At 45.3% G+C, this 116,251-nt stretch overlaps 2 protein-coding genes across 2 annotated transcripts; both read left to right on the forward strand.

Moving 5' to 3' along the window:
• Positions 1 to 13,529: 13,529 nt before the first annotated feature.
• LOC136620994 (cytochrome P450 2K6-like) lies at positions 13,530 to 40,590 on the forward strand. Its single transcript, XM_066596154.1, has 9 exons — positions 13,530 to 13,748; positions 24,019 to 24,181; positions 27,094 to 27,243; positions 29,801 to 29,961; positions 33,774 to 33,950; positions 35,570 to 35,705; positions 37,313 to 37,497; positions 38,967 to 39,108; positions 39,896 to 40,590. Exons 1-9 carry the CDS (start codon positions 13,566 to 13,568, stop codon positions 40,072 to 40,074), a joined length of 1,476 nt encoding a protein of 491 aa, XP_066452251.1. The 5' UTR covers positions 13,530 to 13,565; the 3' UTR covers positions 40,075 to 40,590.
• A 14,315-nt stretch (positions 40,591 to 54,905) lies between these two features.
• Positions 54,906 to 102,446, forward strand: LOC136620981 (cytochrome P450 2K6-like). Its single transcript, XM_066596129.1, has 9 exons — positions 54,906 to 55,109; positions 59,117 to 59,279; positions 78,076 to 78,225; positions 90,881 to 91,041; positions 93,131 to 93,307; positions 95,538 to 95,670; positions 100,980 to 101,164; positions 101,393 to 101,534; positions 102,268 to 102,446. The coding sequence occupies exons 1-9, from the start codon at positions 54,927 to 54,929 to the stop codon at positions 102,444 to 102,446; spliced, it is 1,473 nt and encodes a 490-aa protein (XP_066452226.1). The 5' UTR covers positions 54,906 to 54,926.
• Positions 102,447 to 116,251: the final 13,805 nt, after the last annotated feature.

Here is a 116,251-nt window from a genome sequence, read left to right on the forward strand (position 1 = left end):
AGAAAATAATACAATACAGGTCGGGGTTCCCATTCCATTTAACCTTCACCTTCCAGGATAGATCCCATACTATCTTATCCACAGAAGGAGCGAGACGCTGCTTCGAAGATTTGCAATTTCAACAACCGGTCCAAGAGTCCCCAACTAACTCGCAACCCTCCAAATCACCCAGGAGATCCGACGAGAACGATAAAGAGCCATGAACCTTAACACAGACCTGCCTTTGAGCAGGAGGCACTACTCATTGTCCCAAAAATTTCCCCTGGAAATGTTTATTCTTAATATGTTTGACGCCTTTTTGGACTCCCTGACAAGCCGCTACGCGGTTATGAAGGAGGGGGAGGGACAAGAAAAGGAAAAGTAAGGGAAAGGAAAAAGGAGATGGGCCTAACCTTTCCATCCCAACAAGGATTATCGGCAAGACCAGGACATCTTCCATGGACGGGGTCTTTCCGCTAACCCCACTTGTTGCTGTATTAGGCCTGGTACATATCATTTCTCCCCCAACTAGAGCTGAGGTTAATACCTAGGACACAATGAATTTCCGCAAAATTTAAACCACAGTCCCACACGACTTTACATTATTTGTACAGTTTTCAGTTACTCTCTGGCACCTACACAGTGGGCCGTTTCTGATAGTAGTCGCTGCTATGTTTACAAAATAATAAGAAGTTGTCTCACCTTCTTAGCTGCTTGCAGTGCTTGTAGTCTGTGCATGCAGAGAAAATCATACTCACATCCGTTCTGCCATTCGGTCCTATGGCTTGTTCAAATGATAGTGGATACATGGGAATACTGACACATCAGATGATTTTTCTTTGCTTTATTCTTTCCTTATGCTCGTACAATCAGGTACATGATACAAACAAGAACGCGTTTCGGCGCAATGCCTTGTTCACCTCAATCTATGTTGTATAACTTTCTGATTTATAAGTTAAAAACAATTATCTCTAATTACAAACTACCTGATTCATTAACTCCTTTATCATATTTGGTTCGTAACTAGTTCTCTTCCCTCAGAACATGTTACTTAAAGGGGTTGTCCCGCGAAAGCAAGTGGGGGTATACACTTCTGTATGGCCATATTAATGCACTTTGTAATATACATCGTGCATTAAATATGAGCCATACAGAAGTTATTCACTTACCTGCTCCGTTGCTGGCGTCCCCGTCTCCATGGTGCCGTCTAATTTCAGCGTCTAATCTCCCGATTAGACGCGCTTGCGCAGTCCGGTCTTCTCCCTTCGGAATGGGGCCGCTCGTGCTGGAGAGCTGCTCCTCGTAGCTCCGCCCCGTCACGTGTGCCGATTCCAGCCAATCAGGAGGCTGGAATCGGCAATGGAATGCACAGAGCCCACGGTGCACCATGGGAGAAGACCTGCGGTCCACCGTGGGTGACGATCCCGGCGGCCATCTTCTCAAGGTAAGTAAGAAGTCACCGGAGCGCGGGGATTCGGGTAAGTACTATGCGTTTTTTTTTTTTTAAACCCCTGCATCGGGTTTGTCTCGCGCCGAACAGGGGGGCTATTGAAAAAAAAAAAAAAACGTTTCGGCGCGGGACAACCCCTTTAACCCTTACTGGATAATTGAGCTATATAGATCATTATATATTAATCATAAGACCCTTGCGGCATTTATAAATCTTCCATTAAAATATTATCATTCTGCACCAAAAATCCTATATGATATAGTATATATTCACCAATAGTTTATACCTAAAGCCATCTCACAAGATTTCACTGTATTTACCATATTGAAACTTTCATAATACATAAGTGTGGTTCTTACACTCACATTGTATGTTATGATTTTCTTACAACCAACTTTTATCAGAAAAATCCATTAATTATTTGATTTTTTGGATTTCTTCTTATCGCAAAATAATCACATTATAATTGCATAGAAAACGCATAAGGGTTAAATGCAATGGAAATCCTCAGAATTTTCCTTGCAACAATCTCCATGTCTCAATTTATCAATAGACATTTGTTTTTTATTTAATTTGCTGCTTACCGCAATATAATCGCATTACAATCGCAAAGAAATCGCATGAAAGTGAACTTTTAGATTTAAAAAGAAAAGAAGAAAAAATTAAAAATAAAGAAGATAATCTAACATCCAAAGAAAGAAAGGAGTTGAAAGCACTAACTGATAATGAGAACATAACCATAAAAAAATCAGTCAAAGGAGGAAACATCATAATAATTGACTGCATTTTACGCCGCGCAAATAAACAAAATCTTGACCAATGAGACTGTTTATAAAAGAATGGAAGTGGATCCAACAGAAGAATGTCTGAAAGAACTGAAAAATTTTGTATCAAGAGGTCTCAATATGGGCGTATTGGAGGATAGAGAAGCCAATTTTTTGGTCCTGGAAAATCCGACTATGGCCGTTATTTACGGACTACCAAAAGTTCATAAACAAATTTTTCCCCCTCCCTTTCGGCCAATAGTAGCAGGGATCGGCTCACCCTGCAAGCGCCTTAGCTCGTGGGTGGCCCGATCCCTGCAGGCTTTGGTCAAGAGGGTGCCGGGTTTTTTACGTGACAGTAAAATGGTCATACAGCAATTAGAAGAATTTAAATGGGATCCTGATTCATGCTGGATTACATGCGATGTGATTGACTTATACTCGAGCATACCGCACCATGCGGCCCTGATGGCTGTCAAATATCATTTAGATTTTCACAGTGATTATACAACAGAATTAAAGGAATTTAATTTATAATCTATTGAATTTCTACTTACTCACAATTTTTTTGTGTTTGACAGTAAATATTACTTACAAATATCGGGAGCACCCATGGGCTCCCGTTTCTCACCAACTATCGCAATTTTAACGATGAGTTTTTGGGAGACCAAATTCATTTTTTGTTATGATAATCCATTTAGTGTGGTATGCATGGTGTGGTATGCTCGTTACATCGACGATATTATTATTATCTGGACAAGGATGGCACAGGAGGATATGAACATGACCTTAAAAGAGTTTGGGGCCTATATTAATAAGAACACGTATAATCTGAAGTTTACCAGCAAATGAAAGGAAAATATTATATCCTTCTTGGATCTAACTTTAATAGGATCTAATGAGGATGGGAAAATTATATTTAAACCCTTTAGAAAGGAAACCGCAGGAAACACAATACTGCATGCACGAAGCGCACATCCACAGCATGTGATCAACACAATCCCAATGGGAGAATTGATCAGAGCCAAAAGATCTTGCTCTTTAAATAAAGATTACAAAACAACGGAAATTGAAATAACTAATAGGTTAAAAGAAAGAGGGTATAAAAAGAAGTCTCCTTGGGAAAACATCCCGTAAAATAGAAAAGAAACATAGAAATAAGCTGTTAGAAGATTCAGAAAGTAAAAATAGGAGTGGAGACAATCAATTGGTGTTCTCCACAAGGTTCAGTGAAGTTTTATAATATCAAAAAAATATTTTTGAAATATCTACCTGTACTGTACCAAGATAGAATAACTAGAGACATTCTGAGTAGGGGTGTAAGGGTTGTAGCCAAAAGAAGTAGGAATTTAGGTGATACGTTATCTTCCAGTTCATTCTCTTCAAAAACAACAAGTACCAATAAAAACTGGCTAACACACAATGGATTCGTGAAATGTGGAAGTGTAAAATGTAGCACATGTACATATGCACATAAATGCAATAGTTTTTGTGATAGCTCTGGTGAAAAACAATTCCAGATAAAAGGGTATATGAACTGTAATTCCTTTAATATAATCTATATAGTGATGTGTACAGAATGCAAGCTTATGTACGTGGGTTGTACTATACGTAAACTACGAACGTGCATGACAGAACACATCAGGAATATAGAAAAGGGCAACAAAAACCATTCAGGAGTGGCAAAACATTTCACAGAAGTCCATGGCGGAAATATGAGAGATTTGGTATATTTTGGGATAGAAAGGATAACTAGAAGAAGAAAACAGAAAGTGGATCGCTCAGCAGTACTAAAACAAGAGGGTTATTGGATACTCACTTTAGATACCAGGCAACCAAAAGGGTTAAATGTAAAAACACATTTATTATATTTGTATTAGGGCTCTTTAAAAATTGATATATATCTATATAGATCAATTATAGTAACGGTTAAGTAACATGTTCTGAGGGATGGGAACTAGTAACGAACCAAATGTGATGAAGGAGTTAATGAATCAGATAGTTTGTAATTAGAGATAATTGTTTTTAACCTATAAATCAGGAAGTTATATAACATAGATTGAGGTGAACAAGGCATTGCGCCGAAACGCGTTCTTGTTTGTATCATGTACCTGATTGTATGAGCATAATGAAAGAATAAAGCAAAGAAAAATCATCTAATGTGTCCGTATTCCCATGTATCCACTATGTTTACAAAAGCAGCTCCTCGCGGACAAGTTATTTGTCATACGTACAATTTTATTTCACTATGTTGGCCTTTCTCTCCTCCCCCCTTACCCTCCACCTTCCTCATCCCCCTCCCTCTCTCTCTCTTGGGGTATAGATATCAGAGTGCTCTCTAATTATCATAACCCCCCAAACACCCTCCCATGGATTTAAAAATAATCTCACACAATGTGCAGGGTTCCAGTTCCCCCAACAAACGATCTAAAGCCTTCCGTTATTATAAAAGCATTCATGCTGATATCGTATGCCTACAAGAGACCCACTTCTCAGACCACTCCTCCCCGCGTTATCTTTCTCCTCATTACCCTATCTTCTTTTCGGCAACAGAACCATCTAAAACAAGAGGAGTGACAATCTGTTTTGGTTGCTCTGTCCCTTTTACTCACACTTCCACTATATCAGACCCTGAGGGCCGCTTCTTAATCCTGACAGGAGTTATTCAGGACGTCCCGATTACCATCATAGCATATTATGCACCAAATTCCAGACAAATCAATTTTTTCACAAAACTACTAGAAACAGTAGAAGTCAACAAAAGTGGTACAGTTATTTTATGTGGAGATTCCAACTGCATATTAGACCCGAACCTGGACAGAAACGCGGTAATTCTCCCGACACCCCATATAAACCCACAACACTCCATTTCATATAACTTTAGAAAGCTCCCTTTACAAGATCACCTTGTAGATTCCTGGTGGGAAGCTAATCCCACTGTCAAAGATTTTACACATTACTCTGCCGCACATTCTCTATACAGAAGAATTGATCACACATTAGTACCAGCTTCATTTCTACCACAAATATCACACTCTAAGATTCTCTCGGTTCCCTGGTCTGACCATAGTCCAGTATCCATCCCCTGTGATTCTTTAATGTCAAAGCCCACTAACACCTCTTGGACTATTAACGACTCATTACTAGCCCACCCCGACATAGTGACCTCAATAACGCCTCAACTCGAGGAATATTTCAACCTCAACAGCCCTTCCGCCGCATCTTCTATCTCTCTATGGGAAGCCCACAAAGTGGTACTTCGGGGCATAATGATCCAGATATCGTCACGGGTAAAGTGAGAAAGTTTACAAAGACAATCGGACTTAGAGAAGAAAGTGCTACAATTAGAAGAAGTCGCTAAAAAACACCCATCACGAGATAATATTAGAGTGCTTATGCAAGCTAGGACAGAACTAGATTTATGTATCACAGACATAGTTGAAAGAAAAATACGTTGGTCCTGTCAGCGATACTATATTCTAAGCAACAAACCGACAACTCTGCTAGCTTGAAGACTACGCGTAAACCCTATAGTAAGCCCTTTTGTATGGATATGGACAAAGCATGGTGCAGTCACGGCAAACCCATTGACTATAATAACTGAATTTAGACAGTTCTTATCTAAACTATACTCCCAACCACAAAACATGCCAATAGAGTAAGTACACACATACCTAAGAGAAACTACATTCCCCACTCTCGCAGAGACATTTTTGGAACATTTGGCTGAAAAAAAATCACTCCAGAAGAGGTTAAAGACTCCATAAAAACACTGAAAGTGAACAAACGTCCGGGGCCGGATGGCTTCACAGCTACTTACTACAAAAAATTCTCTCAGTTTCTTCATACCCATCTAGCAAATTATTTTAATGCAATACCAGATGGTCAACAAGTAGGACAAACATCACTATGGGCAGCTATATCCATGATCCCCAAGCCCGATAGAGATCCGCTAGACAAACAAAACTTCCGGCCTATCTCCTTAATCAATATTGACATAAAACTCCTTACAAAGATCCTAGCCTCAAGACTTAATACAGTCTTACCATCCATAATCGGAAAGGACCAAGTAGGCTTTATTCCAGGCCGACAAGCCGCAGATAGCATTCGTAGGATAACACACCTCACACATATCTGCCAAACTACGGGGATCCCTGCAATGTTACTTTCCCTGGATGTTTACAAAACCTTCGATACCCTGAGCTGGTCATACCTGTTCTCAGTCTTAGAACACTGGAAGTTCCCTACAGAATTCTTATCTTGGCTACGAATCCTATATAATTATCCTAAAGCCTTTATCTGCTATAAAGGCTTTTGCTCTGCTAATTTCACGATCCAGCGGGTTACGAGGCAGGGTTGCCCACTTTCCCCACTCCTTTTCATTTTAGCTTTAGAGCCACTAGCCATAAAAATCCGTAATAACCCCGATATTAGAGGAATTGAACTAGCCGGGGTTCACCATAAAATTAGCATGTTTGCAGACGACATATTTGCCATAATATCATCCCCCACATTACGACCCCGAATCTCTTGGCGGAGCTGTCCAGGTTCGGGTCGATCTCTGGCTTGAAAATTAACGAAACAAAATCAAAAGCCTTTAACCTCACCATGCTCTCACGCATACTCTCTCAACTGCAATCCAACTTCTCATTTCAATGGATGGGGAGGGGGGTTGCTGGACTACTTGGGAGTGCACCTGACTAACTCCTACGACTTGTTGTATACACAAAACTATACACCACTCCTCCGCAAACTACGTCAACTACTAGAAAGTTGGAACCGATACCAAATATCATGGATAGGAAGGGTGAACTCCTTGAAGATGTTTCCCTTCCTAAACTCCTCTATTTCTTTCGAGCTCTTCCAGTACATGTTCCTGGGCATCTCTTCAAAACACTTCAACAGATGACCCTCTGCTTCATCTGGAATAACTCAATCCCCAGAGTATCTCGTTCCACTCTGTATAGGCATAGGCAACAAGGAGGTTTGGGATCTCCTCATATAACAAAATACTACCAGGTAGCCCAGTTAGCCTCCCTACATTCCACTATAAATGCTTTGGCTCTCCATAGAGGCCATGGAAATCCATCCCCTCACACTAGATTCACTATTGTGGATCCCCCCGATTTACAGACCCAGTAAATCTAATCCCATCATAAAACATTACCTTAAAGTTTGGGACTCAGTTTAAAATTCAAGGAACCTGATCTCTCCTCACCTACCTCTCCTGCCACTCCTACGTAACCGCTTATTTTCACCGGGCCAAGACTCCCCTTTAGCTTTTCAAAATTGGACAAATAGAGGTATTACCAAATTGCACCATTTACTTTCAAAAGATGGTGTGACGGCGTTCCCCATCCTACAGAAGAATAAGGATTTACTATCCGCAGAAATATTCCGCTACTTACAATTAAAAAATTGGTCAACTTCCCAACTGAAGAACACAAAACCTCCATACTCCCTTACCCCCTTTGAATCCTACTGCCTTAAATACCCACAGGCAAAAGGCCTCATCTCCCAAATTTACTGGAACCTTGTTCACACCAAATTCAGCATACAATTACCTTATGTAACTAAATGGGAGCGGGATCTAGGGGAAGTTCTGAGCGAGGAGGAGTGGTCACAGATATGGAGATCTACCAACAGTGGGGCCCGTAACATATTAATGCTGGAAACTTTATACAAAGTTCTACTGCGTTGGTATCTAGTCCCCACCCGAATTGCACATGCGGTCCCCGGTTGTTCAAAGAACTATTTCCAAGGTTGTTTGTCCCCTGGTGATATGCTCCATACATGGTGGTCCTGCCCTAGAGTCAAACGACTATGGATTAGCACGTACTCTTTAATCTATTCAGTAACGTTCCATAACCTGCGCAAAAATCCATGGGAGGCCCTGCTGAACAAAAAAAAAAAGAGAATATACCCCCAAATTCCAGAAAATTAATTTCATTTATCTTCCTAACTACAAAACAAACTATCGCCCATTCCTGGCGTAAGGCTACTCTGGATTTTTCCGAAGTTAAATGCCAAATAAATTGGTATCTCATAAATGAAAAACTAACCTCGATAACAGAAGTATCTGGACTCAATGGATAAACTATAGCTTTCCCACTGCGGGATTGAGTCTATTAACCTAAATCCAGAATTCTGGTGTCTTCGCCCTTTGGGGTATCAGCCTTGAGAGAGAGAGAATCCGCCCCCCCCCCTCACCCTTCCTACTCTTCCCTACACCTATCCTTTCCTTGCTACATGGTGAAGTGGCCCTGCCTAGGCCATTGTTTATTCTTGAGTAATGTTTTTCCTGACAATAACAATGAAAATGCAAGGCACGTTAACATCTGATTGTCATTTTTTTGTTAAAAGTTCGTAACTTTATTGATAAAAGGCTGGTAGCTATTATACTGTAACATGATAAACAATCTACTGATAATACTATTATCCTTAAATGTACTATTGAAAACTCAATAAAAATTATTGTAAAAAAAAAAAATGTAACCAAAATTGGACATTCTGGGACTGACCACCTTCATCACTAGTCGATAGTTGGATAGAAGTAGATGTGTCCGCGGTAGTGTAGAAACTGTTTTATTTCTTGAAAAACTTTTGTCATTAGCTGATAGCTACTAAAGTCTTCTGATTGTTATATTTTTCTCTTTTGTGCAGCAGATTTGTGTATATATGACTTGTTAATAGCCTAAATATCAAATAAAGCTGAATTCTTTACAAATCTGAAAAAAATGTAAATTTGGCTTAGCAATCAATTTGATAATATAATTGGTAACTTTGGTATATGCTGCTTTCTGGAAATTCTGAAAACAAAATACACAGAGTATAGAACCCATTGTTACTAGAGATGAGCGAGCACCCAAATGCTCGGGTCCGCGTTAATAGAGTCGAGCTTTTCCTAAAATTCAAGAGCTCTACTCGAGTAACGAACCCCATTGACTACAACGGGAGACTCAAACATTTTTGTATGTGGGATGCCGGGTCCCGAACTTTTGTCTTTTTCTCTCTCTCTAACTCTCTCTCTCTGGGGCGGGGTCGAACACGACTTGATGCTCGTTCGAGTAATGAGCACCATCGAGTATACTAATACTCGAATGAGCATCAAGCTCAACAGAGTATGTTCACCCAACTCTAATTGTTACCAATGGTTTCATTCTTGTTACTATAATGTATCTGTTGGTGGATTTTCAGCACACGAAAATATAGGGCCTGAGCTATCTTTTGAGTGTGTTATGCTGGAAAACATGGCCATTCACATGAATGGCCACACGATTAAAGGGAGAAAGACAGAATTACCTGTGGCAAAGCATTTTTCTAGTCACGGAAACAACAAGCAACATATGAAAGTTATTATACCTAAAGAAAATTTTAAGTCCCAACATCACAGAAGAATTGAGGAATATAAGCTTCTAACCACCTTTGATACTATCAGAAAGCAGAATGAATGTCGGAGGAAGTTTTTTACATCAGTGGAGATTATGAGATATGAGAAACCCAGAGCAGAGGTAACACGCTGGCGTGATGACCCCCTAACATCAATTTAAAGACCATAAGCCATTCACATTCCTTGACACTGGACTAATTAAGTGTTTCCTGGTATGCTCACCACTTTATGGTATTTATCTAAGTGCTATTAATTGCATCACGTCTGTGCCCTCTTATCCTGGTTTGGAATTTGTTTCAAGTACAAATTAAGCACAACATGTTTGTGCCCTCCCATGTGATCATGTGTATATGTTTTTATATAAATATGTATTTAGATCTGTTCCATTATGCCTGAGGAAGAACCCTGCTTGGGTTTGAAAGGTTCCTATAACATCATGTATTTTTCATAGCTATTAAAAAATATAATTTCTACACGATTGCTAGGTTTCTCGTACTGAGAACAATCACACTTTGTCAGCGTAAAAACAGCCTGTCAGTGCTAGGATGTTATGGAGATATGTCAGGTACCCAGCGATGTGATTGTTATACATACCAGGGTCCCCGCAGACAGTCGGTCCTCCTCCAAAGCCAGCGGCATCTCGCTTTAGTACAGTAAAGTGAAATACCACCACTGCAGAGGAGAAGACGATTAAGGTGCACCTGGTGAATAAAATCACTTCCTCTGGTTCCTGTCTTGTCCCCACAGCTTCTTAACTTAGAAAGCTCTGGAACTAAAAAAGTCCAAGAGTGTGTTCCAACAGCCAGAATGTGTTCCAACAGCCAGAAGAAATGAAGACCCAGTTGGAGGATCTTAAAGATGAGTTACAAGCAAAGTGTCAAGCTGTGTTTGGAAGGTAGCCTGGCGGCTATATGTGAACACTTTGTGAAAACTGGAAACGTCTTAAAGGAAGAAATTGCCTCTGTAAATAATAGTAGAGAAGAAGCTATCCAGAAACTGCATGAGGTGCAGGAGCAGCTGCAGAATTGCAAAAGAGAGTTGGAAGCCACTAAGGCATCCAGAGAAGACATGAGGAGTGATTTTACAGATGGAGAGAATAAACTGGCTGCCACTCTGATTAAGATGAGAGATGCTATTTTGCAAGCTGAAAATTACAAACTGCTTGTGGACCAAGCTGGAGAACATTTGAATCAGAAAAAGCTGGAAGAAATGGGCGAAAAAGATGAGTTCAGCCTAAAGGAAAAGGAGTTGTTACCCGAAATGGGAAAGGTGGAGGACAAGCATATTGGACAACTGCAAGAGAAGGAAAATCTCTTGATTGAGAGCAACCCAAGAGAAGAGTTTATCTGTAGAACAGGAAGCATTAAAGCAGAAGATGAGTAAGGAAATTGTTAAAGAAGTACCGACCGTGCGTGATGTATACTCTGAAGAAGATGTTATGAAGGTCAACAAGACAGTGCTAGATGGTGAGGGGGTACTCAGTTTAGTAGAACATGAAGAAAGTTGTAGAGAGAGCCTGATACTAGAGATCCGTGAGCGTGGAGCTTTGACCCTGGAGAGTTAGGTCTTGTAATAAGCCCTATGGTCTTTAGCAAAGGGGTGGGGATATATGGCAAGACATACACAAAATAGCCTGCAGAGGGTTGTAAAAGATATTCTGTGTGCTAATCAGCAGAGAGAGCTGTATGGTTGTAACTGGAGGAGTTAAAACCTGCAGACACACTGAGCAATGAAAGCTACGATCCTGACAGCGGTGACGGCCCCTAGGATGACACCCTGCTTGCGTAACAGGTATGATGGACTTTGTGCTTTGAAGCCCTAGGCCTGATGTAGGAAAACTTGTGTTATTTAGCGACCAGGCAGCCATGAATAACTTTCTTGAAAAAGACTGTTTGACTGTAGAAATGTTGCATTTTACTGAAGGTAGAAGAATAAAGCATTTGCGATTTTATGCAGCATATTCCTGCTGCCGCTGAATTGGTTTCTTTGATGAATATTTGTACTGTGACTATAACAACAGTGCACAGACTGATACTTTTGATGTCTATTAGGTTACCAAAATAAATGAACCTCCTGAATTTTACCCCAAATTCTGCCCAGGACGTGGGTTACTGAGGTGCGCTCACCCATCTAGGTGGAGGACAGATGGCGCTCCCAAGATCAAAATATCTCCTATGTTGGCATAATATTTATACAGTTGCAAGTAAAAGCAAGTCATTTGGAATTCCCTGGATTTCTGCAATGATTACTAATGTAAAAACCCAAAAGGAAAATAGGAGTGTGAGCTAATAATTAGCTAATCAGACATACATAAATACATATAACAAACACAAGGAGATAAAGATATCCATTGGATAGGGTTTAAAGTGCACAACAAATCTCAATACAACAGAGAAATATATAGGTCCGAAGGACTCAGACTAATTGTACACAAACATATGATGAAAGTAATAGTACACATCAATAGTGACAAAATGTACAAGGTAGAAACCGAGTCACTCAGTCAATGGAGGCCGAGCAGGCTGGAGATCATCCTGGCTACCTACCTCCATTCACAGTAAGCAGGCCGTTGTTCATAGAGGAATGATAGTCTCTATGAACAACTGTTTTTATGCCTAAAGTAATTAAATAACAAATTAATTAGCATTTGTTGTTCAGTTGCTGCTGGCATTTACATTGAATGATTATTGTTCAGATTCCTGCATTCCAGAGAAAATATTAACAATTATTGTTCAGTGTTAAAAGCGCCCTAAGTTTGAATTAAAACCTTTTACAAGCTAATGTAAGGACAGCCGTCCAGGACCTCAAGCTGAAAAGACATTGGGTAATGCCAGAAGACAATGACCCAAAGCACACAAGTAGATCACCTAAAGAATGGTTTTGAAAGGAGTACAAGTCAGTGTCCTGTACATAACCCTATTGATATGCTGTGGCATGGCCTGAAGAGGGCTGTACATGCAAGGCATCCTAGAAATATTGGTGAACTAAAACACAGTTGCAGGGAGGAATGGTCCAAAATTTGTCCTTCATGTTGTAGAAATCTTATTTGTAGGTTTAGGTAAAATTTGGTGGAAATGACTGCTACTAAAGGGGGGATCTATGGGTTATTAAATACAAGGGTTTGCTTAGTATTTCTCCTAGCACTGTGGATCTTTGCTCAATAAAAGGCATAAATGATACAACTGTTTGTGTGTTGCTAGTTTTGTTTGCCTATAATTGTAACTTGTATAACAATCAGACCAATTACTGTTTTGGCAGGGCATCCCCACATATTAATAGGGGGTGTGCAGTCAACCCACAGTGACAGAGGAGAGGAACATTCGACCCCCACTGATCAACTTTTATTACCCATCCTGGGGATAGGTGATAAAGGTGAATCTTGGTTTAACACAATGTGCTCAAATGCAGGAAAGATGAACTTTAGACTGTTGTGTTGCCTTGTATACTTATTTGTCCAACCCAAATGCCAGCATTTGAATGGATTCCAGCAGTTATATACCAGTTATTTGATAAAGGAGTTACATTTCTTTATCCTATTCGTACTGTGATGGTGCAACATTACTGAACCCTCAGTCCTGTAGATGGCTGAGTATCTGGTCAGAGTTCAACTATAACTATCTGATTACACTTCTGGTTTTACACAATGTGAATCAGAACTGGTAATTCAAGCTGACGAGCTGGACCCCGTCTACCTTCCAGTCACAACCTAAGCATTGGGAGGGAATGAAAGAGAAATCTTACTGGGATCATTGCAGGATCTTAGGTAAGAAGAGCAATATGAGATAGATTTTGTTAATGACTTACTAAGTTAGATAATTTAGTCCGTTTATCTGCAGTTCTATGTTGAACCAAATCCTTTGTAGTGGATTCTAGCTAATGATGAACTTAGCTCTATTCCTTTACATACATCAGACGTCGTCTGTTACCTACAGTATGCAATCACGTTTATATCTGTCTTTCCATAGAAACCTTTCCCGGCACCATGGACCTCTCTGATCCCACCACATTGGTTCTGTCTGTCATTCTGTGCTTTTTTGTTGCACTATTTTTCTATGGACGGAAAAGAAGTACTAAATATAATCTTCCCCCCGGACCCAGACCGCTACCCATCATTGGAAATCTGCACATTCTGGACCTGAAGAAACCGTATCAAACACTTCACCAGGTAACCTTCAGATTGTATGACTATTGTTGTTACGCCCTGAACTTCCCGCACTCCACTGTCCCTGCCTACTTGCCTCGGCCCTGGCTAACCCCAGGCGGACAACTGGACGACGGTCCCTACTCTGGCTAGGGACCTGGCGACTACCTAGATGGAAATAACTACCAGGGGACAGAGTGCCTACAAGGAAGGCAGATGGAGATACCAACAGAAAATGCTGAGCACTAGACAAAGCTAGGGAAAGGAAGCTGACAAGCAGACTAGCGAACTGACTGGAGGGAACTGCAGACAGAACTAACTAGTAGCTGACAGAACCAATAACTGGCAGTGAGCTCAGGTCACTGCCAGCCTTATAACTACAAGACTCTGCCTGGGGGCGGAGAGTGGGAGGAGCCAACTCCCCCACTGCTGCATAAGAAAGGTGGAGGAGTGTGGGCGGGACCCTACGGGCAGACCCGCCCACGCCGCCGCACACCGGCCACCCCACGTCGCCGGGAGAGCCCCGACTCCGGAGCTCCAGGATGCTGGAGCCGATGCCGGAGCCGACGCCGGAGCGGCGCGCGCTGACCGCGGGACCCTGCGCCGCCCTGCATGGTAACAATTGTATCCTAAAGGGTTCAGTAGGCAGGAGAATATAATAAGCTGCATACAGTATAGAGAGTAAATAAGGAATTGTCCACTCTATACAATACTATCCCTTTTGACAGAAGGGTCAGATCATAGGAAGCTGATCAGGGGGACCAGCAGATGAAACCCTCAGCAATCAGCTGTAATGTCTAATTGAACCCGATAATAAGTGTTTAATAGAGATGAGCGAGTAACGAACCCCATTGAAGTCAATGGGCGACCCGAGCATTTTTGTATATCGCCTATGCTCGCTAAGGTTTTCATTTGTGAAAATCTGGGAAATTCAAGAAAGTGATGGGAACGACACAGAAACGGATAGGGCAGGCGAGGGGCTACATGTTGGGCTGCATCTCAAGTTCCCAGGTCCCACTATTAAGCCACAATAGCGGCAAGACTGGGCCCCCCCCCCCCCCAACAATTTTTACTTCTGAAAAACCCTCATTAGCAAGGCATACCTTAGCTAAGCACCACACTACCTCCAACAAAGCACTATCACTGCCTGCATGACACTCCGCTGCCACTTCTCCTGGGTTACATGCTGCCCAACTCCCCCGCACGACCCAGTGTCCACAGCGCACACCAAAGTGTCCCTGCGTAGCCTTCAGCTGCACTCATGCCACACACTGGCCTCATAGCCGCACCACCCTCATGTCTATTTATAAGTGTGTCTGCCATGAGGAGGAACCGCAGGCACACACTGCAGAGGGTTGGCATGGCCAGGCAGCGATCCTCTTTAAAAGGGGCGGGGCGATAGCCCACAATGCTGTACAGAAGCAATGAGAAATCTAATCCTGTGCCACCTCTATCAGGAGCTGCACACGTGGGCATAGCAATGGGGAACATTGCCACACGATGCACACCATGTGCCACACACTATTCATTCTGTCAAGGTGTCTGCACGCCCCAGTCAGACTGGGGTTTTTTATAAATAGTCACAGGCAGGTACAACTCCGCAATAGGAATTCCGTGTACACCCACAGCATGGGTGGCTCCCTGGAACCCACCGGTGGTACATAAATATATCCCATTGAATTGCCCATCACAGCTGAGGTAACGTCAAGTTTAATGCAGGTGGGCTTCGTCCCACACTGCATGCCCCAGTCTGACTGGGGTTTTTAATACATAGACACTGGCAGGTACAACTCCCTAGTGTGAAGTCCCTGTGGACCCACGGCATGGGTGGCTCCCTGGAACCCACTGGCAGTACATAAATATATCCAATTGCATTGCCCATCACAGCTGAGGTAACGTCAGGTTTAATGCAGGTGGGCTTTGGCCCACACTGCATGCCCCAGTCAGACTGGGGTTCTTTAGAAGTGGACACAGGCAGTTACAACTCCGTTTGGACCGACAGCATGGGTGGGTCCCAGGAAGCCACCAGCGGTACATAAATATATCCCATTGCAGTGCCCATCACAGCTGAGATAACATCCGATTAAATGCAGGTGGTCTTCGGCCCACACTGCATGCCCCAGTCTGACCGGGGTTTTTAATACATAGACACTGGCAGGTACAAATCCCTAATGTGAAGTCCCTGTGGACCCACAGCATGGCTGGCTCCCTGGAACCCACCGGCGGTACATAAATATATCCCATTGCAGTGCCCTGGACAGCAAAGCTAACGTCAGATTAAATGCAGGTGGTCTTCGGTGGTACATTAATGTATCCCATTGCAGTGCCCTGCTCAGTAGAGCTAACGTCACATACAATACAGGTGTGCTTCGGCCCACAGTGCATGCCCCAGTCAGAGTGGTAATATGTACCTTAACAGTAACCGCGTTGGTGGGAATGTGGTGGCGACTGCGGACCTAGTAGTTGGTTTTCGGAATGCGGCCAGGATTAAGTGGGCCGTGGCGGGGGGATGGTGGGGGGGCTCTCTTGTTGTGTCGGTAAAGGTGAAATTCTTGGACTGCCACCAGACGGACCTATGCAAAGGTATTTGCCAAGAATGTTTTCATTGTTGGAGGAGGAGGGGGATGTTTTTGAGGCACTACGTGTCCTCTCCACGTGTCCGTGGTTATATGCACCTGAACAGTAACCGCGTTGGTTGGAAATGGCCTCGCCTCCATCATGTCTTTGGGAAGCCTCCGTTTCCACACCCCAGTGACATAGCATTAGCAGCGGTATAGGTAGAGCCCAGAATTAGTAACATTTCAGCGGTAGCATTAGGGACAGGCCCCAGTAACATATCACTAGCAGCAGTATAGGGGGAGGACAGTATTAGTTCCATTTCAGTAGTAGTAGCAGTCCAGACAGGCCCCAGTAACAATTCCGAAGCAGCAGTATAGGGGGAGCGCAGTCTTAGTTCCATTTCAGTAGTAGTAGCAGTCAAGACAGGCCCCAGTAACAACTCCGAAGCAGTAGTATAGGGGGAGCACAGTATTAGTTCCATTTCAGTAGTAGTAGCAGTCAAGACAGGCCACAGTAACATTCCCGTTGCAGCAGTTTAGGGAGATAACAGTCTCTTGCACATTTCAGTAGTTGCAGTATAGACAAGGCCCCAGTTACATTTATGTAGCAAAAGTGTAGGCCAACCCCACAAACCTTGCTGTACCATGAGTGCAGGCGAAGCCCATAAAAATTACTAGGATTACACTGTAGGCGAGGGCCCAAAAAAATTGGTGTACCAACAGTACTAATGTACCTCAGAAAAATTGCCCATGCCCAACCAAGAGGGCAGGTGAAACCCATTAATCGCTTTGGTTAATGTGGCTTAATTTGTAACTAGGCCTGGAGGCAGCCCAGTTAAAATAAAAATTGGTTCAGGTGCAAGTTTCAACGCTTTAATGAGAATTGAAACGTATAAACATTGTTTAATAAAGTCATATGACTGAGCCTTGTGGGCCTAAGAAAAATTGCCCATACGGCGTGATTACATGAGGTTTCAGGAGGAGGAGCAGGAGGAGGAGGATGAATATAATACACAGATTGATGAAGCTAAAAGGTCCCCGTTTTTGATGGTGATAGAGAACGATACTTCCATCCGCGGGTGCAGCCTACGTATTGTTTAGGTACCGCTGCTGTCCGCTGGTGGAGAAGAGAAGTCTGGGGAAATCCAGGCTTTGTTCATCTTTATGAGTGTAAGCCTGTCGGCACTGTCGGTTGACAGGCGGGTACGCTTATCCGTGATGATTCCCCCAGCCGCACTAAACACCCTCTCTGACAAGACGCTAGCCGCAGGACAAGCAAGCACCTCCAGGGCATACAGCGCGAGTTCAGGCCACGTGTCCAGCTTCGACACCCAGTAGTTGTAGGGGACAGAGGCGTCACGGAGGACGGTCGTGCGATCGGCTACATAGTCCCTCACCATCCTTTTACAGCGCTCCCGCCGACTCAGCCTTGACTGGGGAGCGGTGACACATTCTTGCTGGGGAGCCATAAAGCTGGCAAAGGCCTTGGAGAGTGTTCCCCTGCCTGCGCTGTACATGCTGCCTGATCTCCGCGCCTCCCCTGCTACCTGGCCCTCGGAACTGCGCCTTCTGCCACTAGCACTGTCGGATGGGAATTTTACCATCAGTTTGTCCGCCAGGGTCCTGTGGTATAGCATCACTCTCGAACCCCTTTCCTCTTCGGGTATGAGAGTGGAAAGGTTCTCCTTATACCGTGGGTCGAGCAGTGTGTACACCCAGTAATCCGTAGTGGCCAGAATGCGTGTAACGCGAGGGTCACGAGAAAGGCATCCTAACATGAAGTCCGCCATGTGTGCCAGGGTACCTGTACGCAACATATGGCTGTCCTCACTAGGAAGATCACTTTCAGGATCCTCCTCCTCCTTCTCCTCCTCCTCAGGCCATACACGCTGAAAGGATGACAGGCAAGCAGCATGGGTACCCTCAGCAGTGGGCCAAGCTGTCTCTTCCCCCTCCTCCTCATCCTCCTTATGCTCCTACTCCTCCTCCTCAATGCGCTGAGATATAGACAGGAGGGTGCTCTGACTATCCAGCAACATACTGTCTTCCCTCGCCTCTGTTTCCGAGCGCAAAGCGTCTGCCTTTATGCTTTGCAGGGAACTTCTCAAGAGGCACAGCAGAGGAATGGTGACGCTAATGATTGCAGCATCGCCGCTCACCATCTGGGTAGACTCTTCAAAGTTTCGAAGGACCTGCCAGATGTCTGCCAACCAGGCCCACTCTTCTGTAAAGAATTGAGGAGGCTGACTCCCAATACGCCGCCCATGTTGGAGTTGGTATTCCACTATAGCTCTACGCTGCTCATAGAGCCTGGCCAACATGTGGAGCATAGAGTTCCACCGAATGGGCACGTCGCACAGCAGTCGGTGCACTGGCAGATTAAACCGATGTTGCAGGGTCCGCAAGGTGGCAGCGTCTGTCTTGGACTTGCGGAAATGTGCGCTGAGCCGGTGCACCTTTCCGAGCAGGTCTGACAAGCGTGGGTAGCTTTTCAGAAAGCGCTGAACCACCAAATTAAAGACGTGGGCCAGGCATGGCATGTGCGTGAGGCTGCCGAGCTGCAGAGCCGCCACCAGGTTACGGCCGTTGTCACACACAACCATGCCCGGTTGGATGCTCAGCGGCGAAAGCCAGCGGTCAGTCTGCTCTGTCAAACCCTGCAGCAGTTCGTGGGCCGTGTGCCTCTTCTCTCCTAAGCTGAGTAGTTTCAGCACGGCCTGCTGGCGCTTGCCCACCGCTGTGCTGCCACCCCGCGCGACACCAACTGGTGGCGAAGTGCTGCTGCTGATACATCTTGATTGCGAGACAGAGGTTGCATAGGAGGAGGAGGGTGGTTTAGTGGAGGAAGCATACACCGCCGCAGATACCAGCACCGAGCTGGGGCCCGCAATTCTGGGGGTGGGTAGGATGTGAGCGTTCCCAGGCTCTGACTCGGTCCCAGCCTCCATCAAATTTACCCAATGTGCCGTCAGGGAGATATAGTGGCCCTGCCCGCCTGTGCTTGTCCACGTGTCCGTTGTTAAGTGGACTTTGGCAGTAACCGCGTTGGTGAGGGCGCGTACAATGTTGCGGGAGATGTGGTCGTGCAGGGCTGGGACGGCACATCGGGAAAAGTAGTGGCGACAGGGAACCGAGTAGCGCGGGGCCGCCGCCGCCATCATGTTTTTGAAAGCCTCCGTTTCCACAAGCCTATACGGCAGCATCTCCAGGCTGATCAATTTGGCTATGTGCACGTTTAACGCTTGAGCATGCGGGTGCGTGGCGGCGTATTTGCGCTTGCGCTCAAACAGTTGCGCTAGCGACGGCTGGACACTGCGCTGAGAGACATTGCTGGATGGGGCCGTGGACAGCGGAGGTGAGGGTGTGGGTGCAGGCCGGGAGACGGTAGTGCCTGTGTCCTGAGAGGGGGGTTGGATCTCAGTGGCAGGTTGGGGCACAGGGGGAGAGGCAGTGGTGCAAACCGGAGGCGGTGAACGGCCTTCATCCCATCTTGTGGGGTGCTTGGCCATCATATGTCTGCGCATGCTGGTGGTGGTGAGGCTGGTGATGGTGGCTCTATGGCTGATCTTGGCGTGACAAAACTTGCACACCACAGTTCGTCGGTCGTCTGCACTCTCAGTGAAAAACTGCCAGACCTTTGAGCACCTCGGCCTCTGCAGGGTGGCATGGAGCGAGGGGGCGCTTTGGGAAACAGTTGGTGGATTATTCGGTCTGGCCCTGCCTCTACCCCTGGCCACCGCACTGCCTCTTCCAACCTGCCCTGCTGCTGCACTTGCCTCCCCCTCTGAAGACCTGTCCTCAGTAGGCTTAGCAAACCAGGTGGGGTCAGTCACCTCATCGTCCAGCTGCTCTTCCTCCAAATCCTCTGTGCGCTCCTCCCTCGGACTTACTGCCCTTACTACTACCTCACTGATAGACAACTGTGTCTCATCGTCATTGTCCTCCTCACTCACTGAAAGCTCTTAAGACAGTTGCCGGAAGTCCCCAGCCTCATCCCCCGGACCCGGAAACTTTCCAAAGGTTGGGCATCGGTCACGACAAACTCCTCCAGTGGGAGAGGAACCATTGCTGCTCATTCTGGGCAGGGGCCCGAGAACAGTTCCTGGGAGTCTGCCTGCTCCTCAGAATGTGTCATTGCAATGGAGTGAGGAGGCTGGGAGGAAGGAGGAGCAGCAGCCAGATTATTCAGAGTTGAAGCAGTGGACAGCGTAGAAGTCTGTGTGGTCGATAGATTGCTGGATGCACTTTCTGCCATCCACGACAGGACCTGCTCACACTGCTCATTTTCTAATAAAGGTCTACCGCGTGGACCCATTAATTGTGAGATGAATCTGGGGACCCCTGAAATTTGCCTCTCTCCTAATCCCGCAGCAGTCGGCTGCGATACACCTGGATCAGCTCGGCCTGTGCCCACACCCTGACTTGGGCCTCCGCGTCCTCGCCCGCGTCCATGTCCTCTAGGCCTACCCGTACCCCTCAGCATGGTGTATTACGAGTAGAGCAGAAACAGAACGCTGTAATTAAATGTGCCGCTTATTGGCCTGTGGTTGGAGGCTGACTTCACTTACGCACAGCAGAGCCAGCAAACAATTTTGCGCACGCCTGCACTGTGACATAGGTGCGTATGACTCAGCTAGTGGAATTCACAGCGCAGAAGCAGTCAAGTGGCCAAAGGCCACTAGTAGGCCCTAAGTATTTTGCTTATATTTTTTAAATGCTGAGCTGGTACAGCAGACAGATACTGTAGGCAGCGTATATTATGTATATTGTTTCCCTCTGGCGGGATGACGGCTGTGATGTAACCGAGACAGCAGAGCCAGCAAACAATTTTGCACACGCCTGCACTGTGACGTAGGTTTGCGTATGACTCAGCTAGTGGAATTCACAGCGCAGAAGCAGTCAAGCCTGCTGTAACGCTTAGCTGCGTATTAATTAGGACTACTACCCCCAGCAGACACGCAGTACACTGAAGACGGTCACAGGCAGCCCAAATATACTATTTTTCTCCAATTTTTTTGAAAAAGCCCACTGCCTATATAGCCTGTATATCTCTTTCCCTGTACCACTGTCCCTGCCTCACCAGTACTGGCCCTATACTCTGTACAATGACTGCAGACTGAGGACGCAATGCTCTGCATGCCCGATATACAAAAAAAAAAAAGTGCAACACTGCTCACAGCAGCCTCAACAGTACTGCACACGGTCAGTTGTGGCCCTCGGAAGGACCGTTGGGGTTCTTGAAGCCTAATATAACTCCTAACGCTGTCCCTATAGCAGCATTAGCAGCACTGTCCCTGATCTATGTCAGAATGCATCTGTGGCGAGCCGCGGGCGGGGCAGATTTAAATACTCCGGTGTCATCTGATCTCCCCAGCCACTCACTGCAGGGGGTGGGATAGGGCTGGAACATAACAGGAGGAAGTTGTAATGCCTTCCATGTCTTTCTATTGGCCAGAAAAGCGCACTAATTTCTCAGAGATGAAAGTGAAAGTAACTCAAACACCGCGTGGTGCTCGTCTCGAGTAACGAGCATCTCGAACACCCTAATACTCGAACGAGTATCAAGCTCGGACGAGTACGCTCGCTCATCTCTAGTGTTTAATTTCCTTGCAGCGCCACCACAGGAGAAATGAAGCATTACACAGTTTTCAGTTAAATGAATGGGCTGTCCATGTGGTACACGTACATGGTAGGTTGTCAGGAATAGGAAACTCTTTATAGCCATTTCTAGGCTCCTTTTACATGTATAGAATTGCCAGTGATAACAAGTGCTGATTAACGAGATTGGTGCTCACCTTCTGGGCCTTCACACAAGCCAATTCAGACTCAATGGGGGGGGGGACCATCGATCATTTCACATCATCGGGTATCGGTGGCGTCATCATCGTCGTCGTAGTCGTCGTCGTCATCATCATTAATCATCCCCCATTCACATTGGAAGATGTGCTGCCAACAATGATAACTTTTTGTGCTTCATAAAACATGTGATCACTTGATGAACAAGAGTTTTGGTTCATCGGCAGTACCTTCACAGGGCAAAATAATTGGGAAGTAGAGCGTTCCTAAGGGCTCCTACACACTTGCGTTTTTTTAACGCTGCAATATCGCTACGTTTTTTTTTTACGTGATTGTCAATGGGACTTTCTAATGTTAAAAAGGCATTACAAATTTATGTGTTTTTAACATTAGAATGTCTCATTGACAATCGCTTAAAAAAAAACACAGTGATATCGCAGTGTTAAAAAAATGCAAGTGGGTAGGAGCCCTTAAGCTGTTCTTCATAAATCATTAGGCCATATAAAATGCCCTTTAGCTATAGCTGTTAGATGAGGGTCCTGGATAGGGATCTCACCCAACCCCCCACCAATTTTCTCAGGTATTTGGCAATGTGATATCTCAATCAGATAAATCTCATGGATTTGAGTCTGTAAGAAAAGATCGGAAGCACCTGGAGGTGTTCAAGTGTTTTTATACATTTTTGGATAGTGGTTACAAAAGTTCTATGTTATATTCAAGAGTAGTAAAAAAAAGAAAGTAGTCAATTTATTTGGCATTGCCATGCCAGCTTGGACTGGCCCACAGGGGAACAGGTGAATTCCCTGGTGGGCCCTAAATCAGGAGTGGTCCCCAGTCCCTTACAGCTGCATCAGTGGCACATACTTCAGTAGAGACAGGGCTGCACACAAATGTTGTCACCTTCCCCTTGAAATGTAAGAAGAATGTGGGGGCCAGGAAAAGTTTGAATGGCAATCAGGTAATATTTGCATGTAATTTTGCTGTGAGACCGCAGAATGAATTTTACTGTTGGTCCCTAGACACCCCAGTCTGACAGACCTCCAGTGGTCATCCATTGTTACTGCTTGTAGCTCCTTTTGCAAATTACATTTATACTATTTTAGTGATTGGCTGTCGGGAGGCCACATGTTGGAGAAGTTTCTGCCACTAGAAAGCCTAATTTTGGCACCGCATAGGAGCAGAGTACACCAGAAGTGATGTGAAGGGAAGAGCAGATGCCAGTGGAGATTCTGTACCAGACCCCTTACATGGCCTGCACACAAGAACCACTATGTAACCTGTGAGCTTTGCGGAAGGATTTGTTGCCCAATGGAGCACCCTTGAACAGATGAAGATTGTATTGCTTGTCTGCTGCCACTTTGTGTCTCATCCTTACTAGAATTAAGAGCAAGAGAAACCCTTTGTGCAATGGAGTCATGATCTAATTAGATTCGAGAACCATGGACTGTTTGTTTTACAAAGAACTGTTACTGATGATTGACCTGTTAATCAAACCTTCAGGAATTAGAGGTCCATTTTGAGTTATACTTGCAACAGACTGTTTGCTTATTGCAAGAATGCATCTTTCAAATGATAGGATGTATAAAGCAGATCCAGAGGCTGATACACTCCTGCAATAGGGATGATTATGCAAGGTATGGCCCAGAATCTGGTCTGTAATTGGTAATACCCACTCCACCACTAGCAGCGTGTTCGAGTCTGGAGTCTTCTGTGGTCACCAGCTCCAAACCGGCATTGTTTAATGAATCTCAATATGCCGATCACCCACACCCTGATAATACCTTTTTTTTTTTTTTTGGAACATTTCACTTAAAACGGAATGTTCTATTCTGAATGTGCTCCACTGCTCGCTAAGAGCTCTGCCAAACGTACTATAAGTTTATGTACGCCATTCCAGCTTTAGACCCCAAATAATAGCTTCACCCCGCTTCACTTTGCAGCTCTCGAAGAAGTATGGACCGGTATACACGATAAAACTTGGAGTAGAGGAAGTTGTTGTACTGTGTGGATACGAGGCAGTGAAAGACGCCCTTGTCAATCATGCTGATGAATTTTCAGGAAGACCAATTGTGCCAATTTTTCATGAAATAACAAAAGGATACGGTAAATATCTTCTTATTGCTTCATTAGTGTTTGTTAAGTTTTAAATTGAACAGATTCCTATAAAACTGATTTCCTTCTGCAAGGCCAGGATCAAAGTTACCTGAAATCCCAGCTGCCTAAGACCATAAATGCAACAGGCAATAGCAACTGCAGCATTTCGGGAGGCTGAGAAGATCCCCCCTCTGTCAACCCATCAGAGCCTGAAAACACAATTACAAGATACTGATGGGTTTGCATGGCAGCCAGACTAACACATGCCTCCAGGTTTGCTAGAGACATCAATCTACTATACTAAGCATTGTAAAGTATTATACAAGCAATCAGAAGATTGCAGCTTCGATTCACCTGGCGGGACAAAATAGAGAATAAAATTGTTTAAATCCCCCCTTTCCCCTACAGTGTAGGCCTTATGCCGCTATTGGAGCTTCATCCAAAAATCGCGACCATCTGAAGCATTGGATTCCAATTTATTCATTCAGATAAGCAATTTTTGGGTGCACAATAACATTGCATCAGGAAAAATAGCACATTGGCGACCGATTTTATACGGCACGTGAAAAGATAGGTCCTGCCCTATCTTTTGCCGAGATACGTTGGCAGCTCCCATAGAGTTCGATTGGAGCTGAAAAAAAGGGCCAGGGATTTTTCCAGTGTCCAACACTGCAAAAAGATTACAGCTGCTTATAGTTAAGCATTTTAAGTAATTCCGAGGATTTCTGTCGACCGAGGGATTTCTGCGCTGCAGCGTATTTTTTCGCTGATACACCACAGCTGGCCATGTGAATGGAGGAGAAAAAGCTAATTAAGATCAGGACTTAATCATGACTATTTGTCTTTCATGCAATTTTTAACGGCATAAGGCCTCCTGCACACTGGCGAGAGCAATATCGGACCAATATCGCTCTTGCAATACATGGGAAGCCCCTGCATGCAAGGCATTTCCATGTCAAAACAGCCTAGCATCCCTGTAGGGGTTCCCTTCATCCCAATGCTTTCAATGGGGCAGCAGTAGTGCCGGCCCCATTGAAAGCAATGGGAGAAGATCGCAATCCTCACCCAATGCTGTGACAGCTGTGGCAGGGGATTCCTTCATCCCCGCTGGGAGTCCCACAGTCACAGCAGTGGCAGAGGAGCACCATCTTCTCCCTATGTTTTCAATGGGCCGGCGCTACTGCTGCAAGCCCCATTGACAACAACTTTAGGCCCCTGAATTTGACAGCATCTAGGGGTTTCACATCCAAGGAATCCCCTGCTGCAGTTGCCACAGCTTTCAATGTGCGATATTGCAAAAAGAATGGTTATGCTGCGATTTTTTTTTTCATGCAGCATCGCTGGAGTGAAAACATCGTGAAATTCATTCGTTTTATAATCATGTGTTTTTACTCTTTCTTGCATCGCACAAAAAACGTATGATTTCTTTGCCAGTGGAAAGGGGCCCTAAAGGGTGAGCATTAAAACGTACACAGTCATGTGAAAGAGGCCTTAGAATGAGAGCTATTCGTTCTGCAAGAAAAAGGACATTGCAGTTTTGGACAAACAGAGCATGTTCTATTTCAAACATGATGTTTTTTTTATCGGTAACACAAACTTGTGTTCAACAAAAGATAGTAAAACAGAAAAACTCTAGATATTTGATAGTGTAATCCTACCACCCACAGCACATAGTTAAGATATTATTTTTATTGCACAGTGCCTGAGCTAGTTTTACCTTGGTGAGTTATTCCTTTATATCTGAAGATCCCAGCTGCTTTTTTCTCAAATAGTCATGTGATCTCAATTCCGAGCAGCTCAGATTTTCTTGGGGTTATGTGTTCAGTTTTTAGTCAGTTTTTCATTCTGTATGATGCTGTTGCATATACCTTACCATGCAAACTATCTATAGGCGCACACAGGCACTTCTATTACAGTTACTGTTGATGATCACACAGTTCCTTTCACATAGTTATAAGAGAGGAGGTCACAGCTCCTCCTGACTGTATACTTATGCCCTGCAGATTATTTAGGTGAATAAAAAGGTAATGCAAATTAAACTTTCCTCCCAGCAGACATAAATAGTATAGCCTGTAGCTAATGTTATGCTGATGCATCATGGGATTGATTTGAAAGTGAAAGTAAAAAATCTCACCTTCACACAGTGGGCTGCAGGGCATGGAAGTGGCTGCAATACACAGAGGGGACTTCCAAAGTGCGAAAGGCAATCAGGTTAGGGAGGCAGGAAGAAAAAAACGTGTTTCTTCCAGAGTGGCCCATCAAAAACGAATAAGTTACAACTCCGATCCCTTGCCAATCCAGCACCACCACTTCCACCCTCACCACTGGGCTCTTTACTTTGATTACAATGGTAAGCTTCTCTCTGACTGCTGCAGCGAATATCGTAGCTAGCTTTAATGGTCTCAAGATGTGTACTGATGAGGAAATCATTGGCAGCAATGGTCACTACAGCCAAAGTAAGGAGGGAAATGATGACAGGACCAACAAGGGACTAGAGCAGTGAGTATGCCAAAGTTTCTAACCATGCACTGCAATCTGCCCATTTTTTCGAAAACTTGGAAGCGCCCTTTAAGGCCTAAAACATGAAGCTGAAAAATTTGGAAATGCCTTTTCCTGTTTATGAACAGCTTCCCTAAACCTACATAATTAAAGATGTTTTCCTGGACTTTTACAAGCTTAAAATGGTGTAAAATAAATGAAAAATATATATTTTCCTACTCCAGCAGCTCTCTTTTCAGAATAGTCCAGAAGAAGCCGGTTGGCGGTCATGTGCCATTCATTGTGCAGATGACCACTCAGCCAGGGTTCAGTGGCCAAGGAAGAAAAATGTTTCCATCTGTGAGAATTTTTGACTATTTAAACTATAGGGAAAATGATGGTCGCCATCTTCTATGTCTATTATTTTTCCCTCATGTCCTCAGGAGTTGTTTTCGCTCACAATGATAACTGGAAAGTGATGAGACGTTTCACTCTTTCGACACTTCGAGATTTTGGAATGGGGAAGGAAACCATTGAAAATAAGATTACTGAAGAAAGTAATTTTTTGGTCCAGAAGTTCAGATCTTATAAAGGTTGGTGAACAGTTCCATGTGGTGCTTATTGAGTTAAACTTACTATACTTAGTAGTAGTAGTAGCATCTAGTGAGACCATTGTATCATGGGGTACAATAGTCCCACCAGAGAAGATAATTCTGAATGTCAACCATCCAGCTAAGGTCTCCATGATCTGCTCCATGGTCATTTTCAAATGGTAATGTCTGATGTCATGTTCCCTGTTATGGTTGATTTCTGTTATTACATGAGTTCCTGCAACTAGTGGATGATCTTCTGGTCTGTCTGTGAAATTTTGTTAGTAGTCTATCAAATCAGTATATTTACTATGCAGTCAACCTAAGAGTTGGATTCATGTACAAGACAATCTCTGAATAAGGTTTGTAGGCTCTTCTCAAAGGAATTGCCCAAAATTAGAAAAAAGAATCTGCTTTCGCTTGAATGGGGAGGAGATGCAATCCCAGGGACATCGTATGGACTAGAGTGGTGTTGCTTCCAAAAACAAACAAAATCTCCCTTTGGACAGGGATGTTAATGAGACCTTTCTAGTACAGGTGACACTATCCAACTGAGCCAAAATTATAGGGACTATTGATGACCCATCCTCAGAAAAGGCCATCAATAATAGATCAGTAGAGGTTCTCTGATGACCAGCTGTTGGCAGGGCCAGTCTGATACTTTTAGCAGCTGCTAAGATGTCGGAAACATGCAGCTCCATTCACAACACTGCAACACAGAAACTCCGTACAGTAGGGCACTGGCCCGGCAAACAAATAATTGCCAGAGTGCACGGATGGCAGACCTCTGCCAATCTACTATTGATGGCCTATGCTGAAAATAAAGTTAAAGCTGAACTACCCCTTCTAGACTGTAATCTTCACCGCAATGGATTATCAGAACTTTTTCTCCACATGCAATTACAATTTAAGAATGCTTTAAGGCACCTTTAGATGAGATGACTCTCAGGCTCATAAGCAGGAGTGATAGTCATTCAAATGAATGAAGGCAGAGTGGGCTGGGGATCGTTCTGGCCTGCCCATCTCCATTCATAGTAAGCAGGAGTCAGTCAAACATTGAGAGTCTCCTGTTTACACGGGCTGACAATAGCTTGTTTTTTGTTCTACTGAAAACCAAGCAACTTTGACAGGTGAACAATTTGTCGCTCACCGCTCTGCCGGTAGACACATGTACATGGGACTATTATCGCTCAAATTTGCTGTTTTCAGCTATAATTCTGGTGTTAATCGCTCTGCGTAAAGGTACCTTTATAAATATGCATCAAACTGTAAAAAAGTGCCAACATCCACTCTTTCAAGGTTTATTACTCTCACTACAGACATTGATGGCATTTCTAATGATGGTGTTGCTATTATATGCCATCAATGTCCAATGAGTAAAGGTCCGACCATGGTGACTCCCAGTCAGAGGTGTAGTTTGAAGCTCATGGGCCCCAAAACCAATCTAGAACAGGGCTCTTGTAATACTGGTGTCGCAGGGACATTTGGGCCTCCTCGGGCATCGGAACCTGGGTTACCTCTGTACCAATGGTGTACTGCTCGGGGTAGCAATTGCGACCCAGCCACTTAGTGAACCGGGGCCCAGGGGCCTCCTGCCATATGCCGTTCCACTGCCGCGGCCTACGGGCCTGCTGTGGGTGGCATTAAAAGAGGGGAGGGCTGTTAGCTGGGAGCTGGCAGCCAATTACAGGCTACAGACCCCCCGGGCGCTCTCTCCTCCCTTCCACTGATAGACCGCAGTTGCGATTGGTCACAACTGCAGTCTATCAGTGCGCCGGTGGTAGCGTGATTGATCTGCCCGGTGATGCACTGACAATTTTGGGAGTCGAAGAGGAGAGCAGAGGAAGAGTACACGCGGTACAACAAGGTATGTACCACATGTTATCTTGTATGTATAGCTGGTATAACTTATACCAGCTGTACATACATAATTATATACAGGCGATATCCAGGTTACACCAGCATGCTCCATAACATTGTATACAGGAAAATGTGCATCTCGTGTATACACTGATAAGGACCATCCTGGCATAAGGCTAACTTCACACGGGCCAGCGCGATATCGGACTGTGATTTGCGGCCCGTTATCGCGCTCGCCAAGATGTGATTTCCCTGCAGATGCAAGGTGTTTTTATATCAAAACCACCTTGCATCACTTCGGGAAAGTAGTGATCCTCCATCGCGGAGTTGTGGAATGTAAATATATGCCAACTGCTTAGATCATGTATGTAAATTGTTTTGCAGCTGTAGGCAGCACGGTTTAGGTATGGGTACGGGTACAGATGAACTATTGCACCCATGCCCGTGAGCCTATAGTTACGACCCTGCTCTGTACCCACTATTGTAGTTATGTCTTTACCTTTGCTGATGGAAAAATTGTTGTGCCAGCAGTGCTAGCCAAAAGGCCATGACACTGGTTCAGCTTTTATCAGAGGCAGCATGCTTGCCTTTTGGCTATCAATGCAACTGGAATTATTCAATACACTAGAAAATGTTGTATTTTACATATATACATACTTCAGATGATGTAATTAACATATTCTGACCCTTGTATTTCCAGGCGAACCCTTTGATAACCATATGGCAATAAATGCTGCTGTGGCCAACATTATAGTCTCCATCTTACTGAGTCATCGATTTCCTTATGAAGATCCCACACTTGTGAAGCTGCTAAAGATTGTTAATGAAAATGCCAAATTATTTGGAGACCCAATGGCTGTGGTGAGCAGCTCAACTCCATGTTATATTTAAAGGGGTTCACTGGGAAAAACTGTAAAACTGATAAATATCCATAGAAGTAACGTAGTAATATAGTATGTAAGGCTGAAAAAATACACATGTCCATCCAGGTCAGCCTATTCCACACCCCTAATGTTGATCCAGGAAAGGCAAAAAAAAACCCAATCAGGTAGAAGCCAATTTTCCCCATTAAAGGGAAAAAGTACCTTCCTGACTCCAATCTAGCAATCAGAATAATACCTGGATCAACAACCCTTTTGAAGTTATTAATGATTATAACATATGATATTGTATCGCTCAAGAAAGGCATCCAGGCCCCTCTTGTAATCTTTTATCGAATTTGCCATAACCATGTCCTCAGGCAGAGAGTTCCATAGCCTCACTGCTCTTACAGTAAAGAACTCCCTTCTATGCCAGTGTAGAAACCTCCTTTCCTCTAGATGTAGAGGGTGCCCCCTTGTCACAGTCCTGGGTATAAATAGCAAAGAATAGACCTATGGCAGCATTTAGAGGTGCAACATGTAGGAGGAGTTTATTATCTCATCATAACACAAATGTAGCGACGTTTCAACCGCAAGGTTATTTTCAAGCTAGATGCTGCCAAAAGGCCTTTTCTTTGCTACTTAGACTTCTTGAAGGGACAAAGGTTTGAATTCCCTCCCCCTTTGGTTATTGCATACCATGGTCCGACCCATAGTGGGTTTTCTACTGGTGCTGCTGGCACAACCTTCTGTATTGTCCCCTGATATACTTATACATAGTTATTAGGTCGCCCCTCAGCCTTCTTTTTTCTAAACTAAATAATCCCAATTTTGATAACCTCTCTGGGTATTGTAGATCACCCATTCTGTTTACTACTTTAATTGCCCGCATTTGTACCCCATCAAGCTCTGATATGTCCTTTTTGAGTAGCAGTGTCCAAAACTGTACACAATATTCCATGTGTGGTCTGACCAGTGACTTGTACGCAGGAAGAACAATGTTCTCATCATGTGCCCCTAGACCTCTTTTGATGCACCCCATGATCCTATTTGCCTTGATAGCAGCTGCCTGACACTGGTTGTCTAGTAAGGCTGCCTGTCCGCGGCCAAGGCAGAATATTGCTAGCGATATTCCGCCGTAGGGGAGCAGGGGAGAGACCTAAAAGGTCTCTGCGCAGGAAATCGTCGAAAATCGCAGCATGCCCAAAACTGCCCCCCTATGGCACCCTATTAGTAACGGTGACTCAATCAGAGTAGGCACTATTTACAATCACCCTCTGCTTTCTATCATTGAGCCAGTTACTTACCCACTTCCATACATTATCGCCCAGACCAAGCATTCTCATTTTATATACCAACTTTTTATGCAGCACAGTATCAAACGCTTTGGAAAAATCTAGACCTTACCTCCTCGTAGAAGCAGATCAGGCTGGTTTGACAGGAGCGACCCCTCATAAGCCCATGCTGATATGGAGTTATACAGCCATTTTCCTTGAGGCACTCCAGGATAACATCTCTTAGAAACCCTTCAAACATTTTAACTACAATAGAAGTAAGACTTACCGGCCTGTAGCTTCCAGGTTCACTTTTGAATATTGGCACCACATTGGCTGTACACTAATCCAGTGGAACAGACCCTGTCACTAGACATATAAGAAACAAAGTCTGTCTGTCACATTCCCTTATTCCCTTAAAACCCGGAGGTCTATGCCATTGACCCAGTGATTTGTCTATTTTAACCTTTTTAAGATGGCTGTGCACTTCTTCCTGGGTTAGCTTGGTGACATTTAGTTGAGAGTTTATCTTATCATTCTGCATCTCATCTGACATTTCATTATCCTCTGTGAATACACTGGAGAAAGACTATGTGAATGATTTGTTTTCTCCTCATCACCCTCTAGATATTTTCCTACATTATTTATTATAGGGCTAATATTTTCAGTATTAATCTTTTTACTATTTATATAGTTGCCGAACAGTTTTGCGTTAGTTTTATTCTCTTTGGCAATTAGTCTATCTATCTTCATCTTTGCTGCTTTTAACATGTCTTCAGAGCCCGAAGGCCTTTTTACAATGGATCACTGCCAGGCGCAAAAACGATAGTTGTTGAGATAAAGGCAGAGCTGGCTGGGTATCGTTGTGGCCTACTTGCCTTCATTCACTTTTAACAGGTAGTTGTTCAAACAGTGAGCAATTCCTGTTTACACAGAGGAAGAATCTGCTCAGCAGTAGTTCCTTTTCAGTGAGCTGAAATGGAATGACTAGCAAAAACTCAGCAACTTCATGCTCAGTGCCTTCTCTCCTGAGATATATACACGGGCTGACAGTTGCCTAAAATAACTAATTTAAGCGATTATTCGGGCAACTCATGGCCCGGGATAAGGTAGCTTTTGGGACTTATCACATGGCATGGAATATTCCACAACAGTGTTGCGGAATATGCCATCCCTGAATTTTGCATGAAAATCTGCACTGCTAACTGCAGATTTTGATGCAGAATTGTCAGCAGGATTCTGCTATTTTAACCCTTTCCAATCTAGTGTCTGACGTCTTTCAACATTCTGATTGAAGCCTCTACAGCTCTGATGTCAGAACACGTTGGCAGGGTATTCTTACTGTTGTCAAGGGCCTATCCAGCATGTCTCATTCTGCAGTACTGCCTCTAGCCAGCAGATGAGGCCATTGTAAAATGGTAGAAAGAGAAAGCCCCCTAGGAAACCCTGAATCCAAAATTGGACTGCAAAGTGTTAAATTCTACACCAAAATCTGTACATTGGCAGTACAGATTTTGGGGCTGAACATTCCACAGGAGGGCACATTCCGCAACACTGTTGTTGAATATTCTGTTTCGTGTGAACAGTCCCTTACGCTCTTCAACAATCTGCAGAAAGAAGTTGCAGCTGTTATTGTTGAAGCATCACATCCACCTTGATGAGAGTTCTTAATACAGTGCCACTCTTATCAAAGTGGATATATATGGTATTGTAGCGTAGCTACATTTACTTGAAAAATGCCGTGCTGTAAAACCAGACACAAACCAATCACTGCTGAATAGTGAGTTTTCCTAGGGATCGGATGACCACATATTGATGGCGATACAGGTTGAATTTATTTTGTTCACTTGGACCTCACCCTCATGTGAATGGAGGGTTTCCTAGGAATTGGACCCTCACAAGTCGCACATTGAAGACCATATTGTGACCCCTTAGATGCCACAGTACACTGCAGCATCTAAGTCATCAAAACAAAGGGAAGGGGCTTCGCTTATCATGACATCACCAGCAATCCTGTGACACAATCCCAAGGGCTGACAGTTAAATATTGCAGCAAGAAGAATAAGAAAGGTCCCTGTAGCTGATATATTAGGCTGTGGCTTAGGCATAGCCTAATAGGTAAATATTTCTGTGATGGTCATTGTCCATGACTAATGGTGCCTCCTACCTCTCTCTGCTGCTGTTTACCTGAATCCTATGCCTTCCTGTATGCAGTGCAGAAGTCCATATAATTCCTTCTGCTCCTGCCTGGACCTGTTGGGTGCATGTGCAACCCACATCTGAAAGGGTCAGCGCAAGTACCCAGATTTCCTTCCCCCAGCCTATCCAAACCCAACACAGACAGACAACTATGTACAAGAATTGCACAGAGTCTACAGCAGAAAAATAGTAGGAATTTGTTTTAATGATGACTATTTAGACATTTATTTTGCAATTAGGAAGAAAAAGGAACAATAAAATAAATTCAGTACAAATGTGTCCTTCGTCTTTAAGCTTTTAAGCTCTTTTACATCCATTCATGTTATTTTTTTCACTGCAGTTATATAACACATTTCCATCTGTGATGCGCTGGTGTTCCACAATTAAAAAAAAGCTGGCCAAGAATATGAATGTATTGCATGACTTTAACCGAGAGACCTTCACCAACCAGAGGAAAGAACTGGATGTAAATGACCAGAGGAATCTTATCGACTCATTCCTGGTGAAACAACAAGAGGTACTGAAACATTAATTCCACTGAGCAGAGATGAGTTTCCAATTTGGGACAACTCTTGGTGACATGCATAAATCTGCCAGCATGTGTGATAAATGCGGCCAGATAAACTAAGACTGAGATGAGCATTAGCAGGATAAACTACATGAGGCTCTGTGCTAATGGACCAGCTCCCCCAAATAGTTTCACCAGAACTCTGGCGTCATCAGGGGTATAGGGTCCCACGATATGCATGCGACTCGTGAGATTTTGTAGCCCATGTTTCCCTATGGAACCTTCCTCTCTGTTGCATTGCACGAAAACGCGATTTAACTTTGACAGTAGGAAATCCTACTGTCAAACCCATAAGCTAAGCCCTAGCTGCAGGGAAAAATTTTAAAAAAAAGTATATATCACATTAGAAGCGCTCTCAGCCCATCCGCATCTTCTTCCCCGTCCCCAACACTATTCTTCTTCATCTCTTCTGGCCGGGGATTGAAAAATCCCCGCCTCTTGGAAGCGCTGCCTCTGATTGGCTGACGCTTAGTGAACCAATCACAGCCATTCATCAAACTCTGGCTCTGATTGGCTAAGCGTCAGCAAATCACAGCCAGTGCTTCCAAGAGGCGGGGATTTTTTAATCTCCGGCCAGTAGAGATGAAGAATAGTGCCAGGGACTTTGTAGCACAACAAAAACGTGGTATCAGCTCGAGCAATATAGCTGCGATTTTCTCGCGGCAATGCTGTGTCACGGCATTGTGTTCTGCATACACACCGCCTGCGCAGTCCCACAGAGAACCACAGCAGGACTTTACAAATAAGTGGGAAGATTTAACCAATCTGCCGGCAACTTCCCGCTTCTTTTTTTGAACTCCTGCACTGTTTACACGTTGCCACAGAGACTATCGGCTTGTCAGAAGCCGGCCGATGGTCCCCGTGGCAGGGAGAGCTGGGGATTGTCTGTCAGATGATAACCGGGCACCCTTTACATGCCGTGGTCTGTGCGACCGCAGATTAAAGGGCTGACAGAGGGATGGGGCTCTGTCACCATCGGACCCTCCATAATGTGATCAGGGGGTCCTGATTGGTCTCTGTGGCACCCAGAGGCTTGAATATAGCCTCTGGGTCTGCCAGGTAAATTAGGCTATGACGTCTGAGACTCTATCTCCATTTACTTTCTCCATTCACTTTGTAAAAAATTAAAAACAAAATTACACATGTGGAATCTCTGCATTCGTAATGACCCAGAAAGGGAATTTAGTACATTATTTAATCTGCAGGGTGCACGGCATGGTAAAAAAAATTTAAAACGTGGAGAAAATAGCTAATTTAGCCTATCCCACCATACAAAAAACTGAATAGAAAGTGGTAAAAATGCTGCACAGATCAACAAATGGTACTAATAAAAAGTACAACTAATCCCACAAAATAAAAACCCTTACATAAAAAAGTGGCTATTTGGTGTATATTTTCATGGAAGTCGACATTCAAATAGTTAGATAATATCGCTTAATACTGCTCTAAAGGACAACACTAAGCATCATGCAATATGATATGAGGTTTCTACATTGGCTTATTACACGAGGACATTCCATCTTATTACTACGACACTAATGTGCTTGTGATATATTTTTATATTTTAGGAAAAACCTCAATTATACTTCAGCAATGAAAACCTAACAGAACTTGTTACAGACCTCTTTGCGGCTGGCATGGAAACGACCTCCACCACCCTGAGATGGGGTCTTCTACTGATGATGAAATATCCAGAAATCCAAAGTAAGAGACTGTATATTGTGCATATATACTACATTACACGGTGCACCATGTGACCAAAGGCCAGAATGGAGGTTTAAATTAAATGTAATCAATACTGATGACACAACTTTTTACTATTGTTAAAACACATGGATATGGGTGTCAGTTTAAGGTAACTTTACATGGGACGATGACTGCTGAATAATTCATAGAGACACCAAACTTGGACAATAGTCATCCCATGTACAACAGGGTACTGAATGAGAAATCGCTCACCTGTCAGGTTTACTTGGTTTTTAGCTCACCTAAAATCCAAGCGACTATCAGCCTGTGTTACCTATGAATGACTCTCTGTTTACACTGAACAGAGGCAGACGGGCCGAATGATTTCTAGCCCACTTCACCTTCATTCTCTAAACAACTATCGTTCCATTGTGAAAGCACAGGAGCGATAGTCGATGGGATGGCTGTTGGGTTCCAATGGCAGCTTTACCTAAAGGGGACTAGTCTTATGTAAATAAAGCTGCAGAGGTCTACTAATCACTTGCTTCAGATAAATCCCATTGAAAGAGGAAGAATTGGAAAATGGTGTATATGTGTTGTGGCAAGTGGGGGTTACTTGCCCAGGATCTCTCGCTTATTCTTCCCTGCCCAGGGGTGGTAGCACCGCAATGACCTCCAGAACACAGATTAAAGTCCAAATCCTGGTTCCTCCAGCGTTTAATTCAACAGCAGCACAGAAAAGGTATTCAGCACATAAATACAGTCCAGCATATCACATGTAACTTCGCACTGTTGTACATCACAGTGCACACAGCAACGCATACCGATTCTTTCAGCGTACCTTCCAGGAAGGTGATTTCGCCCTAACACGTGATGAGCGAGGGGCCGACTACCCCCTGTCTGCTCTGTACTTCCAGGTCCCTCACAGACCAGCACCAGGTCTGCATAGACCCTTGGGCTTCATGTTCCACAGGCCTCACAGGACCCTGAGCTTGTGAGGGAGGCATACCCTTCCAGGTGCAGGTTAATTAAACAAACTCAGTAACTGCGCTCAGAAGCCCCCTATCAGCCACTCTTGCTACTGCAATACCACGGTGTCCAAAGGAGCAGTTACTCTAAGATGACTTTTTCTATTTATGGTAACATTGCAGTTTACCAAAACAGTCAACGTTGATTTTTGACTATGGAAAAAAAATCATGAGTGAATTGTGACAATGGCAAGACGTTTGACCATTGGGAAATATTAAGGTTGCATGATGTTTGCCTTAATCTGCAATTTTATTATGACCCAATTCCCAGGCCTCTCTCTAGCAAAGTCAGAATCCTACTGTACACTGATGAAGGGCAAAAACCTTGAAACAGCTGTATGTGCATGGGCTATGACTTTGCTTTCAATTCCTGGTCATTGTTGCAAGGCTTGTATCAAGAGTCTAACATTGACTTAAGGTATTGCTGCCTTCCAATAGTTGGCACTGTGGAGGTATTGTTTCATCTCCCTTATGTGTTTATTATGACTGTCACATGATCAGAGTTGGAGAAGAACTCCAGACTAAATGTTATCAAACTAGATGACAAAACCTTTTACTTTTTTAATGTGCTTATGGATTTTTTTTTGTTGGCCATAGGAAAAGTCCAAAGTGAGATTGAGAAAGTTATTGGGTCGGCTGAGCCCCAATTGATTCATCGTAAGCATATGCCATATACTGATGCCGTCATCCATGAGATTCAGCGTTTTGGAAACATTATTCCAACCAACCTCCCACATGCTACTACTCAAGATGTTAACTTCAGGGGATATCTTTTACCCAAAGTAAGTAAAAATGAAACTTTATGCCTTCTATAGGTTCATAACTCCAGCTGCTTCTCGGGCAGTATACATTGCCTCATGGAAGCACAACTTATAAGATCATAGAATCATAGAACGGTAGAGTGAGAAGGGACGTCCAGGATCATCTGGTCCAACCCCCTGCTCAGTGCAGGATTCACTAAATCATCCCAGACAGATATTTGCCTAGCCTTTGTTTGAACACTTCCATTAAAGGAGAACTCATCACCTCCCATGGTAACCTGTTCCACGCATTGATCACCCTCACTGCCAGAAAGTTTTTTCTAATATCTAATTTGTGTCTCCTCCCTTTCATTTTCATCCCATTGCTTCTAGTCTTTCCTTGTGCAGATGAGAATAGAGCTGATCCCCCTGCACTGTGACAGCCCTTCAGATATTTGTAGACAGTGCTGTCACAAAGATCCCATAGTCCAGCCCATGCACTGCTTTATGGTTTCATACATATAGATTGAATGGTCACTTTACTAGAGGCACCTATTTAGCAGCACGATGGACCTCTTTTGGCTTCCAAAACCGCAAAAATTCATCGTGGTATCAACCAGGTGTCTGACAATGCAGGGTGTGCCAAGAAAACCATCACTCTACCTCCATCAGCCTGAACTATTGACACGTGTGAGGATGGTTGTCAGAACAGTGAATGTGAACCCACAGTGCCACTAAATCAATTTTGGGATTAGGGCTAACTCTGGGAACACCATCGGGGTCCCCTGACATTCATGCTTTATCTCCACCAGTCTTCACTGCGGGGAATTCCAGACTGCTACTCCAGATGTAGTATTGGTTATGTGTCAAACTGTCAAGGGTCGGAGCTACCATCCGCCGTCCCCCGCCCCCCACTGCCCCCCCGAACCTGCTTGGACCAGTAAGCAGTTACTCGAGAAGAGCGATGCTCGTTCAAGTAACTGCTTTATCCAAACTTGCTCGCTCATCTCTAGTTATAACCCATCTGTGCTACGGTACAATGAGTTGTTTATGTCCGCAGGATCCACTTTTGCTTCAACTTTCTCCTTGATGACACTATTCTCTTTTTTCACACCACTGTACTGGAAAATCCTACAAGTTTGATAGTGAAGTCCTGATCCCAGCAAGTCTAGCACAGTTGACCAGGCTTTGTTGGAGTTGCTCAAATCACTAGATATTCCCATTCTTGCGAGTACTCACACTGAAACTGATCTACATAATACTTTCTCATTTAATTTTATGCTGCAGTATGTGGTCACATGACTAATTTTTCATACAGGGATCACCAACTATAAAATGGCAAGATTTGAAAGTGGCTATTCAGGGTAGAATTGCCATGAACTTGTTTTCCTCTGATCTGTGCACTTGAAGAGTCTGGTATTGAAATGTAGTTATGTATTGCCTTCCTGTTAGTGATAAACTAATCAATAGTCAATTGTAAATATGACCTGTGTAAATGTTCAAATCTCTAGGGAACACATGTGATTCCGCTTCTGACTTCTGTACTTTATGACAAGGAACACTTTGTAAAAGCTGATGAGTTTCACCCAGAACACTTCCTGGATTCCAGTGGAAATTTTTTAAGAAAAGAAGCATTCATGCCCTTTTCAGCTGGTGAGTAATCTTCTCAGATGTCCTCTTTGGTTAAGTAAGAAGTAGAGATGAGTAAACCTCCACCAAATTGAAATCTGTAATGATAATCCAATGCATCAAACTCTAGGACCCAGTTACTTTAATAGTGCATTTAGGGCCATGGACAATTCCAAAAACAATGGAGCACCCCCATTATTTGTTACCCCCAAAGGTAAATAGAAGTACCACAAGGAGTGTCAAGGCTGGTTCCAGTGACCAAGGCTCCCACTGTATAAGATTTATCAAGGGTGACTCCAATGCATCACTGAGAACATTAGGTTTATTGATGGAACAATTTTAATAATAAGTAGCACACTGACTTTTCATAAATCCCCAATACATGACTTGTTGGGGCACGGCTACTTTATCCAAAGGACCAAAGATGCAGAAGATTCCCAGTCCTGTCCAGGAGCATCTGAGGCAGGCACTGTGGGGGTACATCAGGGACTCAGGTGGGAGCATCTCTGGCAGATATACTTGGAGGTCATCTAAGGAACTGTATGGGGATATCTGTATCTGACACTGAGTGGCTTCTCTGTGGCACCCAACGTGGGGTGCAAGGAGAGGATGAGTGCACCTTTTTTCAATTTATGAATGTTGGGGGGAAATAAAAATGTCCTGATAGGGTTGACCAATTTATGATATTGTAGCACTGAGACCATAAATGTGTTAAAGCAGCCCAGCTGGGGGTATACAGCAGTTTATGATTTTTTCTTCCCTTTAATAATGCCAATTTGCATTCTTTACCCAATTTATTCCATTACTGTAGGCAAGAGAAGTTGTGCCGGAGAGAACTTGGCAAAAATGGAGCTCTTTATTTTCTTTACAAGACTGCTGCAAAACTTCACATTTCAGGCTCATCCTGGGGCTACATTAGACCTGACTGCTTCTGGTGCATTCACCTCTGAACCATTGACCCATGAGATATGTGCTATACCTCGTGTGTGACCGATGAGTGTCACCAGTATTTGACCGACTTGTGAATAAATTTGCATCGACATCCCCTCTATGAAAGAGATCGCAGCAAAATGACTAATGAACAATCATCACTCTGTGTAAAAGTAAACAAATGACTGCCCTTTGTAGGCCTCAAGGACTTTTCTGAGTGACTATTTGAAGGATAGTTGCTCCGTGTAAAGGTACCTTAAAGGCAGCTATCCATTACCTGAAACTGAAGAGATGTTGGGTGATGCAAAAAAGGGTCATTTTACACGTCATGAGAAATCGCTGGAATGACAGAACGATGACAGTCATTTGCTTTAAAATGCCATCAGTTTACATACACAAATGATTGTTTACATTTTTTCATTATTTCCTCATTCGCTCAATCATTTTGATAACTGAACAATCGCCTTTTATCTGTAAGGACTTGCAAATGAATGAACAATGATTTTTATGCCTACATAAAATGAATGATGAACGATTACCGTTCGGTCTTTGCATGATTGAAATATTTTTTTGAATGTCAATCATTCCGTGTGAAACAGCCCTAAAGGTCCTTTTACATGGGAAGAATGTCGGGCAAACGATGCCAGACAATCGTCCCTGTGTCTCCGCACTCCTGCACGGGAGCTAGCAGAACAGGCTGGTTCACAAAGTGGCCAGGGCAGTGCAGGAGATTTCTCTCCCCCCGCCCCCCCCCCCTTCATTCACACAACACAGCAGCCGTTCACTACTAAAAAGCGGCTGTTTAAACTGCACGATGAGCTTCATCGCTGATCGTTTATGCTGCATAAAAAATCAGCAATGAAGCTCATCACTTATTGTTCAATTTAAACAGGCGCCGTTCAGTAGTGAACGGCTGCTGTGTTATGTGAATGTAAGGGGGTGGGGGAGCAAGAGGAGAGAAATCTCCTGCACTGCAACCCCCCCCCCCCCCCCCCGTTGGCCGCTTAGTGAACTAGCCTGCTCTGCTAGGAGGCACAGGGACGAGTGTCAGGCATCGTTTGCCCAACTCTCATGTTGTGCAAATGGGGCTTTAAACAATAACCCAAAGCAGATAATCACCTAAAGAATGGCTGGAAAAAAAAAAAAGATTTTGAATTGCAATGGCCTAGTCACAGTCCAATGTTTAAAACAATTGACACGTCTGAAGAGGGTTGTGCATGCAAGGCATAGCAGAAATATTGATGAACTAAAACACAATTGGAGCAGGAATGGTGCAATGTTTCTTCTTCGTGTTGTACAAATATTATTTTGCTGGAATTGATTGCTGCTAACGGGAGGTCTACAAGGGATCACTTACATTTGCTCCCTACACTGTGAATGTTTGCTCAATAAAAGACATGAATGATATGGAACAGTTTGTGTGTTATTAGTTAGATTGTGTTTATCTATAATTGTGATAATTAGATAACAATCAGACCGCATTTTATTAGCAATCAATGCAGAAATCCAGGTAATTTCTAAAGATTCACTTAATTTTCTTGCAACTGTAAACACACTCTCTCACCTGTACTCTAACTTTCCCTATCAGGCGATAAGGACTATGAGAGGGAACTGTAAGGCAATGAAGGATAGATATGGAGGACATTGTCTTGGAAAGCATCATCTCTTCATAACAAACCTTTATGAATATTCTATATTCCTGCAATTACTCCTCAAATACTCTTACAATTATTTAGCCACTGGACCAATTAAGAAGTGTACGTTTCACACTGTAATAGGGATAACACATGGAGTTCGTTGCAAGAGGCTATAAATACATAGATAATATAGACTACTAGCTTACCCGTCGCGCGTTGCTGCAAAGACAGACAGACATACATTCATTTTTATATATCTAGATAACAACCAATCACAGCGCAGCTTTTTAAGGTTACCTCAGTGGTATAATATATAACAACCAATCACAGCGCAGCTTTCATGTTACCTCAGCTTTATAATATATAACACCCAATCACAGCGCAGCTTATATGTTACCTCAGCAATATAAAAAATATCAACGAATCACAGCGCAGCATTCATTTTACCTCAGCGGTATAATATATAGCAACCAATCACAGCACAGCTTTTATTTTACCTCAGCATTCTCAATATCCAGGAATTGTCTTGCGAAACGTTCGGCGGATGCATCATTTTGTAGTTGTAATGTGCTTGTAATGCCTTTTGCTTTTGTGCTTGAGATGGAAATCAAACGATCTTTGTCTGGGGGGGCATAACTGTCGACGACGCTCACACGCGCGCCACCTATCGTGGGATAGTTGTACTATGCCAGTAATCTTCCCAGGAGTGTACTCAACAACTTCCCATTAACTTTTCCTATTTATGACATAATCAATGCTCGTGCCAAATTTCAAGTTTCTATTACATCAGGAAGCGAGAAAATTCGATTCCGTACGTAAAATTTGGACACTAATTCTTTGGCGCTTTCAATTGAATAATCGAGTTGGGACCCATTAACTTTTCCTATTTATGACATAATCAATGCGCGTGGCAAATTTCGAGTTTCTATTACATTGGGAAGCAAGAGAATTCGATTCCGTACGTAAAATTTGGATGCTAATTCTTTTGCGCACAGAATTGAATAATCGAGTTGCGACCGATTAGCGTTTCCTATTTGTGACATATTCAATGCCCGTGCCAAATTTCAAGTTTCTATGTGAGAAAATTACATTCTGTACGCAAAATTTGGACGCTAACTCTTTTGCCCATAGAATTGAATAATCGAGTTGGGACCCATTAACTTTTCCTATTTGTGACATAATCAATGCTCGTGCCAAATTTCACGTTTCTATGACATTGGGAAGCGAGAAAATTAGATTCCGTACGTAAAATTTGGACGCTAATTCTTTGGCGCATAGAATTGAATAATCGAGTAGGGACCCATTAACTTTTCCTATTTGTGACATAATCAATGCTCGTGCCAAATTTCACGTTTCTATGACATTGGGAAGCGAGAAAATTAGATTCCGTACGTAAAATTTGGACGCTAATTCTTTGGCGCATAGAATTGAATAATGGAGTTGGGACCCATTAGCTTTTCCTATTTATGACATAATCAATGCTCCTGCCAAATTTCACGTTTCTGTTACATTGGGAAGCGAGAGAATTCGATTCCGTACGTAAAATTTGGACGCTAATTCTTTGGCGCATAGAATTGAATAATCGAGTTGGGAGCGATTATCGTTTCCTATTTATGACATATTCAATGCCCGTGCCAAATTTCACGTTTCTATGACATTGGGAAGCGAGAAAATTAGATTCCGTACGTAAAATTTGGACGCTAATTCTTTGGCGCTTACAATTGAATAATCCAGTTGGGACCCATTAGCTTTTCCTATTTTTGACATAATCAATGCTTGTGCCAAATTTCAAGTTTCTATGACATTGGGAAGCGAGAAAATTCGATTCCGTACGTAAAATTTGGACGCTAATTCTTTGGCGCATAGAATTGAATAATGGCGTTGGGACCCATTAGCTTTTCCTATTTATGACATAATCAATGCTCCTGCCAAATTTCACATTTCTATTACATTGGGAAGCGAGAGAATTCGATTTCGTACATAAAATTTGGACGCTAATTCTTTGGCGCATAGAATTGAATAATGGAGTTGGGACCCATTAGCTTTTCCTATTTATGACATAATCAATGCTCGTGTCAAATTTCACGTTTCTATAATATTGGGAAGTGAGAGAATTAGTGGCAGTGATGGAAATCGAACGATCTACGTGGGGGGGGGGGGGCGTAACTGTCGACGACGCTCGCACGCGCGCCATTTATCGTAGGATAGTTGTACTATGCCTATAATCTTCCCAGGGGTGTACTCAACAACTTCCCAAAGTTTCATGGCGATCGGATGAATGGTGTAGTAGCGCATAAAGGACAAACACACACACACAGACACGCAGACAGACGCATACATTCAATTTTATATATATAGATGTAGACTTACATATGAATATTATAAAACAATTAGGACAGCGCTCCACGAAAAATCCAGCGCAATATCTTAAAAGAAATAGATGAAGGGACTCACCCGGTGTCTGGCAGGGTATCCTCCACATCCTGGTGGGCATATAGTAATAGCCACTGAAGGGTCCTCTCAGTCTTCTTCCTTAGGGCTTAGTCACACGGGCGTTTATTGCCGCGATTTGCGCATGCGCATGCGTCCGGCGACTTTTTAAAACCATTGCTTTGCAATGGTATCGGACACATGAGCGCTTTTTATGCGCTCGTCCGATAAATTAGAGAACAGAAATCGCAGATCGCACCTATCTGCGATCTGCGATTCCTGTTCTCTTCTCTATATGCGCTCAACGGGGCCGACGGCAGCAGCGCCGACCCCATTGAGAACATATAGAAGACAAATCATTCTTCTCTGCCACAGCTGTAACAGCTGTGGAAGAGAAGAACGATGTTTGCCCATTGAATTCAATGGAGCGGCAATACAGCCGCTCCATTGAAAGCAATGGGCTGCCGGCGTGCGCGGGGTTAATTGTCGGGAAGGGGTTAAATATATAACCCCTTACCTGCAATGCATCCTTAAATGTGAAAAAATTAAAAAAAAGGATGTTCTCACCTGCTCCCGGCAGCTGGAGATCCCGGCGGTCGGCCTGCAGTGGGTGTGAAGGAGGTGTGACTCAGGCTTGCCCCTGATTGGCTCAGCCTGAGCCAATCAGAGGCTGAGCTCAGTCACACCCATTCATGAATTCATGAATGGGTGTGACTGAGACTTGCTTCTGATTGGCTCAGCGCTGAGCCAATCAGGGGCAAGCCTGAGTCACACCTCCTTCACACCCACTGCAGGCCGACCGCCGGGATCTCCAGCTGCCGGGAGCAGGTGAGTACATCCTTTTTTTTTATTTTTTCACATTTAAGGATGCATTGCAGGTAAGGGGTTATATATTTAACCCCTTCCCGACAATTAACCCCGCGCACGCCCGCAGCGCTTGCATTCAATGGAGCTGCTGTATTGCCGGCTCCATTGAATGCAATGCGCTGGACAGCTCCGGCCCGTTTCTAATGAAACGCGGCTAGGAGCAGATTTTCGGGCGATTTTTGGGCCGATTTTTCGGCGCCGGTCACGCGATTTGCGCATGCGCATCCGTCATGCGATGCGCAAATCGCGTGAAAAAACGCCCGTGTGACTAAGGCCTTATCCTGTAGTCACAGGAGAGCTGCTAAGATAGTATTATGCCTACTGCACAAGTGTAGGCACAGTGCGGTACAAATCAAATAAAAATAAAAAAAACATATCCAGCGCTCGCCAGAAGACAGTTGTTCCAACCCTTCAGCCAAAGTATTGGTTAAGTTATTTTTTTGCAATGTGTTTCGTCACACTCTGCGACTTTTTCTAGTTTTTTTTTTATTTGATTTGTTACATATGAATGAGATAGAAGTAAAATGGTAAAGCTCACCTGTGCTGAAGAATATTCATATTCTGTACTACAACTAGTATGTTATTCAGAGGCAATCAATATACTATAAAATAGTGTAAAGTAACTCTATCTCATGGATGATAGATATATACATACCAGTAAATACATTATTATTAGAGATGAGCGAGCATGCTCGTTCGAGCATTAGCATACTCGAAAGTACTGGGTGCTCGGGTGCTCGAGAAAATTTCATTCTCTCCATTGTCTTCAATGGAGCCGCGGCTGCTACCGGTGGCTCCATTTAAAACAATGGTCTGCCGACACCCCTGCATTGTTTTTCATGGAAGGGCTTTACATATAAGCCCTTCCCTGAAAAACAAGGATTTTAGTGTACAAAAAAAACTAAGATAAAAAAACCACTTACCTATGCACCGCTGCCGTGTCCCCCACGGGAATGAAGAACACATCCCCGCTAGTAAAAAAGAATTCCTTGCTGCAACATCTGCCTCATCTGTGACAGATGCGGCACAGGAATTCTTCAATTCCCTACAGCAGCTGTCACACATGACAGCTGCGATAGAGGATCCTGCTTCAGGCACCCCCATCAATGGATTTCAGGGAAGGGCTTTAAATATAAGCCCTTCCCTGAAAATCCAGTAAAAGTAGTGTAAAAAAAAAAAAAATAGATACCTCCCGTTAGCTGCCGGGGCTCATCCGCGTCTTCTCTGCGACGTCGCCGGCTCTGTAGTGCTGTTCTATCAGCAGTCGGAGATTTAAAATCCCTGCCTGCTGAAAGAGCTTATTGTAATTGGCTGTTACGCCGATTGAATGACAGGCGAGAGCTGCCTGTTAATGTTAGATTTGTGTGTCTGTTCATGCATTTTTACGTTGCCAGCGGGTGAACGTAAAAACGCATATGCTCGTGTGAAAGAGCCCTTAAGCTGAGGCAAAGCACAGTGTCTTTATGGAGCTTTTATGTTTTTATGTGTTTATTCTGCTCCTTGTCCTTCAGTGAAGAGTGGTGGCTCAGTTGTTAGCACTGCTGCCCTGCATTGCTGGAATTCTCTGTACAAATTCAGCCAATGCTAAATAATTGACCCAGAGACTCTGACAATCACTCACGTACATTCTGAGTTACTGAACCAGTTCCTGGTTCATACGTTCCGTCTGCCCATTAGACTCTGGGTGGAAGGCAGAGGAAAACGACAACCCGATACTGATATTCTTACAAAAAGCCCTCCAAAACCGGGCAACAAATTGGACTCCCCGGTTGGAAATAATATCCTTGGGAACCCCATGCAGGCGCACAATCTCCTTGATAAATATGGTGGCTAACTCAGGAGTGGTCAGTAGCTTCTTAAGAGCAGTAAAATGTGCCATCTTGGAAAATCTTTCGACGACCACCAAGATGACCGAGAACCCCTGGGACTCGGGCAGGTCGGTAATGGCCTCTCTGGAATGGGAAGGGGAAGAAGCGGGTCTTCAGGCCATCTCTGTACACTCTTCCCTCGGGCACAAATAGGACATGACTTGACAAATTCCCTGATGTCCCGGGACATTTGTCGCCACCAATGTAATTGGCCACACAGCTCCAAGGTGTTTCGGACTCCTGGATGACCTGCTAAGGCCGATGAATGAACTTCCTGTAAAATGAGAAGTCGCAAGGCATTGGGAACAAATAACCTCCCCTCAGGGAGGCCTTCAGGAACGGACTGCTGAGCAGACAGGAGTAACGCAGAGGTGTCAGATGTAAGGGCAGCTACCACCACTCCCGGGCCCAGAATACTCTCTGGCTGAGGCTCCTCTACCTCAGGTACCCCAAAGCTGCGTGACAAGGCATCAGCTTTGACATTCTTGGACCCAGGCAGATATGTGACTACAAAATTGAAGCGCGAAAAAAACAATGCCCACCTTGCCTGACCGGCATTCAAGCGCTTGGTGGACTCCAGATAAACCAAATTCTTATGGTTCGTGAGGACCATAATGATATGACGATCGCCCTCTAAGAAATGTCTCCATTCATCAAATGCACATTTTATGGCCAATAATGCCCTTTTGGCAATATCATAGTTGCGTTCTGCCTGATTAAACTTCCTAGAAAAGAATGCACAGGGTTGGAGATCAGGTCGACCGGAGGATTTCTGAGAGAGGACTGCCCCTACACCATGCTCAGAGGCATCCACTTCAATGATGAATGGACGATCTAGATCTGGCTGAGCCAATACTGGTGCTGTGGAAAAAGCCCCCTTGAGAAGTGTAAAGGCCTTCACAGTCACCTGCGACTAGGAATTAATCCTGGACCTCTTCTTGGTCAGGTCAGTCAAGGGTTTGGCCACCACCAAAAAGTTCTTAATAAATTTCCGATAAAAGTTTGCGAACCCCAAAAAGCATTGTAACGCCTTCAAGTTGGTGGGTTGCACCCATTCGGTGATGGCCTTGACCATGTCCATCTGGGTGGCTGATGGAGAAATGACATATCCAAGAAAAGCAATCTTCTGTACCCCAAAAAGGCATTTCTCCAACTTAGCATACAAAGGATGGTCTCGAAGGTGGGAAAGAACTATTCGTAAATGCTTGACATAGCTCTCCCAGTCAGAAGAGAATATCAGAATGTCATCCAAATATACAACCATGAACGTGCCCAGGATGTCATGGAAAATGGTGTTCATAAAACCTTGAAAGATAGCTGGCGCGTTACATAAGCTGAATGGCATGACTAGACATTCAAAATACCCCAGAGGGGTATTAAACGCCGTTTTCCATTCGTCCCCCTCTCTGATACCAATGAGATAATAGGCTCTCCAAAGATCGAGCTTGGAGAACCAACGGGCTCCTATAACCTGGTTGAGGAGATCAAGAATCAGGGGTAAAGAGTACTGATTCTTGATGGTTATCCTGTGCAAGGTTCTATAATCAACACAGGGCCGAAGACCACCATCCTTCTTCTCCACAAAAAATAACCCTGCCCCCTCTCAGTAATATACTCCTTCATCACCTCACGTTCAGGGACTGTTACATTATAAATTCCCCTCTTGGGGAACTTGCTCCCGGGAATAAGATCGATTTTGCAATCCCATTCACGGTGCAGAGGTAACGTCTCAGAAAGCTGTTTCAAAAAAACGGCAGAAAAATCCTCAGCATACGTTTCAGAACTTTAAGTGTCCCAATGGTTTGGAAAGGCGTTGACATGTGTCTCAGATTTACTTATTGACGGCATATTTAAACCATTTGGGTCTTTGATGAACTAATTCGGGATCCCCCCTTACAGACACATTTAAATACCTCCAGATCAATTCTTTTCTTCAAACTTTTCAAATACACAAGATACGAATACCAGAGGCAGTTTACCATGGTCTAGACAAGACTAACGCAAAATGGCAACTCAAAAACCCGTTTCTTCTATAACTCTATAGCAGATAATTTAAGAGAAGGAAAGAAATGCCATCAATTAAATTGGGAGAGAGATCTGGGATTAAGCATTTCGTCTGAGAGATGGATGGAGTCCTTTGATTGGGCTAACCAAGCAACTAAATGCGCAAACATGATTGAAACCCACTTGAAAGTACTCACAAGATGGTACTTCACACCATACCAACTCAAGGCCCGCCATTTATTAAACGACGCACACTGTTGGAGAGGATGCACGCAGGTTGGCTCACTCTTACACATATTCTGGTCCTGCCCCTCTATTGTACCCTTCTGGAAGGAAGTCTTTGCCTTATTAAAATCTGTGACAGGAATAAAGGCTTCTTTCTCTCCAAATATAGCTCTTCTGCTCTTAAAGGGGTTGTCCCGCGCCGAAACGGTTTTTTTTTTTTCAATAGCTCCCCCCCCCCCCCCCGTTCGGCGCGAGACGAACCCGATGCAGGGGTTTAAAAAAAAAAACCGGATAGTACTTACCCGAATCCCCGCGCTCCGGTGACTTCTTACTTACCTTGCGAAGATGGCCGCCGGGATCTTCACCCACTGTGGACCGCAGGTCTTCTCCCATGGTGCACCGTGGGCTCTGTGCGTTCCATTGCCGATTCCAGCCTCCTGATTGGCTGGAATCGGCACACGTGATGGGGCGGAGCTACGAGGAGCAGCTCTCTGGCACGAGCGGCCCCATTCAGAAGGGAGAAGACCGGACTGCGCCAGCTCATCTAATCGGGCGATTAGACGCTGAAATTAGACGGCACCATGGCGACGGGGACGCTAGCAACGGAACAGGTAAGTGAATAACTTCTGTATGGCTCATAATTAATGCACGATGTACATTACAAAGTGCATTAATATGGCCATACAGAAGTGCTGAACCCCACTTGCTTTCGCGGGACAACCCCTTTAACTCTAAAAATACTTCATCCCCCGACTAAACAGTTAATAGGTAATATACTCTTAGGGGCAAAACTGCTTATTACAAGGAAGTGGCGCACACCTAACAGTCCTCTGATTGAAGATTTAATCCACATGGTCTCTGAACACAGCATATACGAAAAAGTTTTGGCCCTTAGATACAACACATTAGACAAATATGAACATATGTGGAATCTGTGGCTTAAAAAATTTCCAACATGTCTTCACCCCTGTTCTACCCAGTTTTAAATATTATGTAACTTTCTAGTCATGTTACACTTTTAATTTCTTGCCTACTGAAATACTCGTAAGATTTACTATTAAAATCTGGTTCACAATAACTATACGAACAATTGATGTTGTTTACAAACTTTATAAATAATCTCTATTAATGAATATGTCAAAAATTCATCAAAATGATCATATGAACAAATGTTGTGGTGATTGTACATTTTCAAGATTTTTCACCATTGACTCTGTACCGACGTCATCTCACTATAATATGTATGTTACTCATGTGATACCAATAAAAACCGATTGATTTAAAAAAAATTTAAAAAATCCTCAATATACGGAGGTAACCCCTTGACCTGACAGTCAGTAGAATGCACCTGGACTGAGACCAAATGCTCGCTGCAACCCTGCCCCCATTGCACTAGTTCAGAGGTGGACCAATCAATCTGGGGATTGTGAAGCCAGAGCCAGGGTAACCCAAGGACTAAATCAACCGAAAGGCTTTCCATCACCAGAATGTAGCACCCCGACAGAAAAAAACAGTTGAGAAGTACTCGTACTGATTAACCCTGCTGACAACGAAGCGGAATCAATACCTAAGACCTGGATCGCAGGATTCACTGGTAAAAGACATGCAGACATAGACCTGACAAATTGAAAATTAATGAAGTTCGCGGCTGCCCCCGAATCAATGAAGGCCCAACTGTTGAAGTTATGAGCATTATAAGAAATAGCAAACAGCACAAACAATTTGGAACATTCCGGAAGTACCTGAGCTCCTAGGCAATCCCTCCGGACAGCGCCTAGGAGCAGAAGTTTTCTGGCAGTTGTTTCTTGAGGCAGTCGGCAACCCGATGACCTGGATCTCCACAATAAAGGTATAATCAATTCCTGAGCCTGAATTCCTTGCGACATAGACCCCACTTCCATTGCCTCAACTTCGTTGGTAACAGAGATCATGGATGGATTCTCGAACTGGGTCACGGGCAGTTCGGTCTGAGTCTTGTATCGGGCCCTAAGACAACGGTTGGCCTTTACCGCGATAGTCATAGCCTGCTCAAACATTTCGAGTTCAACAACAACAGTCATTCCATCTAGACTTCCCACAAAACTGACGAAACTTGGAACAGAATTCTTTCGCAGGGCGTCTTCCTTGACGCAGACTTAATAATTTGCTCACGGCGTACCCAGCCCTATCTGGCTAGTCATAAATCTGTCCAAGGGCCTTAAAAAAGGCATCTACAGATTGGCGAGACCGTGAGTCAGGAGGTAGCGAGAATGGCCAGTTTTGAGGGTCGCCCCTCAAACGTGAAATAATAATGCCCACCCTCAGGTATTCAGAACCCGATGAGTGGGCACGTTATTCGAAGTACAACCTGCACGCTTCCCGGAAAGAGAAAAACATTCTACGGTCACCAGAGAAAACGTCAGGTAGAGCAATCTTACGTTTGACCCCCGACTCCGGGACTGCAGCAGTTGTGACCGGAGTACTGGTAGAGGTCTGCACCTGTTGCTAGAGCCGAGTGGACAGGTCTTGCACCATACCCATCAAAATTTGCTCCTAATTGGCAAGCGCAGCAGCAGCCTCCATATCAGAAGTTAAACGGAAAGGTCGCAGCAGGTACCAAGCAACAATATGGGTCAGTGTTTCTGTTAGGGAATGGCAGGGGCAGATGGACAGGGAATCCCTATGCCAGCCCTCTCCCTTGTCCCTACCTACTTGCCCCCCTGGGCTAGGCCCCAGGGCAACAACTGGGTGACGGTCCCTGCGCTGCACTAGTGACAGAGACCCAAGGAAGGACGGACAGGGAGACAGGCAGGTGAGCACCATGTAACTGACAGGAGGCAAAAAGCAGCAGATAAGAGAGTAGTCGTAAACAAGCAGGGTCAAACCGAAAGACACGTGCAGAGTACAGGAGGGCAAACCAGGGGCAGAGTCAAAACGCAAGGCTGAAGTCAAACACAAGCAGATCAAATATTACGGGCATAGGCAGACAAGTCTTAAACCAAACACTGGCAATCAGGGTCTGGGCCAGCCAGGTATAAATGCAGAACTCTCCGCCCAGAGGGGCGGGGAGAAGTCACATGACGACCAGAGGGAATCATAAAGCCTGACATCACAGTGTGCGCCGGGATCAGCGCTTCTAGCAGCGCTGCTGAGTGAATACCAGCAGGGGAGCTGCGGCACCCCTGCCAGTATTTACTAATGTGGTGAGCGGCCGACGACGGCGAGTGCCAGCTGGGAAGGCTCTGAGTGCCGCCTCTGGCACGCGTGCCATAGGTTCGCCACCACTGCCCTAGACCATAAATATTTGTCATAAACATGTGTACTGTGACTATAACAACAGTGGAAAGATTATGTTACTTTTGATGTCTGTTATGTTACCAAAATAATTGGACTTCCTGAGTTTTACCACAAATTCTGGCCTGAAAGTGGGTTTCTGAGGTATGCTCACCCATCTAGGTGGAGGAAAGATGGCGTTCCCAAGAGCACAATACCCCCTAAGTCGCCATAATATTTATATATGTGCAAGTAAAAGCAAGTCATTTGGAATTCCCTGGATTTCTGCAATGATTACTAATATATAAACACAAAAGGAAAATAGGAGTATGAAGCTAATTAGTTTATTGGACATGTATAAATACATATAACACACAACACGAAGATAAAACCGGGGTTCCATTGGATAAGATTTTAAAGTGCACGACAAATCTCAATATAGCAGAGAAATATATAGGTCCCAAGGACTCCGACTAATTGTACACAAACATATGATAAAAGTAATAGTACACATCAATAGTGACAAAATGTACAAGGTAGAAACAGAGTCACTCAGTCAATGGAGGCCAAGCAGGCTGGAGATCTTTCTGGCCACCTGCCTCCATTCACAGTAAACAGGCCATTGCTCATAGAAGAATGACAGCCTGTTTACAGAGGCTGATCATTCTTTGATTTTTATGCCTAATGAAACTGAATGAACGAATTAGCATTTGTCGTTCAGTCACTGCTGGCATTTACATTGAATGATTATTGTTTAGATTCCTGCAATCCAGCGAGAATCTGAACAATTATTGTTCAGTGTAAAAGGGCCCTGACTTTAAATCAATACATTTTACAAAAGAATGTAAGAACAGCAGTCGAGAACCTCCAGCTGAAGAGACATTGGGTGATGCCAGAAGACAGTGACCCAAAGCACACAGGTAAATCACCTAGCGAATGGTTTAGAAAGAAGTCAGTGTCCTGTACATAGCCCTATTGAGATTCTGTGGCATGACCTGAGGAGGGCTGTACATGCAAAGCATCCCAGAAATATTGATGAACTAAAGCACAACTGCAGGGAGGAATGGTCCAAAATTTGTCCTCCATGTTGTAGAAATCTTATTTGTAGGCTTAGGTAATATTTGCTTGCTACAAAAGGGGATTCTTGGGTTATTATAAGAGTTCACATTATTTCTACTAGCACTGTGGATCTTTCCTCAATAAAAGGCATAATGATACAATGTTTCCCTGGAAATAAGACCCTGTCTTATATTACTTTTTGTCCCAAGAGAGGCACTGGGTCTTACTTTTGGGGAAAGTCTTATTATACTTAACTAGCAGGCACTGTCCAGGTTCCTCCCGCTGCTTTCTACAGCTGCGACACACTTCCCGCAGTCCTCAGCTGCTTATACAACATCACTTTCTACTTACGGGATTCATAAATCCCGCCTCCAGATAGCGATGGCTGTGATTGGTTCTTTGACCGCTGCTCAACCAATCATTGCAGTGCTGGATGAACCAATGTGATGGATGTGATTGGTTTATTCAGCGCTGCATTGATTGGTTGAGCAGAGGTCAAAGAGCCAATCACAGCCATCACTTCCTGGAGGTGGGATTTATGAATCCTGTAACCAGGAAGTGATGTACGAGCATCTGAGGATTGCGAGAACTGCGCCAAACCATGCAGAACCTCTAGAGAGCAGTGGTGGGGACCTGGACCGTGCCTGCTAGGTTTTTTGTTTTTGTTTTTTTTATGTAGTGTAACTACATTATTTTCGTGGTAGGGCTTAAATTTCAAGCCTCCCTGATAATTAGACTAGGGTTTATTTTTGGGTAGGTCTTATTATCGGGGGAACAGTGTGCAATTGTTTGTGCTTTACTAGTTTTGTTTGTCTCAAAATGTGACTTGGATAACAATCAGACCAATTGCTGTTTTGGCAGTGCATCCCCACATATAAATACAGGGTGTGCAGTCAACCCACAGTGACAAAAGAGAGGGACATGAAACCCCCACTGATCAATCTTGGTGAATCTTGGTATAACCATAACTGCTCTAATGATCGTCTAGAAAGATGAACTTTAGACTGTTGTGTTGGCTTTTATACTTATTTATTTGTACATATCCCGGCATTTGAATTGAATCCAGCAGTTATATGCCAGTTATTTGACTAACGATTAAATCTTTTTCATTCTGTTTGTACTGTGAACCCTCAGTCCTATAGATGTTATGGGCTGGGTATCTGGCCAGAGTTCAACTATATATATCTGATTACACTTCTGGTTTTATACAATGTAAATCAGAACTGGTAAATCAAGCGGATGAGCTGGACCCAGTCTACCTTCCAGTCACAATCTAAACACTATCAGGGACTGACCGAAAAATAAATCTTATTGGGATCATTGCAGGATCTTAGGTAAGAAGAGCCATATGAGAGAGATAAATTTTGTTAGTGCATTGTAATAATAACTCACTATGTTAGATAATGTAGTCAGCTTATCTGTAGTTCTATGTCAAACCAAATGGTTTTGTAGTGGGTTCTACCTAACATTAACTTAGCTCTTCTACTCTACATACATCAGATGTCATCTGTTACCTACAGTATACAATCACATTTATATCTGTCTTTCCATAGAAACCTTTCCCGGCACCATGGACCTCTCTGATCCCACCACGTTGGTTCTGTCTGTCATTCTGTGCCTTTTTGTTGTCCTATTTTTCTACGGACGGAAAAGAAGTGGTAAATATAATCTGCCCCCCGGACCCAGACCGCTACCCATCATTGGAAATCTACACATTCTTGACCTGAAGAAACCGTATCAAACACTTCACCAGGTAGCATTCAGATTGTATGACTATTGTATCCTGAAGGGGTCGGGAGGCAGGAGAATATAATAAGCTGCATACAGTATAGAGCAAATATCTAAAGGAATTGTCCACTTTATGCAATACAATCCCCTTTGAAGGAAGGGTCAGATCATAGGAAGTTGATCAGTAGATCAGTAGAGACAGGGCTGCACACATATGCTTTCACCTTCCCCTTGAAGTGTAAGAAGAATGTGGGGGCCAGAAAAAGTTTTGAACAGCGATCAGCTAATATTTACATGTAGTTTTACTGTGAGACCACAGAATTATTTTTACTGGTGGTCCCTAGGCACCCTAGTCTGACAGACCTCTAGTGGTCATTCAGTGTTACTGCTTTTGGCTCCTTTTGCAATCTAGATTTATACTATTTCAGTGATTGGCTGTCGGGAGGCCACATGTTGGGGAAGTTTCTGGCACTAGAAAGAATAATTTTTGCACCACATGAGAGCAGAGTACACCAGCAGTTATGTGAGAAGGTAGGAGCAGTTGCCTGTGGGGATTATGTACCAGGCCCCCTGGCATGGCCTTGCATGCTGAACACAGAGAAAGGAATAGCTAGCAGGTGGGTTCTGTATGAGGTCCTTTGGCACGGCGTACATACAAGAGCCACTATCTGGCCTATGAGCTTAGTGGAAGGATTTGTTGACCAATGGGGGACCTCGAACAGATGATGATTTTTTGCTTAAATAGCCTGATGTCTGCTGCTGCTTTGTGTCCCTTTGCTGCCAAAATTAAGAGCAAGAGAAACCATTTGTACATCGTAGTCTTGATACATGGACTTTGGGTCTTGTAAGTTGTATGAACCATGGACTGTTTGTTTTACAAAGAACTGTGACTGCAGATTATCTTATTGATCGTGGCACAGTAATCCTTCATGAATTGCAGATCCACTTTGAGTTATACTTGCAACAGACTATTTACTGCAAGAAAAAAATGTGATTGTTCTCAGTTAGAGGAATTAAGTAATCTTGTAAATAAGATACCTTTTAATGGCTAACAGGAAGACATGATGTTACAGCGAGCTTTCAGGCCTCTCAGGATCCTTCCTCAGGCATAATGGAACAAATCTAAAGAGTATGTAATGCACATACATGATCACATGGGAGGGCACAAACATAGTAAATTTAATTTGCACTAGATAAATACCAGAGAAAGAGAGTAAGATGGCACAGACATTTTTGGATTAATTGTATTTAGATACATACCAGGGAGGGATGAACATAACAGTAAATAAGTAGTCCATTGACAAGGAATGGCAAAGAAATGTGAAATCTCTCCTTCAGACCTACAAACAAGTAAGATGGAACAATACATCTTTAGCACCACCTATTGGATGGCAGCATTAATTCAAATCAATGTATCAGTTTTTACCAAGCCTGTAAAACAATGATTTGGAATAGCACCCCTTCTGGGTGCTCTCCTTGAGGAGAGACTATGCCATATACCGACCCACTCACCCCCCAGATGTCTCCACACACTCCCTTAAGGACATCACTCTTCAGACCTTTCATATTCTCCACTGATGCAAGAACCCTGCTTCAAGATTCATCCCATCCTTGACGATTATCAAAAATTTATAGTCCCAAATTCTTCTGTGACACTGCGACTTAAAGTTGCCCTTCAGTATGATAATTCTCATCTGCTCTTTGCTGTGTCCGTTACCACAAAAATGTTTTGCCACAGGCAATTCAGTCTTTTCCCCTCTAATTGTGCGGTGATGAGATCTCATCCTGGCTCTCAGTTTTTTGTCCTGTTTCCCCAATATAAAGCCCCCCAACAGGACATTCACTGCACAGGATCAAATAACGCAAACACAACAGCACTTGTGCATACCTTATCAAATAAGGGAGGCTCCTTTCGGTGTATATTGCGAGCTCCCAAAAGGAGTCTGGATCCAAAATGACAATCAAGCTAGGAAATGCCTCAGTCTTGCTACATTTATTCTGCCATGTGGCCCCTCACCTCTATGTTTAGGTCTGGTCATCCTTTATACTGTAACAGGTGTAGTAGAGAAAAATGAAAAAAAGCAGGGCAGAGCATCTTTGGAGGGTGAAGCAAGGACATCTGATTGAAAGTTCCAACTGATTATGCATTAGTCTTAGGAATTGGTGTATGAATTGAGTTAAGAGTTCATGAATTTGTTAGGATTTATTGGGAGAATTAAGACACCACTATCAATTAATAACTGGATCGTGAATTCAAAAGGCTTTTATAAACTGTTCTTGAACTACATATGAATTGAACTAATGAACAAATTGATTATGAATTTTTAACCACACCAATGATCAACTGCGCATCTGCTATAAACCCCATTTATTACTATTCGTCTATGTATTATTAATATTGTCACCCATTACTTGTTTATCAGTTTGTCGTGTAATTGCTTTGTGCTCAATATATTTTGCCCATATAATCATTGATATACACTTCTAAAAAAAAGCAAGAAAAATATCACTGCACACACTCCTAACATGTAACTTTTATTTATTTTAACTGTCTAGGAAACTAGGTGTGGAATAAAAGGCAGAGGAACCAATAAGAGTTCACAAGGCCTAGTGGGTAGTCAGGGTGCATAAATAGCATTAATGCATGATGTTATTACATAGGCCACAATAGAAGCCTGTGAGGGTATACGGTATAGGCTTCAGCTAATATAACCTCACAAACAGTTGGAAAAAAGGGAGTTCACCTCTTGTTGTTTCCTCTGCCTTTATTTCCACACCCAGTTTGGGACCCAGTAAATTTGTCTTAGTATCTGGGGCTTGTCTTGGAGCGGTTTAAGTTATTAGAGCATTTTTATCCTTTTTCCTCTGAGGAAAAGGTCTTTTTTTCACAATATCTTTTACAAACGGCGTTAGGTTCACACAGTGTGTGTCCTTCATCATCTACTTTGGGGGCATAACTTTGGTCAGTAATGTTTCCATCCCACAAACATCGTCATTGATCATCATTTTTGGCTGACCTATGCCGTTGCACCTCAGTCCTGTTTGGTTGTGACTAGGGGCTCAGGGGTTGTCTCCATACCAGTACCCCGGTCCGTTTATTGGTAGATTTCTATACCTTTGTATTTATTTGATATTTATCAGCCCTTATTTTTTTAGACAGTTATAATAAAAGTAATATTTTAGTGGTGTGCTCGGTGACATTTTTTAATACTTATACTTAAACTGTTCTGTGATTAGTAGCTATGGGCAACAGAGAACGTTTTCAGAAATCTGCTCCATAATTGTTGTCCAGGTCAGTTTTCATGGAGAACCAGCCTAAATTACACAGTTATTGAGGAATGCTTGGGTTTCTTAGCAAGAGAACCACCATGTGCAATATGTTTTTTCTGCTTTTCATGTTTTCCTATCTTACTCCACACTAATATACACTTAAAAAGTTTTTTGCATTGTATATGTTTTTTTTTATGAAAAAGTATTCTCTCCATCTACCTGATGAAGAGGTTTAATATCTCAAAACGCATTCCCCTGCTGGTTCTCAAAGAAGATTTATTTTATAAGACTGGTATCTCTATTAACAGCATTCCATCGTGAAAAAGTCTGGCCAGGCTGCTAGCCTTTTTATTGTCACATTCTATCCATAGATATATACTGCGGGTATCTTCAAATATGATGCTTCTGCAGATTACTTCCAGTTCAACACCCTTCTGGGGTGGGTGCCTATGAAAAATCACTTGCTGGTATGTACAGGGATCATAATCATATGCATGTACTTGTTAGTGATTTTAATGCACAGGGTATATAGTCAATTGCTACTTAAAGAGGCCTCTCCCAGTGACTAGCTGGAGGTCCCACTGTCAGGACAGCCCCAGGATCAGCTGCTATTGGCAGCACAAATGTACTCATGATTTATAGGGTCTTACTCTGAATGGGCTCCACTGCTCACTAAGAGCTCTGCCAAACAAATTGTTAGTTTATGTGCGCCATCCTGGCTTTAGGCCCCAAATAATAGCTTCATCCTACTTCACTTTGCAGCTCTCTAAGAAGTATGGACCGGTATACACGATAAAACTAGGAGTAGAGGAAGCTGTTGTACTGTGTGGATACGATGCAGTGAAAGATGCCCTGGTCAATCATGCTGATGAATTTTCGGGAAGACCAATTGTGCCAATTATTCACGAAATAACAAAAGGACACGGTAAATATCTTCTTATTGCTTCATTAGTATTTGTTACATTTTTAATTGAACAGATTCCTAGAAAGCCGATATCCATCTGCAAGGCCAGGATCAAATTTACGTCATATTCCAGCTGCCTAACCCCATAAATAGAGAAAAAAACTGTAGCCCTGCGCTACTTGCTATGCAGAACCAATTTAAGGTATCACAAAGGTCAACCTCAGGTTAAAATCAAGAGGTTTATTATTACAATAAAAGAGGTCACAAACCTCATGTATTATCAATATACTTGCAAATTATACTTGCGATGCGTTTCCGCGTACTGAACGCCTTTCTCAAGCATAAGACATCATAAAAAAGTCATGGTATAAATAGAAGAAAGTAAATTACATACCCATTGTAAAAGTTTATTGCAAATGAGCGAGTTCCGATGCTGAGCTCCATCTTGGCAACGGGTGATGACGTGTCCCTAGGGGTGACGCGCCGTAGGGCGCCCTGGGATCGTGAGAGCGACGTCAGAGGCTATAGCACGTGACTCGTCTCCCGGAGACACGCCCCCCTGAAATGTAATAGGAGCACAGCGGTGCGTTCCATTAGAAGGACGAACTTTTAAATTCCTATCTTGTATTTGTTTTCTCTCTCCGGTGCTATTGGGGGAATAAAAGAATGCAAGCTATCTTTAAACAGAGAGATGGTGAGGGAACACTTAGCTAACTTAAATGAATTCAAGTCTTCAGGTTAAGATGAATTACATTACATTGGATACAAAAGAAAGCAGCAGAGGTAATTGTTGAACCACTAGCCGTAATCATTGAAAATTTCTGGAAAGCAGGAATAGTCCCAGAGGATTAGAGAAGGGCAAATGTTGTCCCTATCTTCCAACAAGTAATAAGGTAGGCCCAGGAAACTACAGGCCTGTGAGCCTGACTTCTATACTGAAAAAGATCTTTGAACAAATTATTAAACAACATGTATACAAGTATTTGGATGAAAATTGAGTGATTAACCAGAGCCAATGGGGTTTGTAGCTAAGAAGTAAAGCCAAACTAATCTGATTTCCATCTATGACAAAATCATGGACTGGGTTGATCAGGTAAATACAAGTACATATAGTATATCTTGAATTTAGTAAATCATTTGACAAAGTATATCATAACATCCTTATTGAAAAATGACCAAATATGGGATCGACAAGGCAACTGTTAGGTGGATGCACAACTGGCTAAGTGATCATACTCAAAGAGTGGTCATAAATGGCTGCACATCCAATTGAAAGAATGTCTCAGTTCGGGTACCACAAGGCTCTGTCCTAGGACCAGTGTTGTTCAACATTTTTATAAATGATCTAGATGAGGGAATTGAGGGCAAATTGATTATATTTGCTGATGACACAAAGCTAGAAGGGATAGGTAACACTAAGGAAGAGAGAGGATTAAAAAAGATCTAGACAATCTTGAGGATCTGGCGGCAACTAACAGAATGGTATTTAACAGAGAAAAATGAAAAGTCCTACATCTGGGCAAGAAAAATTAAAAAAACACATACAGTATAAGATGGGGTATGGGGCTAAGCAGCACGTGTGAAAAGACTTGGATATCCTTATAGATCACAGACTGAATGAGTCAACTGTGTGATGCAGCAGCAAAAAATGCAAACACAATTCTGAGATGTATTAAGAGAAGCATAGAGTTTAGGTCATGTGAGGTAATTATCCTCTCTACTACTCCTTAGTCAAACCTCATTTGGAATACTGTGTCCAGTTCTGGGCACCCCATTTAAAAAAAGACATAGACACTAGAGCAACTTCAGAGAACAGTTACTACAATGGTGGGTGGACTGTAAATCATGTCCTATGAGGAATGGTTAAAGGATTTGGGAGTGTATAGCTTGCAAAAAAGAAGGCTGATGGGAGAATTAATAGCCGTCTACAAATATATGAAAGGCTGTCACAGTGCAGAGGGATCATCCCTATTCCCATTTGCACAAGGAAAGACTAGAAGCAATGGGATAAAACTGATAGGGAGGAGACAAAGATTAGATACTAGAAAAAACATTTTGACAGTGAGGGTGATAAATGAGTGGAACAGGTTACCATGGGAGGTGGTGAGTTCTCCTTCAATGGAAGTCTTCAAACAGGGTCTGGACAGACATTTGTCTGTGATGATTTAGTGAATCCTGCATTGAGTAGTGGGCTGGACACGATGACCGTGGAAGATGCCTCCAACTCTACAATTCTATAATTCTATGTAGCTATTGCCCCAATACAAATGTGTGTGTGTGTGTATATATATATATATATATATATATATATATATATATATATATATATATATATATATATATATTAGAGATGAGCGAGTACCAAAATGCTCGGGTGCTCGTTACTCGAGTCGAACTTTCAGTGATGCTCGAGAGTTCGTTTCGAGTAACAAACCCCATTGAAGTCAATGGGTGACTCGAGCATTTTTGTATATCGCCGATGCTCGCTAAGGTTTTCATTTGTGAAAATCTGCAAAACACAAGAAAGTGATGGAAACGACACAGAAACAAATAGGGCAGGCGAGGAGCTACATTTTGGGCTGCATCTCAAGTTCCCAGGTCCCACTATTAAGCCACAATAGCGGCAAGAGTGAGACCCCCCCCCCCCACACTGTCAGCGTAAAGATCGTTCTCCTCTGCCACAGCTGTAACAGCTGTGGCAGAGAAGAACGATGTTAGCCCATTGAATTCAATGGAGCCGGCAATACAGCCGACTCTATTGAAAGCAATGGGTTGCCGGCGTACGCGGGATGAATTGTCGGGAAGGGCTTAAATATATAAGCCCTTCCCTACAATTCATCCAGAAATGTGTAAAAATAAAAAATATATATATACTTACCTGGTCCCGGCAGAACGATGTTAGCCCATTGAATTCAATGGAGCCGGCAATACAGCCGACTCCATTGAAAGCAATGGGCTGCCGGCGATCGCGGGATGAATTGTCGGGAAGGGGTTAAATATATAATCCCTTCCCTGCAATTCATCCAGAAATGTGTAAACATAAAAAATATATATATACTTACCTGGTCCCGGCAGACGGAGTTCAGCGCGGCAGGCTGCAGTTCTCCTGAACTGCTCTGAACAGCTGTGAGTAGTATTCAGCAGCCGGGGATTTAAAATCCCCGCCTGCTGAATGAGATGCCTCAGCTGAGAGCTGCCCCTGAGCCAATCAGAGGCAGCCCTCACTCACCCATTCATGAATTCATGAATGGGTGTGAGTGAGGGATGCCTCTGATTGGTCAGGCTGTGACCAATCAGAGGCATCTTATTCAGCAGGCGGGGATTTTAAATCCCCGGCTGCTGAATACTACTCACAGCTGTTTAGAGCAGTTCAGGAGAACTGCAGCCTGCCGCGCTGAACTCCGTCTGCCAGGACCAGGTAAGTATATATATATTTTTTATGTTTACACATTTCTGGATGAATTGCAGGGAAGGGCTTATATATTTAACCCCTTCCCGACAATTCATCCCGCGATCGCCGGCAGCCCATTGCTTTCAATGGAGTCGGCTGTATTGCCGGCTCCATTGAATTCAATGGGCTAACATCGTTCTGCCGGGACCAGGTGAGTATATATATATTTTTTATTTTTACACATTTCTAGATGAATTGCAGGGAAGGGCTTATATATTTAAGCTCTTCCCGACAATTCATCCCGTGTATGCCGGCAGCCCATTGCTTTCAATAGAGCCGGCTGTATTGCCGGCTCCATTGAATTCAATGGTCAGTGCTCGTTTAATCGAGACGAGTACCGCGTGGTGCTCGTCTCGAGTAACGAGCATCTCGAGCACCCTAATACTCGAATGAGCATCAAGCTCGGACGAGTATGCTCGCTCATCTCTAATATATATATATATATATATATATATATATATATATATATATATATATATGCTAGTTTTATCTTGGTCTGATATCCCTTTATATCTGAAACTCCCAGCCTCTTTTCCCTATATAGTCATGTGATAATTCTTTTCAATAATTTTGATTGGGTTTTATAATAAACAAACAAATAAAATAACAGAGAGCTTACATATTTATTGCGTTAGAATACAATTACCGTGACATAGATATTTTAAGAATGTAATGCATTGCTGAATAGTATTCTAACCAGCTCCGATTCACTTGGGGTTATGTGTTCAGTTTCTAGTCAGTTTCTCCGTCTGTATGATGCTGTTGTATAAACCCTACCAGGGAAACTATCTAGAGGTACAGACAGGCACTTCTATGACAGCTACTGTTTATAATCACACACAGTTCCTTTAACATAGTTATAAAAGAAGAGATCACAGCTCCTCCGGACTGCATACTTGTGCTCCACAGCTTATTTAGGTGAATATAGAAGATAATGAAAATTAAACTTTCCTCCCAGCAGACATAAATAGTATAGCCTGTAGCTAAGGCTATGCTGATGCATCATGGGATTGATTTGAAAGTGAAAAAAGTTAAAGTTATAGCTCCAATAAGTTATAGCTGTTTACTTCTATTACAATAGTGACCTTCTCTTTACATATCTGACTGCTGCAGCCAAAAGCTAGCGTTGATGGTCTCAAGATGTGTCCTGATGAGGCCAGTCGTTGGCAGTAATGGTCACATATGTATGTAATATGTCACTGCTGCAGCCAAAGTAATAAGGGAAATGATGACAGGACCAACAGGGGACTAGAGCAGTGAGTATGCCAAAATTTTTAATAGAGATGAGCGAGCACCAAAATGCTCGGGTGCTCGTTACTCGAGACGAACTTTTTGCGATGCTTGAGGGTTCGTTTCGAGTAACGAACCCCATTGAAGTCAATGGGCGACCCGAGCATTTTTGTATATCGCCGATGCTCGCTAAGGTTTTCATTTGTGAAAATCTAGGCAATTCAAGAAAGTGATAGGAACGACACAGCAACGGATAGGGCAGGTGAGGGGCTACATGTTGGGCTGCATCTCAAGTTCCCAGGTCCCACTATTAAGCCACAATAGCGGCAAGAGTGCCCCCCCCTCCCAACAACTTTTACTTCTGAATAGCCCTCATTAGCAATGCATACCTTAGCTAAGCACCACACTACCTCCAACAAAGCACAATCACTGCCTGCATGACACTCCGCTGCCACTTCTCCTGGGTTACATGCTGCCCAACCCCCCCCCCCCCCACGACCCAGTGTCCACAGCGCACACTAAACTGTCCCTGCCCAGCCTTCAGCTGCCCTCATGCCACGCCACCCTCATGTCTATTTATAAGTGCGTCTGCCAGAGGAAAAGCAGGCACACACTGCAGCGGGGTTGGCACGGCTAGGCAGCGACCCTCTTTAAAAGGGGCGGGGCGATAGTCCACAATGCTGTACAGAAGCAATGAGAAATCCAATCCTGTGCCACCTCCATCTGGAGCTGAACACGTGGGCATAGCAATGGGGAACCTATGTGCCACACACTATTCATTCTGTCAAGGTGTCTGCATGCCCCAGTCAGACGGCGTTTTTTTATAAATAGTCACAGGCAGGTACAACTCCGCAATGGGAATTCCATGTGCACCCACAGCATGGGTGGCTCTCTGGAACCCACCGGCTGTACATAAATATATCCCATTGCAGTGCCCTGGACAGCAGAGCTAACGTCAGATTAAATGCAGGTGGGCTTCGGCCCACACTGCATGCCCCAACCTGACCGGGGTTTTTAATTCATAGACACAGGCAGGTACAACTCCCTATTGTGAAGTCCCTGTGGACCGACAGCATGGGTGGGTGCCAGGAAGCCACCGGCGGTACATAAATATATCTCATTGCATTGCCCATCACAGCTGAAGTAATAATGTCATGTTTAATGCAGGTGGGCTTCGGCCCACACTGCATACCCCAGTCAGACTGGGGTTCTTTAGAAGTGGACACATGCAGTTACAACTCCCTGTGGACCCACAGCATGGGTGGGTGCCAGGAAGCCACCGGAGGTACATAAATATATCCCATTGCATTGCCCATCACAGCTGAGGTAATGTCATGTTTAATGCAGGTGGGCTTCGGCCCACACTGCATGCCCCAGTCAGACTGGGGTTCTTTAGAAGTGGACACATGCAGTTACAACTCCCTGTGGACCCACAGCATGGATGGGTGCCAGGAAGCCACCGGCGGTACATAAATATATCCCATTGCATTGCCCATCACAGCTGAGGTAATGTCATGTTTAATGCAGGTGGGCTTCGGCCCACACTGCATGCCCCAGTCAGACTGGGGTTCTTTAGAAGTGGACACATGCAGTTACAACTCCCTGTGGACCCACAGCATGGGTGGGTGCCAGGAAGCCCCCGGCGGTACACAAATATATCCCATTGCATTGCCCATCACAGCTGAGGTAATGTCATGTTTAATGCAGGTGGGCTTCGGCCCACACTGCATGCCCCAGTCAGACTGGGGTTCTTTAGAAGTGGACACATGCAGTTACAACTCCCTGTGGACCCACAGCATGGGTGGGTGCCAGGAAGCCACCGGCGGTACATAAATATATCCCATTGCATTGCCCATCACAGCTGAGGTAATGTCATGTTTAATGCAGGTGGGCTTCGGCCCACACTGCATGCCCCAGTCAGACTGGGGTTCTTTAGAAGTGGACACATGCAGTTACAACTCCCTGTGGACCCACAGCATGGGTGGGTGCCAGGAAGCCACCGGCGATACATAAATATATCCCATTGCATTGCCCATCACAGCTGAGGTAATGTCATGTTTAATGCAGGTGGGCTTCGGCCCACACTGCATGCCCCAGTCAGACTGGGGTTCTTTAGAAGTGGACACATGCAGTTACAACTCACTGTGGACCCACAGCATGGGTGGCTCCCTGGAACCCACCGGCGGTACATAAATATATCCCATTGCAGTGCCCAACACAGCTGATGTAACGTCAGCTGTAATGCAGGTGGGCTAAAAATTAATTTGATTACACTGTAGGCGAGGGCCCCCAAAAAATTGGTGTACCAACAGTACTAATGTACCTCAGAAAAATTGCCCATGCCCAACCAAGAGGGCAGGTGAAACCCATTAATCGTTTTGGTTAATGTGGCTTAATTGGTAACTAGGCCTGGAGGCAGCCCAGTTAAAATAAAAATTGGTTGAGGTGAAAGTTTCAACGCTTTAATGAGCATTGAAACGTATAAAAATTGTTTAGAAAAATTATATGACTGAGCCTTGTGGGCCTAAGAAAAATTGCCCGTTTGGCGGGATTATGTGAGGTTTCAGGAGGAGGAGCAGGAGGATGAGGAGGAATATTATACACAACTTGATGAAGCAAAAAGGTCCCCGTTTTGGATGGTGATAGAGAACGATGCTTCCATCCGCGGGTGCAGCCTACGTATTGTTTAGGTATCGCTGCTGTCCGCTGGTGGAGAAGAGAAGTCTGGGGAAATCCAGGCTTTGTTCATCTTGATGAGTGTAAGCCTGTCGGCACTGTCGGTTGACAGGTGGGTACGCTTATCCGTGATGATTCCCCCAGCCGCACTAAACACCCTCTCTGACAAGACGCTAGCCGCAGGACAAGCAAGCACCTCCAGGGCATACAGCGCGAGTTCAGGCCACGTGTCCAGCTTCGACACCCAGTAGTTGTAGGGGGCAGAGGCGTCACCGAGGACGGTCCTGCGATCGGCTACGTACTCCCTCACCATCCTTTTACAGTGCTCCCGCCAACTCAGCCTTGACTGGGGAGCGGTGACACAGTCTTGCTGGGAAGCCAGAAAGCTGGCAAAGGCCGTGGATAATGGTCACCTGCCTGCGCTGTACATGCTGCCTGATCTCCGCGCCTCCCCTGCTACCTGGGCCGCGGAAATGAGCCTTCGGCCACTAGCGCTGTCGGATGGGAAGTTTACCGTCAGTTTGTCCACCAGCGCCCTGTGGTATAGCATCATTCTCGAACCCCTTTCCTCTTCGGGAATGAGAGTGGAAAGCTTCTGCTTATACCGTGGGTCGAGCAGTGTGTACACCCAGTAATCCGTAGTGGGCAGAATGCGTGTAACGCGAGGGTCACGAGCAAGGCATCCTAACATGAAGTCAGCCATGTGTGCCAGGGTACCTGTACGCAACACATGGCTGCCCTCACTCGGAAGATCACTTTCAGGATCCTCCTCCTCCTCCTCTGGCCATACACGCTGAAAGGATGACAGGCAAGCAGCATGTGTACCCTCAGCAGTGGGCCAAGCTGTCTCTTCCCCCTCCTCCTCATGCTCCTCCCCCTCCTCCTCCTCTTGCCATACACGCTGAAAGGATGACAGGCAAGCAGCATATGTACCCTCAGCAGTGGGCCAAGCTGTCTCTTCCCCCTCCTCCTCATGCTCCTCCCCCTTCTCCTCCTCCTCAACGCGCTGAGATATAGACATGAGGGTGCTCTGACTATCCAGCGACATACTGTCTTCCCCCGCCTCCATTTCCGAGTGCAAAGCGTCTGCCTTTATGCTTTGCAGGGAACTTCTCAAGAGGCATAGCAGAGGAATGGTGACGCTAATGATTGCAGCATCCCCGCTCAGCATCTGGGTAGTCTCCTCAAAGTTTCCAAGGACCTGGCAGATGGCTGCCAACCAGGCCCACTCTTCTGTAAATAATTGAGGAGGCTGACTCCCACTACGCCGCCCATGTTGGAGTTGGTATTCCGCAATAGCTCTACACTGCTAATAGAGCCTGGCCAACATGTGGAGCGTAGAGTTCCACTGTGTGGGCACGTCGCACAGCAATCGGTGCACTGGCAGATGAAACCGATGTTGCAGGGTCCGCAGAGTGGCAGCGTCCGTCTTGGAGTTGCGGAAATGTGCGCTGACCCGGCGCACCTTTCCGAGCAGGTATGACAAGTGTGGGTAGCTTTTCAGAAAGCGCTGAACCACCAAATTAAAGACATGGGCCAGACATGGCACGTGCGTGAGGCTGCCGAGCTGCAGAGTCGCCACCAGGTTACGGCCGTTGTCACACACGACCATGCCCGGTTGGAGGCTCAGCGGCGCAAGCCAGCGGTCGGTCTGCTCTGTCAGACCCTACAGCACTTCGTGGGCAGTCTGCCTCTTCTCTCCTAAGCTGAGTAGTTTCAGCATGGCCTGCTGACGCTTGCCCACCGCTGTGCTGCCATGCCGCGCGACACCGTCTGCTGGCGACGTGCTGCTGCTGACACATCTTGATTGCGAGACAGAGGTTGCGTAGGAGGAGGAGGAGGGTGGTTTAGTGGAGGAAGCATACACCGCCGCAGATACCACCACCGAGCTGGGGCACGCAATCCGGGGGGTGGGTAGGACGTGAGCGGTCCCAGGCTCTGACTCTGTCCCAGCCAATGTGCCGTCAGGGAGATATAGTGGCCCTGCCCGCCTGTGCTTGTCCACGTGTCTGTTGTTAAGTGGACCTTGGCAGTAACCGCATTGGTGAGGGCGCGTACAATGTTGCGGGAGACGTGGTCGTGCAGGCCTGGGACGGCACATCAGGAAAAGTAGTGGCGACTGGAACCGAGTAGCACGGGGCCGCCACCGCCATCATGCTTTTGAAAGCCTCCGTTTCCACAAGCCTATACGGCAGCTTCTACAGGCTGATCAATTTGGCAATGTGCACGTTTAACGCTTGAGCGTGCGGGTGCGTGGCGCCGTACTTGCGCTTGCACTCAAACAGTGGCGCTAGCGACGTCTGGACGCTGCGCTGAGAGACATTGCTGGATGGGGCCGAGGACAGCGGAGGTGAGGGTGTGGGTGCAGGCCAGGGAACGGTAGTGCCTGTGTCCTCTAAGGGGGGTTGGATCTCAGTGGCAGGTTGGGGCACAGGGGGAGAGGCAGTGGTGCAAACCGGAGGCGGTGAACGGCCTTCGTCCCACCTTGTGGGGTGCTTGGCCATCATATGCCTGCGCATGCTGGTGGTGGTGCCTCCCCAGCTGATCTTGGCGCGACAAAGGTTGCACACCACTTTTCGTCGGTCGTCAGGCGTCTCTGTGAAAAACTGCCACACCGTAGAGCACCTTGACCTCTGCAGGGTGGCATGGCGCGAGGGGGCGCTTTGGGAAACAGTTGGTGGATTATTCGGTCTGGCCCTGCCTCTACCCCTGGCCACCGCACTGGCTCTGCCTGTGCCCACACCCTGACTTTCGCCTCCGCGTCCTCGCCAGCGTCCACGTCCTCTAGGCCTACCCCTACCCCTCAGCATGGTGTATTACCAGTAGTGCAGAAACAGAACGCTGTAATTAAATGTGCCGCTTATTGGCCTGTGGTTGGAGGCTGACTTCGCTTACGGAACGCCAGGAAATAATTTTGCGCAAGCCTGCTGTAACACTTAGCTGGCTGCGTATGAATTTGGAGAACTACTACACCCAGCAGAGACCCAGAACACTGAGGACAGTCACAGGCAGCCCAAATAGATTTTTTCCCCAAATTTTTTTGCAAAGGCCCACTGCCTATATTCAATCAATATGTCTTCTGTCCCTGCCTAAGCGCTTCTGGCCCTGGAGTATGTCAAAGAACTGCACAGTGTTGCACTGTGAACTGCAATACAGCGGTGATTTCACAGCCCAGACAGAGCCAGGAAATAATTTTGCGCAAGCCTGCTGTAACACTTAGCTGGCTGCGTATGAATTTGGAGAACTACTACACCCAGCAGAGACCCAGAACACTGAGGACAGTCACAGGCAGCCCAAATAGATTTTTTCCCCAAATTTTTTTTTTGCAAAGGCCCACTGCCTATATTCAATCAATATGTCTTCTGTCCCTGCCTAAGCGCTTCTGGCCCTGGAGTATGTCAAAGAACTGCAGAGTGTTGCACTGTAAACTGCAATACAGCGGTGATTTCACAGCCCAGACAGAGCCAGGAAATAATTTTGCGCAAGCCTGCTGTAACACTTAGCTGGCTGCGTATGAATTTGGAGAACTACTACACCCAGCAGAGACCCAGAACACTGAGGACAGTCACAGGCAGCCCAAATAGATTTTTTTCCCCAAATTTTTTTGCAAAGGCCCACTGCCTATATTCAATCAATATGTCTTCTGTCCCTGCCTAAGCGCTATTGGCCCTGGAGTATGTCAAAGAACTGCAGCGTGTTGCACTGTGAACTGCAATACAGCGGTGATTTCACAGCCCAGACAGAGCCAGGAAATAATTTTGTGCAAGCCTGCTGTAACACTTAGCTGGCTGCGTATGAATTTGGAGAACTACTACACCCAGCAGAGACCCAGAACACTGAGGACAGTCACAGGCAGCCCAAATAGATTTTTTTCCCCAAATTTTTTTGCAAAGGCCCACTGCCTATATTCAATCAATATGTCTTCTGTCCCTGCCTAAGCGCTTCTGGCCCTGGAGTATGTCAAAGAACTGCAGAGTGTTGCACTGTGAACTGCAATACAGCGGTGATTTCACAGCCCAGACAGAGCCAGGAAATAATTTTGCGCAAGCCTGCTGTAACACTTAGCTGGCTGCGTATGAATTTGGAGAACTACTACACCCAGCAGAGACCCAGAACACTGAGGACAGTCACAGGCAGCCCAAATAGATTTTTTTCCCCAAATTTTTTTGCAAAGGCCCACTGCCTATATTCAATCAATATGTCTTCTGTCCCTGCCTAAGCGCTTCTGGCCCTGGAGTATTACTGCAGGGCGCAATGCTCTGCACGGCCAATATACCAAAAAAAAAAAATGTGCAACACTGCAAAAAGCAGCCTCCACAGTACTGCACACGGTTAGATGTGGCCCTAAGAAGGACCGTTGGGGTTCTTGAAGCCTAAAATACTCCTAACACTCTCCCTATAGCAGCTCCACCAAGATAGCACTTTCCCTCCTCTATGTCAGAACGCATCTGTGGCGAGTCGCGGGAGGGGCCAATTTATATACTCGGGTGACACCTGATCTCGCCAGCCACTCACTGCAGGGGGGTGGTATAGGGCTTGAACGTCGCAGGGGGAAGTTGTAATGCCTTCCCTGTCTTTCTATTGGCCAGAAAAGCGCGCTAACGTCTCAGAGATGAAAGTGAAAGTAACCCGAACATCGCGTGGTACTCGTCACGAGTAACGAGCATCTCGAACACGCTAATACTCGAACGAGTATCAAGCTCGGACGAGTACGTTCGCTCATCTCTAGTTTTTAACCATTCCTTGCAATCTACCTATTTTTTTTAGATAAATTGACAGTGCCCTTTAAGGCCTAAAACATGAAACAGAAAAATTTGGAAATGTATTTTCCTGTTTCTGAACACTTTCTCTAAACCTACATAATTTAAGGGGCTTTCCTTGAACTTAAAAATTTTTTACAGCCTTAAAATGGTGTAAAATAAATGATAACATATATTTGCTGTAAAGACTGGTGGTTTGCGGGTCTGTTGTGCCCGCACCACCGGCCCTGTCACACGTGCTGCTTCTGTGTGGCACAGGGGAGTAGATAGCAGCAAAACGTGTTAGTGAAGATGCTGAGGACTGGGGGGGGGGGGGGGGAAGGGGAAGAGCAAGAGGAGAGGAAGCGACCAGTTTGAAAGGGAGGGGTTTAAACTGGAGAGGGGAGGAAGAAGGAAGAGGAGGATCAGTCTGGACCGTGGAGAAGAAGAAGGAAGACGCACCCAGAAGAGCAGAAGAATGGATGACCTTGTGCAGAAGATTAAAGAAGTTGTGGCCACCCAGGGCACCAGTTGGCTCGTGAAGATGGCCGAAGATTTGTCGGGGATGTGGCACGCATTAGGCCAGGCAGGGCAAGCACTGCAAGGCGTAGGGATATGAGGGCGCTAGCCGGCAGTAGCGTAGGGAGAGTTTCCCCAGTAGATTGCGCGGCATATGCTAGTTTAGGGCACGAGTCCCATAGAAGATATAGGGACTATTTGCAGAGCAGGATTAGGCGGCCTACTGCAGTTGCTACCAGGCTTACAGCTAGTTGGCGAGAGGAACGAGCCAGCTTGTCCTCCCCATCGTCAGGAGTAGAAGGTGGTAGGAGTAGGATTCAGCGAGTCGTCGACGCGAGTGGTCGCTCAGAAGCGGTGTGGGGCAGGGCAAGGCAGAACAGCCGAGAATTGGACGCTAGGGCTTGACGGCACCTTTTTCATGTTCACCGGCTTCTTCTGCAGACATCAGAGAAGGAGTTCATAGAGGTAGACATAATGCCAGGATTACGGCCTGTGGCACCGAGGAGTCCAAGGAGTCCGAGGCGTCGGGGTGTCACCCATGATAACCCTATGGAATGACACGCGGCGCGAGGAGAAGACCGTCAATTGTTAATGCCCGCCCCCAATTTTCCCTTGGCAATGCCGGAGGTCAATGAGGCGGGTGAGTCTATTCAATATCGTAAAGTGTGGGATAAGGTACCCGGCGCTAGCCGGAAGGAAGATTTTATGGTGGCCCTTAAAGCCTTGGTAAAAAGATTTGATATGGATAAAGGACTACCAGTGTCCTATAATCATCCGGGGAGTTTGGGCTCGCCCGAGGTTGGCGGTCTGCTACAAGTGCAAGAGAGCCTGCCTTCGGGGGCAGGCATGAGTAATGAGGCGCTGAAGTTAGCAGACTCGCTTTTTTGCGGTGTGGCCCTGTTGGATGCGGGCCTGGAGGCAGAAGTGGTTGAAAAAATTGCAAGTGAATGCTATGTAGATATATGGTCAATGCTATCCGTAGAGCACGTGGCAGTGGACAAAGAGTGTTTCGCGGAGCGTGGGGCCGATAAAAAAACAAAGGTTGCAAAAACGTTTGGGAATTGGCTTCAAGCCTTCTTGATTTCGGCACATGTGGTATGCAAACAGCATCCGCACAAGGGCCCCGAGCTGCTCGTGTATATCAATACGATTCACAGCGCATACAAACTGCACGGTGGGTCTGCTTGGTGGAGATATGACGAAGATTTTCGTCGACGGATCTCGGGTTCCAAAAATATTAGGTGGGCCTCTAAAGCGACGGATGTATGGATCCAGCTAATACTGGCACAAAAGCCAGCAAAACCGTTTTTTCAAGGGTCGGCAACAGGCGGCAGCGGCCAGCAGGCCCCTGTGGCCCCAAAGCCCTCCGGTTCCTGTTGGGCCTTCAACGAAGGCCACTGCCGTTTTTTACGCCTCGTGCAAATTTCGGCACGAATGTTCGGTCTGCGGAGGTTCGCATGCGGCGCTGCGTTGTTTCCGGCGCCAATGAGCAACAGCGACACCCGGGGTTCCCAGCGCAGGAACGAACACCAGTGAACGTCCGGTACCTGGAGCCGTGGCTCGGCAGGTACCCCTAGAAACAGGAAGTAAACCTGCTTAGAGCAGGCTTTGCAGAAGGTTTCTTTATTCCACATTCCCCGGGCTCCTCTATTACGCTCTGCCGCAATTTAAAATCCGCGCAGGATAATACAAATTTAGTGATGGAGAAGTTGCTGAAAGAAGTGGAATTGGGCCGAATGGCGGGCCCCTTCTAGGAGCCGCCATTTGGGAACTTGCGGGTTTCCCCTTTGGGCTTGGTACCAAAGAAGGAAACGGGCAAGTTCCGGCTTATCCATCACTTGTCCTATCCTCCGGGCGAATCGGTTAACGACGGCATATCTAAAGAGCAAGCGGCTGTCTCATATGCGTCATTCGATCGCGCGGTAGCGTTAGTTAGACAGGCAGGCATAGGCGCATGTCTGGCAAAGGCCGATATTGAATCGGCTTTCCGGCTATTGCCAGTGCACCCACAGTGTTTTCACTTGCTGGAATGCAGCATTGAGGGTCTATATTTTGTAGACATGTGCCTGCCGATGGGTTGCTCCATCTCCTGTTATTATTTCGAAGTTTTCAGCTCCTTCCTGGAGTGGATGTTAAGAGTTGAGACGGGCATCTCATCGGTGTTGCACTATTTAGATGATTTTTGTTTGTCGGCCAGTCCAATTCTGAGGTGTGCGGGTTTTTACTTTCGTTGTTCCGAGCACTGATGCGGAAAGCTGGGGTTCCGCTTTCCGACGAGAAAACGGTAGGTCCCACGTCGTGATTAGTCTTTTTAGGGATAGAAATGGACACAGCAGAAATGGTTTTCCGCCTGCCAGAGGATAAGGTGGCGCGTTTGCGACACGTGGTCGAGTTGATCGGCAGTTGACGGAAGGTCACACTGCATCAACTGCAAGTTCTGTTAGGTCTACTTAATTGTGCGTGCAGGGTCATCCCCATGGGGTGAGCGTTTTCTCGGCGTCTGTCACTAGCCACGAAAGGGCAAGGGAACCCCATCATTTTGTCAGAGTGACAAAAGGGATGAGGTTGGACCTGCACATTTGGAGGATTTTTCTTAGCTCGTTCAACGGGCAGGTTATATGCCAAGATCGAGAGAGGCATAACCAGGAAATTGGGCTGGTGTCGGACGCAGCTGGTTCATGTGGTTTCGGTGTGATCCTCGAAAATAGGTGGTATTGTGCCGCATGGCCTGGAACTTGGGTAAAAAAACAGTGGATCAAGAACACGGAATGGTTGGAGATTTTCCCGTTAATGGTGGCTATGGAAATCTGGGGCCCTATACTGGCCAACAAAAATATCTGTTTTTGGTCTGACAATCAAACGGTAGTACGGGTGGTTAACAAACAATCGTCTTCCTCAACGTTGGTGCTGGCAGCATTGCGCCATTTGATATTACGATGTTTACAGCACAACGTTAAGTTCAAAGCTAGATACGTCCCTGGATATTTGAATGCAACGGCTGACGCCCTTTCTCGTTTCCAGATGGCGAATTTCAGGGAGCTGCACCCGACGGCAGACGTCGAGGGGGTATGTTGCCCTGCTTCCTTGTGGGAAACGATAGAAGAGAGCTCTTAGCTCTCGTCAAAGCGTCGGTAGCAGGTGCTACATGGAAACGGTATAACAGCATATGGAGGGAATGGTTGGCAGCAGCGGGAGGAAGTTTCACAGTTGAAGAGCGAGCAAGGGCGGTAACGTTAGACACGTCTGCGCTGTGGCGGAAAGGGGTGTCAGCAAATGCGGCGAAAAAACATTTATTGGCTATCGCCTTTTTGTTGCGCTTGCACGGCGCCCGAGACGTGACCAAGGATTTTGTTTTCGGGCAGATCATTAAAGGATGGAAGAAAGACAAGACGACCAGGAACGGCAGGCGCCCGATTACGTTTGAATTACTAAGTGCCATACTCGACGTGCTAGAATCCATCTGCATGGAGGGCTCTGAAACTGAGCTTTTCCGTGTGGCCTTTTCACTTGCATTTTTTGCAGCTTTGCGAATAGGCGAGTTAGTATTGGCGAGTAAATCCAGACCCGGCGGTCTTCTTTTTGCGGACGTGGTAGTGGATAGCGACTGCATTAAGATAGGTATTAGAAGGTCAAAAACCGATATATACGGGATAGGAGAGTGGATCAGGATAGGCGCGCTAGGGACAAAATGGTGTCCGGTCGCACTCATAAAAGAATTTGCAGCGCGACATTGAGGAACGGGCCCATTTTTGAGACATGCGTTGGGCCCCCCTCTAACAAAATTTCAATTTGTGGCAGTCATGCGCGCTAGCCTGAGCAAATTGGGCCTCAATCCGATGGAATTCGGAACTCATTCATTCAGAATTGGCGCGGCGACGTCAGCGTTCACGTGTGGCTTGGGGATTGAGGAAGTTAAAAGGGTAGGTCATTGGAGGTCAGAGGCGGTACGTTCATATGTAAGACCGGATTTAAGAGTTTTATGAGCAATGTTAAATATGGTTCGATATGTGTTTTGGGTCTGTTTTCTTTCTTTCATTTCATCTACAGTTTCGGATTGGACAGTATGGGTGGTAGGCCACTCATATGTTTACTGGGCAGAAAGGAGAGCCAGAGATAGGCCTATCGGAGTGAATCTAGGCCTAAGTGTACCAGTAAGATGGCACGGAATCAGAGGCTTACAATGGCCCAGGCTGCTTCAAGAGGTTTTGAAAATCAGCAGCTGGTCACGAGATAAAGTGATTCTGGTTATACATGCTGGAGGAAATGATCTCGGGAAAATAAAGGTAGCCGAGCTCATAGCATTAATGAAGGAGGATATACTTCGGTTCAAGCAGTTTTTTAGGAGAGTAGTCCTGGTATGGTCGGATATCGTGGCCAGAAGATTTTGGAGGGAGGCGAGAGATAATGAAGCAATTGAGTGTGTCAGAAAAAAATGTTAATTTTAGAGTGTCAAAACATGTACAAGTTTTAGGAAGTGTAGCCATACGTCACTGGGAGCTGGAAAGAAGAGAGCGAGGGATGCATCTTAGTGACATTGGGTTAGACACTTTTTTGTCTAGGTTACAGGATGGGGTAGAGGCCACTCTTTTGCTGGCATGTGGGGGGCGGAATGCAGCATAGGGGTATGCTGCATCCTTCATGGCGGAATTTAGGACTTCCATGCGAGCAAATGGAATGGAAGGGCTTTTCAGGCCGTTAGGGGCCTTCTTACGCCTTTTGTAAAGTTATTGATAAGTTAAAATGGACAGTTATTAATTGGCATGGAAGGAGAAAAGACACTTGTTAAATTTTATTCTTTAAAATAAAGGCTGTGGCCTACCCACAACAAGCTAGCATCGGTCTTATTGGTTTTTACAATGGGGAGCAGGTTTAATGGGTAAGTCCCCCCAGTCTAGATAGCAGCAAAACGTGTTAGTGAAGTTGCTGAGGACTGGGGGTGGGGGAGGACTGGGGGGGGGAGAGAAAGGGGAGGAGCAAGAGGAGAGGAAGCGACCAGTTAGAAAGGGAGGGGTTTAAACTGGAGAGGGGAAGAAGAATGAAGAGGAGGATCAGTCTGGACCGTGGAGAAGAAGAAGGAAGACCCCACCCACCCGCCCTCTGAGCTGAGGGGGGGGGGTGAAGAGAATTTGGGTGTGTGGAAGTTGGTTTCAGGAAGTTGTCACAGCCGGTAGGCGGAATTTAGGAATTCCATGCCAGCAAATGGAATGGAAGGGCTTTTCAGGCCGTTAGGGTACCTTCTTACACCTTTTGTAAAGTTATTGATAAGTTAAAATGGACAGTTATTGATTGGCATGGAAGGAGAAAAGACACTTGTTAAATTTTATTCTTTAAAATAAAGGCTGTGGCCTACCCACAACAAGCCAGCATCGGTCTTATTGGTTTTTACAATGGGGAGCAGGTTTAATGGGTAAGTCCCCCCAGTCCTCATCACCTCCCCTGGCCGCCGAGCTCCTCCTCGCCGCCGGGTTGCTAGGGACGCAGTGGGTGTTGCCCCGCGTCGCATCCTCGGTATCATAGCAACCAGGCATGTGTCTCCTTCCCTGCCTCCTGCAGGGCTGGGGGAGGGTTCCCCAGTGCTGCTGGGTGCACCCAGCTGCTGTCAGACTCCCCGCCCCAATCAGCTGCTGGGACGGGAGCTCTGAGAGCATTTAAACCTGCTTTTGTCTGCAGACCAGTGCCAGTGTTAGTTTGATCTTCCTGCTACACCAGCGTACTTCGTGTTTTGACTCCTGTTATTGACTCTCTGCTTTTGACCTGATGTTGCCTTTGCCTGACCCTCTTGTACCGCGTACCCTCGCGTTGCTGACCCGGATTGTCTGACTCTCCTTGCTGTTGTTTGTTCCAGTATTCCCCTTCCTTAGTGAGTGTAGGGACCGTCGCCCAGTTGTCGCCCTGGGGCTTAGCCCAGGGGGGCAAGTAGGTAGGGACAGGGGTTGCGGGTATTTTCAGGGACTTCCAGTTTCCCGGACCCCGAGTCCTGACATTTGCCTACTCCAGCAACTCCCCGTTTAATGCTAGAGACCCTGTCCCCACAGCTCGAAGTCCAGAAGAAGTCGGTAGGCGGTCATGTGCCATTCATTGCCTAGCTTCAGTGAACATGGATGAAAACTGTTTCCATCTGTGACAATTTGGACTATTGAATCAGTAGGGGAAGTGTTGGTCGTCATCTTGTATGTCTGTTGTTTTTCCCTCATGTCCTCAGGAGTTATTTTTGCTCATGATGATAACTGGAAAGTGATGAGACGATTCACTCTGTCGACACTTCGAGATTTTGGAATGGGGAAGGAAACCATTGAAAATAAGATTACTGAAGAAAGTGATTTTTTGGTGCAGAAGTTCAGATCTTACAAAGGTTGGTAAACAGCTTCATTATAATTTGTGCGTGGTGATTCATGAGGTAAAATTACTATAATTAGTAGTAGCAGCTTCAGGTAGGACCATTGTATCATGGGGTACAATTGTCCTACCAGAGAAGATAATTCTGAAAGTCAACCATCCAGCTAAGGTCTCCAGGATCTGCTCCATGGTCATTTTCAGATATGGATGTCTTCTGCTTGATCTCATGTTCCCTGTTAGGGTGACTACCCACTACAGTTTTTTTTTCACTGCGAAATTCGCAGCGTTTTATTATTCTCCAGGGGGCTATGGGACTCGTAATGTTAAAATCGCATCGCTCAAAATCGCGATTTTGCGGTAAATTGTGATTTTACCGCGATGCGTTTTTAACATTAGAAAGCCCCATAGACACCTGGAAAAAAATGCAGCAACTTTGCAAACGCTAGTGGGTAGTCACCCTTATGGTTGGTTTCTGTTACCACATCAGTTCCTGCAACTAGTGGATAATCTTTTGGTCTGCCTGTGAAATTTTGTTAGTGGTCTCTTAAATCAGTATATTTACTATGCACAGACCTATAAAAGTCAACGTAATAGTTGGATTCATCCACAAGAGAACCTCTGGGTAAGATCAGTAGGCTTTTCTTAAAGGGGTTGTCCCGCGAAAGCAAGTAGGGGTATACACTTCTGTATGGCCATATTAATGCACTTTGTAATATACATCGTGCATTAAATATGAGCCATACAGAAGTTATTCACTTACCTGCTCCGTTGCTGGCATCCCCGTCTCCATGGTGCCATCTAATTTCAGCGTCTAATCTCCCGATTAGACGCGCTTGCGCAGTCCGGTCTTCTCCCTTCTGAATGGGGCCGCTCGTGCCGGAGAGCTGCTCCTCGTAGCTCCGCCCCGTCACGTGTGCCGATTCCAGCCAATCAGGAGGCTGGAATCGGCAATGGAAGGCACAGAGCCCACGGTGCACCATGGGAGAAGACCTGCGGTCCACCGTGAGTGAAGATCCCAGCGGCCATCTTAGCAAGGTAAGTAAGAAGTCGCCGCAGCGCGGGGATTCGGGTAAGTACTATCCGTTTGTTTTTTTTTACCCCTGCATCGGGTTTGTCTCGCGCCGAACGGGGGGCCTATTGAAAAAAAAAAAAACCCGTTTCGGCGCGGGACAACCCCTTTAAAGAAATTGGCCAAAATTTAAAAATAGAATCTGCTTTCACGTGGATGTTGCTGAGATGCAATCCTAGAGACATCCCATGGACTAGAGTGGCGCTTTACTAAGACTTTTCTAGTACAGGTGACACTATCACACTGGGGCAAAATTATAGGGACTCACCAGCATTACACAACTGTCCAGCTTTCCACTATTGATGACCCATCCCCAGAATAAGTCATCAATAGTGGATCAATAGAGGTTCCCGGATGATAAGTTGTTGGCAGAGCTAGTGTGATACTGTTAGCAGCTGCTCCATTGTCTGAAACATGCAGCTCCATTCACAACACTGCAAAACAGCAACTCTGTACAGTAGGGCACCGGCCGGGCAAACAAATAATCGCTGGGGAACCCAGATGGCAGACGTATGCCAATCTATTATTGATGGTCTATCCTGAGAATAGGTCATCAATAGTTTAAAGCTGAACAACCCCTTCTAGACCATATCCTTCACCCTAATGTAAATTTTAAAAAAGACAGAAAAACTCACTTGATGCGCTCCATCCAACTGTATCAACAAGTGAAAATCTTACTTGATGTGGGGTGCCTTGGACTCCTGGCACCCCAATATCCAAAGAAGCAGGGAAATTCCAACAATGCAGGGGTGTATTTCATAAAACAATTTATTATACACATACAAAGGTAAGTGGATAGATATCGCAACGCGTTTCGGCTTTTTGTAAGCCTTTTTCAAGCATAAGGGATACATGTCTAGTGATTCCTATTTATAGCTGACATACTCTAAGGGGAAGGGGAAGGGGAGGAGTTTCAATCTAAACAATCTGCAAACCCTAAACAATGTATAATTTCTAATTAATAGCATCCCACTCTCGTTATTAATAGTATACTATTATGGTTGTTTGTACATTATATATAGAAACTGTGTATGTTTAGCGGTCCCCTTACGGAGACACTACGCTGTCACCACGTGATCGGAACTCAGGACGGGGGGGGGGGGGGGGGAGGAGGGAGGAAGGGAAGGAGAGGGGGAGGCTATATAATGTTGCACCATAATGGGAAACATACCCCCAAGCCGATCCGGCCAGCGTTCAGCATCCTTGGACACACGAAAGGGGCGGATCTCCGCTGCCTTCCTCCATGGGATCTTTCGTCATGGATCCCGGGAGGTCACGTGATGGTACGCTGAACGTGATGACGTTTAGTGCAAAGATCTTCCCGTGACTTGGTCACATGGGGTTCCATCGTGCATAGTGACGTCAGACGTTTTTGGACGCTGTGTCACGTGATCGCACTGCCAGAGTGCCGTAGATGGGATTAACTCATAGGTAGTCATATGATTACCTATGGAGGCCCCTTTGGACCAAAAATATGCAGGGGAAATATATCATCGGGGAAACCATAATGGACATTGCATATTATTGTCTATGAGGAAAGGAATTAAGGGATAGAATATAATGGAGGGAAGGATAACCCCCCCCCCCCCCCGTCCTGAGTTCCGATCACGTGGTGACAGCGTAGTGTCTCCGTAAGGGGACCGCTAAACATACACAGTTTCTATATATAATGTACAAACAACCATAATAGTATACTATTAATAACGAGAGTGGGATGCTATTAATTAGAAATTATACATTGTTTAGGGTTTGCAGATTGTTTAGATTGAAACTCCTCCCCTTCCCCTTCCCCTTAGAGTATGTCAGCTATAAATAGGAATCACTAGACATGTATCCCTTATGCTTGAAAAAGGCTTACAAAAAGCCGAAACGCGTTGCGATATTTATCCACTTACCTTTGTATGTGTATAATAAATTGTTTTATGAAATACACCCCTGCATCGTTGGAATTTCCCTGCTTCTTTGGATATTGGGGTGCCAGGAGTCCAAGGCACCCCACATCAAGTAAGATTTTCACTTGTTGATACAGTTGGATGGAGCGCATCAAGTGAGTTTTTCTGTCTTTTTTAAAATTTACATTTCTTTCCTCCTTGACAACACTGTTTCGGAGTCGCTCGCTGCTGCTCTCCCCTAGGGGATGTCTCAGGACCACCAACGTATTCCACCTCAATTGATTTGAAATACCTCAGTGGACCCATGAACTGACCGGTTTCCTTTTACTAGGACCGGTTCAGTTGCGGTGAGTTCTTTTTCTATATTGTTCCTGTCTGTAACTTCGTTGTACACCATCGGAGCGCCGCTTCTGATTTACTGTTTCTTCACCCTAATGTGCTATCAGAACTTTTTTACCACAGGTGATTACAATTTGAGAATGCCTTAAGGTACCTTTAGATGGGATGACTGTCAGACTCATAAGCAGGAGTGATAGTCATTCAAATGAATGGAGGCAGAGTGGACAGGGGATTATTCCAGCCTGCCCATCTCCATTCACAGTAAGCAGGAGTCAGTCAAACATTGAGAGTCTCCTGTTTACACGGCCTGACAATAGCTTGTTTTTTTTTTTTGTTCTACTACAAACCACGCAACTTTGACAGGTGAGCAATTTCTCACCTACCGCTCTGTCGGCAGACACATGTACATGGAACTATTATCGCTTAGATTTGCTGTTTCCAGCTATAATTCTGGTGTTAATCGCTGTGTAAAGGTACCTCTATGAATATGCATCAAACTGTAAAAAGGTTTCTTACCTTCACTACAGATATTGGTGGCGTTTCTACTGATGGTGTTGCTATTATATGCCATTAGAGATGAGCGAACACCAAAATGTTCGGGTGTTCGTTATTCGAAACGAACTTCCCGCGATGTTCGAGGGTTCGTTTCGAATAACGAACCCCATTGAAGTCAATGGGCGACCAGAGCATTTTTGTATTTCACCGATGCTCGCTAAGGTTTTCATGTGTGAAAATCTGGGCAATTCAAGAAAGTGATGGGAATGACACAGCAATGGATAGGGCAGGTGAGGGGCTACGTGTTGGGCTGCATCTCAAGTTCACAGGTCCCACTATTAAGCCACAATACCGGCAAGAGTGGGCCCCCCCCCCCCCCCTCCCAACAACTTTTACTTCTGAAAAGCCCTCATTAGCATGGCATACCTTTGCTAAGCACCACACTAGCTACAACAAAGCACAATCACTGCCTGGATGACACTCCGCTGCCACTTCTCCTGGGTTACATGCTGACCAACCGCCCCCCCCCCTCCCTCCCACAGCGCACACCAAAGTGTCCCTGCGCAGCCTTCAGCTGCCCTCATGCCACACCACCCTCATGTCTATTTATAAGTGCGTCTGCCATGAGGAGGAACCGCAGGCACACACTGCAGAGGGTTGGCACGGCTAGGCAGCGACCCTGTTTAAAAGGGGCGGGGCGATAGCCCACAATGCTGTACAGAAGCAATGAGAAATATAATCCTGTGCCACCGCCATCAGGAGCTGCACACGTGGGCATAGCAATGGGGAACCTATGTGCCACACACTATTCATTCTGTCAAGGTGTCTGCATGCCCCAGTCAGACTGGTAATATGTACCTTAACAGTAACCGCGTTGGTGGTAATGTGGTGGTGACTGCGGACCTAGTAGCACGGTTGTATTTTGTTGGTTTTCGGAATGCAGCCAGGATTAAGTGAGCCGTGGCGGGGGGATGGTGTGGGGGCTCTCTTGTTGTGTCGGTAAAGGTGAAATTCTTGGACTGCCACCAGACGAACCAATGCAAAGGCATTTGCCAAGAATGTTTTCCCTGTTGGAGGAGGAGGGGGATGTTTTTGAGGCACTACGTGTCCTCTCCACGTGTCCGTGGTTATATGCACCTTAACAGTAACCGCGTTGGTGGTAATGTGGTGGTGACTGCGGACCTAGTAGCACGGTTGTATTTTGTTGGTTTTCGGAATGCGGCCAGGATTAAGTGGGCCGTGGCGGGGGGATGGTGTGGGGGCTCTCTTGTTGTGTCGGTAAAGGTGAAATTCTTGGACTGCCACCAGACGAACCAATGCAAAGGCATTTGCCAAGAATGTTTTCCCTGTTGGAGGAGGAGGGGGATGTTTTTGAGGCACTACGTGTCCTCTCCACGTGTCCGTGGTTATATGCACCTTAACAGTAACCGCGTTGGTGGTAATGTGGTGGTGACTGCGGACCTAGTAGCACGGTTGTATTTTGTTGGTTTTCGGAATGCGGCCAGGATTAAGTGGGCCGTGGCGGGGGGATGGTGTGGGGGCTCTCTTGTTGTGTCGGTAAAGGTGAAATTCTTGGACTGCCACCAGACGAGCCAATGCAAAGGCATTTGCCAAGAATGTTTTCCCTGTTGGAGGAGGAGGGGGATGTTTTTGAGGCACTACGTGTCCTCTCCACGTGTCCGTGGTTATATGCACCTTAACAGTAACCGCGTTGGTGGGAAATGGCCTCGCCGCCATCATGTCTTTGGGAAGCCTCTGTTTCCACACCCCAGAGACATACCATTAGCAGCGGTATAGGCAGAGCCCAGAATTCGTAACATTTCAGCCGTAGCATTAGGACAGGCCCCACTAACATATCACTAGCAGCATTATAGGAGGAGCGCAGTCTTCGTTCCATGTCAGCAATAGTAGCACTCAAGACAGGCCCCAGTAACAATTCCGAAGCAGCAGTATAGCGGGAGCGCAGTCTTCGTTCCATGTCAGCAATAGTAGCACTCAAGACAGGCCCCAGTAACAATTCCGAAGCAGCAGTATAGCGGGAGCGCAGTCTTCGTTCCATGTCAGCAATAGTAGCACTCAAGACAGGCCCCAGTAACAATTCCGAAGCAGCAGTATAGCGGGAGCGCAGTCTTCGTTCCATGTCAGCAATAGTAGCACTCAAGACAGGCCCCAGTAACAATTCTGAAGCAGCAGTATAGTGGGAGCGCAGTCTTAGTTCCATTTCAGTAGCCTTAGTATAGCCAAGGCCCAAGTTACATTTATGTAGCTAAAGTGTAGGCCAACCCCACACACCTTTCTGTACCATGAGTGCAGGCGAAGAACATACAAATTGCTATGATTACACTGTAGGTGAGGGCCCCAAAAAATTGGTGTACCAACAGTACTAATGTACCTCAGTAAAAATTGGCCATGCCCAACCAAGATGGCAGGTGAATCGCTTTGGTTAATGTGGCTTAAGTGGTAACTAGGCCTGGAGGCAGCCCAGTGTAACGAAAAATTGGTTCAAGTTAAAGTTCCAACGCTTTTAAGCGCATTGAAACTTATAAAAATTGTTCAGAAAAATTATTTGAGTGAGCCTTGTGGCCCTAAGAAAAATTGCCCGTTCAGCGTGATTACGTGAGGTTTCAGGAGGAGGAGCAGGAGGAGGAGGAGGAATATTAGACACAGATTGATGAAGCAGAAATGTCCCCGTTTTGGATGGTGAGAGAGAACGTAGCTTCCATCCGCGGGTGCAGCCTACGTATTGCTTACGTATCGCTGCTGTCCGCTGGTGGAGAACAGAAGTCTGGGGAAATCCAGCCTTTGTTCATCTTGATGAGTGTTAGCCTGTCGGCACTGTCGGTTGACAAGCGGCTACGCTTATCTGTGATGATTCCCCCAGCCGCACTAAACACCCTCTCCGACAAGACGCTAGCCGCAGGACAAGCAAGCACCTCCAGGGCATACAGCGCGAGTTCAGGCCACGTGTCCAGCTTCGACACCCAGTAGTTGTAGGGGGCAGAGGCGTCACCGAGGATGGTCGTGCGATCGGCTACGTACTCCCTCACCATCCTTTTACAGTGCTCCCGCCGACTCAGCCTTGACTGGGGAGCGGTGACACAGTCTTGGTGGGGAGCCATAAAGCTGGCCAGGCCTTTAAAGACTGTTGCACTGCCTGGGATGTACATGCTGCTCGATCTCCGCACCTCCCCTGCTACCTGGCCCTCGGTACTGCGCCTTCTGCCACTAGCGCTGTCGGCTGGGAATTTTACCATCAGCTTGTCCGCAAGTGTCCTGTGGTATAGCAACACTCTCGAACCCCTTTCCTCTTCGGGAATGAGAGTGGGCAGGTTCTCCTTATAGCGTGGGTCGAGCAGTGTGTACACCCAGTAATCCGTCGTGGCCAGAATGCGTGCAACGCGAGGGTCACGAGAAAGGCATCCTAACATGAAGTCAGCCATGTGTGCCAGGGTACCTGTACGCAACACATGGCTGTCTTCACTACGAAGATCACTGCCAGGATCCTCCTCCTCCTCCTCCTCCTCCTCAGGCCATACACGCTGAAAGGATGACAGGCAATCAGCCGGTGTACCGTCAGCAGCGGGCCAAGCTGTCTCTTCCCCCTCCTCCTCATCCTCCTCATGCTCCTCCTCCTCCTCCTGTACGCGCTGAGAAATAGATAGGAGGGTGCCCTGACTATCCAGCGGCATACTGTCTTCCACCGCCCCCGTTCCGAGCGCAAAGCAGTTGCCTTTATGGTTTGCAGGGAATTTCTCAAGATGCATAGCAGAGGAATGGTGACGCTAATGATTGTAGCATCGCCGCTCACCACCTGGGTAGACTCCTCAAAATTACCAAGGGCATGGCAGATGTCTGCCAACCAGGCCCACTCTTCTGAAAGGAATTGAGGAGGCTGACTCCCACTGCGCCGCCCATGTTGGAGTTGGTATTCGACTATAGCTCTACGCTGTTCATAGAGCCTGGCCAACATGTGGAGCGTAGAGTTCCACCGTGTGGGCACGTCGCACAGCAGTCGGTGCACTGGCAGCTTAAAGTGATGTTGCAGGGTGCGCAGGGTGGCAGCGTCCATGTGGGACTTGCGGAAATGTGCGCAGAGCCGGCGCGCCTTTACGAGCAGGTCTGACAAGCGTGGGTAGCTTTTCAGAAAGCGCTGAACCACCAAATTAAAGACGTGGACCAGGCATGGCACGTGCGTGAGGCTGCCGAGCTGCAGAACCGCCACCAGGTTACGGCCGTTGTCACACACGACCATGCCCGGTTGGAGGCTCAGCGGCGCAAGCCAGCGGTCGGTCTGCTGTGTCTGACCCTGCAGCAGTTCGTGGGCCGTGTGCCTCTTATCACCTAAGCTGAGTAGTTTCAGCACGGCCTGCTGACGCTTGCCCACCGCTGTGCTGCCACACCGCGCGACACCGACTGCTGGCGACATGCTGCTGCTAACACATCTTGATTGCGAGACAGAGGAGGAGGAGGAGGAGGAGGAGGGTGCTTTAGTGGAGGAAGCATACACCTCCGCAGATACCACCACCGAGCTGGGGCCCGCAATTCTGGGGGTGGGTAGGACGTGAGCGGTCCCAGGCTCTGACTCTGTCCCAGCCTCCACTAAATTCACCCAATGTGCCGTCAGGGAGATATAGTGGCCCTGCCCGCCTGTGCTTGTCCACATGTCTGTTGTTAAGTGGACCGTGGCAGTAACCGCGTTGGTGAGGGCGCGTACAATGTTGCGGGAGACGTGGTCGTGCAGGGCTGGGACGGCACATCGGGAAAAGTAGTGGCGACTGGGAACTGAGTAGCGCGGGGCCGCCGCCTCCATGATACTTTTGAAGGACTCCGTTTCCACAACCCTTTACGGCAGCATCTCAAGGCTGATGAATTTTGCTATGCGGACGGTTAACGTTTGAGCGTGCGGGTGCGTGGCGGCGTACTTGCGCTTGCGCTCCAACAGTTGCGCAAGCGACGGCTGGACGGTGCGCTGAACTACACTGCTGGATGGGGCCGAGGACAGCGGAGATGAGGGTGTGGGTGCAGGCCATGAGGCGGTAGTGCCCGTGTCCTGAGAGGGGGGTTGGATCTCAGTGGCAGGTTGGGGAACAGGGGGAGGGGCAGGGGTGCAAACCGGAGGCGCTGAACGGCCTTCGTCCCACCTTGTGGGGTGCTTGGCCATCATATGTCTGTGCATGGTGGTGGTGGTGAGGCTGTTGGTGTTGGCTCCCCGGCTGAGCTTTGCGCGACAAAGGTTGCACACCACTGTTCGTCGGTCGTCAGGCGTCTCTGTGAAAAACTGCCAGACCTTAGAGCACCTCGGCCTCTGCAGGGTGGCATGGCGCGAGGGGGCGCTTTGGGAAACAGTTGGTGGATTATTCGGTCTGGCCCTGCCTCTACCCCTGGCCACCGCACTGCCTCTTGCAACCTGCCCTGCTGATGCCCTTGACTCCCCCTCTGAAGACCTGTCCTCCTGAGTAAGCGGTGCACACCAGGTGTGGTCAGTCACCTCATCGTCCTGTTGCTCTTCCTCCGAATCTCTGTGCGCTGCTCCCTCGGACTTACTGCCCTTACTACTACCTCACTGCAAGACAACTGTGTCTGATCGTCCTCCTCACCCACAGAAAGTTGTTGAGACAGTTGGCGGAAGTCCCCAGCCTCTTCCCCCGGACCCCGGGAACTTTCGAATGGTTGGGCATCAGTGACGATAAACTCCTCTGGTGGGAGAGGAACCACTGCTGCCCAATCTAAGCAGGGGCCCGAGAACAGTTCCTGGGAGTGTTCCCGCTCCTGAGCAGGTGTCATTGTAGTGGAGTGAGGAGGCTGGGAGGAAGGAGGAGCAGCAGACAGAGGATTCGGATTTGCAGCAGTGGACGGCGCAGAACTGCGTGTTGACGATAGGTTGCTCGAAGCACTTTCTGCCATCCAGGACAGGACCTGCTCACACTGCTCATTTTCTAATAACCGTCTCCCGCGTGGACCCATTAATTGGGCGATGAATGTGGGGACGCCAGAAACGTGCCTCTCTCCTAATCGCGCAGCAGTCGGCTGCGACACACCTGGATCAGGAGCTCGGCCTGTGCCCACACCCTGACTTGGCCCTCCGCGTCCTCGGCCGCGTCCACGTCCTCTAGGCCTACCCCTACCCCTCAGCATGCTGTATTACCAGTGATTTGATTTCACAGGCAGCTAATAAATTGCCGCAAGACTGCAGGCCAAATATAATTTTTTCCCTTTTTTGAAAACGAAAGGCCCCACTGCCTCTAGTGAATGAATAATCTAAGTTTAATAACTGTGCTGTGGCCCTGCTAATGTGTCACAGAACGTGAGGGTAGCAGAGTTATTATAACTCTGGCAGAGCAGGTATTTTTTTTCCCAATTAAGGAAAGCAAATGGCGAAGCCAGCAGTAAACCGTAGCTGGGTGCGTCTGATTTTTAAACGTTGCACACGCAGCCGACACGTGTCCACCGCCCTTAGGACGGACAGAGGCAGGACAAATAGAATTATTTTCAGTTTTTTTCCACCAAAAGGCAGCACTGCGTATATTCAATGAACATGAGAAGTTTAATAACTGTGCTGTGGCCCTGCTAATGTGGCACAGAACTTGAGGGTAGCAGAGTTATTAACTCTGGCAGAGCAGGTATTTTTTTTTCCAATTAAGGAAAGCGAATGGCGAAGCCAGCAGTAAACCGTAGCTGGGTGCGTCTGATTTTTAAACGTTGCACACGCAGCCGACACGTGTCCACCGCCCTTAGGACGGACAGAGGCAGGACAAATAGAATTATTTTCAGTTTTTTTCCACCAAAAGGCAGCACTGCGTATATTCAATGAACATGAGAAGTTTAATAACTGTGCTGTGGCCCTGCTAATGTGGCACAGAACTTGAGGGTAGCAGAGTTATTAACTCTGGCAGAGCAGGTATTTTTTTTTCCAATTAAGGAAAGCAAATGGCGTAGCCAGCAGTAAACCGTAGCTGGGTGCGTCTGATTTTTAAACGTTGCACACGCAGCCGACACGTGTCCACCGCCCTTAGGACGGACAGAGGCAGGACAAATAGAATTATTTTCAGTTTTTTTCCACCAAAAGGCAGCACTGCGTATACTCAATGAACATGAGAAGTTTAATAACTGTGCTGTGGCCCTGCTAATGTGGCACAGAACTTGAGGGTAGCAGAGTTATTAACTCTGGCAGAGCAGGTATTTTTTTTTCCAATTAAGGAAAGCAAATGGCGAAGCCAGCAGTAAACCGTAGCTGGGTGCGTCTGATTTTTAAACGTTGCACACGCAGCCGACACGTGTCCACCGCCCTTAGGACGGACAGAGGCAGGACAAATAGAATTATTTTCACTTGTTTTACAAGCAAAAGGCCGCACTGCGTATATTCAAGGAATAATAACTGTGTTGTGGCCCTGCCTACACAATTCTTTCCCTGCAGTATCAATGGAGGGTGCAATGCTCTGCAGAGGCGATTTTGAGAAGAAAAAAAATATGCAGCACAGCTAACAGCAGCCAGCACAGTACTGCACATGGTTAAATATGGCCCTAGAAAGGACCGTTGAGGTTCTTGAAGGCTACACTCACTCCTAACACTCTCCCTGCCTATGCAACACTTCTGTCCCTAATGCCAGGTGCAACGCTCTGCATAGCCGATTTTGAGGGAAAAAAAATTGCCACTGCTAACAGCAGCCAACACACAGCTATCAGTGGCCCTAATAAGGACCTTTGGGGGTCTTGAAGCCTACACTAACTACCAATTCTTTCCCTACAGCAGCTCCGGTACAAACAGCACTGTCCCTCACTAACTCACAAGGCATCTGAGGCGAGCCGCGGGAGGGGCCGACTTTTATATTAGGCGGACACCTGATCTCCCCAGCCACTCACTGCAGGGGGGTGGTATAGGGCTTGAACGACGCAGGGGGAAGTTGTAATGCCTTCCCTGTCTTTCAATTGGCCAGAAAAGCGCGCTAACGTCTCAGGGAAGGAAGTGAAAGTAACCCGAACAACGCATGGTGTTCGTTACGAATAACGAACATCCCGAACACCCTAATATCCGCACGGATATCAAGTTCGGACGAACACGTTCGCTCATCTCTATATGCCATCAATGTCCAATGAGTAAAGGTCTGACCATGGTGACTCCCACCCAAAGGTGTAGTTTGAAGCTCATGACCTCAAAGCAAATCTAGAACAGGGCTCTAACTTAGCATGTGTCACTTGTAATACTGGTGTCAGAGGGACATTTGTGCCTCCTCGGGCATCGGAACCTGGGTTACCTCTGTAGCAATGGCGTACTGCTAGGGATAGCAATTGCGACCCGGCCACTTAGTGAACAGGGGCACCCTGCCATATGCCGTTCAACTGCTGCAGCCTGCGGGCCTGCTGTGGGTGACACTGAAAGTGGGGAGGGATGTTATCTGGGAGCTGGCAACCAATTACAAGCTATAGATTTCTCGGGCGCTCTCTCCTCCCTTCCACTGATAGACTGCAGTTGTAATTGATCACAACTGTAGTCTATCAGTGCGCTGCTGGCGGCATGATTGTTCCGGCCAGTGGTGCACTGACAATGTTTGGAGCCGAAGAGGAGAGCAGAGGAGGAGTACATGCGGTACAGCAAGGTATGTACCGCATGTTATCTTGTATGTATAGCCCACTACTATAACTATGTCCCTACCCTTGCTGATGGCAAAATTGATGTGTCAGCATGTTAGCCAAAAGGCCATTACACTTTTCTATCAGCAAAGCCTGTTCAGCTTTTATCGGAGGCTGCATAGTTGCCTTTTGGCTATGAATACAATGGGAATTATTCCATATACTATAGCATGTTGTGTTTTACATATTTAGATAAGTCACACACTTCAGATGATTTAATTAATATATTCTGACCCTTGTATTTGCAGGCGAGCCCTTTGATAACCTCATGATAATAAATGCTGCTGTAGCCAACATAATAGTTTCCATCTTACTGAGTCATCGATTTGCTTATGAAGATCCCACACTTGTGAGGCTGCTAAAGATTGTTAATGAAAATATCAAATTAATTGGAAGCCCAATGGGTGTGGTGAGCAGCTCAACTCCATGTTATATTTAAAGAGGTTCTCTGGGAATTATTGTAACATTTATGACTATCCATAGAAGTAACATAGCAACACTGTATGTAAGGCCGAAAAAAGACGCATGTCCATCCATTTGACCCTATTACCACCCAATATTGATCTAGAGGAAGGCAAAAAAAAAAACAACAAGGTATAAGCCAATTCTCCCCATTTAAGAGAAAAAAATGCATGCTCGGTAAGGGCATTTACTCAAGAGAGCAACGCTATTTTCGAGTAACTGCATGCTCGTCAAAGAAAATTCGGGGGGGCCGCTGGGGGCGGCAGGGTGAGCAAAGGGGGGGGGAGTGAGAGAGATCTCACCCCCGCGCCCCCCCCCCCCGAATTCTCTCCGATGAGCATGCAGTTACTCCAAAATAGCATTGCTCTCTCTCGAGTAACTGCTCTTACCGAGCATGCTTGCTCATCTCGCTCACATTTAAGATCATCACAGTACACTGCAGCATCTAAGTCATCAAAACAAAAGGAAGGTGCTCCGCTTATCATGACATCACCAGCAATCCTGTGACACAATCCCAGGGGCTACAAGAAGAAAAAGAGTTACAGCAGCACCACTGGTGCAAGGTACTATGCAATAGTCCAGTTAGGGTCCCGACTCCCCGGGTCCGCCGTTGGTCATCAATGCAGAAAAGGAGAAGAACCAGGCAGCATTCATTAAAAATCCTCTTCTTTATTAGAATATCATGAGGAAGCAAGCAGCTACGTATCGACCCTGTGCTCGGGTCTTTATCAAGCTTGATAAAGTCCCAGGGGCTGACAGCCAGAGGAATGAGAAAGGCCCCCGTGGCTGATATATTAGGCCGTGGCTTAAGCATAGCCTAATAGGTCAGTATTTCTGTGATGGTCACTGGCCACAATTAGTAGTGCATGCTCACACTCCTCTCTGTTGCTGGTCACATATTAGCCTTTTACTCCTCTGCTCGGCCCTAACAACCAATCAGGTTGAATCAGCGAACCTAAACAACCAATCAGGTTGCAGGAATTGTGAATCAGAACCAATGAGGTTGCTGGAATTGCTCCATAGTACTGAGCTGGAGAATAAAAGGCTAATATGCTTGCTGGTCACCGACATCCTATGCCTTCCTGTCTACTATGCAAAAATCTGTATCATTCCTTCTGCTCCTGCCTGGACCTGTTGGGTGCATGTGCAACCCACATCTGGAAGGACCAGTACAAATACCCAGATTTCTCTACCCCAGCCTATCCCAACCTAAGACAGATAGCACAGACAACTAAGTACAGGAATTGCACAGAGTCTACAGCAGAAAAATAGTAGAAATTTGTTTTAAAGGGGTTGTCTCGCGAAATCAAGTGGGGTTATACACTTCTGTATGGCCATATTAATGCACTTTGTAATGTACATCGTGCATTAAATATGAGCCATACAGAAGTTATTCACTTACCTGCTCCGTTGCTGGCGTCCCCGTCTCCATGGTGCCGTCTAATTTCAGCGTCTTCTTGCTTTTTTAGACGCGTTTGCGCAGATGGATCTTCTCCCTTCGGCTCAGCTCGGAAGCATCGGCGTTTTGGCTCCGCACCCTTGTACGCGTCATCGCGTAGCTCCGCCCCATGACGTGTGCCGGTTCCAGCCTCCTGATTGGCTGGAATCGGCACGTGACGGGGGCGGAGCTACGCGATGACGCGTACAAGGGAGCGGAGCCAAAACGTTGATGCTTCCGAGCTGAGCCGAAGGGAGAAGATCCATCTGCGCAAGCGCGTCTAAAAAAGCAAGAAGACACCGAAATTAGACGGAACCATGGCGACGGGGACGCTAGCAACGGAGCAGGTAAGTGAATAACTTCTGTATGGCTCATATTTAATGCACGATGTACATTACAAAGTGCATTAATATGGCCATACAGAAGTGTATAACCCCACTTGATTTCGCGAGACAACCTCTTTAATGATGACTATTTAGACATTTATTTTGCAATTAGGAAGCAAATGAACAATAAAATAAAAATCTGTACAAATCGGCCTTTGTCTTTAAACTTTTAAGCTCTTTTACATCCATTCATGTATTTTTTTTCACTGCAGTTGTATAACGCATTTCCATCTGTGATGCGCTGGTGTTCCACAATTAAAAAAAAGGTGACCGAGAATGTAGTTGTATTGCATGAGTTTATTCGAGAGACCTTCACCAACCAGAGGAAACTACTGGATACAAATGACCAGAGGAATCTTATCGACACTTTTCTGGTGAAACAACAAGAGGTACTGAAACATTTATTTAGCTGAGTTTCCAATTTGGCACAAACATCACAATGTGGTATATTTTATTTATTTTTTTTACATACAACTGGTTTTATCCATAGAAGATACAGAGACAGCAATAGCACCTGGGCCTTGGTGCCTGAGAGGGCCCGCTAACTCCTCTAACATAAGAAGATACCAGTATCATAGATTGCTTTAGGTAGAGTAGAGTCTGGTTACAGACTTTGCATTCTGTCCCAGGAGAAACAAGGTATACCTTAATAAGTAATTATGGTGCATGGAAAACACTGTTAAATCTTTACCTTAGCAGGGGCGCCACTACTATGAAGTGACCCGAGACTGCCATCTGCAGTGGCCATCTGCAGGACCTCAGAGGGGCGGCAGGTTGCTGCGTTGCTGCCATGCAAGTATTTAATGGCCCATTAAAAATAATTGCGAGATGTGAGCCACCCAGGCAGCAATCCCAACAAGCACTTAACTTACATGGTTGTAACATCCACGCGTTGCACTAAAGCACCATGCGTCAGCACGGACGCAAGATGGTTTCCTAGTAGACCTCGCAAACACACTCATAGTAATTGCAAGGACAAATTACACCACTCCAGACAAAGGTGAAAGAAAACCTGTCCTTTACTAAACAGGGGAATTGGGGGCATCCCTGCCTTTAAAAGTGGGGTAGGCACCCTAATAAAGATGGCTCCATGGTCTTCATATCGGACCTGGCTATCCCTGATTAGAAACTGCTGTAATTAGTATATAACTAAGAGCAGTAACACTTGAAACCCGTTGGCGCTGCTGTGTGCAGTTGTCATTTTTTAGGGATTTATAATAAAGTTGAACTTTTTAGGCAAGTGCTGGGATTTTACAGTGAATAGAGAGGGGCAGGGGAGAGCGGGGAGAGAACTGCTGGCTCCCTGCTGGCCACACTGTGAATGATCCAGCAATACTCGCTCTGGTGTAACAGCACGGGAGCGAGTATACATGGGGATGAGTGTTAATCATTATTTGCCCGACGCTCATCCCATGTAAAAGGGCTTTTAGGCCTCTTTCAGACGAGCATTGCTCTTCCATTCTGGCCACATCATGGCCGAAAATTGCGTGAATGAAAAATTGCCACGATCAAGACCTGAGCTTCAGATGCATTTTCTCTTCCATTCACATGGGCTGCTGTGCCGCATCAATGAAAATATGTGATGCAGAATGGAAATCCCTTGGTCAGCAGAAATCCTTGGAATGACTATTAATACTTAAATAGAGTCAGCTGTATTCTCTTGCAAGCATTGGACGCAGCTAAACTCCCTCCCTCTCCTTTTCTCAGCTTCCCTAGAAGCCTGTGGGAGCCTCCACTGTGTTTCCGCAAAAGATAGGACAAGATCTATCTTTTCACACAGCTTATAAAATTGGTCGCCAATGTCCTATTCCTGGTACAACATTTTTACGTGGCTAAAAGTCGCTCACCTGAATGAATACATTGGAAACCAATGCTCGCATGTATAAGGCCTAAAAGGCAAGCTAAAGAGTAACTCATCTGTACCATATTATTTACTAAAAGGTAAAATTACTAAGAGGTGAACTGAAAAAATCTATTAGTGATTTCTTTTGTGGATGGGAGGGGGGTTGTTTTGTATAGCGTTCACATTATAATGAAAACTAAACATTAACTTTTTATGGTGATACCAAATTCTTACAGTTTTTTTTTAATATGTTAGTACTCCAGTGAGCAAAACGTGCAAAAATGTGTTCACTGAGCAGTGGAAAAATATCACCTGGTCAGATGAGTCCAGATTTCTGTTGCACTATGCTTATTGGAGGTCTGAATTTGGCACAAGCAGCATGAATCAATGAACCTTTCCTGTCAGCTGTTTAGAACGTATCAGAATCTCCATCTAATTATGGTAACTAAAAGAAGATTCCTGTCTGTATGGGTCCATACTCCTGCAGAATGATTTCAACACTTAGTGGAATCTACACCACAACAAATTGCCAAAGTTCTGAAAACCAAAGGACATCCAACTTTCTTCTAGAGCTAAAAAAAATGGCCATTAAATTGATATTTTTAGGGACGTCTACATTCAAATAGTTAGATACTGTAATGTCAATTAATACTGCATGTTTACAAAACTGACCCAAAGGATAGTAGATGCCATCATGTATTATGATATAATAAGGTTTCTAAGACTCTCTATCTCATTACTACAACACTAATATGCATGTGATATATATGTTTTAGGGAAAACCTCAGTTATACTTCACTAATGAAAACCTAACAGGGCTTGTTACGGACCTCTTTGCTGCTGGCATGGAAACGACCACCACCCTGAGATGGGGTCTTCTGCTGATGATGAAATATCCAGAAATCCAAAGTAAGGGACTGTATATTCTGCATATATGCTATATTACACTGTGCACCAGGTGGCCAAAGGCCAGAGTAGAGGTCTAGACTAAATGTAATCAAAACTAATGACAAAACTTTTGACTATTTTTTTAGACACATAGATATTAGTGTCAGTTTAACCCCTTACTGATCACCCTATAGACTTTTTACGTCCTGGTTTGCAGGGCTTTAATCTTCAGGGCCCCAAAAACACGCTCACTGTAGGGATTAAAACCCTGCGGGCTGTGGAGGTGACAGCTCTATGCTGTCGGTTACAGGAGGTAGATGACAATCTGGAGCTGTCATAGGGGCTGCAGGATTTTGTATAGGGGGCTGCGCAATTTGCCTGTATCCACCGGATACCAGTGATCGCATCATAGAGTACAAAAAGTAAATAAAAGAAAAACTCAGCTCCCCTCATAAATCGGATCCACGAGGGAAGCAGAAAGTACTCACTCCCATCCTCCCGATGTCCTGCAAGGTTCTGATCTTTCCCAAACCCAAAGTCACCTTCTGCACATGCGTGCCAGACGTCACACATTGGGCGTGTGCGCAAAAGGGCTCGCGCATCAGGAAGTTTAAAATCCATCTGTTTCTGGCTAGCATGTGTAGCTGAGAGCAGAAAGATATTACCAGGGATGGCTGTATGCGGTTCCCAGTCACATGATCGCCGTTATCCAATGGATAACAGCCATCATTTAAATTTTTTTTAAGTGTACAAAAAAGAGGAGAGGAGAGATGAAATGATGTATCTAAGGCCCCCAGATTTATCCATGGATCTTACCAGACGGATGTGCAAATGCAGCGGATTGCCGGGGTAATTTAAAATTTCCCTGCTCCTGGCTACTAAACATAGTCAAGAGTCTAGAAAAAGTCATGGGGGGCTGCGGTACGTGGTTCTTTGTCACATGATTGCCATTACCCAACAGGAAATGGCCATCACGTAAAAGTAAAAAAACCATGACGTTTCACCTCCTGACACGGATCCGAACTGTGAGGAGAGGTGAAATTACTTACCTAAGGCCTGTGGTGATGTCCACAATGGGATCCTTTTCCGCGGACCTTTCCCCAGCTTCAGCACATATGCCTGTGCCAAAATGGCAGACGTTAGCGCAGAAGCTGGGGAGGGCCCGGGGAATTTTAAATCTCCTTGCTTCTCACTACAAAAGGTAGCAGAGAGCCTTGAGCAGTGACAGAGGGCTGCAGAGAGCGGTCCCCGGTCACATGATCGACATTATCCAACAGATAATGGGGATCATGTAAAAGTTAAAAAACAGTTGAAATGTAAGGCTCCTTTCGGTTTGGGCCCCGTTGTGCATACGGACATATTATTAGGGCCACAATGGGTATGTTTCTGAAGACGGAACAAAGAGGGGGATCCATTTTGGGGTGAAAGTCTTCATTCATATATGTGCTATCCAATAAAAAAAAACTGTTTTTGAAATTACACAATTGCCAAAAGATTGAAAATCTCTTTTTTTTTCCTTCTGCTTTGCTTAGATTCATTCAAAAACTATAGGGTCAAAATACACAGTACACCCCTTCATTAATTTGTCAAGGGGTCTAGTTTTCAAAATGGGGTCATTTATGGGAGTTCTCAATTGTTTTGGGCTTCTCAAGGGCTCTACAAGTGTGCAATGGGACCTGAAATTCCTTCAGGGCTCAGTCAGACAAGCGCAAAAAGAATGCGCTGCATGGATGTGCAAAATGCGCCTAACCGTAGCTCTGTGCCCATTGCTTTCAATGGAGCCAGCACTAGCAGTTCCAGCACCATTGAAAACATATGGAGAAGATCGCGATGTCATCCCATTGCTTTTCATGGGGCCAGCGCTGCAGTCACCCCATTGAAAGCTCCAGTGTGTCATCTTGCTGGCTCCCTGGCACTGCTCTGAAGCACTTTCTGCTGGCCTGGGATTTAAAAATCCATGCCTCCAGAAAGTGCTGGGTCTCATTCGTTGAGTGCTCAGCCAATTACAGGCAGCGCTCAGCCATTCATTGAATGACTGCTGAGTGCTGCCTGTGATTGGTCACAGCGCTCAGCGAATCAGAGGCAGCACTTAATCATTCATTGAATGCAGGAGCGAGTATTTTGCACCTGTAAAAGATGGACATGTGAACACATCATAGGGAACCAATGGTTCTATTATACACACTTTTTAAGCGCACATAGGTGCGTGCAAAAAACGCTCGTCTGACTTCAGCCTCAAAAAAAATGTCTGTTCTGCTCCTTTCAGTTAGGGCCTTGCTGTGCATATAGACATAAGATTAGGACCACATTGGGTGTGTTTCTGACCAAGGAACAAACAGGGAGATACATTTGGGGGTGAAAGGCTTCATTCATATGTGTGCTGTACAAAAAAAAAACAACTGATTTTGAAATTACATAATTGCCAAAAAAATGAAAATCATTATTTTTTCCTTCTGCTTTGCTTAGATTTATTCATAAACTGTGGGGTCAAAATATGCAGTACACTCCTAGATGAATTTGTTAAGGGGTCTAGTTTTCAAAATGGGTCACTTGTGGGGGTTTTCTGTCATTTTGACCACTAAAGGGCTCTACAAGTGGGCAATGGGGCCTAAAACAGCTTCAAGCCAAATATCTGTTCTGAAAGCCACTGGCTGCTCCTTTCGTTTTGTGGCCCGTTGTGCATACAGATAAAGGGCCACAATGGATATGTTTTCATACACAGGACAAACAGGGGTATCCATTTTGTGGCTCAAATCCTCCTTTTTATGTGCACTATGGAGAAAATCCTCTCTTTGTATGACATATTTGCAAAAATATGAAATGTTATTTTTCTCCTCTAAATTGCATTAATTCCTGTAAAGAAACTTAGGTCAAAATACTCCTGACACCCCTCAGTAAATACATTAAAATGTGTATTTTTAAATGGGGTCAGTTGTGGGGGTGTCTATCATTTTGACACCTATTAGACTTTGCAATCTTGGTGTTACCATGCGGCGGTTGCTGTTCCTCCCGGGTCAGCAGTGTGCGGGGTTCCGCGGTCCGGTCGCATCCCCCTGGCTTGTTGTCCGGCTGCAGGGGCGCGGGTGCCTGGCCGGCGTGGTGCTGGTGGCACGCGGTGTCGTGCATGCGCGCACCTGTGAGTGCGGCTGCTGTGCACGAGCTCCCTTTTAGTATGTTCTCTTGGGAGTTGGCTGCCTCTCTCTCTCCGCTCCTAGCGGAGACTTTTGTTAAAGGTCAGGCAGAGACTGGCAATCACTGCCAGTTATTGGTTTCCCTCAGTGTGCTAGCTAGTCTGCCTTGGTTGGTCTTCTGCTTCTGTCATCTTGCCTGCTATACTTTGCTATTAACCGCCAGGTTTTTCCATCTGCCTCATTTCTGCTTAGTATCGCTCATGTTTTTTTTTTTCTATCTGCCTCATTTCTGCTTAGTATTGTTCGTGTTGGTTATTTACAGCTGCCTTTTCTGTCAGTATTCTACCCTTTCTATCCAGGTGCACCAGCGTCCCTTTTTTCGGTCCCTAGTGAGAGTATGGATCGTCGCCCAATTGCTCGTCTGGGATAGCCAGGAGTGGAGGCAAGTAGGCAGGGATAGGGGTGTGGGTGAGATCTAGGGCACCTGGGCTGGCGTACCATGGGTAGTATACCGTAACACTTGGCTTAGTGTAGGAGAACAAAATGTTCCTCAAAACGTCAATAATCAATGTTAAATTTGTATGTCTCCTGAATGGTTAAAAAAAACTGAAGGTTTTCCAATGTGCTTCCAGAATAAAGTAAACAGATGGAAATATGTATCTTATCAAATATTAGTACAGTATGTTAACACGTATTTGAGATATTGCAGTTGAAAATATGAAAAAATTATAATTAAAAAAAAATGATCTCAATTTCTGCACTTTTAATAAATATACACAAATTCTATTGGTCTAAGAATCACTTGAATATGCAAAACCTTAACCCCTTAGTGACCAGGCTTTTTTGCTTTTTTCCATTTTTGTTTTTTCCTCCTCCCTTTTAAAAAATCGTAGCTCCTTTATTTATCCATCGGCGTCGCTGTATGAGGGCTTGTTTTTTGCGGGACGAGTTGTATTTTTCAATGGCACTATTTATTGTACCATATAATGTACTGAAAAACTTTTTAAAAATTCTTAGCGGAGAGAAATGGAAAAAAAAACGACATTCCACCATTTTCGGTGCGTCCTGTTTCTACGGCGCACAAACTGCAACAAAAACGACCTGATATTTTTATTCTATGGGTCAGTACGATTACTACGATACCAAACTTATATAGTTTTTTTTTTGCTGTAGTACTTGTATTTTTTTTTTAAGATATTTAATTTTTTTCAATTATTTTCTGCGGTCATTTTGTGCGCGCAATAACTTTTTAATTTTTCCGTCGACGTAGTTGTGCAAGGGCTCAATTTTTGAGGGATGTCCTGTAGTTTCCGATAGTATCAAATTGGAATACATACAACTTTTTGATCGCTTTTTATTGCATTTTTTCTGGAAGACAGGGTAACTAAAAAAGTGTAATTCTGGCGTTCTTTATTTTTTTTTTCGGACGACGTTCACCATTCAGAAAAATAATGCACTATTTTGATAGATCGGACTTTTACGGACGCGGCGATACCAAATACATATTTTTATTTTATAATTTAGATTTTTTAGTAATTGATATGGCAAAAGGGGGGTGATTTAAACTTTTATAACTTTTTTTTTTTTTACAATTTAAAAAACTTTATTGATCTTTTTTTTTTACTTTACTTTGAAGTCCCTATCAGCCCGTGTTAACTATGAGCGACTGCCTGTTTACACTAAATAGAGGCAGATGGACTGAATGATTTCTAGCCCACTCCTCCTCCATTCTCTAAACAACTATTGTTCCACTGTGAAAGCATAGGAGCGATAGTCGATGGGATGGCTGTTTGGTTCCAATGCTTCACTTAAAGGGGATGACTAGTCTTACATAAATAAAGCTTTAGAGGTCTACTAATCACTTGCTTCACATAAATCCCATTGAAGAAGGAAGAATTGAAAAATGCTGTATATGTGTCCAAAAGAGCAGTTAATCTGGGATGAAATCTTTATTTGTGGTATGTTACCAAAGCAGTAAACTTTGATTTTCAACTAGGGAAGAAAAAAATCATGAGTTAATTGTGACAATGGCAAGACGTTTGATCATTGAGGTTGCATGATGTTTGCCCTAATCTGCAATTTTATCGTGACTGTCACATGACCAGAGCCGGAGGAGAACTCGAGACTAAATGTTATCAAATTGGATGACAAAACCTTTTACTTTTTTAATGCGTTTATGAATTTTTTTGTTGGTAACAGGGAATGTCCAAAGTGAGATAGAGAAAGTTATCGGGTCGGCTGAGCCCCAAGTGATTCATCGTAAACAGATGCCGTATACTGATGCCGTCATCCATGAGATTCAGCGTATTGGAAATATAGTTCCAACCAACCTCCCACACGCTACTACTCAAGATGTTAACTTCAGGGGATATCTTCTACCCAAAGTAAGTAAAAAAGAAACTCTACAGCTTCTATAGGGTCTTAACTCCCATTGCTCCTCAGGCAGTATATGTCGCCTCATGGAGGCACATGAACTTTGAACTTTTTTTCCTCTGATCTGTGCACATGAAGAATCTGGTATTGAAACGTCATTATGTGTTGCCTTCCTATTAGTGATAAACTAATCAATAGTCAATTCTAAATATGACTTTTGTAAATGTTCAAATCTCTAGGGAACACATGTGATTCCGCTTCTGACTTCTGTGCTATATGACAAGGAACACTTTGTAAAAGCTGATGAGTTTCACCCAGAACACTTCCTGGATTCCAGTGGAAATTTTTTAAGAAAAGAAGCATTCATGCCCTTTTCAGCTGGTGAGTAATCTTCTCAGATGTCATCTTTGGTTGAGTAAGGAGCAGAGATGGGAAAACTTCTCTGTCATCATCCCCCACCAAATTGAAAGATGTAATGATAATCCAAATGACAGAGGTGAGGGGGAACACAAAAACATATTTCACTGGAAAAGAGCCAAAAATGTAATACCTGATAAGGTGCAGAGCAGGCACGATCATTATAAGGCCGACACAACGGCCGTAGGGTAGACACAATGGCCATAGACTCTAACAATATGCAGCAAGCCAGACTATAAACTGTAGGGTCCACGGCCATTGTGCCTACCCTATGGCCATTGTGCCGGCCTTATGGCGGTTGTGTCTGCTTAGTGGAGATTGTGCCTGCTCTGCACTTCATCAAGTATTGCATTTTTGGTTCTTTTCCAGTAAAATATGTTTCTGTAATGATAATCCAATTGCATCAAAATTTAGGGCCCAGTTATTTTAGCAATGCTCTTTAATGGCTTCCCTGTGGCAGGCAACTTGGGAGCATTTGTGTGAGGAGAGGATGATTGCACCTTTTTTCAAGTTTTGGATGCTGGGGGCTATGAAAATGTTCCGATAGGATTGACCTATTCATGATATTGTAGCACATATATGAGACCACCAATGTGATGAAGCAGCCTAGGTTAGAAATATGCAGCATTTTATGATTTTTTCTTCTCCCCTTAAAAATGCCAATTTTTATTCTTTACTCAATATTCCATTGCTGTAGGTAAGAGAAGTTGTGCCGGAGAGAACTTGGCGAAAATGGAGCTCTTCATTTTCTTCACAAGACTATTGCAGAACTTTACATTTCAGGCTCCTCCTGGGGCTACATTAGACCTCACTCCTTCAGGTGGATTCACATCTGGACCGTTGCCCCATAAGATCTGTGCTATACCTCGTGTGTGACCGATGAATGTCACCAGTATTGAAAATTCTACTCATTCTAAATCAGTTTGTGGTAAAACAATATTTCCAAAGGGAAAAGCTTTTTGCCATGCGCAAGTTTCTACTATCTTACCAGCTTCTTTCCTGAATATTCATTTGTAGGTGTGCAGAGTCTATGTTACTGTATCTATTTATAAAGTCTTACAATGAACTACAAGCACTGGCATACCGCGAGGGGTCACAATTGCACCTGCCACCGCCGTTACCCTGGGCAGCCAGCAGCCAATTCCACGTTGCAGACTCTCCCTGCGCGCTGTTTTCCCTGCCACTGAGAGGCTGCAGTTGTGATCCATCACATCTGCAGGCTACAAATGTACTACCAGCCGCATGATTAGTCCGGCCAGCGGTGTCTTATAGCTGAAAAGGGCAGCTTCGACCATGAGGGGTATCTGAGGTGTGTGCTGTATGTAATCAGATATGTTTAGCTGGTCAGAGACTTAAAGGGGTTGTCTCGCGAAAGCAAGTGGGTCTATACACTTCTGTATGGCCATATTAATGCACTTTGTAATATACATCGTGCATTAAATATGAGTCATACAGAAGTTATTCACTTACCTGCTCCGTTGCTAGCGTCCCCGTTGCCATGGGAAGTTAGAGAATTAGACTAGGTACATTACATAGGGGGTCACTTACTTTTAGAATTGAATAATCAAGTTGTGGCTCCTTTACTTTCCCTATTTACTACCTAGTGTTTTCAGTTAGATGGTCAAGCACTTTCTTAGATGTATGTGAAGAACACTTGTATGAATCTAGTATTATGTCCAAGCAGGACGTGCTGGATCCACAACCCTGAGATACCCACGCAACTGCACACACGCTAAACCCCAAAAGAAAGTGAACTAGTGAAATGCAAATGGGACTCGTGAGTAGACATGATACAATGACTGACAAACAGCCAAAACACTAACCTATCACACCTGTATGCATAAACAGATGGAATTGCTACGGTACAAGTTAATTGGTTCATATTTTGGCCAATATACTTAAGCCCATAAGCCCATGACAAGGGACCTCGTTTGCTTGTGGTTCCTTACTGTAACAAGAAAACTATCTCATGAGATCTGCCTGCAAGCGGGGTGATCGTCTGAACAGGGACGGACCCACACTGGACCCTAAGGACATGGCTCGCCCTAGATGGAAAACGATCCAAGCAGAACAGGACACAGTTAAGACCAACACACAAGGGAATGCATACCACATGGAACAAGACCATTCACATCACATGTCCGGCCACCTGCACAGATACTTAGAACACGTCACTGTTCACACCTACAGAAAAACATGAATGCAAACTCAAGGGTACTGGGAGGAAAATGAGGAAACCAGCACCCTCTAGTCAGAGGGGCTGATATTTATGTGCAGCAGACCGGTGGTGATTGGCTGGCTGGAGAACTCCCAACTTAGCCGGCTCAAACATCCCACAACTGTCACATTGTGCTGCTGGAAACTTAGGGAAACAACAGTTAAACAGTTCCCAGGAGTACAGCCTGATATCTAGGATAACATAAAAATGTGTTATGACGAGATGATGTTCTCCAAGCCAATGTCTTCCAAGTCAACGTCTTCCAAGCCAGGATCTTCCAACTTGATGTCCACCAGTTGAACAATCCAGAGAGAAACCTTGCAAGGCCAATCTAATAGTCATTATATTATGAAGGACTCAATTCGCAATCAACAGGATTTTGTTTAGTGGGTTTAATACTATTACAGTGCAAACCTTAGAATGGACAATGTTTTAGACAACACATTTAATCTATACTGACACTAGTGAGTTCTCAACAAGCAAAAATAGAACCTTATTTCATCAAATTTCCAATGTGATGTATGCAAGATGACATTTGAGAAATTAAATGATTAAAATTCAAGATAATAAGCATAAATCATTAGGATTCCAATGCATCAGATCACATGGCCGTATTCCTGCAGTGTAAAAGCGCCCCGGCTGGGCCAACATAGTGGCGGGCGCTTTTACGCCAGGCCAGAAAGATAGTCCTGGAACTATATTTTTGGTCGGCCGCTGCATGGAACAGGTAGTCAGGACGAGGAGTGCACTGCATGGGAGCCTATACAGATCAACCCATGTTGTTCTGTGCACAAATCAGGCAGCCCTGTGTGTGTTTGGCTGCCGTGACACTAAATCTGGGTGCAGACCAGTGACTACCAGCCACATCTGTCATAGCTGTTTTTGACAGGTGTGTATTTCCATGGGGGCCAGAACCATGACGGGATAGGGGCCTGTGGGAGACAAGGCTTGTTGGATACCATCCATTTATCTCTAGGTGTCTCTCTGCCCCTCTTGCTGGTTCCCATTGTTCCTTTTTTCCCCTTTGGTTGCCTGCTTTTGTAACTGCATCAACAGGCTATAATCCACCGGGGGTGTCGTCTGAGAGAGTACCTGTGCCGCCCCAATCCCTGGAGAATTAAGTCTGGGCTTCTGTGTGGCTGTCTTCACAGCCTGATCAGCCAGGTGATTTACGGGTGCCTCTTTTGTGCCATCCTTGGAGTGGCCTTTCTTTGCATTTTCAGGCCACTTTCTCGGGTAGCAAGAGGGCTTCTATCTGGTGCTGGTACACCTTTTCTGTTTTTATTGCTTTTTTCAAGAATGACCTCGCTATCCAGATAGGTCAGTAGTCATAAGCAATGCCATAAGTATAGCGGTAGTCTGTGTAAACGTTAGCCACCTTATCGTGAGAATGAGGTTCGGCTTTTCACTTCTCATGTAAGGAGAGCACAACATAACTTGTATAGAACCTGCCTTCTTGACATTACCTCGATCCTTTCACAAAGAGTGCAAAATCAGGGTTATATAATGACTGATCCACATGGCTGAATCCCCTGTCTCCTGGGCCATTAGCTAGTGCATAGTCATGTATATCAAGCTGAGAGGAAAAAAACTATCAGGTGCTTATTCCCACTTACCTCCTTTCTCCATAGGGAGTGTTGCAATGCTGGCAAGTTGAGTGGCATGAGCAGGACGCACTGTAGGTAAAAGTGACATTCTATGAAGCAAAGTCTGAGTGAAAACCTTTTTATTTCCTCAATTGCAGTTAGCATTTCTAACACAAGAGGGCACAACACAAGCAACAGAGTTGAGGCATGTTGCGTAATATGCTGAGGGGGGTGGGTCATTGCCAGACATCCAGTCTGTGGAATATCAGGGATGGCACTGTTTATCACTGCTTATTCTGCATGAATAAAATTACAGTTTCAGTGAAGATTGCCATTAAAATATACAAAGACATAGAAAAAAACAAAAATGCAGCTGAAATTGACATCCTACCTATAAGAAGAGTGACCATTCTCATAAGAGCAGCCCTGCGCTGGGAGTTTCACTCTCTAAGGCCGCCTGCAGACGAGCGGGTCGGATCCGGCGGCAAGAATTCTCGCCGCGGGACCCGACCCGAGAGCCCGCAGTGACGAGCGTGTACTCTCCCGCGCCTGGCGGCCCCGGCTCTTTCATGTGCCGGCTGCCGCGCAGCCGGCGCATGCACAGACCGGAGCCGGCGGCCAGGTGAGTGCAAGCCCCGCACAAAAATAGGACATGCCGCGGTTTGTTTGCCGCGCGAGATTTCGCGCGGCCAAACCGCGGCCGTCTGCATAGGAGTGCGTATTGTAATGTACTCCTATGCAGACTTTCAGCGGCGGAAATCCCGCGGGAAATACCGCCCGTGTGCAGGCGGCCTAAAGGGGTGAAACTCCATAACTCATATTTCTATTTGGACATTCAGAGGGACATACCTCTTTTAATTACTACTGACTTATATTGTTTAAAGAAGATTAAAGATTCTGGCTGCTTTGTAATATCTTTTGCCATATTTGAAGTATGTAACAGTGCTGAAATAGCTATGTGAAAGGGGAAAAAAACAATGTTAGAAAGAGATTAGAGTCATGTTACGTGCTCAAGGTCTTACAGAAAGGCATGGGCGGAGGGTGTCTGTGTGATGACTAAAGAATTGCTTGCAATGACTAAATGTGTTTGATCCATGCAAAGAGCTCGGCAGGTTGATATACCTTTGGGAAGAGTTTGGAATGAGAACTGCTTGAATGATGTCTGGACAATTGAGGTGAGTGTTATAATGCTATAAAGTACATGATTTTATCGTCCTGAGATGAGATTGTGAAGTGCTACTTTTGGCAAATTGTGTTAAAAAGTTTGCTAAGTGACTGTAGAGATATTATTCCATCTTCCTTATTTACTGAAGCTGTTATGCGTTATGTTAAACGCTGGTGTCTCTGGAATGCATGAGTATTGGTGATGTTTCACCCCCTTTCCTCCTTTTTCAACCTCTTACTGACAATTCTGATAAGACAGATAACTTCTAACGCCTAATATGTAACTACTATGTTGTAAATTTACAAACAGTTGTGACTATTTAACACTGTAGATGATAGCAATTGAATTTGGGGATTTGGGAAATAAAGATGGAAATATTGGATCTGACCAAAGAAAAAGTTACAGAAGTTCTACAACTCTCCTCATCTTGCATTCAATCCCTACCACTAACATTCAACCTTTAATTGTTTCTAATGCTTTTCCCATACACAACAGTAACACAATTTAGCAAGTATACACGTGTCCAACTAATCACAGAACTGACATTTACACAAATAACAGCAAGAATGTACCTTACAATTCCTATCTTTCCTGCCTTCTAAACAAGCAAACTCAAAAGGGGAGGGGTTTGCATTAACCATCAAGCATTTAACCATTTATCTATTCCTATATATCTATAGGTGACACAGTCACACTCTTGCACTGCATATATAACTATTATCACGTACAGCAATGATCAAATGGTATGGTGGTCAATTGTCACATAGTTGTCCACAGATTCTGCATGAACTTTCTTTCACAGACTATGAAAGGATTCCCTTTGGCTTGCACTGAAATGGCCACCGAAGGCGTGACCTGACGGGATGATGGTGACGGGCAAGTCCAGGAATACTACATACTAGACACGTATCAAGACACATCATCTGTAACACCGTCAGGGTGGTGCCCTCAGATGGTGAAGAAGGGCAGGGCTTCCTTTGTCTTTACTACAAAGGACATGAAACAAATGCCATCTTGTAACTGCAACTATCTTACTTTAACTTCTGGCCCTTATGGTTTTCCACTGTTTCTTTGCCAATAATCTTTCCCCTGCAGTGTACGGGAATCCACACACCTTCATTAACTTACTCATTTTCTTGTAACATTCTCCTCCCTTGTTGCCACCAGTTCACATGCTAAAATGCCTTCCTGAGACTTAGACTGCCTTGTGCCTATCTTTTTTTAGTGTTCCTATGGCCTCCCCAACTGGAACCCTAACCACTTAACTCTTTCCTGCTCCTCTATCTCTCTCAGAGACAATCCCACCCTCTCTTCAACTGATTAATAGACGTTAAGGTGGTGTTGCGTCCTCAGGACGTGCAACCTCAATAACACAAACAAAAGGCACAACTGTTCAAAGGAAACATAAAACTAAGGGGAATTCTCTCCCTATAGTCCCCTAACCCGGGAGGGGGCCCTGCCTACTTGGCGGACCGATCGCTCTGACAAGTGCGAGCCCGCACGCGTGCCTAGGCCCTGACAAGTCCCTGTTAGGGAGCCCTAGCACAACAGAAAGGCAAAACAGAAAATCAAACAAAGCATAACAGAACTTAGCTAGGAGCTTCAGCCAAGGTGTGTTCCTCCGTCGCTGTCGAAAGGTAACTGAAGGATTGACCAGCACAGGAGATCATGCTGGCACTGTTTAAGTAGGAGCCAAGCTACTCAGCACCAGGTGCTGACTGACGTTACTCCTGTAACTATCACGCCCCTCAGGTCCAGGAGAAGCAAGGGCAGACCCAAAACCTGGTCTGGCCTGCAAGCCCGGTGCAGACCTCAAAACAGCTGCAACAGTACCTCCCCTTCTAGAAGGAGCCCCAGGACCCTTAGGACCAGGATGACCTGGGTTTGATCTATGAAAAATTTTTACCAGCCGATCTGCATGAACATCCGCTGCAGGAACCCATGACCTCTCTTCTGGGCCATAATCACGCCAGTGCACCAGGTACGGCAGGGAATTCCTGACTAGACAGGAGTCCAGAATGCGACTGATTATAAACTGCTCCTCCCCATCCACTAGCACAGGGGCAGGGGGTGGTGAGTCATTCGCAGAATCGATTAATCTTTTGAGCAGAGGTTTATGGAACACATTGTTGATTTTCATCGTGCTGGGAATTTCTAACCAGAAGGCCACCGCGTTAATCTTTTCAATTATTTTAAATGGACCGATAAATCGCGGGCCCAGTTTAGCGGATGGTTAATTGAGTTTTTTATTTCTGGTAGACAACCACACCAAGTCTCCAACACAGAATCCCACCCCCTCAGAGCGGTGACTGTCTGCAACTCACTTGCTGCGCCGAACGGATCGCTGTAAATTTTTCTGGACCTCCGCCCACACGGCCTCAATATCTGAACAAAACTCATTTGCTCCTGGTACCTCCGAAACCCTCTTGGAAAGGGGGCCAAAACATGGGTGAAATCCGTAGTTACAAAAGAACAGTATGGTCCCAGTAGCCTCCAGTGGTCTATTGTTTAGAGCAAACTCGGCTAGTGGTAAGAACTTCGACCAGTCCTCTTGATTTTCCAAGGCATAACAACGTAAATACTGCTCCAGGTTCTGATTACTCCTCTCCGTTTGCCCATTGGTCTCAGTATGGTATGCAGCGGAAAACAAAAGCTGGACACCCAAACGAGAGCAGACTATTCGCCAAAAGCTAGACACAAATCGTACGCCGCAATCGGAGACTATATTCTCTGGCAAACCATGTAGTCTAACAATGTGGCAAACGTCTTGGCATTAGGTAAACCGGGGAGTGCCACAAAATGGCACATTTTACTAAACCGGTCCACTACCACCCACACAACCGTGTTGCCAAATCCGTAATGAAGTCCATGGACAAATGCGTCCATGGTCTCTTAGGAATAGGCAGCGGCACTAACATACCGGCTGGCCGACTGCGGGATGACTTGGTTCTGGCACACACCTCACATGACGAAACAAAACTAAACGTATCCTGTCGTAATGACGGCCACCAATAGGTTCTCGAGAGTAACTTACGGGTATTATTAATCCCCGGATGCCTGGCCAACACCGAACTGTGAATCTCGGCCAGCACCTGTAACCTTAGATGAACCAGAACAAAAAGCTTCCCAACCGGAAGCTTTGACGGGGCCAAATTTTGTGCTTTACGGACTTGCTCCTCTAACTCTAATGACACTGCCGACAACACCACCCCTTCAGACAGGATAGGGGCATGAGGTTCCTCAGAAACCACTGGAAGAAAACTTCTGGAAAGAGCATTGGCCTTCACATTCTTCCAGCCTGGACGATCTGTAACTAAACAATTGAAACGGGAAAAGAAAAGCGACCAGCGTGCCTGTCTGGAATTAAGTCTCTTGGCAGATTCCAGATATATGAGGTTTTTGTGATCCGTGAAAACCATTACTTTGTGTCACGCCCCCTCTAGAAAATGGCGCCACTCCTCGAATGCCCATTTAATCGCCAGCAATTCCCTGTCCCCAATGTCATAATTTCGCTCTGAAGATGAAAATTTACGGGAGAAGAATGCACACGGGCGGAGATCTTGCAATATCTCCGTTCCCTGAGATAGAACTGCTCCAACCCCCACCTCAGAAGCATCAACCTCAACAATAAAGGGCCTGGAAGAATCTGTCTGGACCAGAACCGGAGAAGTAGCAAAACACCTCTTTAATCTCTGAAATGACTGCATAGCTTCCGTCGACCATTTAGTAGGAAAGCACTCCTTCTTAGTCATATCAGTGAGAGGTTTAACTATCACCGAAAAATTCCTAATGAATCTACGGTAATAGTTGGCGAACCCCAAGAACCTTTGTAAGGCCTTCACATTTTCTGGTAGGACCCAATCCTGTACAGCTCGGACCTTTTCAGGACCCATCATGAACCCCTCGTGGGTAATTATATGCCCCAAAAATGTGATCTCTTGTACAGCAAACACACACTTTTCTCTTTTGGCAAACAAACAATTCTCACGCAAAGCTTGGAGGACCTGGCGAACATGAGAAACATGGGACTCGAAATCTGGAGAAAAGATCAAAATATCATCCAAGTATACTAGTACAAATCTGCTCACAAATTGAGAGAGAACCTCATTGATCAAGGACTGGAATACAGCAGGGGCATTAGTGAGACCAAAAGGCATCACCAGACTCTCAAAATGCCCCTCTGGGGTATTAAACGCAGTCTTCCACTCGTCCCCCTCCCTAATCTGGATTAAATTATATGCCCTGCGCAAGTCCAGTTTGGAAAACCAGTTGGAGCCATTCAACTGCGAAAACAGATCCGGAATAAGGGGGAGGGGATATGGATTGCGTTTCGTGATTTTGTTCAAATCCCTAAAGTCAACACAGGGACGTAACCCGCCATCTTTTTTCTTTACAAAAAAGAAACCCGCTGCCAGTGGGGAATTAGATGGTCGTATATGATTCCTTCTCAAGCTGTCCTGGATATGATCTTTGAGCGCCTGTCTCTCAAAGGCCGATATGTTGAACATGCAACTCTTGGGGTACTTGCAGTCAGGGAGAAGTTCAATGGCACAATCCCTCTGTCTGTGCTGTGGTAATTTGTCTGCCCCCTCTTGGGAAAACACATCAGAGAAGTCAGCAATAAATTCAGGCAACTCCTCTGCCTGAATGGAGGCTATATCAGCAGAAATGCAACCGGACAGACAACCAGGGCTCCATTTAACAATGTCCCCCTTTTTCCAGTCCACTACTGGGTTGTGTAGGCACAGCCAGGGCAACCCCAAAACTACTTGCGTAGGGAGGGATTCCATGACATATAGTGTTATACATTGCGTGTGGAACAGCCCAATCTTTAAATGGACATCAGGTACACAAAAGCTCAGATTTCTCTGAGATAGTGGAGCAGCATCAATGGCGAACACAGGGATGGGAGAATCCAAAGCACTCATCTCTAAGCCTAAACGTTTGACAGTCTCCTGATGTATTAAATTAATACTAGCTCCACAATCCAAAAAGATTCGTATGGGACTGTCAACACTGCCACAACGAATTTCAGTGGGAAGTACCAGCCTGGAAGAGGATACCCAAGCAATCTGATGGCCTAGAGCAGTGATGGCGAACCTTTTAGAGACTGAGTGCCCAAACTACAACCCAAAACCCACTTATTTATTGCAAAGTGCCAACACGTCAGGGGGCGGGGCTTATCGCGACGTATGATTTTACCCCTGTCGTTCTAAAAAAGGACAGGGCCGCTTCAAAATAGACCGGGTGCAGATTCTGACTGCTTTTTGGATGCGGAAATACTGCAGAATGTCCTCAGAGGAAATTTATGTGGAAAATGATGCGTCGTCCCCTGAAGAGCTAGGACGCAGTCTGAAATAGAGCTTACAGGCCTCTCAAAAGGATCCGAATTTCTGCCTATCCCCAGAAAAACGGTCCGGTAGCTCAATTTTTGGTTCCTTGCCGGGAACCTGCAGCGTAAGTTGTCGCTGTTTAATCTCAGCGACCTCCGCAGCCAGCGTGCCGAGCTGGTGTGACAAAACCTCAAGGGGATTCATGTTAACAGCACAGAATCTACTTGAGTAGGTAAGGGCTGGTCAATCTGTTGCATCCTCAGGATGTGCAACCTCAATAACACAAACAAAAGGCACAACTGTGCAAAGGAAACATAAAACTAAGGGGAATTCTCTCCCTATAGTCCCCTAATCTGGGAGGGGGCCCTGCCTACTCGGCGGACCGATTGCTCTGACAAATGCGAGCCCACACGCGTGCCTAGGCCACTAACAAGTCCCTGTAAGGGAGCCCTAGCACAACAGAAAGGCAAAACAGAAAATCAAACAAAGCATAACAGAACTTAGCTAGGAGCTTCAGCCAAGGTGTGTTCCTCCGTCGCTGTCGAAAGGTAACTGAAGGATTGACCAGCACAGGAGATCATACTGGCACTGTTTAAGTAGAAGCCAAGCTACTTAGCACCAGGTGTTGACTGACGTTACTTGTGCAACTATCACGCCCCTCAGCTTCAGGAGAAGCAAGGGCAGACCCAAAACCTGGTCTGGCCTGCAAGCCCGGTGCAGGCCTCAGAACGGCTGCAACACATGCCATGCCTGACCCACGTCTTCAATCTGGTGGTTCATTGGTTTCTGAAAAACTACCCCCACTTGTCTGACCTGCTCGGCAAGGTACGCCGCGTCTGCGCACATTTTTGCAAGTCCACCATGGATGTTGCCACCCTGAGGACCCTGCAACATCGGTTTTAGCTGCCAGAGCACCGACTGCTGTGCGACGTGCCAACACGCTGGAATTCTACGCTGCGCATGTTGGCCAGGCTGTACGAGCAGCGTAGAGCAATAGTGGAATACCAGCTGCAACATGGGCGGCGTAGTGGTAGTCAGCCTCCCCAATTCTTTAGGAGTCTATCCAGATGGTGAGCGGCGATGCGGCCATCATTAGCGTTACCATCCCGCTGCTTTGCCTGCTGAGAAGTTTGCTGCAAAGCATAAAGGCCAACGCTTTGCGGTTGGAACAGGAGACGGGGGATGACAGTATGTCGCTTGATAGCCAGACCACCCTCATGTCTATATCTCAGCGCGTTTTGGAGGAGGAGGAGGAGCAGGAGGAGGGGGGGGGGGAAGAGACAGCTGGGCACACTGCAGAGGGTACCCATGCTGCTTGCCTCTCATTTCTTCAGCGTGTATGGGCTGAAGAGGAGGAGGAGGATCCTGAAAGTCATCTTCCTAGTGAGGACAGCGATGTGTTGCGTACTGGTAGCCTGGCACACATGGCTTACTTCATGTAAGGCTGCCTTTCCCGTGACCCTCACGTTAGACGCATTCTGGCCAAAATGGATTACTGGATGTAAACCCTTCTCGGCCTACGGTATAACGAGAACCTTTCCACTCTCATTGCCGAAGAGGAAAGGGGTACAGGAGTGATGCAATACCACAGGGCCCTGGTTAAAAAAGTGATGCTAAAGTTCCCATCTGACAGTGCTAGTGGCAGAAGATGCAGTTCCGAGGGCCAAGTAGAAGGGGAGGCATGGGGATCAGGCAGAAATGTTACAGGGGTTCGCCTATACTTTTGCTACAGAAATGTTACTGGGGTCTGCCTATACTTCTGTTACAGGAATGTTACAGGGGTCTGCCTATAGCTTTGCTACTGAAATGTTACTGGGGTCTGCCTATACTTTTACTACAGAAATTTTACGGGGGTCTGCCTATACCTTTGCTACAGAAATGTTGCTGGGGTCCGTCTATACTTTTGCTACTGAAATGTTACTTGGGTCTGCCTATACTTTTACTACAGAAATGTTACTCGGGTCCGCCTATACTTTTACTACAGAAATGTTACTGGGGTCTGCCTATACTTCTGCTACAGGAATGTTACTGAGGTCCGCCTATACTTTTACTACAGAAATGTTACTGGGGTCTGCCTATACTTCTGCTACAGAAATGTTACAGGGGTCTGTCTATACTTCTACTACAGGAATGTTACTGGGGTCCGCCTATACTTTTACTACAGAACTGTTACTCGGGTCCGCCTATACTTTTACTACAGGAATGTTACATTGCTACAGGAATGTTACAGGGGTTTGCCTCTACTGTGGGTGCACAAAGACTTCCCATCGCGGTGTTTTATCTATCTGGCACAAATACACTGACTGACTAGGGCAGAAATGTGGGCCGAGAACGAGGTTCTTGGTGGGGTGAAACTCTGCCATGTTTGGGCACTCTGATTTCTTCCTGTGTAACACCATCTTTGTGCATTGACAGCATAGGCGAGCCCAAGGAACTGAAAGACTTTCTCTTGCGGTGTTGAGCTATCTGACACCAACACAGAATGAATAGTGTGTGGACACATGAATTTCCCATTGCTATGTAACTCACGGCACCTTGGGTCACACAAGGTGGAGGCTGGGACTGAGCCTGACCCAGGACCCACTCACATACTTCCCACACAGACTATTGTGGGTCCTACCTCGGTCATGCTTTCTTGGCCTTGTTATGCAACCTCCTCCTCCTGCTTGGGGTCTGGGGATCAGCACTGGGCAACATTAAAAAGGTTGTGTCTCTAGTCTAGAAGAAATAAGACTATTAGAGGGACAGTGAGGTAATAAAGGTAGTGAGTGTTGTTCTCAGTGATCAGACAAATCAGCAATAAAATTGGGTCACTTTTAGCAGAATCAAATCAGCCCAAACCAATTTTTAGCAAAAATCATTGAAAATGAAGGAAAAGGAAAAAGTTCAGTGGTTTGCTCTGTTGCTTTGCAGCTCTGGGGTCCTATGTTCAAATTTCATCAAGGACAGCCTCTATATGGACTGTGAAAAACTCTATACAGATGTTGCCCTTCGTCAGATTTGTACCTAAAACTCTAGCACTGCAAAACAAAAGTGTTAAGCACAGAGTCGCTACTGTTGGTCAAATCTGGCCACAGACAACATTTGCGTGGCCTTCTTTTTGTGTTTCTCCTTCTACTCTTCAAGAGAAGAACTTAGAAGTAGCAAGCATGCTGTCTTTTTGGTAGCACTACTGCCTCACAGTGCTGGAGTTCTAGGTTTAGCTCTTCTAAGCTCAGCTCTGACCAAGAGCAATACCTGTATGGAGCTTTTATGTTCTCTTTGTGTTGATTCTTCTCCTTCTCCTCTTCCAGTGAAGAAAAAACAAGCATGGAAGCACAGTTGTTAGCACTGCTGCCCTGAAGTGCTGGAGTTGTATGTACAAATCTGACTAGGGTCCTCATCTGAAAAGAGTTTTTTGAAGTCCATTTAGATGTTGTCCTTGATGAAATTTAAACCTAGAACCCAGAACTGCAAGGCAATAGTGATCACACATTCCAGGGCCAATTCTCTCAGTTTCTGCAAAATGTTACAACACATCTGGACTTCCTGGAAAATGCTCAATCTATGTCGTCCTCAGAGTTGGGTACTCCTTAATTTTCAGTATTGACTACAGTGTTAAGACCAGGTTTTGTGTGATACATGAGATATTTGAAATGTTATGATGTTATTGTTCATATTTCTCCACTGAATTATGTTCTGGCAATATTCTCCAGCCCCTAATGAGTACAAGCAAATAATAAAATTGTTTTGGTTTATTTTACCCCCTGAATCTTGGAATACCTTCCCATCACCAACTTCATCAACAACATCTGCACTGAGGTACCACACTAAGCACTCCAGCGAGGACAGAAGTTTCACCCTCATTTTTGTTTAGTTTTTCACTTTTTTATATTTTATTTTTATCTAGACCACTGTTATGTGGTATATTTGATAGAATATAGGTGTAAAATACAATATGTGTGATGAACCAAACAGCCTTATTTCTGTGTAGGGCCACACACAGGGAAAAATTATAGTGTAGAATTATGCAGGGGCAAAATTACTGTAGGGAACCATACAGAGGGCAATATTATTGTATGGGGTCATATTTCGGGAAATATTACTGTGTGGGGCCACATGGAGGCGGTATTACAGTGTGGAACCTTACAGGGCGCAATATTACTGTGTGGGGCCATACAGGGACCGAATTACTGTGTGACAGCACACAGGAGGCAACATTACTGCGTGAGACTATGAGAGGGGCACTGTTGCTCACTGGGTCCATAAATGGGACATTATTACTCAGTGAGACCATTATTATGAGTTGAAAAATACAGACAGCATTAGTACTGAGTGAGGGTATAAAAGGGGGCATTTTTCCTCTGTGGGGGGCAATAAAAGCAGCACTTACAGGGGCC

This window comes from Eleutherodactylus coqui, chromosome 1, assembly GCF_035609145.1.
Source record: "Eleutherodactylus coqui strain aEleCoq1 chromosome 1, aEleCoq1.hap1, whole genome shotgun sequence".
Classification (NCBI taxonomy): Eukaryota; Metazoa; Chordata; class Amphibia; order Anura; family Eleutherodactylidae; genus Eleutherodactylus; species Eleutherodactylus coqui.

Coding starts and splice junctions, on each gene's coding strand:
- LOC136620981 (XM_066596129.1), top strand. CDS start 54,927: ATGGACCTCTCTGATCCCACCACGTTGGTTCTGTCTGTCATTCTGTGC. Junction 78,226..90,880: donor GAAGTTCAGATCTTACAAAG/GTTGGTAAACAG, acceptor TTGTATTTGCAG/GCGAGCCCTTTGATAACCTC. Junction 101,165..101,392: donor GGGGATATCTTCTACCCAAA/GTAAGTAAAAAA, acceptor TCAAATCTCTAG/GGAACACATGTGATTCCGCT.
- LOC136620994 (XM_066596154.1), top strand. CDS start 13,566: ATGGACCTCTCTGATCCCACCACATTGGTTCTGTCTGTCATTCTGTGC. Junction 13,749..24,018: donor CGTATCAAACACTTCACCAG/GTAACCTTCAGA, acceptor TTCACTTTGCAG/CTCTCGAAGAAGTATGGACC. Junction 35,706..37,312: donor GAAATATCCAGAAATCCAAA/GTAAGAGACTGT, acceptor TGTTGGCCATAG/GAAAAGTCCAAAGTGAGATT.